At 40.9% G+C, this 144179-nt stretch overlaps 4 protein-coding genes across 4 annotated transcripts in view; 1 reads left to right on the top strand and 3 right to left on the bottom strand.

The window, feature by feature from the left end:
• ICOSLG (inducible T cell costimulator ligand) overlaps positions 1-5598 on the top strand; it is a gene marked incomplete at its 5' end in the record, with an annotated part of 12438 nt that extends 6840 nt beyond the window's left edge. Inside the window, 3 exons of the mRNA XM_082490514.1 lie at positions 1374-1550; positions 2658-2693; positions 5435-5598. Coding sequence (XP_082346640.1) covers positions 1374-1550; positions 2658-2693; positions 5435-5445 — 224 coding nt within the window. The 3' untranslated portion in view covers positions 5446-5598. The remainder of the gene's footprint in view (positions 1-1373; positions 1551-2657; positions 2694-5434) is intronic.
• Positions 5599-60013: 54415 nt separating this feature from the next.
• GATD3 (glutamine amidotransferase class 1 domain containing 3) lies at positions 60014-66818 on the bottom strand. Its single transcript, XM_082497289.1, has 7 exons — positions 66610-66818; positions 64387-64439; positions 63507-63620; positions 62999-63118; positions 62080-62172; positions 61650-61800; positions 60014-61046 (listed from the first exon to the last, which is right to left on the bottom strand). The coding sequence occupies exons 1-7, from the start codon at positions 66721-66723 to the stop codon at positions 60891-60893; spliced, it is 801 nt and encodes a 266-aa protein (XP_082353415.1). The 5' UTR covers positions 66724-66818; the 3' UTR covers positions 60014-60890.
• Positions 66819-69196: 2378 nt separating this feature from the next.
• On the bottom strand, positions 69197-89749 carry PWP2 (PWP2 small subunit processome component; the record flags this gene model as incomplete). Its single annotated transcript, XM_082490399.1, has 21 exons — positions 69197-69699; positions 69874-69948; positions 71318-71468; positions 73806-74024; positions 74382-74447; positions 74930-75038; positions 76136-76283; positions 77260-77440; positions 77778-77928; positions 79751-79898; positions 81181-81329; positions 82491-82627; positions 83582-83652; positions 84422-84565; positions 85822-86042; positions 86568-86703; positions 86940-87083; positions 88129-88228; positions 88598-88692; positions 89524-89636; positions 89732-89749. 21 exons carry the CDS (start codon positions 89747-89749, stop codon positions 69540-69542), a joined length of 2736 nt encoding a protein of 911 aa, XP_082346525.1. The 3' UTR covers positions 69197-69539.
• A 1358-nt stretch (positions 89750-91107) lies between these two features.
• On the bottom strand, positions 91108-139382 carry TRAPPC10 (trafficking protein particle complex subunit 10; the record flags this gene model as incomplete). The annotated part of the gene is made up of 23 exons (XM_082497008.1): positions 91108-93182; positions 93982-94176; positions 94584-94761; positions 96061-96231; positions 97065-97191; positions 97641-97741; positions 98965-99194; positions 100313-100471; positions 101614-101755; positions 105500-106014; positions 108158-108270; positions 110368-110508; positions 111663-111754; positions 114797-114873; positions 116077-116191; positions 118087-118233; positions 120457-120704; positions 121724-121835; positions 122956-123151; positions 124878-125074; positions 126180-126315; positions 127018-127099; positions 139292-139382. 23 exons carry the CDS (start codon positions 139380-139382, stop codon positions 92944-92946), a joined length of 3804 nt encoding a protein of 1267 aa, XP_082353134.1. The 3' UTR covers positions 91108-92943.
• Between the last annotated feature and the right edge of the window lie 4797 nt (positions 139383-144179).

Genomic DNA, 144179 nt, shown 5'->3' with positions numbered 1-144179 from the left:
GCGTGATGTAACGACAGCACGGAGAAGCTCTTGTATCTGAGGCAGTGACTGGGCTTTACCCTTTGGTTCTTCGGGAACATGACGACTTGGGGAGTCAGGTTATTTTTCAGGGGACACCGTACAACAGATCCACAATTCCTGTGGCCCTACCTGACTGCTTTGCAGCACTCAACATTTGCTTTTCACTCTGCCTAGTTTCAAAGTTCTGTTTTCAGTCTCCAAAACTTAATTTAATACAGGGCACCGTTTAAAGTAGGCCTGGAGCAAATGGGTAATATTAGCCGGATAGAACCATACACCTAATAGCACAAGTATAATATGCTATTTATTGCTGATATGAGTGATCAATTGTAAAAACAGGAAAAACAAGTATTTAGCCACTCAACTCTTCACAAAAACAGAAAGCTATTTAAAAAAAAAAAAAAAAGTTATAGTACCATCAGTGGATTTCATGATTTCCAAACAGCTCTGTAGAGAAGCTATCTGGAGCAGGAGAGCTTATCTGGAGGTGGCTGTTCAGTCTCATTGCTGTTCCTGGTCTTGCCTCCCACCACACCTTTCTCTTGCAGGTTTCTCCACCGTGGTGCAAGGTGGTTTGATTGTTTGCATAACTGCAGCTGGATACCCACAGTTAGTTTATCCAAACACACCAAGGAATCACATACTCTGGACTTAATGACACTGATCCCACAAATGTAGCCCTGAAATATAAACTATTGCCAGGAACAAAAATTGTGCACACAAGCAAAAGTTGCAAGAGTGTTTATACGATAGCATATCCTTGATGTCATACCAAATTAAAGGAAAACTAGGCAACCTTGTCATGAGTTTCCTGATGGCATTCTGTCATATTGTATTCTGGAGGTAAAGACCTTCATCTTTACTATTTCTTTGTTGGTTTCTAAAAGCACTACCACACTTGAGCAAGAAATAAGATTTGAAACCTTCATTTTGCAGCAATTGGTGGAAATTCGTCACAAGTTCAGGGAAACAGGCTTTCACCCACTTCACTGAATACCATCAGATTTACATTATAGATCCTGTATCAATTTATTTTCAGCCGAGTCTAGATACAAGCTCAAACATACAGTCTCCCAAGGCTGGCAGGAAAGAACAACAAAAAGGAAGAAAGAGGGATGCATGCAGTATGATGGCAGGAAGGAATAAACTGGCATTGTATTATTGGACAGCGTAAGCTGGAGATTTGCCTTGCTCAGAAGGCATGCTACCAGAATCGCAGTGATATGAACAGCACAAATATTTAGTCCTTCAGAATTTTTTTTGTGCATGTAAAATGTGGTCAAATATTTGCCTGAATGTTATGAAATGTGAAAACTTACACCTTATCACATCCTTTTTCTATTTTATTCTAGACACACAGCAGAAGCACAGCAATGGTTCTAGCACAGAAAGTCACAAAAACCTGGGAAAAAATGGGAGAGGTGCTCAAGCAGCTGGCATCGTTTCCATTGTCATTCTGATAGGTGTTCTAACTGTTTTAACCTGCTGGCTACGGAGACGGAGGTCCTCTAAACTAGTTTCCTACACAGGTAATGAGGCCCTTCGTTTGCATGATCAAATCCGAAGAATTCTTTTTCGTTTGCTGAAATAGTTAATGTCATCCAGCGCATTGCTAGAAGGTACAAGCAAGCTGCCTGCGCACAACAGCAGGAACTCATGCTGTTATCAAAAACCCAGGGTGCCCTGGGGAGGACACGTAGTGCCCCAGGACATGTTATTCTTTATGGTTTTCTGCTAACGTGCCAGAGCTGCACAGGAGTTAACTGCTGGATGTGAGAGTAACTCAGACTTTGTGCCTGTTCAGGCCACGGTTTCTCAACTGCGACCCCCTGCAGGCTGTTTCTGGACAGAGGGGGGGATGCTCCTCCACAGAACAGGACTGGGGTCAGTAGGTCGCTCTGCTTAGCACAATCCAAAGCAGAAATCAGAGGATACATCAATTCTGAGAGCTTTAGAGTCACTGGCTGGGCAATTAAGGGTTCAAGAACCCACTGGGATCAAGCAGCTTTCTACAAGTTAGAAATAAAGCATGTCTTACTGTCACTCCATGCCATACATGCGTCCCCTGGTATCACTGCGTTTGCCCACATGCAGGATTCTTCGATGCTTGGCGTGACAGATTAAAAAGTAGCTCTAAAAGACGACTTGTCAAACAGACTGAGTCTGGTGATGTACCTGAGTACTTACTGTAAGCCACTTTGAAGGTATAAGAGAGCTAACATCTAAGAAAAGGGAGCAGGGGCAACCACGCTTTTCATGGACAAGAACAATCCGTGCCCTCTTCCTCATGGCTAGCAAGTCCAGGTGCTTCAGAAAAGAGCAGCAGAAAACAGGGTAGTGATCTTGCCCAGCAGCTGGGCTAGGAGCCCTGCCCTTCCTTCAAAAACAACCCAAGAGTGGTGCAGGACTCTGTCCTAAAAGATGGAGCAGGGCTGTTGCTTCAAGCCCCAAATCTGTCCTTGCCGAAATAGTGACCTAGGTTGTAAGCAAATAGAGTAGGGACGGCATTTTGCTGTCCAAAGAGCATTTAGTACATTGAATCCTCAACTTTGGATGTTGCTTAATATTAATCCTGTTTGGCTAAAGACTATACTTATCTATCCCACATGCTTAAAACAGTGCATTTGTTTCAACAGATGTCCCACCGAGTGAAGACAAAGGAGGACTCAACTGTAAGTATTAAAGATGCATTACTCTATTTGTCTCAAGAGAGACTTAACTTCATAGCTTCAGTACTCAAGTGCAGCACAAAGCCTTTGCATTAGACTTGCTAGATGTTACAAACTCAAGCATGTAAAGTGGTAGCCCTACTTCTTCTCTCAGCCCTTCCCTTGAGCTCTGTAAGTGTTGCCAAAAGCAGCCCGAGAGTCTTGGTTCCCATAAGTTCCTTCAACAGTCCAGGCCAAAAGACGTGACAAATCAACAGAGGACAGAGTGTACAGGCTGAAGCCACCTTCCCCTCCTGTTCTACAGCTATGCTAAAGCTCCTATTGCCATCAAGGCAGAGCCAAACTTAGAAAATCCATTTTAAATACTGATTTTCAAGTCCAGACAAGCACTGACCATTTATCACTTTGTATCATGTCAGTGTCTATCATAAAATGGTTGTTCTCTGTGTTTTTAGGCACTTCTAAGGTCTTTAGCTGGGATACAGGAACATCATTTGCTTCACATCTATCAACCTGAGCCTAGACACACACAATTTTAGAAAAATACAAAGCACTCTAATTTCCTAGGAAAAAAAAAAAATTCAGTTCAGACCTTCAACTTGTTCATATTTTTCATAAGCAAGAATGCAATATTGCAGGCCAACTGGTTTACAGATTCATTTATAGAGGGGGAAAAGTAAAAACAGTGCAAAAACATATCCAAGACATATTTGGAAGAACAAACTTAGCATAGGGGACTTGTAAGAGTACAGAGAGGGTAAAATAGCTGCCTATTTTGTATGTCATTTGGTAGTTTCTCTTGAAGCAAATGACTGTTGCCGGGGTGTCTCTGCGAAACAGGCAGATAATACTGTGGTTTCACCAAAACGGTAATAATTAAAGCATAGTTTGCTGTAGCAGATTCTGTGAATGTACCCAATTCATGATATCAAACAGAAGCAAAATAACTCTTACATTAAAAAAAGTTTTTTCTGGAACTTCTTTGGTGGTCATGCAAACTGGATTAATGGTCAGTTATTTTTCAGACCCATCACTCAACCCCAGCCTGATCTGCAACATTTGGGTTTGCTAAACATCAACAGGCATTGCACTGTTTCCTGTAAAGCATAATGCAGAAAGGAGGACGGATTTTCTCCTTAAGATAAAGATACGTTTTCTCCTTCCGTTCCTACGAGCTGCATTAACATGACACAAGCCGTTCATTTAAGGTCAACCTTTTCTTCTCCAGACTTACTTATACCAGGCCCTATTTGATTAGATCCCTGGGCTTAACCCATCAGTAGAAAAATCCTCTGCAACATAAATAGGAGTAAATATTTATCTTGTATCGAAGGCTGATGTAGCGTGATTTGCTCATTAACAACAAAACAAAAGCCTTCCAGACGCTATCTTTTCCTTGGCATGTCTCCGCACCGTTTGTGGTGGGACAGCAGCTGTGGTAGTTCGCTGCTATCAGAAACCGTCCCACCTCTGAGGGCTGTTTTCTGCCAACAGAGCCATGTGAGGCACAGAAGGCAATATCTTTTGAGTATCCCAATTTGAGAGCAACTTGGACCGATACCAGAGAAACGAGAACGATCTAGGGAATGCGATCTCTGATGAAAGATTGGTTATGTTTAGGCTGGAGAAGGCAAGGCTGATTAAGGACACAATAACAACCCTCTTCAGAGTCCTTAAAGAGGATGGGACAAGTTATTTGTTGTCCTAACCCAGCAGACACAGCACTTAAGGCGCAAGCTTAAAGGCAGTTTAGGCTAGATGTTAGTAAAAATGCATTTCTAAGGGTAATAGTAGTAGAGCACTGGGGCAGAGAGTTTGTGCGGGCTGTCAAGTCTCCATTGGTCCAGGTTTGTTGCTGTTCTGGTTTTTCTTAATGAAAGAAGAAAGCGGTATCTGTCGGAACTTATTTAGAAATAGCTGATACTACTTTGGGGCAAAAGATGGCCTCTTGGAGAAATTAATGTTTCAATGATCATTTGAGATTTTCAAGCAAGTCGTGTGGGGTAGATGGGGAATAAGGCACTGCAGAGGTGCGCCCACATGGACACTCTGCTACAGCATTTTGCTTTTCAGTACTGATGTACATATGTTTCTAATTCTATGGGTTTCGCTTTATAAAGAAGGTAGGATTGTTTCATGGGGGTTGGCAATCCTCAATACTGCAAAACAAAAAGAGCTTCCTAAGACTAGCTTTGCTGTTACAAAGAAAAAAAGTTTTGGAAACTCCAGGGAAGGCAGGTTGTGAAGAAGAGTAACTTCACCCCAGTGGGGTTAGTCCCCCCAGACGCCCGTTACAATCAGTAGAGCAGGACGCTCCACTGAGGAGATATTCAGAGCTGGAGCAATTCTGAATTGCTCCGCGGAGCAATTGCTCCTCCACTGCCTGTAGAGGAGCCTCGGGAAGCTGGTTTCCCTTGACCACAGATAAGTTTTGTGTATCTTATTCTCTGAAGTAGCTTAAAATGAACCAGAGGTGACACTGGCATCCCTTCACAAGGGAGGGGGGTGTTAGCAGGAGAGCACTTTCAGTCTGTGGCACAGAGGGTCCCCAGTGTCTCATGTATCCAGGCAGAGGCAGAGCTTCATCCCAGCTGATTCCCTCTCAGCAGCACGAATACATCCTTGTCCATAGCTTTGCAGCTTGTTCCATTGGTTATATAAGCAAAACAGCTTTAGGGCATCGTTATTTCCCGGGAATATTTTTCCATTTTTTTTTCTAAAATGAAGTCATTTTGTTTTTACAGCACCTGTCTAAATGGAAAGTCTGTCAACAGTTTGGGCAGCCAGAGATGCGTCAAGAGAAGCATCACCCCCTATCTCAGTGGCAGCATTGCTTGTAATACAGGTGACAGATTTCTGCAGACCATGCCAAGAGAGATGGCACAAAAAAAAAAAAAAAAAAGGCTTCTCCGACACAAGAGACAGCAAAAATCTGCTGGATTTCGTTCCAACCACTGGCTGTGTCACCACAGCAGCTGACAGTCCTCTGGACAGTCCTCTGTGGTAGTCTGTCAGTGCATTGAGCTCCTGCACTGGGGAAAGCCTGGGACTTCGCCACTCTGTGCCAGAGCGCTGAATGCTGGTGAGTGCCCAGTCTCTCATCACCGCCTCCGAGGTCTTCGTTTGTAGCAGAAGCAACTGCGTTTCAGGAGCTTGGGAAGTTCTTGCTGTGTCTCCTTACCCTGATGATGGCGACCTACTGAATATGAAGAAAGGCAGCTAAAAAAAAGAAAGAAAACTGAAGGACTCTCTGCAAAGTGAGATTTATGACCTTTTCCACCTTTCTTTCTCTACAGTACATCCTTTTCATTGTCTGGTTTCCCCACTGCATGTTATTGTGTACAGGACTAGGTAAAACATTTTAACCCAGCACTCCAAAAATGGGAGTTGCTCTGATGGGGTTAAGCAATGAATTTGTTAAAGTAAGGGAACACGTATTCTTTAAATGCACTTGATATGAACATTTTGGTTTTTACCGAATATTCCACCAAAAAGGGGACTTCCACTTTTGACAGAAGCCGGTGCATACTGTGTGAAAGAACAGGCTGTGGAAATTGGACTGATTAAAAATAGCGGTCTCTGCCATGTTAATGTTGGGTTACCTGGATTTACCCTTTTCAGGATGGTCGAGCTCTGCTTGATTCAGCTGGTCTTTGTTTAAACACTCTCCCGTGCCTTCCAGGTAGGATTGTAAACTGAATTTTTTTTAATTAAACCTCTCCTTGCTTGTGTCCTATCCCTCCAACCAAATTAAAAAAAAAGGGGGGAGGAAAAAAAAAAAAAAGAGTGCAGACTGTATCACTGTGTTGTCCATGAATGTTCAGAAAGCCAAGAACTGCAGTTTCCTTGCGCCCCAGCTCGTGCCTCGGTGGTTCAGCCCCAAGCTGGCCAGGAACTGAGTGGAAATAGAGAAGCAGTAAACTTTGCTGATGGTATGAAATGTCGAAGGAGGAGGAATCTATACAAGTTGTCTTGCCTAGGTGGGGCAGTCTCCCCATCTTGTCACGGGGGGAGTAGAGATGATGATTCTAAACTGAGCCCTGGAAACACTTGGCTTCTCCAGTGTCAGCTGTGAGACAGGACATATTTTTCATATCAAGATCAGCTTTCAAATCCCAGGCAAGTGAAGATAAATTTTGTTGTCCTGTTCTCCCATCACGCAGAATCCAGAACCCTTTGGCAATAGCACAGTTAGCTTTTGTTGAGGCAATACCCCCAAGGGGGCTCAGAGTTGGGCAGCTGTGCACCACCGCTGCACCAGTATCTTGAGGGAGGGCTGCACAGGACCGGCCTCCACGGCACGTCAGAGAAAGGGCAGTTCAGCTCTCATGTGATGCAATCTAGGCTTACTCACCAATTTGAACAGGATGGGGAAATTTTTGTTTGTTTTTATTAAAAAAAAAAAAAAGCCAAGCTGCAACTAAATAATTAAGCTCCCGTTCTCCTGTTTAGATTGTAAGTTACAGTGTACAATTGTGTTTTTTAAAAGACATTTTATCTATTAACGTAAAAAAATATATATTTGCTAATCTTCAATGTTTGTGAAAAATGCTCTGGTTTATTTATTAATTTCACTTTTATCTTCTCTTGCCTTCCAATCTACAACTGTAACATACCCTATCAGGTAGGGCATTTAGCTCACAGCATTTGTCAGATAAGGTTACTGAGGTGCCATAAGTTACTTTAAACGTCAGCCTTTCCTCGTCTTCTCTCATATCCATGAATCTAGGTATTAGGTACTTACTTGAGTCCATATCTAGTCTTCAGTGAACCCTAAAGGGAATTTGCTTGGAGAAAGCATGCAAGCTTGCAGACACCTTAAATATGTGAACATCCGCGCGGATGCGAAGGGTAAACATTTCCTAGTGGTTCAGTAAGAAGTCCTACAGACATTCCCTCACTACCACATGAAGCTGTTTTGCTCAACCTCTTCAGTGCCGCTGTACCTGACAGAAGCCTTTTCTAAAAACAGTTTTCTTCTTTTATATTCTGCAACTGCAAGAAACTGTAACTGTTCAGAGATGTAAGAAGTGACGTAGCAGTTGTTTTGCAATATGTTGTTAAGCTAATTTAGACAGGTTGGATTTTCTTATTGCTGAGCTACTTCACGATACACGGTGAATACATCTAAATGCAAGAGCCTGCTCTTGCAAAATCCATACTTTCAACTGGTTTCAGTTTCCAGCTATTTTTGAGGGAAGTAAATCCTAGATGACGGTTGCTTGTTACCACTCAAAGGACTTGGGAATTTTGTAATAACAGAGGGTTTGTCATCATGTACCATGTTTACGTTTTAAATAAAATTCATTCAACTAAATCTATCAGCACGTAAAGACAAGTCACTCCAAACCATTGCCCCCAACCAAAGCGGCAGTTTTACTTTCAGCCACATCACTCAAGGCACGTGAGCACTCCTTTCCAAAGCCCTCAGATGAGGAGGAAAGATCAACGCAACACAGAGACTTGACAACCTTTGCTCTATTTTGGCTTGCACAACAAAACACGTTGAACGCTCTATGAAAGCTGCACAGTAGCCTGAAGGCAGCACTAAAGCTAGGCTGATACATCCTTTTCTCACCCAATTTAACAACCCCTATCAGAGCAACAGTACAACGCACGTTCCTGCTTCCAGAACTGACACTGGCTCATTGCACTGTTCCAGGTCAGTGTTGCACTTGGGCACCAGCCTCCCTGTTTCCCTTCATTAAAGACAGAATCATAGAATCGTCTAGGTTGGAAGGGAACTTTAAGATAGAGCCCAAGCATGAACCTAACACTGCCAAAACCACCACTACACCATGTCTCTAAGCACCACATCTACCTGTCTTTTAAATACCTCCAGAGATTGTGATTCAACCACTTCCCTGGGCAGCCTGTTCCTATGTTTGATAACCCCTTTGGTGAAGAAATTTTTCCTAGTATCTGTTCTAAACCTCCCCTGGCACAACTTGAGGCCATTTCCTCTTGTCCTATCGCTTGTTACTTGGGAGAAGAGACCAACCCCCACCTCACTACAACCTGCTTTCAAGTAGTTTTCGAGAGCAATATGGTCTAGCGGCTCACACGAACTGCATGTCCCAAGCAACTTAAACACATGCACAGGAAAGCACCGCTTGATGCAGCTTTGTGGGAAGACTCTAAGAAACGGACTCACTTTCACAGAAAAGAGAAAGGCTTTCATTGTGGCATGGCTGGTAAACCACAGATGGAAAGTCCCGAGAGAGAACATGTGTTGCTACTTAGTGGTCTGAATTCATCCGTCCCATAGTCAAATTCATTATTTAAATCTTTTCACCTGTGAGAGCTGAAATATCTCTTTTGCTCAAAAATGCATTTTTTTTTTCCACTTCAACAACCCTGACTCCAAACACTTATCTCAATAGCCCCCTAGCTATGTCAAAGAAACTTTGTTAGTTGCCTTTCCAAATTGCAAAGTGAATCCTTTCTATATTGGTGGCAAATATGCACAAAAGTTCACATTACCCCGTACGGGTAATTCTTCTAACCTCTCTCTTTTCCAGGGCAAGAGAAGCCGTTCTAAAGAATAACTACAGCCCAGCTCCTGAGGGAGAGGACCCTCCCACACACCATAGAAGTTAGTTAGTTAGTTAGGCTCTTGGGACTCTTCCTCTCCATGTGTGATGTGACATCAGGACCTTCACCACATTCATTAGACGATACGGGATCAAATCATTGTAAACTGGTCCCCGTCTGAGGATTATAAAAGGCACTGCACATGTTCCTTGAGGTGATGTCCTCTGCATCTGTCAGTCCAGGGAATTACAGGCCACAGACCAGTAGCCTCTGTCTCATTCATCTTTCCAGACACACTTATGTGACAACACGTCAATTTGTGCAATTACCTTCCAACGCAAGAAAAAAGCTTCCAGCATTTCACACATTATCAGCACTGCTAATAAGCGTAAGTAGCATATCCGAACCAATGCCCTGTGCTTCCAACACGAGTCCTTGGGAACTACTCACGACCTTACTATTAATCACAAACTCAAGTGCTTTGTTAGGAAAGAGCCTGTCTCTGTTTTTAGTCTGGCACAGAAAATTGCTGTGTATGGATAGATGCTCTTATATCAACAGAGACTTAGGCTGACCTTCCAACTTGCCCAAAATTGGTCCCAACAGTTTAGTAATAAAACGCTAATTTGTTTTCCTGTTATTCCAAGAGGTGCTGCTTGGGACCATTTTATAATTAGAAAACTTGGACACAGAAGTCATGCTCAGGGTCACAAAAGGCTGACTTGGTGCTTGAATTCATGTCTCCAGCATGCAGAGACCTTCTTCTCTCCTTTTACTTGCTGGACTGGAAAGCCTACTTTGCAGCATTCACCCCAGTAGATGTCATAAGTCAACAGAAGCCATTTGCTATTTTTGAATAGGATTGCAAATGAAGTGCCAGACTACACTTTCATATCTGTTGAACAGAAAAGGTCTGCCCTGAAAAAAATTGGAAAGAGGAAAAAAGATGACAAAACATCTTTCAGTTGAGACCAGAAAACTCAAGAATGTGTCAGTAAGAAGCAACACTAATGCAGCCATAATGTGGACAGAGGGTGAGTGCTAACATTTCCTTCTTAATTTCCTCTGCCAGGAGACCTATACTGTCACATGTCATCCCTCTTACAAGGCTGAGTGCGTGGTTTTGAAACAAAATCAGGTTTCCTTGCAAAAACTTCTTTTCCACAGCACCACGCTGGACTAGAGGCAATTATGTCCCTCTCGATTCAACTCTTTATCAGTTGAAATTACCACTATTATTTTACCTAACATCTAAAATACCTCACTACTGCAGTCACCGTAACTGAAAAGAGGTCAAGGGATAAAGGCATAAGATGTCTGAACTATTGCCAAATCACTGTAGCAATAGCAAGGCAAACACAAAGCATCTTTATCACCTTATTGGAAATCTTATTAGCCAGCTCAGATCAGTTTGATAAACCGCCAGTGACATTATCTGTGTCAGCAAAGTAACAGAAGTCCTATCACAAACCTGGTCTTTTAAAGCCCGTTCTTTGGTTTTCCATGTGTGTGCTCGTGTTTCCATATCTACGTGGCACTATCTGCAGTGCAGAGGGTTGTTCTCTTATCTGAGATACAGTACTGAATTCTCTTGTCAGAATCACAAGAAAAATCCAGCCCTGTGTTGGTTCCTAATCTACTGTACCAGGCTACAGGGTTGGCCAGATAATGACCGTCCTTTTCCAGGGAAATTTATTGACTGTTTCCACACAGGGCAAGGCAGGGAGCCAGCACCCCAGGAAGGTCTCCAGGACTCCTGGCACCAGCTCATGTGAGAAGCATGCCCAAAAACTGAATGGCTGGAGAAGCAGAGGAAGTGGCTGTGGAGACAGGAGAGTCTCCAGGGATCCCTGACCAGGATCGAGGCAGGTCTCTACTCAGCAGGCAGGAACCCAATCAGGAGTCCTGGCACACCAGGGCACAGCTCAGGTCCAAGGAGTAAGTGCCTTCAAGCAGGAAAAAGCAAAAGAATAAATAAAAAAAACACCAAACTCTACACATTTGTTCTGTTTAACTTTAGATTATTTTGTTTATTTATTTAAAGTCGAATTTTTCATGACTACCATATGAGGCAGACAGCCGCCTGTCAAAGTATTTCTCATGGAACAGTTTGATCCAGCTGAGAGCAGGAACAAGAAAGAAAAGGAAAAAATAAATTAAAAACCAGTCTTTTAATCTGCTCCAGCCCAGTGACACTTCACCCGTCCTCTGGAGATGAAGCTCTGTGTGGGAAATATTTTTTTTCTTTTTTAAAAAAAAAATATCTCTTAAGAAGAGCTCCTATTAACAAGCAGATGCTCTTGCTGGCTGGAACTAGCAACCGCAAAACCCACCAGGCATGCACACAGTCAGCCAGTGCCTTTCATTAACATTTTTTGGCTATGCAGGAACCTCTGTCAGGCTTTATACAATGTGTTTTAGCTTCACCTTTGAGCAATTCCTATTGCATCACAACATTATCTGGATGGAAAATTATTTCTAAACAAATAAAGTCAAACAAACTGTTCCTCAGAAACAGAAAACTTGGCAAAAGAAATCTACCCATGTCTGTGGCGGCATTTACTGCATCGGGAGGCCTTCGAGTCTTGGGAAACAGCAGCAGATACTCCACATATCAAATACTTCTGCTGGTAGGAACCAGCTTTTGCATTAAAACTAGTTTTAACGTCCGCAGGCTTGAGCAGCCCTTAGCCGCGTGGGATGCCAGGCACAGAGGTGTGCCCTTTTCCAGAAGCCTTTGGGGTGGGGTTGGAGAGCAGGAGAGGACAGGAGGTTTGTTTTGTTTCCATCTCTAGGCAATGCTGCTCCAGACGGCTTGGAGGAAACCACTGAAGTCATGGCAGAAGCCAGGTAAGAGGTTTGCTTTGAAGCTGGAAAAGGACCCTAACACCATCCTGTGAAGGTCTGGCTTTAACAGCCCGGTGCTCCAATATGGTGCTCACTACGTGTTTTACACAGCATACTATGATCTTAATCATTGCACGCCCAGACACTGGGATGGGATAGAGCACTCAACCTGGAAATAAATAATCGTATAACATACCTCTGTCAGCTGGAAACTGCATGCGAGCAGTCAGGCGCAACTGCACAGAGGTAGGCGCAACAGAGCAGCAGACCAAAGTGTATCCGAACAGCGATAAAGCGCAATGGAGCAGCGCGCCAAATGCGGGGCAGATTTCGCGAGGAGATGAGCGAGAAAGCACGCGGCTCCTGCAAGGAACGCCTGCCCTTGTGTGAGTGGCAGCACTGCCACAGACGGAATGCAAATGCAATTCTGCTTTCATTCAGACTATTTACCTTTCAGGGAGGAAAGATTTGTATCTATCTTCTCTCCCCCTCCACCCCAACATGTCAAAGCCAGTGTCACTGTTTATTGCCAAGACAGCACATACTTCTTTTGCCCTCTTGAGTTGCTGCTCCCCATGGGTTGGCAGAACACCAGCAGCTTAATTACACAGGCCGATACTAGAGCCCGCCTGAACTTTCACACTAGGAAAAATCGTGCTTGTGTTCATGAAACTTAGCTTAAAAAAAAAAAAAAAAAAAAAAAAAAAATCATTACTTCGTTTCCAGGTGGAGGCCAGGGAGAGATCCGGGGAGTTACTGCTATAACGCTTCCCCAGTCACAAAGTCTCTGCTCACCCTGACTCTCTATGTGGGTCACAGCCACGGAGAGGGTATTGGGCTATAAGGGCCTTTGGACACTCGCAGCATAGCAGCTGTTGCCAAACTAAATAATTTTACAGTTATTAGACCAATTTCTGATAGGTCAGGGGTAAAGGACTGCAGATAGCACCTGCAAAACGGGCACTTTAATTGCTACTAGTATTTACAGAGTATAACCTTCCAGAAACAAAAAGCCCTCTGCAAAAAAAAAAAAAAAAAAAAAGGCAACCCCCCAAAAAACCCACAACAACAAAAACCAGCAAGAGCGGCTGAAGCTGCAAAACTATATTCAGCAAAGCTCAAATTTCATCAAGATCGGAAATGGGAGTTCCTTTGCCCCCGGGGACTGGAGCACCCTGCAGAGGAGGGGAGCGCTCCCCACCGTGGCCACAGCTGCTGCAAGAGCAGAAGCTGCTCTGGGTAGGGAGCTAAACCAGCACATTTTGTCTCAACACACACTAATGGTTCAGTCAGCCCAGGAAGGCACCTCTCCTTTAGAGGAGGTGTGAACCAAGCTGTCATAGGGCTCAAAGGGGAAAAAAAAAAAAAAAAAAAAAAGAAAAGCATTGTGATTCATTTAGCGCTGGCCTTGCACAAGGGAAGCAAGGCTGGGGACATTCAAGCCACTGTGGCTGTCAGCAGTTGCGCAAGACACAGATGGCAGACAGGTCTTAAGGCTGGCATGCAGACTTAGATCATCAGGCAGGGCAGAAAACAGATTTAGAAGAAAGCAGAGCTGACAGTCTTCCTGGAAAGCAGCCTAAAACACAAACCGCAGGAATGCCCCAGGCAGCTTCTCTTCCCATAGTACAGAGTGGCTAACCGAACACATGCATTTCAGCAACCCAAAAATGAGGTCTAGAGGAAGGGTGTCACTCGTGGAGGGTTTACAGTCTTGGGTGCAACAATGTGATTGCTTGCGTTTAGAAATACATGCATTAGGTTTGGCAAAACTCCCACACGATACCACACAGCATATTTAGCGTTGCATGCACCAAGTTGTAGGGTTTTTCGCTCTTGGATTTCACGGCTTCCCTGCTGTGCCTAAATGAGAGAACCACACCAATAATTAGCAATAGCCTGACCAATCTCTGAAGGACTGCAGATGGCATTACTGTGACTACGCTGAACCTCCAAAGTACGTACCTCTGATGGAGAGCACAGGGTGGGCATTCAGTGCTTGGCTTACACAGTTTGCAGTGCCAGAGAGAAACCCAGCTACATCCTCAAATATTTTTATGATAGTGGCAAGTAAGCTGGTTGGAGTGTGGAATACCTGTCAGAAGGTGGGGGTGCTCCCCCAGGCATTTCTAGACAGAGCAGAGCCCTCTCCCTACCATTACTGAACCAGCGCCATGCGCAAGGCCAGACTCCCCACCACCAGTTCAACTCTCCACCCCGAGCAGGCTTGTAGGGCCCATTTTGGCCAGCACAGGGTAGGACAGTGTAACAGTGGCTGTAATGGAGGAAAGAAAATAACAAAGTGGCTGAGACAGACATAGATATCAGGGACTTGCACCCCTTGAGATGTGCCAGAGTCCAGCACAGAGAGATGAAATGCAACAAAAATGCTTTTCCACAGAATCGCTCAGAAGGCTGGAGAGATGGGGTAGCACCAGGAAAGCTGGCAAGGTCAGTATGCAACCTGGGGGGTCAGTCAAGCCTGTGATGATGGTTTGCTCACCACAAGAACCTGACAAGCACCGACCAGGCTCCCCTTGCTGCAGCAAGACCAGGTGTCCTTGCCCAGCCTACTCAGCCCCTGCCCTGCTAACCAGGCAGGCCAGCCCATGCCATTTTGTCTAGTTTGGAGAAAAGGAGGCCGAGGGGCCACTTTATTGCTCCCTACAGCTTCCTGAGGAGGGAAAGTGGAGAGGGAGGGCCTGATCTCTTCTCCCTGGGATCCGGTGACAGGACACATCGGAATGGTTCAAAGCTACCCCAGGGAACAGGCTCCCCAGGGAACTGGTCATGGCACCATGCCTGTCAGAGGAGGAGGAGCATCTGGGCAATGCTCTTAGTCATATGGTTTAGTTTTAGGTATTCTTGCAAGGAGTGGGGAGTTGGACTCAATCCTTACGGGTCCCTTCCAACTTGAGATATTCTATGATTCTAGGTTCAGACTTGAGACAAGGAAATGTTTCTGTACCAAGAGGGTGTTCAAACCCTGGAACAGGTTTTCTAGAGTGGCAGTCGATGCCCCAAGCCTGTCAGTGTTTAAAAGGCATTTGGAGAATGCCCTTAAGAACATGCTTTGACTTTTGGTCAGCCGTGAGGTAGTCAAGCAGTTGGACTAGATGATCCTTGTAGGTCCCTTCCAACTGAACTATTGTATTCTATGTCTTGCTTATGCTGGGAGGAAAGCAGAGCTAACATGGAGCAACTTATGCTTTTAATGCCTCCCAGTGCTTGCTGCTATTCCCTTGGAAAGCCCAGAAGCCTCATGGCAAATACAATCATTAGCACCTTTGCAGAAAAAGCATTAATCCTTCCCTCCTGACTGTCTGAGATCCTGAGCACTTGGGCAGCCATCCAATTCAGAGTATTCTGAAGAGAGAGGAAAAGTGACTTCAGAGAGGAACAAGCAGCTGATCCGATGAGCCTGGAAGCTCTGTTGCTTAAGGGATCAGACTGACAAAAGTAGCAAAAGATCAGCTTCTTTCTCATTCCTTTCTCACAGTCAAGCTGAATTTTTGTTCCCATTTCTGCTGGCCCATTCAGGTCATTAGGCCTCAGCCATGTATGCACATTTCTTGCCAAGTATCTCCCTGTTGCCAGAACTTAAAAGAACATTTCTCATCTTGGACAGCAACTCTGCTTACTGTTGCCTCTTCAATTGCAAATGAACATGCTGCTTCAATTTTCGCTACTCTAGTTGCACCATGAAAGGACCTAAGCAGTTGCTCAAACAGTTCAAAAACCAGCATGAGCGCTCATTATTTCTTCATATCTCTGTGTCTGCTCTCATTCTGGGGTAAGAGTCCTAGCCACATAATGTGAATGGACCGTGTTACCTCAAATGAGCAGGAACAAGTGAAACCAATCACAACCTGGAATGCTTCTCGCAGGCTGGAAGATCTCAGTCTACAAACGAATCCCAAATGGCAATTAAAGTACACATATCAAGTGCTCACCAGCCTGGTGTAAATGGTCTTTTTTTTCCCCCCACCTGGACTGAAGAAGGTTTAGCAAAATGAACATAAAGACGACAAACATGGCAAGCTACAGCTACTGCATGTCTATACTGCCTTACCCACAAAAAAACCCACTTGCTGTCTTCTGCTCAGAACAACAAACAAAGTGGAGTTTGAACTTTCCTCCTGAAGTGAGCCTGATTAAGGCTGTTTGTATTATTTGGTTCATCTGATAACAAAAGGGAAGTGGGGGGGGAAGAGAAAAAACTCAAAATTATTGATAACACAAGGTGAGGTCATCAGTATTAATGATTAGTGTGACTTACTTTTTTGGAGTACTCTGCCAGCAGGGTCAGAAGCTATTTTGACTAGAAACACAAGAGGAGGAAGAAATACAACTAAAAGAGGAACATCGCAAGGTTACAACATGCTAACATAGCACCAAAGGAAATTACACAGGTCCCTTGTCCAGTCTACACCAGTACTTAGTTAAATCCAAATTTATATTCCAGATACTGGGAATTAAATTATATAAACCCTCCCTTCATCCATCCGTTCACCTGTATGTGGTGAAAACAGTCTGGCTTTGACTTTGGAAAGCATTTGATTCACAGTGTTTGAATTAGAAGATGTGCAGGCAAGTGTGTTTTGTAACAAAGCTAGGAGGTGGGTCAAAAGTGGATTGCTGTATTCTGTGGAAAAGATGACTGTACTTTGCTTCTGTTGGAACCCTTTTAGCAAATATGCAGGATACAGGAAATTTGGGGGGTTGGGGGGGAGAAAAGAAAAAAAGAAAGTACATTTATACAACATAAAAGCAGCATGAAAAAGCTACTGAACACCTCCAAACACTGAAGTGAGCAGCCCCAGGGATGACAACCAACAGGGTGTTAGGGCAACGGTCTGTAGTACATGAATCAACCTAAGGATCTGATGTCAGCTTGGGAACTTGTCTCAACATATGAGCCAGGAGCTCCTGGCAAAACTCGAACACAAAAAGGAAGCATACAGAGGGTGGAAGCAAGGGTGGGCAACCTGGAAGGAATAGATACTGTCCAAGTGCATGGAAACATGATTAAGAAAGCCAAAGTCCACCTGGAATTGGATCCATTCAGGGATGTCAAAGACAACAAGAAAGGCTTCTGTATATACATAAGAGACAAAAGGACGGGAAAGCTAGGGAAAACGTGGACCCACTGCTGAAGGAGATGGGACCTGGTTACACAGGATGTGGAAGAGGCTGAGATACTGAATGCCACCTTTGCCTGTCTTTACTAGCAAGACCAACCTTCAAGAATCCCAGGTCCCAGAGACCAGGGGAAAGTTTGAAGCAAGGAAGACGTACCCTTGGTGGAAAAGGATCAGATCGGGGACTATTTAAGCAAACTGAACGTACATAAGTCCCCGGACCTTGGTGGGATGCACCCATGAGTGCTGAGGGAGCTGGCAGATGTCATTGCAAAGCCACGCTTAATAATTTTTGAATAATCATGGCAACTGTGAGAAGTGCCAGAGGACTAGAAGAGAACAAACGTCACTCCTGTCTTCAAGAACAGCAAGGAGGACCACCCAGGGAACTACACACCAGTCAGCCTCACCTTGATCCCTGGGAAAGCGACAGAGCAGCTAATCCTGGAAACCATTTCCAGGCACACGAAGGACAAAAAAGTCATCAGGAGCAGTCGGCATGGATTCACCAAGGATAAGTAATGCTTGACCAACTTGATAAACTTCTATGATGAAATGACTGGCTTGGTAGGCAAGGGGAGAACAGTGGACATTGTCTGCATAGACTTTTGACACCGTTTTCCATAAGGTCCTCAAAGACAAGATGATGATGGGCTGGATGAGCAGATAGTGAGGTGGATTGCAATCTGACTGAACAGCCCAGCCCAGAGCATGGTGATTAGTAACACAATCTTGTTGGAGGCCAGTAACTAGCAGTGGGTGTCAGTACTGGGTCTAGTCCTGTTCGAGACCTTCAATAATGATCTGGATGATGTAACAGAATGTACCCTCAGCAAGTTTGCTGATGACACAAAACTGGGAGGAGTGGCTGATAAGCCAGAGGGTTGCGCTGCCGTCCAGAGGGACCTCAACAGGGCTGACAAGAACTTCATGAAGTTCAACAAGGAGAAGTGCAAAGTCCTGCACCTGAGGAGGAACAACCCCATGCACCAGTACATGCTGAGGGTCACCTGGCTTGAAAACAGCTTTGTAGAAAGGAACTTGGGGATGTGCTGGTGGCCAAGAGGTTGAATATAAGACAGCAATGTGCCCTTGTGGCAAAGATGACTAATGGTATCCTGGGCTGCATTAGGCAAAGTATTGCCAGCAGGTGGAGGGAGGCAATCCTTCCCCTCTTCTCAGCACTGGTAAGGTCACACCTGGAGTGCTGAGTCCAGCTCTTGACTCCCCAGCACAGGAGAGACATGGAGCTACTGGTGAGAGTGCAATGAAGGTCCACAAAGATGAAGAGACTGGAGTATTTCTTCTGTGAGGCAAGGCGGAGAGAGCTGGGACTGTTCAGCCTGGAGAAGAGAGGGTTCAGGTGGGATCTCATAAATATATATAAATACTTCAAGGGAGGGTGCAAAGAGGACAGAACCAGGCTCTTTTCAGTAGTGCCCAGTAACAGGATCAGAGGCAATGGGTACAAACAAACACAGGAGGCTGTATCTGAAGATCAAGCAGGTAGCCCCACTTGAGCAGGGGAGTTGGACTAGATCACAGCCAGAGGTCCCTTCCAACCTCAAACATTCTGTGATTCTGGGAAAGTTATGGCTGGATTTTGAGAGAACTTGAACAAATTGTATAGCCATAACAGCAGCAATCTCCTTCAGATGACTCAAACCATGCTTAGTTTAAAAGGACTATGTTGGAAAAACAGGAAGAGTAGAAAGGAAAAAAATAAAGATAATTCAGTCTTATCTGTCAAGATAAACAATTATAAGCCAGCATTGCACTGCTGCCAGGTCCTCATTTCATTTCATATTTAACTACACTCAGTGTAGTCACAGTACCTCACTTTTGTCACACAAACAGTTAACGAGCTCGGAAAAAAATCAAAACCAACCCCAAACAAAAAAAAAAAAAACAAACAAACAAAAAAAAAACCCAAAACAAAACACACACCCTGTACATATTAGTGTGGTTTATCCTGATGATCAGTCATCACAGATCAGCATGATGTCTTTACCTACAAAATCAAATTAAGTAATAGCTGTATGGCCGTGTCCTCCAGACGCACAACCTTCACTTCAGACCATTGGAAGACACATGTCTGTTACTACTGTATTTTTGCACACTGAGCAGTTCTGGAAGAATGCATTAGCAATCCAGATCCTCCTCCTGCAAAATGGCAGGACAGCAGCAAGGTGAGAAAAGGACGGAAGGTAAGAGACACAGGATACCTAGGCACAAAGCTGGAGTACAGCAGCCTTTCCATTCTCAGTTTTTTGCTAGGTAGTACTTAATCACCATGCCAGCACACTTCAAAGACCAAACACAAGAAAAAAAACACATAGTACTTAGTGACATAGAACTTTAAAGGGTATGTACTGAAAAAGCTATTCATATCACTGGACACGCCAAGGAATTACCTCAGCTGATTGTTTAAATTTAGGCTGGGCTACACAATGCCTTTGGAGACCTGTTCCAAGCACATAAAGACATAATTAGCATACGAAGCATTAAGGATACACCTTAAATTCTTGAACTTGGTTATGGACTGATTTTCTTTTACTTGGAGTTGGACATAGCATCTGTGAGTAAAATTCCAACAGTTGTGTTAACTTGGACAATACTTCTACTTTGATGTAAGAGGAGATCTCAGAGCAGTATCCTATCAAGAAATGAGTTTTCAGAAGAGCATGGGCAAAAAAACCCAAGACATCTTTGTCATGACATTAGTGCAGCCATAGAGAGTTTTGGTCCTTCATCAGGAATTTTAGTCTTGGAAGCCTTCCACTTTTGTGTTTCAGTACCAGAGAGAGAATAACTTTTATGAACTCGGAAGCATTTCCCTCTGCACTGCCTTACCACTCATCTAATGTGAATTGCATCAGGCATTCAAAGCTTTACAAAAGTGAAGCGCCTCAGGAAATACTCGGGATCATTGTCACAGGACAGAATGAGCAATTCCATTACAGCATCATTTGAGTGAGAAAATACTGAAATACTACTATGAAGCTGACTAATTTATCAAGTGCTAATGGTTTGAGAAGTAAGAAGGGGGCTTGTTTGTTTTCTAGCATAGTGAACAATGATTTCCTGTAGTTTCTTCAGTTATTTAACTTCTGGCTTAATACTAAAAAATTCAGACTTACGCTGAAGTTTAAGCAATTTTTTGTATGTGAGTGTTACATACTAATATTTCAATTCATCCAGCATGATTAAATAACTAGGTTTGTGCTTAACCCAAGCAGAGGAGGAGTTGAAATGAATGAGGGATTTGGGATACTAGTTATTTTAAATCAATTGGTATGCCTTTTATGGTGGGTTTATATAATGAAAAGTTCAACACTAACAGTGCATTATAGGTGTATACACAAACACACTTAAAATAAAGAAAGGGAGATGTCAGAAGGATTCAATGCGGGAGAGACTATGCAGAAACTGGTAGTTTAAAGAGGAGAGTTGAACAAAACCCACCTAATATTTTTCTTCCATTTCTGATGTGTGAGTGCCGAATTGTGCAATTATGCAACTATGTGCAACAAAACTTCAGTGAAGCAGTGGCCGTGCTAGCAAATCTCATAGAAAGAGAACTTAAATTCCTTTATGAAGTGACATAGCAGAGCATGCCAGGCACCCACACCCTAACCAACATCTCAGCAAGGTGCAAAGAAGGAGAAAGAGAAAGGCTTTGACCACGCCTGGCTGAAAACATAAGGGGTAAACATTGCTCGCTACAGGCACATCAAAAGTGGAGAGTCAGTGAGACAGCAGTGCTTGACTGCAGAGCAAATAAGAGACAGAGCTTTTCTGACAATGTAGAATTTGGAAAGTTATGTTTAGGAACTGTAAGCAGTAGCCTCTGTGTTCAGCTGAATAGGACACTAAACACACAAATGTCAGTTAAAACTAATTCTAAGAAGAGATGGTGGGTTTTTTTTATTATTTTCTTTTCCTAAAGGAAATAACCAAGCAAAGTCCAAAGTGCCTGCTCGAGCTATGAGGCAAGAGTTGTTTCAGAAGCATTACCAAAATCTTTATTCTGAACACCTTCAAGTGGCACATTCATGCAAAGAAAGGCTTCTTGACAGGGACATACGTTTTATTAGACAAAAGGTAGATAGTCCTCTTAGAAAGGACTGCAACGCCAGAATGTTGCACTACCATAAGCAGCTAAAGCTCGGGAAAAGATGAAAAGTGAAATATCGAATGTTCCTGAGCTTTTACTATTGGTAAAGTGGTAGTTGGCAGGTCCTTACGTCAGCTGAGCACGCTGGAGTGAGCGCCGTCAGTAATTCCTTTTATTCCTCAGCGAGTCAAGAGACGCAGCCCTCGATATCCGAGTCATTGCTCCACATCCTGCCCTGCTGCAGCGCTTCCTCATTCAAGGCAGCGGCTCCTCGCAGCAGCAAGTCTGAGTCTCAGCACATTCAGACAGGATACCAAGAGATTCCACACAGGTAAGTAAGAGATCAAGTTTTCTGTCTTGTACTAGAAAGAGCTAAAACCGCAGTATCTGGGCTACGTTTTTTTTGGCTGAGGTCTTTCACAATTGCTTCAGATGATGTGGACGTGGGAAAAATGAAAAAGAAACAATTGGGGTTTGTGTTTCTTTCCTTTATCACAAGTGGCAGCTTACTGGAGAGGAAAAACACGGGTTGTGGGGTTTTCCCAGTTAAAACATAACATAAAAAGTGTAACTCCAGTCCTCTTCGCTGACTGCCAGCTGGGGTGTGCTTAGGCTGTAAAATGAGAAGTGAGGCTAAGGCTGTTGGTAACACAAAAGGCAGCTTTCACCTGACGTCCCAAAAGGCATCTCCAACTAATTTACACACCAAATACAGTTTTGTCTTTATTTCTGCTCTTTAATGACTAAAGATAAGTCAAAAGAGAAACTGACACACCGACAGAAGTGACCAAACAGGGAGTTTCAGTTTAGTGAAGTTCAGAGAATGAACACCAGGCTGAAAGTAATCACACTTACTGCCTCCAAGCATCAGCTGAGTAAGAGAAAAGGCTCAGAACAAGACATTCAGCATACTAGTCACACCAAAACCGAAACCCTGCATAACTTTGCAGGTTCTGAATGGTCACTGTTTACAAACTGACAGTATGTAACAGCAGCTAAAAGCCCCCGCGTGAGGAAGGTAAGGAGTCCTGTTGTGCTGAGCAGCGCACACACAATCACAGAGTCGGTGCTGCACAAAACTTGAGGTTTCAGTTGGCAGCTGGTGAAGAAATCAAGTGCAAGAGTGAAAAGACCAGAAAGAGGGCAAGCAAAAGCATAGGAGGATTTGCCCAAGTCATGACTCACTGTGGTTTCTGTGACAAGTGTTTGTGGATTTTGAAAAAGATAAGACACTGTTGCACAAGCGGGTTTTGGACAAACTTGTTGCCTTTGAGTTTTGATGGAAAGTCTAGATGAAGAAGAAAAAAAAAAAAAAAAAAAGAAAACACTCAATCACAGATGTACATTCACAGTCCATACAGCAGGGGATTCAAAACAACTTTTCCATTGTAAAAACTATTTTTATTCTTGATAGCTTTTCCCTTCCTTCAGAAGGAACTGTACCCACCAAGGTAATGCAGGGAGAAAGGAGAGTAGAAGAGAGTCACCTCGGAAAAGTACAAAGCAACTTATGTCACGAAGCCCAGTTTCTCATACCTCTGAGCAAACTTGTAATTCGGGCCCCTCAAGAGCCAGCTCATGCCAGACAATTTTGCCTTTTTGAAGGCTAAATTGACAGAAGCATTTCACCAGTTGACTAAAACTGAATCCTGAGCGAGCAATGAAACTGCATGGCTATAGATTTCAGTTCTCATGAAATCAAAAAGCTTACTATTGTTTTGAGTTTTACTTGATAATACCAGTGTAAGCAATGTAAAGGTAGAGATCAGCACAGATTTTTCCTTCTAGAGAAATTGAGTAGTTATTTCTAGAAAGGGAGATGTAGAAAATTTTCATCTCCAAGCCCTTGTCTTATAGTGCAGACCAGGCCACTGAAAAATTTACCAAGACGAGTACTACAAAAAGACTCTCCAATACACTATCTCCAGTTATGAAAGTCCTAAAATAAGATTGCATTGATGTACACTACATTCAAGAGACTAATCTTTTGGTGGAAGTCACTACTTCTTGACACTTTGTCTGCCAGAGAAGCCAGTATCACAGAATCAGAGAATAGTCAGGGTTGGAAGGGACCTCTGGAGATCATCTAGTCCAACCCATCATCAAATCCAACACAACACACACAACAGTGCAGTCAACTCTTTAGGGGGCTTGTTGGCTTTTTCCAGACTTATTGCAGCTGGCATCTACAACTTACTGCTAGCACAAGACAGACATGGACTTGTCAGAGCAGGTCCACAAAAACGGTCAGTGGGCTGGAACACCTCTCCTCTGAAGAAAAGTTGAGAGAGTCGGGGTTGTTCAGCCTGGAGAAGACAAGACTGGGGACACCTTATAGCAGCCTTTCAGTACCTGAAGGGGGCTTATAAGAAAGATGAGGAACAACTTTTTAGTAGGGCCTGTTGTGACAGAACAAGGGGCAATGGTTTTATACTGAAAGAGGGTAGATTTAGATTGGACATAAGAAAGATGACGCGGGTGGTGAGACACGGGAACAGGTTGCCCAGCAAGGTTGTGGATGCCCCATCTCTGGAGATGTTCAAGGCCAGGCTGGATGGGGCTTTGAGCATCCTGGTCTAGTGGGAGGTGTTCCTGGCCATGGCAGTAGGGTTGGACTAGATGATCTTTAAGGTCCCCTCCAACCCACTGTATGTTTTTATTAGTAGTATTTAAGAATCCTTTGAAAAACTTGAGCTGATTTCTGTCCCTCACACCCTAAGTTACATTCCTTTCCTGAACTGTGTTCCTCCAGCCTTCCCTCCCGCTCAGGATGAGGAGCCTATAGAGCCAACCACCCCCTATGGAAGCTGAGCATTCCTAAACATACACAGAAGGTGGCAGTCCAGTCCAGGTGGCAAGACACAGCAGACACATGTCAATGGACAGAGCTTTGTTTCAACAGGTGAGAGAAAGGAGAGGAAAAAAACCTCTGAATAATGAGATACTTTTCTGCCATAGTCCGTTAAATATACATATGTACTGAATGAGAATATGTACTGAATGAGAATATATACTTAGTGAAATATCCCATTGAACACTGACAATTTTCAGAGGCATGTGGGGATGTATATACATTGTGGATGTACTTTCAAGTCAGATTTTTTCAAAGCAGCCCGAGCCTCAGAGAGCTCCAGTCATTGATTTCAGTTCACATCTGCCCATGTGTCTTTAAAACAGCACATCAGCACCTTTAGGCACAGCTTAACCGCACGGCAAGGTGTGGTGCAGAGGTGCCTGTGCTAACAGGGTCTGGAGAAGTGCTGCTGCCTCCGTGTAGCATTGCACCAGCATGAATTCCCTGTGTTGATGGAGAGTTATTAATTGTAGCTCCCCACCACGTTCACAGGGCTCTGATGCTCCCAGCCCAGGAAAGGAGCTCAGATGGGGCTGCGTGGGCGGCCTCCACAGCTCAGCCCTGGCCTGAGGCACCCATACGAGCCATGGTAGATAGCAGAGGCACACCAGAACTCAACTCACACTGGTTCGGGTTTTTAACTGGGCTTATTTTGGGAGAGGAGGGGGAGAAATGAGAGGTTGGTTTTGATGGTGGGACAGCCACCTTCAGCATCACTAAAAGGAATCTCCATTTTTTGGCTGTAGCTAATTCCAGATTTGCTTGTTCTCTCACCTGCCATTTCCGCTGTTGTCTCTGTATTTTCTTTTTTCCAAACTCTGATTCCAACCACCAGAATTTCCTACCAGTCCATCCCCATGCTTGTTGCTAAAGTCATCTGTAACAGCCTAAAATAAATTGTTGGTACTAGGACAGTTTCTTCAGGGAGGTGCCCAATAAGACCGAACAAAATAAGTACGTAGCCCTTAGTCATCATTTGTTTCAAATGATGTAAGGCTAGAGGGGTAAAGAGTTAAAAATCACAAATTAGAAAAAATATGATCTATTTCAGAATATATACAAGTCCTTAAACGCAGAGGTCTCCATGTGCCTATCAGCCCCTAGGCATGCAGATTGCTCAGAACAAGTCTGCCTCCCCGGCACAACAGTTTAAGAATAAATACATAGCTAGCTCAAGGATTCCAGGCTAGGCAGTTTCCACACATGGAAGACTTGCTTTGACTTTGTGCATGTTAAATTATGCAACTTCTTACAAGGGATGTGACCGCACTCTAAGTTCAGTTAAGATTTCCTAACATCCCAGAGCCAACTGTCTTAAAGCCATCTTATTTTAGTCCCCCGACTGTGGGTTACCACCATTTGGTTTTGCTTTTAAAGCAACCACAGGAAAAAAAAAAAAAAAAAATTCCCCCATGCACAGCAGAAAAGCTCAACTCGCCACAGCTTTTCGAGTTACAACATAACAGCATCTTTGGCAACAGAGACTACTTCAGTTCAGCCCCAGCCTCAGCGTCCACCTCTTTGCAGGTGTGTGTAGGAGGGAAGCCCTTGAACCCATGCTGTCAGCCTCCTGCCTTGCTAAGCTTTGTGCATAATTTCCAGCAAATGTTGCCTGTATATGATTTGCTTTACCACATCCTCTGGACCCTTTACGCTCAGTGGAAGTGAAGGGGACTGAACCATGCCCTTTCAGCGAGAGACTCGCTCTGTTAGCACGTAAGCGAGACTTCAGGAGGAATAAAATGCACAGATCTACAAAAGGCATCAAGAACTAGCACCAAAACCTACAACTACAGGACCCATATAGAAAACTACCCCTGGAAGACAGAATTATTCAACACACCCCCGCACCCGTCCCACCTACTGAGCAGCAGGTGTTAAGGCAGGGTAACAATAAGAGCACCCAGTAGCATCCTGAGAGAGCACCTGCAGTAGACGAAACCACAGGACTCAGTGTCATTTGAGAGGATTTGTTTCAAGTATTTTAGTTTCAGTTACTCCAGTTTACCAAGGTTTCACTCCAAATTCACTTTTGTTCTATAACAGACAAGTGCTGGTGACTAGTGTAATTTAGCTTTTGCTTGGTGTAGTTGAAGAGTGCAACTTTAATGAAGAGAGGGGATGATGGAGAAAACAGACAAATAATTAATCCAGGGAATGCCAGGGGGGTTTTAATTCTAAAATTATTTCTACAATTTAGTTTTGCACGCAGGTATTTTCCTCACACCTCCTTGTGCATATATTATTGTGCAGTTTTCTGTATTATTTTATTTCACTTACAATTTTCCTGCAAGGCTGCTGGAAAGACTAGGCACAATGAGTTCAGTTTTATCATCTTGGTTCATATTTTCCCTTACTTTTCTTCTATGTTGAGAGAGGCATAAACACATTTCTACCCAGAAACAGTCCTTGTGTCACCTCTGGGGGTTGTAAAAGTGTTACTTCAGCTCCAGTCCTACTTGCATTTGCAGCCCACGGTGCAGGAGACTTTGGGATGGAGCAACTGCAAGAAATAGGGCATAGCTGAGGTAACACAAGTCATGGCTAAGACCACCATCAGCTCACTGCCAGCAAGGTGCAGATCAGAGACACCCCATGACTTACCCCGTTTAGGCAAGGGCAAGTATTTCATCTTGGGAGATTGCAAGGCTGCAAAGCTAATCCTCAGACATTTTGCCTCCCTTGAACAACTGCTTAGAAATAGGAGGTCTTGGGAACTGAAGCAACCCGAGTTCCACTTGAGTTGCTCTAAAGTGTTCACTGTCCTCCAGCTGCCACCTCAACTTCATCTCCCAAATGACTGTTTACTGCTTGAATGAAGGGTTATGGAAGATCAACACGTAGCACTCTTAGCTCAGTCCGCTAAATAAACAGTACTAGAAGTGCCAAGGTCAGCTTTGAGGTCCTCAAAATCTGAGGCATTGTAAGACACGTGACTAATGAGGCTCTTCAAATCCCATCTGGTAGCAGGACAGGCATATAAGGGCTTTGAACTGCAGGCATGAGGTCAGCATGTTAACATCTCAAGAAGATTTCCGTGAGTGCTCGGAGGAAGTGCTTTCAAAACCGGGCCATTTAAAGGTTACATAGTTTGAGTGCTTTCTATTAATTATTTCTCCCTTGTGTTCAACCCATAAGGTTCTACTTAGCTTAACAGTTATCAGTTAGAACACAGTACCAATCACACCTAATAATTGCTAGTTAACTCTCCACAAATGCATCAGTAAGGGGAGGAGGGGAAAAAAAGAGCTTGTTCCATTACACATTCTCACAAACAGACATTTGTGTCTAGAAAAAGGGCAGCTGTAATGTTTAATGCCATTTAATAGTGCTCTAAAGATCCAAACAAAATATTTCATTTGCCTGCATTATAATGAGTCCGAGATGTTTGGCAGCTGCCAGTAAACTAAGCACAATGCCGTATCTAACCAATTAGCACTTTGCACTTTCCTGTTTGAGGACATCATATCCCTTTCTCTGTGAGAGTTAGGTATGCAGTAGGTTGCACAGCAAGTCCCATTAAACACTCTTCTCCCCACTTCCCCAGCTGAAGTTACAAGATGCAGTTTGGGTAAGCAGTCAGCAATTGCCACATTCCCTTCATCAAAGACCAATCAACTTAAGTTCTCATTGAATGTATCAGCTCTTTTTACTAGTAAGCAAATACAAATAGGAGAGGGAATCCTGTCTTTCCAAATCAAAATTTCTGTATAGTTTTGACTCCCAGCCTAGTCATTTCTGAGGCCACAAGTCTTGTCAAACATTACCACAAACACTCAGAACTCAGGCTTTGGCCACCTCCAAAAGATGAGTTTTTCACAGTGTCAGTGAGAAGAGAGGACGTGGATTCAGGCAGCCCAGTTATGGGAAAACAAGAGTGGCCCAGGAAGCACTTCTCTTCCTAGCCACAATAGGAAGACTCACTGAGTTGCTGCATCTGTCAGGATTAAAAACAAGTGGTATGTTACACTGACAAAAATCCTCCTGACTACAGCTTTATGAGACATCTCCCTAGAAGTGTCTACTTCCCCAGAATCTGATGGCAAAGCAGAAAATCCATCATTTACTCTAGCAGTAACAGCTGTGCACTGAATAATATTGTGTTTTAGGAAGGTTTGATTGTATCGGAAAAACACTTAAGTACTTCGAGATATGCAAGACTGGACAACCCTTCAATCCTAACAAAATAACCACAGCATACTACAAAGTGCCAGAGAACCTAGACAAATACGGCCCTGCCTCTATACTCTGTACATGGATAAATACTACTTCAAAGTATTTGGTCTATGATTTTAAATGGATCTTCTGCAAGAACTGAATAAAGGAAAGTAGCATTTTATTTTTTTTTTTTTAAACAAGTCTAACAGTAATGCTCCAACCCACATATTCCTGGATTTCCAAATAGCAGTTATTATCTAGGTGATGCAAAGACTCACCACTTGAGCACAACTCTAGCCAAGAGCTTGAAGGGTGCCAAAACAGATGTGCGATTGGCACCTGCTACTCTCCAAAAGAGCTTTTGTCTTTGTTATGGCACTGTAGAGACTCAACCAGCTCCTCCGGCTACCTGGAGCTGCCAGATCACAACTATTTGAGCTGCAGCCTGTTCAGCCCTTGCAGAAGGACCTGCTGGGCCTGGATCATCCTGGGGGAAAAACCCTGATGTGAGATGCCATCAGAAGGTATTTCACAGGGTGATAGTCAATGGAAGGGAAAGAGCAGGCATTCAAGGGAGATAAGCACATGTGGTGGGAGCAGGGAGATGTCACACAAGGGGCGCTTCAGCTACAGCACTGTCAAGAATTTTCAACAGTGCTAGTGAATCTAAACGTTGCTGTTTTGGGAAGGAAAGGGCTAAGCCACCCCTGCCACTACACAGCAAAGGGGGGGAGGAGGAAGGGATGGTAAGGGGTAAAGTAAGATTGTGGAGAAGCTGTCTCCATCTCTGGCACCCTCTTCCCCACACACCACTTGCCTATCCTTCCACCTTGGTGGCTGCCGTTTCCTCAGACTCTAGCTGCTCCTTGCAGCCCACAGTGCAGAGGTCCATCACACAGGACTAAATTCCTACAAGATTTCAGGTGATGTTGCTTTAGATCAGTTCATTGATTGCAAAGATGTTTGACTGTACCTATCATCCCAGGAGGCTGACGATTTGAATCCATTCACAAAGCTTACCTCCTTGATGGGGACAGGTGAGGCCTAGAGACCAAACTGTAGGTCAGTGCAACGCACTGCTGAATTTGCAAGCCTTATTTGGGATGTGCATTTCACACACTCCACTTCCAGTTTGGGGCTAGTTGAAAACATGCTGTAAAACTAAGTTTACCTAAACTTTCACAGGGGCTTTCCTATATTGAAAGTGTAGAACCGCAGAGAGGTCAGGCTGATCTTTTACAGCATGAAAGCTTGTGGTTTTGCACAAGCTGCTCCTCTTTCTTTTCAAGTCATTACTTACCGACCCGCTTGAAACAGCATAAACATAAAAGCTCTGTTCAGAATCTCTGACGCTGAGCAAGATTAAGTCTGGTGGACCCGTAATTACAGAAGGGATGACAGCAGCTACCCATGCACTGCTTTCCTAGTGTGGGAGTAGCCTGCCTACCTAGCCAGCAAGTTGCCTTTATAGCAGAGTCGTACAAAGTTGATCCAGTGACTTATTGCTAAGGTACTTTGTTTGGACCTCCACCACAACCCTCAAGATGACCTTATTGTCCACTACCAAGTGACACGTGTTATGCTCTCTGGTATTAAACATAGGAATTGGTGAAATGGCTACAACTGAAGTCAACTCCTGTTGAGGAAGTGAGACCATTTGCTGCGAGAGCTCCATTATCACTGAACTATATCATCTTAGAAAAGTAAACTAAAGACCACTTGAAAACCAGCAACTTTTAGGACTTATATCCCCCACATAGATCTTGGGAGCTACAATCAATTTGTGTATTGGGTTGTGATCTTTGTTAGGTTCAAAGACTGACTTATCCTTTCTGTTCTCTCACAATCCAGAAAGATCAGTATCAGCCAGTTGTATGAAGATGCAATTAACAGTTCACAACCTGGTTTCTTGAGAAAAGTAAGGCTTATGTGATCAAGCAAAGCACCTGCCTAATTCCCGCCTTCTCCCCAACATCCCTTGTAACTCTTTAAGTCTTTCAAAAATAAGAAAAAAAAAAAAAAAACAGCAAAAAAACCCCACCAAACTACAACCCAGAGGAGATTCTATTAGCACTGTTCTTAAGGCAAGAGAAAAGACAAAAACAAGACACCCCTGTAAAGTTAGCTCTTGTAAGAGTCAAGAGAATTTGTGTTAGAGACAAAAAGCATTAACAGCAGAAGACAGAGAATCCATGCCAGAATTCATTGCCCATTGCACTTTTGTGCCAGCAGTTATGGAACAACAGTTTCTCTTCCTTCGACAGCCATTCTAGCAGGGAATACAACAACCAACACAAAGCATTTCCAACTTGACTGCTGGTAACTCTCTGTTGTTCGGGCATCATTTGTAATCTTACCTGTATTGCTGTTGTAGTAACATCAGTTGGACTTCCTAGTCTCTGTCCTAGTCATGTCTTTCCTTGTGTTTAAGAGAAACACAAGAGTTACACTCCGCAGCTCTTGCCCAAATAATAAGTGCCCTACTGGGTTGTACAAGTCTAACCTAGTTCTTCACCTCCAGCAGTAAAAATAGGAAACACTTCTGAGGGATAGCATGGGTGTTGTCCAAAAAACGGATTCGTGCCCAGCATGCAATTAGCCAATCTCACACACTCAGGTGAGATATTGTATTTATTCAGGCCTGGGTGCTCAGTGGATTTTCCACAAATCAAGCACACCCCATGCCAGTCTCCTTGCTGTATTTATACACAAAGGTTACAAGGTGGTACACTCCCAGTTACAATGATTGGTTAGTAATTTACATAGAATTACAACATCTGCTACATCATTCTTTCAATCATCGTGCATGTGTGGGGGAAGGGTCTTCACCTGGGCAAGGGTCTTCTTGACCTGTGGGTGTGTTGTTTAGTATTATAACGAAGGCAGTTCACTTCAGGACACCTTAAAAGTAAGTTCTGTTGCCAAGTTGGCCATCTGGATTCTCCTCTTGCCAGGTTGTCATGCAATTTGTCCTATATACAGTCAATCCCAGATGTTAAGGTCCAGAGAACAGGGACTTCGAACAACACAGCGTTCAGTTCATTACTAGTTAATAAGGCTAGAGGGACTTCAAACAACAGTGTTCTGTTCATTATTAGTTAACTAAGGCTAACACAAGCTAACTTCTTGAATCAGGACACCCTACATCATGGGTATCTCAGATACTGGCCAGGCTTACATTGTGCTTATACTCCCCCAGCATCCACAATTCATGTAGTCCTGCACAAAGTAAAGTTCCACTGCCTACATGAGCTAGTTAGCAGCAAAGCCAACACAGGGACACAAACATTGCCCGAGTCATAATAGCGATTGGCATTTGTTAACTTTAAGGATCAGAGGTGTGAGGGGCACATAAGTTAAGTGTACCTGTTTTTCAGAATCACCTCCTATAGCTCCACCTCAGGCCTTTCCTAGCACTGGCTTGTGGCTGCAGACTAGCCCAGATCATCCTTAGCTACATCACATATGCTCCTGGAGTTCTTTGTCCTGTTGCATTGCCTCAACTCCGTCACCACAGTGCATGGCTGAAATCACACCACCATCTCTGGCGCTACAATCGCCTCTGTGCTGCAGGGAAGAAGAGGAACCACGTGATCCAGCCCAACAGTTGAGAAGTGGTTTCTCCAGATTTTCCTAGGCTTGAAACAGTAGTTTCTGCAGGCTTTTGCCTCTAACAGCTGCAAACTTGTGGGGTGCTTTGGGGCAGTAATGTTGCCTCAGACAAGTTATTGCTTCAAAACTGAAGTTGGACCCAACAGAGTTTAGGTCCAAAAATTTAAGCTTGTTTTCTCACTGCCTGAGCTGTGATAGAGCTGTTAGAGTCACTGTTGAAAAGCGCATGAAGTCTAACCCACTATCAGTTCAAAACATTTAGTGCCTAAGCCAGCAGCCAGACACCCTATGGAGTAGAATATTAAAGGAGAAAAAAGGGAAAAAAAAAGAAATAAGAGACGAGTTGTGCCGTGTGAAGACAAGGGCTTGCAAGGCTGCCAGTGCTGATTTGCAATAGGCAAACAAAGTCATGAGATATTGTGGCTTTCATCTTATGCTGTTCCTCTGCTTTCTTCTGGGGAAAGAAACCCTTCTACTGCAAAGTAGTCCACTGGGGGAAGGAGGGAGAGAAGGAATGGGAAGAGGTGGGTTTGGATTTAAAAAAAAAAAAAAAAACACACACTAAAAAAATACCCCAAACAGACCCAATAGTCATCTTCTAATTCTAGAAGAGCAGCACTTCAGTCAAGTACAGTCCTCACCTAAAAATCATTCACAAGAAACTCTCTTGAAGTCTACAGTCTCCAACAGGAAAGTCAAGACACTGAACCACCACAGAAAAAGGAAAACAAACACACACACCTCCCCCCATCAAGACACATCCACAGTTAATGACAATAAAACAACTTGCAGGAGGTTCCTCACATATATCTAAAGAAGAAAGTAGGCAACGTGTGAAAGTTAATTGTACACACATGACCACAGGAAGAATAGTGTACTGGTGTCAGAAAAGAGTAAGGGGGAGGATGCCACCTTTTTTGCACCACAGTTCTGAATAGAAACACATCTACAGGAAGTAAACACATGTGGTCTTTCAGAGTGCTTTGAAGGAGAAGAGTTGTTTTGTTTGGTTCCAAACCCCAAGATCGCTACTTTGAAAAGGAGCCAGCACCTCCCTGTGAGGTCATGATTACAAATGGGAGTAAAAAATGCAGTGCTATTGGGCTGATAACAGAAAATGCAATTTTGCTGGTGGGGCAAGAATGAAACAAGATCTGATCATGCTTACAGTAATTGAGAGATGGGCACTTCAGATTGTAATATGATTTGGCTGAACTAGATCTGAACTGAGCGCTAACAACAAAATCTGAAAGCTTTAAGACGACTGAGAAACATTCCAGACTAGAGGGCCTGCAGGAAGTGCTTAAGATCCCCGCTCTTCTTTTTCCTCCTTAGACAAATTGATTGTTCAACATATTTCCTTCAGACAATAAATACATCTATCTCAGCTATCAAGCTGAGAGTTTACAGTCCTGCAACACCTGGGCAAAATAACTTGGGCAGCTCAACATAAACCTGCGTTGTATATTAGATGTACATCCCGTTGACTCTATGTGTGACTGTTTGCCGCTTGGAACAATTATTTACAGCTTAGCAAAACAAGCATGAAGAGCTTAAAGATGCTTTAGGGGCCCCTATTTAAGATGCTATTTGTGTCCATCTCTGATGGACACAAGTTAATTGGACATTAACATTCTCATGCTTGTAACATAACCATACAACTAGAAACTTTCTGCTCTGATACTAGAGCAGTTTGGTTTTCTGGGTTTTGTTGGGTTTGGTTTGGGGTTTTTTTGGTTTTTTTTTTTTGTTTGTTTGTTTTTTTTAAGACTGTGTAGGCTTCAGCTTTATAAATACTTTCAAAAGGCAGGGGTCGGGTAAGTAATTCCATTGGGGAGGAGGCAGTTTGAGCCTGCAATATTTGGTAACAGTCAGCCTTATTTTTGTCACTGGTTCAAGAGTCCTTGAACCACCAGAACTTAATCTTTTTACTAGTACAAAGTATTCCATGAGCACTTCAAGCTTTTCACTGGGTACCTATGGAGAAGGCCAAGATAGGCTCCTGGAAAAGGGAATAGCTCTTCCTTTCCTTAGTCACTTACATTCACTGCACTTACCTCATTTTCCTTGCATAAGAAAAGGTGCCACCAGAACATGCAGGAATACCAGAGATACCACCTGTGTCCTAACAAAGTAACGCGTACATGCTGTGAACTACTCTCAGGGAAAGTTGTTCAACAAACAGTTCCTCCCACCTCAAAAAGTTCTCACAAACTGCAGCTGCAGGTTTGTTTGCAACAATTAAAAGAAAACAAACCACAAATAAAACCCAGGCACATTCACTTTTACTTTAGCAAAGCAATGCTCCTAGAGAGACCAGCTCAGGCAGAGACTAGCTCCTTTCGGTTCAGTAGCTCTGACGTCAGCGAGTTAATTAATACCATTGTTCCAGGACTATAAGACTTTATAATGAACGGTTGCTTACAAGCATGTTCAAACTGCATTTTGTAGCTTCGTAGAAAAATCCAGGATGTGATTCAGGTGGTTCCTCTTGCTCAGAGGAGCTGCTGCCATAGAGTTTGTCTTCGAGGTGTACAAACCCTCAGCAAGGTGCCCAGCACAGGTCTCTGTCGGTTCGGTCACAAATTAACATCATCCTCTGGGGAAGAGCCAAGACAAGTTGCACCAACTCTGGTTAATCTCTGTTTCTTTTTCTCCTCTCACCCTGGCATCCTGAGCTTCTATTTTCTGACCCACCATTCCCAGTGTTTCCATGTCTGACGCAGCAAGTATAACAGCATCGGCTACTAGTTAGCCTCATTTACCTGTGAGGCTCACCACTTTGTTGATGAATACTTAACACTTTCCTAGAGGACAATAATAAATACTTTCTGAACTTCACCCAGCTTTCTTCCTCTTCTCACCTGTCAGGAAATACGGATCCAAGTGATTGTAGGGTTACAAGTCAGGGAGGAGATGTATTGTCCAGTAACAGGTCTAATAGAGAAAAATACACGATTCCACTAAGATACAACGGGTCAGTTTATATGTATCACTAACAGCATCATCTTGTCTTGGAGAAAGGTGGTTTCTAAAATATGTAAATTAAAAATAGCTAAGAGGAGAGAGGACTCATGATCCAGAAAAGCAACTGGTAGTCCTTAAGTCTGTTGCTGGCACCATTTGCCAGCAAAAATAAGCATCTGCTGGTCAGGATTTTCCCTGCTCTCACAGTATTGAGCTAGCAAGTAATTTTGGAGAATGGAAATTCTCTGGCATTAGTGTGTTATACTTCCTCCTAGACAAGGCACTGAACAAAAGTAATAAAGACATTTTATTGACTATCCCATCAGCTCAGAAGTATTCTCTTGAGCCTGAAATAGTTTCCCTTCTGCTTCCTAGGAAAGCCCCCCAGAATTTCCCTTTCTCCCTCGTGACCAGGCCTTATCCACTATATGAATTTGAAAGTTCAAAGGGAGGGAGTTTTCCTGTTTCCTTCTTTGGACTGATGACATTTACTGAGGGAGTTTTATAATCCTGGTTCAGTGTGAAAGACAACTGCTGACCGAAGATAAAACACACTTTTAAAATGGATAATACATTGAGCAAGACAGCAAAACCCATCACCACAAACATCTATGAAAATAGTACACTAAATGCTGACAGTTTGTCAGTTTAAGCAGATTTTTTTTTTCCCCCCATTGGAGCTTATCAATATAAATAGCTCAATGCTGTTCTTATTTTGTCTTCGGTAACTGATTTATTGTGAAGTTATATCTTCCCTAAGTTTTACGGCCCTTCAGCTGCACTCTGTCAAGACACTGCACAGATAGGATGGGAATAAAGATAAAAGCTCATGAATATGACTCCTTTTAGAGACTTATCAGCTGTAAGCAGCTGAAGAAATCAAAGACTGCTGAGATAACCTAGGTGCAAAGAGCCGAGGTCAGACTACACGCCTGCTTCAGCATTTGCAGGACAGCAGGCCAAGCCTGAGGCACAGAAAAAACAGGCTCTTGCTTAAATCACCGAGAGCCCTGCTGAACCAGAGGGCTGGTGGCTGGCTGGAGCTGGGAGGTGCGAGACAGCTGCTGCTCCTATGATGCCCATCCCTCCGTAGCAGGAGGCAGCACCCCACGTCACCCGTCTCTTTGCCAACCACTATTCCCGCTCTGTCCTTTCCATGATTTCTAGCAATACCCTCTTTTGTCTGCTTTTCCAAGAAGCCCAAACTAGCTCCATACATGTACCAGAGAAGTCCTTGTCTCTCTGTAGGGGCTTAGTAACAAAGGAAGAGTTCAAATAACCATGAGATTTCCAATGTAGATGCAAGTTGAGGAGCTTAGCCCATTCAATGATGCAAACTCTGCAAGAGTTTAACCTAGGCAGAGATATTTCAGCATAGGGATGTTTCGACAAGTAACGGATTCAATGAGAAAGAATTATTTCACATACAGAATCTCTAATCCAGATTGCACAAAACCCTTTAAAGCAAATCATAACTATAGTGGGAGGGAAAGGCCATGAGACAGACATAGAAGAGCAAGGAGAAACACCTGTCAACCACTCCCATAATATGCAAGAACTTCCCATGTATTTCAATCCATTTTGGTTCTTCTTGCCTGTATCTGGTTTATGAGGCACTATATACAGGAATCCATATGACTTAACATACTGGCTAAAGAAAAAACAAATTAAAATGCTTAGATACTTGAGAGGAATAGAGGAATGGAAGCAAGATAACTTTGTCTCATCCATCTTCCCTCCTGTGGCAGTACAGCTTACAAAATTTTCTCCCCAGCTTATGGCCAGGAAGAACTTGAAAACTCACGCACAGTCACAGGCAGTAAGAGGGCTGACTAAGCTTTTTAGAGGTTATCGCAGTAAGTAGGCACCTACTGAGAGCCACTTTCATAGAAGTTGAGCTCTCAACTCCAAAGTAGTACTAGGAACCCAAAGTGAATCATCTCTCTCCAAAACCAAGTCTCATTTTCACAACTAGCTTCAGATCATCCACTTCAGAAATATTAGTATTGGTCACTGCTGTGGTTTAACCCCAGCCGGCAGCTAGAACCACACAGCTGCTTGCTTACTCCCCCCAGTTTGGATGGAGGAGAGAATCAGAAGAGCAAAAGTGAGAAAAAACTCATGGGTTGAGACAAAGATGGTTTAATAGGTAAAGAAAAAGCCACACACACAGGCAGAGCAAAACAAATTCATCCACTGCTTCTCATCGGCAGGCAGGTGTTCAGCCATCTCCAGGAAAGCAGGGCCCCATCACGTGTGAGGGTTACTTGGGAAGACAAACACTATCGCTCCAGATGTCCCCCACTTCCTTCCTTGTCCCCCAGCTCTATACGCTGCGCATGATGTCACATGGCACGGAATATTCCTTTGGTCAGTTGGGGTCAGCTGTCCCAGCTATGTCCCCTCCCAGCTTCTTGTGCAGCCCCATCCTGCTCACTGGTGGGGCAGTGTGAGGAACAGAAAAGGCCTTGAGAGCTCAGCAAGAACTGAAAACACCAGTGCACTATCAAAAGTATTTCTCATCCCAAATCCAAAACATAGCACCATACCAGCTGCTAATACAATGTTAACTCTATCCCAACTGAAACCACGACAGTCAGCGTTGTAGTAACCCAACAAACATTTTTACTGACATCAGTTAACTTAATGTCTTCAGGACTCCTCACATAAGTCAATCTAAGCACCAGCTTAGCTGTTTGGTTGTTGAATAGAGGTCTCCAGAATCAGGTAATGCCACCGATTTAAGGGTCAGACCGAGCACATGCCAGAAGAAAAAACCCATAGTGAAGAATGAAAAACTGAAGTCCTTATTTTTATGTTAGCAGTTTATGCTATAATACCTCTTAACTTCAGAGGTTAAACAGTAAAACAAGATGTCACCCAGAGAGTACTAGAACCAGATAGTCAGACAGGAACTGCCCCCAAAGTCAAACACCCACCCCCACCTCCAATATTGATTCAGCTGAAGAAACCCTTGCCTCTTTCTTCATTGTCACTTGTGTTATACTTCTTTAAGGCTATGGTCTTCTAAAAGGCAAAACAGAAGACCCACACACCTGTGCCTTTTTCACATAACTGCAATCTCCTGAAAGAACAGCTCTTTATTTTTGAGAAAAATTTGTCAGAAGAGGAAAAAAAAATTTTGTTGGAATTGGCAGATAAAGAGCAATGGAAACTCTCAGAAGAGCAAAAAGGAATTGAAAAAGAGAGGAACTTTTGGAGGAGCTGTCAGAATAACATTACAAAAAGGAACAATGCTTTTTTTGGTTTCTCTTCAAAAGTTTCATAAAAGGGCATGAGACCACCACACACCACCAGTCACAGGGAGTAAGTCTCACCCAGTAAGCACAAGGCCAGGCAAAGGGTAGGATACACCATATGCTCCTTCGGCTGTGCTTTCTGAGCTCCCACCCAGACAGTGTCAAATCCGCAGCACTCAAACCCTGGAGGACTTACGATGTGCGAGGCAGGGATAGGTGGCCTGGGAACACTTGCTGGGGATTTAGAGGGCAGAAATCACTCCCTAAGTCAAGAGTCTTTCCCACAGAAAGAAAAGAAGTGAGAGGCATTGCCCTGCCATTCTACACAGCAGCGGCATTCACTCAAAACCATGATCACTAAACTAGCACAAAAGTTATGTTACATAGAGGACAAAGCATGTCTTAAGAGAATGGGATGAGAGCCCACTACCAAATATTACTGACCGTTGCCTTGCAAAACGGCCTAACGCAGACCCCGCAGGCAGCAGTGACACAGCGTCCCTCTGGGATCTGTGTACAGACATCCTGCTAGTCCTTGGATTGACCTTCACCCAAGGGAAACAAGCAAATGACATAAGAAATTCCTCAGAAATGACACCTGGAAATACAGATAGCATAGATCTGGATTGCCTGAGAATTCAATCAGACCAAACATAACATGAAACCACCAAATACCCACAAACTGTAGGATCATTTGATCAGTGTTGAATTCTGCTTGCCTGTGTACCAAGTGAATGCTTCCTTTCGAAACCCGAAATGAAACATGCCACATTTAGCATCAGTCCCCTGAGCCATCCAAACCCTTCCCATTTTGCAAAGCCACAAACAACTTCAGTTTAGTCTAATAGCTATTAGAAAGGTTATTCTGAAATCAAAAATAAAGTCAAATATCCTGAGCATTACAGTTTATTAAGTACGCTAACTCGCACAGACTCCCTTTTTGGCCAGACACATCCAGAGTTTTGCTGTTTTCCGCCAGCCTTTGGAAAGGTGTTTGTGTGTTTGAATCCTGGAGGCTCTGATCAGATATAAACTGTAATTTCTGTTTCCCCACAGGTTTAATTTCTATATGTGCGGACAAATTCCTCCTTACCAAAACTATTTATTCAAAGCCAGGGGAAAGTGTGCAAGTTCCTGCTGCAGTTCTCTGTATGGGGTACAGCTTTCCACAGGGATCAAGTCATGCACCATCACTCATTCATTCTTTACCCCTGAGAAAGATTACGTTTTCAGACTAGATATGCATTTGATAACAACCTTTCAGTCCCCAGAGCCGGACTGCGGCCCATGGTAAGCCTTAAACAGGCAACAGGAAATTCCAGCAGCATGGGGAAACCGAAACAAGTCCCAAGCCAGCACTTCACCCACCACACGCCACCTCTGCAGCATAGCTGGTGTGACTGGAGCACAGGGAGGGAAGAGAGGGAGCAAGGACAGAGTACACAACACTCCAGCGCACAGCAGATAAGGATGAGTTCAGAGAGTTTTAAACAGCTATAAGCTATGCTAAAACAAACAAACACGTAACCCTGACCCACTGCCCTCACAAATGCATGAAGTTTGCCACAGTGCACCTGAAGATAAGGGTCTCGATCCAAGACTAGGCTGCCACCACAGCACGTTTTGCATCCTGAAGCTTCCCACGTTCCCCCAGGAGGCAAAGGGCACTTCCTCCCGCTGCCTTGAGCCGAGAGGGCGAATGACACAATGGTTCGCTACAGAAACACCACCTGGCACCTCTCACAAATCCCCAAAAGACTGCTTTCAAATTAGGGTCACTTATTTGAAAACCTAGAACCCTAAAAAAGAAAGCCACTGCCATTCTTGGATACGTGCCAGCATGTCCCTCACGGAGATCTCTTAATCTCTTTCCTTGAACTAATTATAGGACGGGTCTCTAAATGATACCTCATTTTGTTTACAGGTTGCTTTCAGATAAGATCAGAAGTAGTGATCCAGTTTCGGTACAGACTGTTGCATCACAAGAACTTTCTCTAAGAAGCCAGACTGCAACTTCCGCTTGCAAGATCACTCATTAGCTTTCTACTAGGTGTTAGCTTTTACCTAAAGGTAAAAGGACCATGTGGTTACACGAGTGGAGAGCATTTAAGGAATAGTAAGGCAACATTTCTCCACTCAGGATTTCACAAAGTTGGAAAGAAAGGTCCCCACATCCTCCTACAAGCATCAGTAACAGTAAGCTAGCATAAATCTGGCATGCAACAAACAAAACCAAACCAAAATGCACCACTTGAAGAAACTACGGGTGACTAAGCTACAAAGCTTTGCCAGGTGCATAACAAGCAGTTTCCTTCTTGGCAGTGGTCTTCATTATCTGCTAGGCAGTTTTGGTTAATCCTTTCAGAATTACTGGTGTCTTCTCCAGCTGGTGCCTGTTCCAACTTGTATCACCATTCATTCAGTACCCATCTGCATTACCTGTGTCACTCAGCCAGTACTGGAGGGTGGCAAATGAAGCAGAAGAGCTGGCAAGCAAATCAATCTCTTCAATGTAACACCCAGACAGTCACATCCACTTAGTTCACAATGGCTTTTAAATCAGTTTCACACTTGGTGGTTACCACACAGAGGTACCTCCTGTACCTCAAAAGGGTTCCAGCTTAGCACCTCCCTCCCTACCCACTACCCTACTTCAACTCATAGGCCCATAACAGCCTCGCATGAGCCTTCTCTAGATTTTCAGTTCCCAGATCCTTTCTGGTCTAGATCCCAAACTGATCATTCTTTGCAGCAATATACACAGGCGCACCGTGGCTACAAGCCATTGCTGGCCTGATCACTCAAACCAGCTCTTTTTCTGGTACCATAACCTGGCTGCTCAGCCACCAGAACTGATGCCCACTGTATAATCCCAGGTGGGTCACACTCCAGCTGTGCCATTGCTGATGATCAGACAGCTGCCAGCAGAATTCGGAGTGAAATTTAAGGCAACAGAAAAAAAGAAAAGACATCTGTACACAACATGGTCCCCTGGCTCACACACAGGGCCTCTACCCAAGAGATTTTCCTCACCTGCTAACCCCAGCTGTCCTGACCAGCAGAGCTGTTCAAAGAACAATGTCCTTAATATACCACAGCAACACTATTTCCAGGGTTAACTCATGGAAAATACCATTTTCTTAACTTGTTTTAAAGGAAGCATTTGAGTGGTCCAAGAGCATAAAGCCTTCAACAGTAGCATTTTGACTCTCTCACCCCCACGCCTCCTGCATTGGAAAGAGACAACTGGAATCAATTTACTCTGGGACAAAGTCCTGCTATTCTACAGGCACTGGGAACATTTGTTTACTTGATTAATTTAATTTTATTGGAGGCTGAGCTAATGTGTTCAGCAAATGGCCTTGCACACTTGACGCAGAAGTTGGACAACAGAGACATTACCAAGAAGTTCAGCATTTTGGAATTTGATCATATGCTTTAATCTCATTATATACCTTAGTTATTTCAAGTAGGTTAGTGTGTTAAGTTACTAATTAGTGTTTTAATTCTTCAGGAAGTGACTTCTCACTGCAAAGCCTTACTTGGTTAATTGTTTTAGCCTCTGAATAATAAGCCCTAAATAATTCCTTTGTCAGATTAAAGTGACCAGCAAATGAATCAATTTTTAAATTTGAAAAAAAAAAAAACCCAAGAATAAAAATTGCTAGTTTCCTAAACTTCCATTTCATTTAAGCCAGCACTTAAAAATAAGACACATACACCAAAAAAAAGATGTGAAATATCAAATAGAAAGTAATTATTTTAAATGCTAGTCTCTGTGGTGATTAAAACATCTTACACCAGCTGCACTGCAGACAGGAACAGATCCTCCCTTTAGAGTTCCAAGAACAATCCTTCTGGACACCCAGTGTAAACGTCTCTGTTCCAAGCACAGTCAGTTCAATCCAGAAAGAAACATTATTTAAACTAAACAGCGCTGGGTTAAACTAAAATTAAGGGTCAAGTGCTCCAGCTAGACCAGCCTGAAGTACTCCTGTGGTCAGATACTGCTTCCTAAAACAAGACCTGCCTTGCTCCTTCTCTATGTGCAAGCTTAAACTTCAACAGGGAAGTAACAAAAGCACGTGGATGGCCAGAGAGCTCAACACTCACATGCAATTCGGATGCAATTTGGTATTTCAGGTCTGATCCCACTTCCCCCAGAGTCCGAGACTTTTGTACAGGCATTTGTGAGAACCAGAAACCCCACAGGGGCTCTGTGGGAGTAAACCAGCCGAAGCTGGAGACGCAAACAAGCTGGCTGGGCTGGAATAACCACCTTCACGCAGTTCTTGAGTCAGAATCAAAACTGTTAGAAAACGACCGATTCTTCAGAAGAATGACATCACCTCAAGGAGCTCTGACTTTTGGGTCATTCCTGTCTGCTGCTATCACACCTTCACACAGACGCATTAACTGGCCGCACCTACCAAGTTTTGAGTTCTCTCTGCATAAGGAGATATAAGGACACCCTTTTACCTACGGGGAAAGCGGGCACAGCCACAGCACCACTACGGAGTATGGCTGCAGAGCACCAGCTGCTAGGCTGCCCTCCTTCAGCCTGGCAACAGACCTTGCTGCTGCCCGTCAGCAAGTTGGTGTAGAGCCCTGGTCCCTCCAGATCTACCTCGTTCTCATCCCAGTACCAGGCCAGAGCACCGGATGAGTTTTCTCCCGGTAATTTTGCAGGGAGGCGTTGTGTGGAATGAAACAGCCGTACACAGCAGGATAAACTGTGTGGGGCACCACAGAGAACTAGTTGGGTAGATAAGAGTGGCCATTGCTGTCTCAATTTTTTTTTTTTTTATAAAAGGCAGGCAGGAAACACGTGTATATGGAATAAGCTCGCTTTGCATAAATTTACACCCTTACTTGGAACAACCACCATTGTAACGGGGAGGGAGGCAACCACAGAAGTCATTAATCAAAAACATGCAGGACATACTGGTTTTAATGTCAAAAAGCCAAAGGCGGCAGGTGGCTTGCACGGAGTATCAGGAAGGGGCTGGTAAATGAAGCATAACCAGGGCTCGGCCACGAGGAGAGGGGGGAAAACACAGAAATCCGGCTCTCTGGCCTTGCTCACCCCAGGAAGCACCATTGCACCAGGAGGAACAGGCAAGAGAACGCCACCAGCACCTTCCCCAGACAGAGCTGCCTCAGCAGATAGAGAAGGGTGCCCTGGCTAAACCACTACTTCCACTGTCAGTATTATCTCTGGACCACACTGGGGAGGAACGATCGCTCAGATGTTTGTATTCCTTAAGCTATTGGATGCTGTGAGGACGGGGAGAGGAAGCCCAAAACCCACATTCTTCCCCCCTTCCCTGAGAAAGTACCGGATTTAACAGCCTCCTCAAAAAAGAGGTCTTTAAGCAGTATTTTCCTTATAGGCTTATTAGCTGTGTCTGTATTTTATTGGTAGATACGCACCACGCCGTGCAGCTTGGGTGGTATTTGGTAGTCTGAAGGATGGCATCTATACCTCTTGATAAATGCAACAGCCTTTAGGTTTCACCACCTTCTTTGATCTCAGGCTGGCTATAGAATCCCTTCACTGGGTTGAAAGCTCAGGGCTAGTCAGCGCACAGCTTGTGACTCACATCCAACCCACAAGTGAAAATAAATATGCTCTGTGTACTGTAAGAGTGTATTCAGAGTGTAAATACACACTGTTGTATCTCTATTATATATACAGAGTGTATATAATAATATACAGTGTTATTATATATACAGAGTGAAAGGAAACAGACTGAACCACAACAAACCAAGTACTTGTAAATAACCTATCGCCTTCTGGAGAAATGCTTATGGCAACAAAAGTTAAGAGCCTTTCACTTTTTCACTCTTGCAGAGAGAGTAGTAGTAGCTGGAGCAGCTGGTGAAGATCACGACGGGGAAGGATTCCTAAGGGCTGGGAAGGCACAAAAATGAAATGGTAAGCTATACTTTTCTTGTGCAGCAAAGCAGCTTAAGTTTGGGAGCAGAGGGAATTTTGTTTAATTACCCATAGAAAGTTATTTGAAGAGCAAACTGGGACTAGGTATACGTGGTTAACTTTGTCCACGTGAGAACACAAGCAAGAAACGCGGGTCTCGTGTTTGCGACTGAAGCCCCATCCCATTACAACCCCTGAGAAAGCTTCAATCCACAGGCAGCAGATACGATCCACAGCAAGACTAGGCAACAAAACAGGACAGGGTTGCCCACCCATCCAGCTTTGCGTCCAAATTCTCTTCCCAGATAAGGAAGTTGTGAAACAGGGCGTTCTATACACCAGAGAAAAGGTCTTTGATCTCTGCTCCAGCATTTTAACAAAGCATTTGGCATTTCTCTCTCTCACTTTATTAGGGAGACTGCTCTCTGGATGATTGCCTGCTTACTGTTTGCATCTCTACTCAGAGGTAAATATACTATAATACACATCTAGGAATATGTGGAAGTATTTATATGTGAATAGGCAAACTGAGAACCCTGGAGCAAAACAACATAAATACATGCTTCGCTTTGAATGTATTTCATCACAGTCCAAGGTTTGCAAGTACAGGTAATAACCTTCAGATAAACCTCTATATCTGAAAGAAATACTTTCAAGGTTAAGGTGTTTCAGGCTCACAAATCTCTACTCAAAGTTTATCCTGCCCACATCCTTAAAAACACCCCAGCATTTCCATAACTTTAAGGATGACTTGGAATCTCATCATTTACCACCCCCAATTGCCTTGCATCTGCTTTTGTATTTAAACTCATTAAGTTGCTGGGCTCACTACAGGCATGACCGTGTAAGTGAAAGGACTGGGGCCCAGCAGTCATCTCTCTCCCTGAATCTTTGCACATGCTTGGCCAAGTTCCAGCAGAAGTTGGATTTCTGACATGATACAGGTTAGATATGATCTTCCCTATGAAAGGGATACACTAGTACATGCTGGTGAGGGAGTCTTTTAGAAGCTTCAGGGGCAACTCCTTGTAATTTTCTTATCTGAGGCTTAAATTCGGTGATATTAAGACCTCTGCGTGTGGTAAAGTCTCCTCTCATTGCCTAGAAGTGCCTCGCTTTTACCACACATGGTGATGGTTCAGCAGGTTACGCTTCACCTGGAATTAGTCTCTCTTTCTCTTCATTCTGGAAGCACAACTGGCATTTTAAGGGAAAACATTTCATGCGTCTCCACAAAGCAGCGTGAACAGTCCATTGCCACTCAAGGTGCGCTCTTTCAGTAGCTGCGCGCACCCGCGAGCATGTGGACCCAGCTATAAGTGACTACCCTTTGACTCCCCTCCCCCCCACACATAAGAGAACTCAAGTTCAGTGTTTCTGAGCCAGCAACCGGGATTGCAAACAGCCCCCTACCTTCTCCAAATTATTTTTGCATGTAGGCGAGACATCAGCCTGTAAGGATCCACACATTACCTTGTCAGGGTAACACATTTTGGTTTGAGCTCATAAGTACTCAAAGCCACAAGAAATTCCCCATTGCCTTTTTTCTAACACCAAAATATTTTTCTGCTTAACTTTTTACTACTAAGCTACTTTGTTTACTATCAGAACTGCATTAATATCACTAGAGTGAACTTGAGAGACATACTCAAGAGGTTTCCACTTCCAGGCCCTTTTCCATAAGGCATAAATTCTGGATCACCCACCAGCATACCAGATTCCTCTGCTACGAGCAACATATAATTAATAAACAACTATGATTACCCTAGGTCATCTTTGGGAGGGAAAGGAGGGAGGAACAGAAAAGCCCAGTGTCTCTGAGCTTCCCTGCACCCCACTTTGGATACTGAAGCAGCAGTGTTTTTTCATTATAGTAATCTTCCCGATTGGTTAAATTAGCACACTCAACTTCACCTTGATAGCCTTAAACATTTGGGCAATATTTAAAACACACAATTTAAAAAAATGAAATCCACAAAATAAGCTTATCTCTATTTACATTTGAGCCTTACAACTGTAAGTGAAAGCTGTGTGACAACAAACATTTTTTTCTAAGGTAGAGAACAGCACCTTCCACGTTCAAAGCTTACCAGGTAGATCAGACGTGCGCTGCTCGCCCTGCTTCGTACACCCCAGCACCAGCTGCCACCATCACCGCTGCTGACCGCATGGCTGCTTCAGTCTCTGGCCAGAGAGCTCTCTGCTTCCACACCTCCCCCTTCATCAATAGCCTCAGCGAGATGCTTAACACAACATCACCAACCTTCAGCCCAACTTCACTCTTCTTCTCGAGGCTGGCTTTTATAACAGCATGTATTTGACTTGTACCCAGAAATCTGTTCCTCCCATCTACAAAAGTCCTCATGCAGGTGTAGGCTGTTAAATATCACATTACAGAAAGATTTCAGTCACCTGTTTTTGTCCCAGGCAACTTCAGCAAAGCCTCCTTTCTTGCCTCCCGCTGCTCTGGTTTCACCAGCTGAAAGCAGTGAAAGGGGGGTTGAACCCCTTGGGTGCTTATAGAGCCATCACGAGTGCTACAAGGTTTGTACACCGTACCATGAAGGAAAGGAACTGTTATGCTAGGCTCAGTGATGCTGGGCACCGCTGTCCTCCAGCTTCAGATAAAGAATAAAGAGCCAAAAAGCAAACAGAAGCATTTCTAAAGCCACTATGAAATTTAGAAGTGATGACAATCAGGAGATAGGATCGACACTCTCCCTCTTTTGCTCATTAAGCAAATGCTTATTGCCCATTTTTCTGAATAGAGCTACAAGCTTTGTTGATTTCAGGATTATCTTTTCCTCATCCCTGTGCAACAGCGTACGCTGCAACCACTCTCACTCCTGATGGCAACCTGCGGACAGGACTCTTCCCACCAGAAAGCTCTTCTGGAGGGTCACTTCTTCTAGGGCTTACAAAACACCTGCAGCCGCCTCAGGGCACACTCATCTTCCCCCTGTGCTTAGTTAACCATGGTCAGCCATAACTGCAGGCTGCTTTCAGATGCGGCCTTGCCTCTCAGAGACTCTGCTGAGCACAGTCCTACTTGGCTCCTCGGGCCCAAGGGACAGGTCTCAGGCTGCTCCCTCCCCTCCCTCAGCTGGGGGTGGCTCTTCTACGTGTGCTGGGTACAACTAATGGCCCAGCCTGGGTACGTGCCTCATCGCAGGGCTGAGGGCAACCTCCTTGGGTTGACTGTAGGGTCATACGTGCTGTAGCAGTAAGGGTACAGTACAGTGGGGGCTGAGATAAAAATAATAAAAGACCCTTGTTTGGACACTGTTGTAATTCAGGCTCCCCTTGAGAAGCAAAACCTGGTCGGCGACTGATACAGTCTGAAAATGGTTGAGCTCTCAACACAGCAAGCAGAGTCTCCTTCCACCGACAACCAGAAATAGCCCTGGGGAGATGTGTTTTTTCCAGCTAAAAGTTTATGTTGTTGGGGAAAAGCGGACTGGGATTTTCAGCTGAAAAATCTGAAAACCCAGGGAAAGCTGATGTTTGGTGGTAGAGTTGTAATTCAAGACACTTGCTTGGCTCTGCAATTTAGCTCTCGGAATTATACTTTTCCTTCCGCTTTTATGTCTGTCTGGATAGACACAATGTGACATCAAACAAGCCTCAAAACAGGCACTGATTAATATGGGAAGAGAGGCCGAAGCACATAACAAGCTAAGCCCTGGCTGATGTCAGTGACTTCAAGGGGGAACTGGGACTCTTTGGCCTTTAGCCCGATATATGTGCAGTGCTGGTGCAGGCTTAGAACACAGGAATGACCACACCGCATCCAAGAACATTTACTTCCATATTCAGGCTGATTACTTACCCCTTATGCTTCACAGAACTTTGGCCACAAAAGCAGATGGAGTTGTTTCACAGTGAATTTTAGTTTTTCCGCCTGGCTCAATCGCAAACTCATGCTGCTTTTGTTCTGCTCCCTGCTGGGGATGAAAGTTTTCCATCCAAATTAATCCCTCTGCATTTTAATTTGTAAAATCATTTTATGAAACAGGTTTGGTCAGAGTGTTAATTTAAGCCCCCCATTCTGTGTTGAAAATACCTAGTTGTCTATGCTTTATAAACACATAGAACCCTTCTCCCATATGCCAGCCTTCTCCTAGAAAATATCACACCACAATCTAGTACGAGTTGTCCTACATCATAGTGGCAGACTCCCCCCATTTGTGCAAGTTTCAGTATACTTTCAACTTGGAAGAATTTACAAAAATAATTACTATCAAAGTTATTAAATGAACAGTGTGTATAAGTTGAGATGCATGTGGCTTCCTGCCCTGCCTGTCCGCCTGCCCGTTCGCCAGCAGGCTACCCTCACCCTGCTTCTTGTGTGTGCTGGAATTGGTTGGTATGGTTGGTAACAACGCTGCCCGACGTCCAGGCCACCCAGAAAAAGTACCTGTCTCCCCGAGACCTTGGAAAAAGTCATTTCGTTAAAGTGGGAATGGCAGACCTTCTTTGTGGGTTACAGGGAGAATAACCGTACCAAAGGGTTCGAGAGACCCAGGGACAGATGTTAGCAAGAGCCCTGGGTTCACCCAGACCGACCAGCAGAAAAAGGCTCTGTTTTGGTCAGACCCTCAGCAAGATGTCGCAGGGGAAGGGAGGTGGGGCCTCTAGCACAATATTTACAAATCAGAAGCCACAATCCGATAGGTGAGAAATGGGAGCTGGGGGAGACGAAACTCATCCAGGATTTTTCTCTTGCCGATATAACACCCTTTTCACACTTCTCCATTTTTCAGCCAGACTTCCTACAAAACCAGGGCTTGCTTAATCATGTCTGCCTGTCCTCACTTCCCCGCATCCCCTTCTCCTCTTGTGAACTGAGTAATTAAAATCAAATCTGACGCCCGATCTCAAAGACTAAGATCCCCAGAAGCTGGGATTAAAACCACCAGCTAAGGAGACAAGTTCAAGCAGCCCCCACACTGATGAAGTGAAGGAAACTTGCACACAGCAACATCTGTCCTGCTGCACAGCTGGCCGGGCACTGAACAGCCAGGGGCCCTGAGTCCTGGCACAGCACACGCTGCCTCCCGCCTGGCTGGGAGCAGGAGGACACGGGCAGAAGGTGGTGCAGGAAGAGAGGCAATAATGACACGATGAAGCCAAATGATAGGAAACCTGGCGTCCCTAGCTCTGCTGGGCACTGAGAAATTTGTCTGGTTTTTTATTCCAGGTCAAGCAGACACAACGTGCCACACATTTGTTGGAGAAACTGTCATTTTGCCTTGCATCGCTACCTCTCCCGGAGAGCTGATCCTTTCCAATTCAATGCTCTACTGGCAGATAGACTCTGTTGTAGTGCACTTTTCTTACAATGGGCAGGATTCGCCGGATTTCCAGGACCAACATTACCGTGGCAGAACTAGTCTTTTTTTGGACCAGATGAAGCATGGCAACTTTTCCTTAAAGCTCTCCAACGTCCAATTACAGGACGCAGCTGTATATACTTGCATCTACAAACAGACTGGGGATCATCCCAGCCAAACACAGAAATCTAAAATTAATCTCATTGTATCAGGTAAGATTATTTTTTTTTTTTGGTAGAGAGAGGGAGTTGAGGGCAGCATTTCTTGTTGACAAGCCATTTGGTTATTTATGGGTTTGTACTGTCCTGGATCCACCTTGCCCCAGAGGAACGGGAGAGTTTATCTCATTATTTGCACTTGGGTCTGTGAAGGAAGCAGGATTAGTTTCACCTCTAGCAATTGGATCCGAAGTCCAGGCCATACACCCTTTCAGATGAAAGAGGGGCAGTTGCTAATTACCTTTCCCTTACAGCTGGAAGATCTGGACCTGGTGGCAAGGCTGGACACGTGCAACAAGAATTACTATTTTTCTTCCTTAGGAAAATGAGTGACACCATAACATGTAGTTGAATAATGCCAAACAACTGAGCTAATAACTACAAGCATGGCCAGTAGAATGATGGGGCATTGGGTTCGACCAGTTGACCAACTGAAAAAGCCCATTAAAAAAAGGGGATACAGGTCAAAACAAATCATAGTTTTTTAAAGTGCTTTGCCTGAATAAACCAGCTGGAAACGTTCTTTATGGTCAACCACATACATTTAATTCTTCTTTTCAAGTAATATAAACCCTTTAATATGCTTGTTTTAATGCACATCATTCTCAAGAGAAAAATGTTTTTAAGATGTGAAGTGAAACACTTTTGTTCAGAAAATTTCAAAGTCAAATGCTTTGCAGTTTTCAAAATGAAAAAAGAGCATTTTGAAAATGCAGAATCAAAATGTTGTCATCTCATTTTTGGGAGCAGTAAGGTGTCTTTTACTCTGATTTAATTCTGTGATCATATTTAAAGTTTCGCTTTGTTTGACAAATGTATCCTTTCTCAGAAAAAAAACACTAACCCTTAGATCAATTATCAGTACCCTTTTCCTGTTCTAGGCTCAAACAAATAACTTCGATGTTTGTGCTTTTTTCCAGCTCCACCTAGCACTGAGGAGGCACCCTCCCCTTCTGGTAAGGCAATGCTCCTTAATCTGCTAAGTGTCTAAGTGATTATGCAGTGCTTTAATTTGAATTTGCAAGATTGGTAAAACACGCTGAATAGAAGAAGCCCCATAGACTTATGGTGCTTGTTCTCTCTTACTAAGTCTACAAAAATACAGCTGTCCCAGACAGGGAAAAATATCTTCACCACTAAGACAGACCTAGCCCACGGAAAGAATACTGAAGTACCAGCAGTCACTAGTCCATAAAACTACTCCCCATTATGGGCATCATAAAAAACCAATAAAAACCAAGTTACATGGAAGACATTTGGTTCTGTGAGTTAAGGCCTTTGTAAATTATCTTGGTGTTAATGAACTACCAGATCAAGAGATTTGGGGGGTCTTTGGGGGTAAATAAGGTAATAAATATTCTGAAAATACATCATTAATGACTCCACATAAGCTCTTCTGGGAAAATAAAAGCAGATCTCATCAAAAGCCAATTCTGAAGTACAGTGCAGATGCTAATGTCTAGGTTTAATCATTACAGAGAAGTAACTACACTAGGATAATTTTTAAACACTTCTGAAGTGAACAGAATACAGAAGGGCTGTCCGGTTCTGACATGCCATCATCAGTAAATTCTCCTGTAAAAATCCTGCTTGCAAGCCAAATTATTCTTATATGCTCTACAAAATCTTACATCGGTATCAAACCTGTAACATTTTGTCATATAAAAATCAATACCTGCTACTTGTATTTTACTTGGTGTAGTTGAAAGATATAATCCATTACGTGACAATAATTCTATTACAGTTAATGTAATAAGTTCGGCCACAATATGACGTTACAACCAGATTAAGCAGCAATAAACTCAAATAGAAACTAAGGAAGATAAGTGTTCCAGTGTTTTATCTCATGACCACATAGAAAAAATCAGCTCTGTACTTCATGAGCAATAAACAATTTGAAACATTACAGGAAATATCCTTCCTAGACATAAGATAGCTCCTCTAGCTGGCTTAAAGGTCTTTAAAAACCGTGAAGTTAAATTCAGTATGGTATCATGTGCCTTCAGCGACACAGCACCAAATTATAACATTATCAAATCAAACAGAACAGGAGCTAGAATATCTCTAGCTGTTACCGGCCACAAGAAATAAGAAATTATCAAGGATCAAACTTTTAAATGCCTTAGCAATGGAAGTTTCTCAAAACCAAAATATGAGTAGGCTGTATCCAAAGGAGATAGTTGTAGCTATGTTTGACTCAGCCAAAAACTTTCTGACTTCTACTCCTTAATATAAACTATTTCTTACCATGAAAAGGTATCTTCATTAAAAAAAAAAAAAAGCGATTGGGACAAGGGGGGTGTTTCAGCTTTGCTATAGGAAAACAGAGTCACACACGTAAGTCACCTGAGAGTTCTTGTACTTCTGGATTTTGGGGGGCTTGGAGGAAAGAACAAAAGCCTAAGTTTTCAAACATAATTTTTTGCAAAAAGGAAAAAATATTTCCTGTTGTCAACTTCTTTTAAAGAAAATCATCAGCCACAGCTCCCATTTTTTAAATTTTCAGCAATTTCTGAAGAAAGGAAGGAAGGAAGAAAATCCCTTTTGAATTAGTTGTTATTTTGGAAGAGACTTAGAAAAGTTAAATGACTTGCTGAGAACAAAGACCCTGTATGCAGAAATAGTTCTCACTCTTTGCCATCACCATAACCAAATCAGCAGATATTTATTAGTTTTATATAAAACAGATACAGTTTTGGCCTGTTTCACTCCTGCTTCATTTCTGTTTATTTGCTGGATTGATTATTTTTCCTGATTATTTTAAAGAGCCTGATTTTACTGTCACTCTGGGTTTCTTGCGAGACTGCTTCTGGGTCAATCAAAACTTGTTTTAAAATTTTTCAGGGAAAAATGAAAGTGCCTAGGCCTGGAAGAGGTCACAAGAGGCCAGGAGACTTGGGATAATCCTACATTTATTTCAAAGCCTTACTGAGAACTACCCGATGTTTCCTTGCTTTTTACATGTTCATACCACATACTCCTTCTAGGAAGAGGGGGAGGAAGCACCCCTACTAGCAATAAGTTAAACTGCAACAACATACTGAAAGCTGAGACCGCAGCAACAGGAACAGCTTAACAATTGGTATAAAAAACCAATGCACAGCCTGATCTTCCCAGAGAAGGACTAAATGCTTATAGGAAATTGTTTCTCTACCGCTTAAGTGAGAGGTTCCAAATCTTTTTTTTTTGTTTGTGTACTACATCCAGCACGAGTTGCAGGTACCATCTGTGCCAAGGCTAATCTGTGCCCTGTGTCCACGTTGTGGCTTAAGTACAAATAGTGGTACACAGCGCTGCTACCACCTAAGCGTCTGTGACCTAAACTCTTTAATACTCATTACCGTTATTTATGGACTCTTAATCACAATGGCTACCTCAGGCCCTGAGTGGGTAGAATTACAATGGATTTTATACTCTTTTAGTTGTTTTATCAGGATTTTAAACACGTGTTCTCAGTCATCCAGAAAAGGAAGTTGTATTCATTGTTGCTGAGTGTCTGTGCCTTTTCTATGAAGGAGAAAAAATGATTTGTCACAGTACCTTGAGACTGTTTTTTTCTGGATGGTACACACACGCACAAAAAGGAGAATTTTGAAAATGAGCCAAGATCCACATGATTTTACAAACAATCTTCCATCAATGCAATCACGTCAAATATATCACACAAACTTCAGATACACTTCTTGTCAAGCACCAGTTACATGCCGACTTTCTCTTTTTTAATTTTTCAGGACACAGTCGGATTTCCTCCAGAAGCCCTGCTGATGCACCGTGTCTGGCTATGCTTCCCCTCTCCTTCCACCTCCTGGTCACGCTGGGAGCTTGGCACTTGTAACTGGGGAAGCCAATCTTCTCTTTGGGAGGCTCTACTCACCAGAGGACCTCGCTGGGCAGGACAGCTCTGTATGGTTAGAGCGACGACTGTTCCAGAGCCACGGGAAAGAAACACCAATAGCTGAAAACAGACCTAGCACTAGGTGTTGAAGTCCCACATTTTGGTGTTCCACAAAAAGGCAGCAAAACTCAGAGGTGGCAAGTCTGCTTTTTCATTTGTTTCTTGGAGCCCCGTTTTAGTGCTGCCAGTATAAATACTTTAGTTTGGATTTTGTGGTTTTGCTTTAATGACGGGATCAAAGATTCACAAAACTACGAGGTCATGTTACAATTGATCCTAGAGACATCTCTTGCCTAAGATCTCATTTGCTGTCCTTCAAGAGAACTGAAAGGAGGAGAAGGGGTAATTACCCTCTGTGTCAGATAAAAACTGGAAATAGGAAGACACTCGCATTTTGTGAAATGTAAGGATGGAAACCTTGTGAAACTTGAGCCTGTGGAACTTTAGCTTCTATTTTTACTTATAAGCGTCACGGGCTAGCAGCAACAACTTTTTTTCCATGAGAAATGTAGTCTTTCTTCAGCAGAAGGATGAAGCTGACCGACAAAGATGATGGAAGTTCATAAAACATCAACATAGAGGAAGGAAGTGATGTATTATTACAAAATCCACTTCTAAATAAGCCAAAAGCTTTAGAAGGCTGAATTGGTATTTTATCTTTTTGTCATGAAACACGGCAAGGTAAATGTCAACATCACGAAAAGCTGGATTCTTTAGCTAGAACCGTGTGGTAAGAAATTGTTACTGTGGCAATGTTATGGTACCCTTGGAGGAAAAAAGAATTAAAAACTGGTCAGACTAATTGTAACTGATACGTATGCAAATTAAATGGGTTTAGTTCTGGAAGTGTTCGATTCAGGCAGCATACATGTCCTGTGTAAAACTAAGACTGAAAGGATCCTGTGTACCAACAATATCAGGAAAGTACAGTTTTGTTTCGGGCCAGAGCTGCTGCAACCGCCCTATTACAGAACTGAGAAGCGTCCGGAGAACTACTCACCCTGGCTGGTGAACAGCGGTGACTGCAACGCACTCCTTCTGGCTGAGCCCCCAAGCAGAGGGAAGTGACTCATAAGGACGCACATAAAGTCATTTTGATTTGGAACAGTTCCACCCTCTTTCCAAAGGAAAGACAGGATTGTTTTTGCAAGAAAGGGAACAGAATAAAATAGAGCTTAAAATGGTATCCATTGAGGTAAAGGAGATAGTTACCTTTGACTTTCTTAACAAAGGGCCCTTTCCCCATGGTGGGGAGGAGAGACAAAATCCCACGCACGGCCTGCGCTGCTGCTGCAGGAAGCTCAGTTGGTACTTGGACTACCCTGGGTACAGAGCAGCTTAGCTAACAGCTGGGGTCCCACTTCACAGAAAGATCTGAACGTAACAGTTGTGCATACTGTGATTGTCTTTTTGTGTCCTACCCTCCAAATATTTTTCTCAGATTCCACGTATTTTTAAAAACAAAAGTGGATTAAGAATAAAAACTTTTAAAAAAAAAACAACCCCGATAAGAGCAATTGCTTGGTCTGTAATAGGTTTTTTTATTTGTATTCCAGTTGTTTTTATTTGTATTCCAGTTGTTAGCTAGGCTCCCTGTGCAATCAGAAAGTCCGAAAGGTGGAATTTGTACTGGTCTGTCAGTCCTCAAAGTCTGAACTGCTTGCCCTCATCTCAAGGACCGTATGACTTTTAAAAATCTAATAGCCCCTTAAGCGGCCATCCACTTTTCAAAAGATGTTGAGGCACACCACCAACATGAGCACCTCCACTCACAAGTGCAAGCTGTGTGGCTACACAGCTGCAAAAATTTCTCGGGCAAGCAAATGAGTAATTACTTAGATACTTCCATGCAGGCAGGCAGGGCTAGAACAGAGCCTCACGGCTGTGGAAAGGGACAGCCCGGTTGCACCTTTAAGAGCCGGCACTGTGCTGGCTGGTACCTACGAGGAACATCCAGTTCCCTCAGTCATCTGCCTCTTTCGCTCTCGGAAGGGATTCTCCCTGCCCGTGCAAACAGGCATGAATCACAGTAAGCATCTGAGCAGATGAAGGCGGGAGGGATGAAGGGTGGGGGGAAGAAGACTGGATGACCTCTAAATGTTGCTTACAACCCTGCTTTTTTATGACTCGGATTTGCAGCAGCACTTAGGATGTTTAAACGTCCCTGTCTATTATCTTTTCCCAGAGCTGTAGTTAATGCCATCCCATCAGTAATATATGACCACCATTCCGTTTTCCTGGGAGACTGCGAGGGAAGGTTTGAATGACTAGCAGACCTTGATTTGTCCTTCCTCGCCTGGGTGACGACATAGCAAACATGTCTTAAAGTTCACTCAATGTGCAGAATGTGAGCAGCACATACTTCTTGTGTTTTCCAGAGTTTCAGCGTAAACGAGAGGGAGAGCTTTGAAAACTAAGGAGCACAACAACAATCCACACATTTAGGAAGGAGAAATCTCCATTTTTCTCACTTGTAGTACCCTGGCGGCCCACACCTCTGTATTTCATATGGCAAGAGCATAGGCTGATAATCTGCTACATTAAAGAAATTCTTCAGAGATCCTTGTACATTATTCTTGTAAAAGAACGGCTCTAAAAGCGAGTTCATTTTTTTCACGTTTGACAGTGAAACCGGTAGGAGACAAAAAGCAGTTTGTTTGCTCATCTTGTAGTTTATCTAAGTTTACAGTGAGGCCAGTTTAATTGGTTAGTGCTTTCCGCTGAGCTCGTTTCAGTTCCATATGATGTGGGAGAAATGGCCCATTTAGATCATCAGCAATAAATGAATGTAATAAATTTGATGCAGAATTTTCACTACTAGATCAGATAACATTCACATAGTACAATACTCAGCAGTTGAACAAAAGGTACTGAAAAATACTGAAAATAAGTATGGAAGGTGATTACTTTTAAATAAGCAACACGAAACCGTGTTGCTATGGGTAATGCAATCCTCATTGCAACTTCTGTTTCAGCTTCTGGGATTGTCCAAGTGTAGTCCCTTCTCTTCCCCTCTTTCTCTCTTTCCGCAGAAATTCTGACCGCCACTGAAATCACCTTGGAAAAGATAACCCAATATCAGTTCCTTAATTCTTCTGAGGGCAAAGGCTGACCCATACAACAAGCAAGCTTCCCCTCAACCACTTCAAGCCATGGGAAGGAGGAAGAAAAAAACAGCTCAAACAAAAGACTCAAGCCCTGGAACGCAGGCAACTCTCAATTGTTTGCAGATGGAGGATTATCTAAGCTCCCACTCTGAAAAAATAAAAAAATACATACATATACACACACACATAAAAGATACTGATAGCTTGCAAACACACAGACCCTTCGAGAAACAGTGTGTTTTGTTCCAGGAGTATTTCTGGGCCTAATAAAAATCCCTCCCTACAAACCTTGGGTTTAGGTCACCTTGGCTATAATAGCATTATTATTTACAAAAAACAAACCAAAAGCAAAAATCAAACCCCCCCAAACCAACAAAAACCCGCACCCACTGTGTACTTTTATGACTTTATACAACACTTCTCATTTTTCGCGGGAAGGCTTTAGAGCTTAATGTAAGTATATTTGATATTATACTTTCCAGAGGATAAATAAGAAGTCACTGTGTTGAAGAAATGAGTCTTAACAAGACAGCAGGACAAAGGCATTCATTACGATGGAACTGGATTTCCTATTTATTTTTGTTAAGCAGGCAGGAAGCAGTATTTGCTTGATTCCCTTTATGTGAGAAAAAGTCAACGTAACAGTGTCGTACAGAAAACAGCTGGAATATTGCGCCTAGGTAAGTGAAAACCTGCACAGAACATCGTTCAGCAAGTGCCCCCTGCTGGCACCTCATTCACCCAAAACGGCTCTATTGTAGCCACAAACCCAAGGGTAAAAAAGAAGGAAAAGCGCATCTCAATCCCCAACTCTCATTCCTGCTTTTAGAAGAAAAAAGCACTGCTGTCAAATTTGTGAGCACTGCAACAATCTGCAGCGAAACATTTCGTAAAATGGGGTTTGCGTGTAGGCATCAAGGAGGGCAAAACGAGGCAGGCAGCAACACAGAGGTAACGACTCCCCCACACACCCCACAAGTTCACTGCATCACAACACTAGAAAACCACCGCAAGCAGAAGGGGCATTTATTACCACTCCCTTTCAGCAGGACAAAGTTCTTAAATGCTTTCTGAAGATGAAAAATGGCAGGATCCATAAGCCAGATATTGCATTGCCTCCTTGTGGAGGCTTGAAGAAACCACATTCTTTCAGTTTTTATTTCTGATGGCGTTTAACAAAACTTCTGTCCACTAGGCTGAAACTAGCAAACCACTCAGCAGCTCCAAACAGCCCTACAGAAGGAAAGGAAAAACCCAGCTTGGCAGGCAAACGGCTCTATTAATCTCTGAACGCACACGGAATTTCCCTCCAAATTTACAGTGGCTGAAAGCCAATCTTACATCTTCCACCAAAGTTTAAAGGTCTTCTATTAATAAAAAAATATTTTCAAATGTGTGAACAAAAGGTTTGTACTCTGCACGACTGTGAAATTTGAGAGAATAAAAAAACAAAAGGCAATTCTGGCGCATGGTCCTCCCTTAAAAAACGTTATCTCTGAATGATGGAAAAAAAGAATGGTAAAAAGGTGCTCTAAAATGTGATTATTTCTGAAAATAAAATTTTGTCTGATTTCCCCAGTGCATATCTGTTTGTCCCATCCCCACTAAACGCCCGAGCTTCCAGCACTGACAACGCTGTATGGGTAGCTCGCTTTTTATAACTGACTTGAAAAATGTTTCGGGCACTGAGGAGCTGGTTCCTTCGTTACTCTCGTTACAACTTGACAGCCCTAGCCCTCAAACAGTCACTGATATTGAGACCGTTATTTTACAGTATTGCTGTTATTTGGCAGATGAGATGTTGTGTCAAATTAGGCGGGCTTTTCAATTTGCATACTTGATTCTAAGCGTGTGGAAGCCACCAGGTTGGGCATCCACATGACCACCACTGCATCTGCTTAGAAAGCTACACAGTAGATTATTAGTAGTCTTCATTATTTGGGTATCTGGATTCAAGAAAGAATGTCACAGGGCTGTAAAAAGAGGCAACATCTGGATGGTCTAGCAACCAACTTGCAACAACTGGTCCCTATAAGATAACAGCAACTTCTTCAAAAAAACCCATCTTTTTCCTCAGGACATCTTAACCTAATATTCAGAATCTACGAAAGGTTTATGCTCCACAGCTGCACATACTAGGAACTGCAGATATGAGAAACCCTAAATACATACACACAACCTGCTGTGGCAAGGGGAGCCAACAGAAAGATTTGACTCTCAATCCCTGACAGGAAGAGTAGAGCTCAATTTAGATCACTCTTACAGCAGATGATGGTACCATTAACACAGCAGCAGCTGTTCTCCCTCTGCTCTGGGGGTTTCAATACCATCTCTGTTTTGTGATACCTTCTTTTGTTACCAAATTTCTTTTAAAACTCCTGCAGATGCAGGAAAGTCACACATTTTAAAATGTCATTACATGTTATATGAACAATGACCTCCCATACTCTGCTAGGCCTCCGTGTATAAAATTGATATTATAAACATCCACTTACGTACCAGCAAAGCTTACAGAGGGAAGTACTTGCAGTGTATTACATAGTGGCAGTGTTTTAAATTCTGTTTCTTACCAACTTGATACTGAAAATTTCATGAAGAGTTTCATGCACAAGCAAAAAAGTTTCAGAGTATGCCCACTATCCACTTTAAGAACCATACTTGCTGCCAGGATGACCTGCTTTCCGTGTGTGATCTCTTTGTAACCACACTGGGGTTGGCCATCGGCACAAGAGTTCTATGAAATCCCCCAAGACAACAGTGCCATCTTCGAAGGACAAATTCAGATCTTCTAAATCCAAACGTGATTTTTTTCAGCGACAAAAAATTAACCACCTACTAAAAGGCTCCAGAAGCAAAAAAGCTTATTCCGTGAACACTGACCGAGCCAGCTGAGCACGCCAACTGCTCATGCTCAAGCTTCATTCCTCCTCTTTGCTCTCCTCAATAAAAATAAAAGCCATTCCACATCCCTACCAAGTCTTCAGCCACCGACAGTATTTACCACACTCCAACCCAATCTAAGGCTCGTAGATTTCATTTATGAAGCACACAATTCTCCCTTACAAGTATGGGTTCTCTTCAGCATGTCTGTAATGGAAAAGGAACTTTAATACAAGATAAGGGGTGTCATTTTGCTTGTTTGTTTTGAGAAATGTTGCTTCCTGCTGAACAGAAAGGTAACAAATAACTCGGAAGGTGGGAAGGAGACTGGTGGATTATATATGGAAAAAACATCCCAAAGACATAAAGAGAACTGAAAAGCCGAAAAACTGCTAGAATCCATCAACCAGTGTAAATTATCAAATGCAGCTGTCACACAAAAGTGAAGGGACAAGGATGAAATAAAGGCAGACATTAATTTATTTATACATCATTATTCCAGACATTCAATAATATTTCTTTGGAGAAAGCTTTATTACCCTAAAGCAGGGAAAGCGAGGATAATTTTAGATTGTTTTTTCCACCCACTACTAGTCATGCAACTACTTTAACATGGATATTATCCTTAAAAATTGTGCGTCACATCAGCGGATGTTTTCTCTTTCATTTCAAGACTTTTTTAGCGATAATGGGCCAATGGATGAATTTTTCAAAGTGCTAGGGTTGTAACAGTTAAGATGTATCCCGCTGCTGATTGATACCCAGAATGGCTCCTTTGTGAAAACAGGATTCTTTGAAATGGAAAAACAAAACATTAATCTTTTAATTAACACCAAACTAAATTAAGATGTGGAAGATGTCTATTCCCTTGACAGCTGATCCTGGCTTTTAGTTCACAGACACAGGCCTGAGCACACAAACCTTGAACCACGCACTAATTCCTCTCATTCTTCATCCATCACACATACTGCCACTGCACCTGCTATATCCCTATAACACATCTGCCCTCAGCTTCTGAAAGGGCCTTTAGTCTCTTTTTGCCTCCACAGAAATGATTTGACACTGGTGTATTGGGAGGGCTGGTTTCAGAATATGTCCGCACAGCTCTCTCCAGCTGAAAAAGCTCAAGAAAATGCTCTGTGTCTCAGGCCAGACTTCATACTCCGTAAGGCCTCCTGCAGGCCCCTCTCGCAGAAAGAACATGGAAAAACCTGCAGCTGGGAATCAATCGGCGTCATATCAGCATTCACTAGAGCGTGAACAGGACAAGCAGTTTCCATTGGTCCATATTCTATTTCATACTACACCCTAAATTTAAACATTTCTTGAATTTTTTTTTTTATTTGCCAGTTAATTTTAGCACATTCTTTACCATGGCCCCAATGCCATCGAAGATATTATGTAATTCCGTTTCACACATAAATGCTGGGGTAGTCACCACCTTGTTTTTTGTATCCACATGAGCTTCGTAAAAGGGAGTTAAGGAAAACGCAGCCTATGTCTCACTTGCAGATGCTGTCTGCAAAACAAACCCTCATTGACAAAACCTCCCAACTCCACTCTCCTATAAAAAAGCACCTCCAAATATATACCATCCAGCTGTAAAGACAGCTGCAACCTATAATTCAAGATGCTAGAAACTACTTTTGCCAAAAATACAAACACTGCAAGAGCAATCTGTAGGGATGCTCAGAAACACAAGAAAACCTACAAAATTTACTGACTGTAATAAAATGTCTCTGAGATCAGTTTGATTACAGCATTAGCCTTCAGGAAAAGAAAAAAAAATAATCTCAAAGTGGACTGACCAATTGTAACTTCTGCCAGTTTTATGTGCAAATTCACTCAGCATTTACTGCATTACTGGGTGTCCCAGGGAGTTCTGTGGCAATGATGGAGAACGACTTCTAACTACACAGCTGTGTAGAGAAGACCACGTTTCTAACCATGCACTGTATTACACGCTACCTGCTATACACTGCATTTTCCCACTAAACCTTAAGTGGAAAAGCGTAGATCCTGCGCGTATTCATTACTGTAACGACACATTACTAAACTGTCTCTCCACATGGAAATTAACAGGAAAGGATATAGTTACTTCTTTCACACAATGCTTTCCTCCCAGTTCTTTAATGGCTCCTGCAGTCCCGGCATAAGGCCACTTTCCACCTTCCTCTTCTTCATGGCCCACAGTAACTTCAGCACCAGAGAGAACCTTTGCTGCCAACACTGGTGAAATGCAGCAAAGACTGTAACAAAAGGAATTATAAGAGTGATTCTATAACGGCTCTCTTTCAAATCTGAAAGAAATCACAAGGCAACTTGCACTCAGCATTTTCTTAGCTGCTTCTCTGACAAACACCTCCACACACACACGCATCTTGAAAAACACATTTAAAAAAATAAGCTACAACTGATACAAAACAGATTTTTTTTCTAGTCCCAACAGTAACAGCTGCACATTTCAACAAAACTTATATTGTCTCCATGCTCACACTATCAAATGCCCCTCCAACTAACATACGTACCCAATAGGTTTGCCTGCTTTGTGGAAGTCTTTCAAGACACGTTCAACTTCTCTGTTCACCTTGCAATCTTTCCCATCAACAGCAAAGGTAGATCTGCCACAACAAGCAACTTTATACATAACTCAGTATAAACTTAGAAAATAGAGATGCCTATCTGCCCGAGACTGGCTCTCAAGGGTCATCACAGACTTAACAGCTTCTAAAAGGTGGTTGAAAAAACCTGTAGTCGACCATCTACATTTTGGCCAAAATGACTCACTTCTAAGGCTTTGGTATGTCAGAAATTTCCTTACTTGACATAAACAGCTAGAAATAAGAACTACCAAATCAGCTTTCTAGGATTACCGAGAAGTGGAACAGCAATGTTTTCAAAGAAGAAAAACACTTACGAAGAAAAGGGAAATAACATTCAGGTTTCTCAGAGCCAAGAAAATGGCAGGTCAATAACAAGATAATCGGTATAGTAACTAACGCTTTTTTTTTTTTTTCTCTTGAGCTAGCTGTTGTTTTATCATTACTAATGCAAGAGGGGACTTTTTGATAGGCAGACATGAAGAAACGGAATAACACTAGGAACACCCTGAACTATTGAAGTTTGACCTTCACTTGCCTCAGCCAGGCCCAAAAAGAGTTACCACAAGGGTGGGGGAAAAAGGATTCTTGTGCATTATCTAAACTCCAGAATTCTTACCAACATTGTTCGAAAAATTTGAAATGTGACAACGCCAGTAAGAATTACAACTGGAAACCATCATGTACAGCACAACTTAACTCCAAGACTTTGAAAGGAGTTTTCCTTATTAAGTAGTGGTTAGATATGTAGTAAATAAGGCCATTTATTGCTTCCTGATTTTATTGTGTGAATCATAGTCGATCACAAATATTTAGACAAGGAGTCTAACGCTTAGTTGGCACTCACAAGTTTTTAGCAGCTCCAAATCCACCAGGGAATATCACGGCATCATGGTCTGCTGTAGTGAGCTTCGCCAGGCTTGCAATTTTACCACGAGCAATCCTTGCAGATTCCACTAAAACATTCCTTGAAGAACCAGAAATAAAAGAATGAGATTAATTAAGCATTTTCACACAGAAGAGCATAAAAAAAAAAAAAAGTTTTCGCAGAGGAAGAGCAGGGAGAGGAAGGGAAGAAGCAAGAACAACAGCGGTACTCAATAACCAAAGCTATTGATGCTTCTGAAACACTACTACTGGGAAACACAGGCATAAAGAGACTGTATATAATCAAGTCCATAAAAACTTGTTTAATATTTTCTCTCCAATCAAAATACCAGCTAGCAAGCTAGCATAATACTACTAAAGCCAGTCGGCAAAGTGCTAGAAGTGCAGTTACAGGCTGCTATGTCTGAAGAACGCCTAAGAGACTGAGGCTCAGCAGTCAGGGAAAACACATTAAACATAGACTTTACCTGGACTCAGCTTCAGCTGGTTGCCCTTTACTGTGGTCAATGACATGCATCTGAGGAACATCTGGAGCATACATCTGAACCTCAGCTCCCCCGCGACTAAGGTGTACCAGTATGCTACAAAAACAGAGATAAAGCATGCCAAAAATCTTCTGAGAGGCTTTATCTGGCCCCAAAGTCTTGCTACACATATTCCACCACCAGATTTTGAAAGAAGATGAAAAACACATGTCCTACCAAAGCATACTGAGCACTTAGCAGCAAAACCCCTCTATGTAGCACCAAATTGCAAAGCAAAACAGAAATTCGGTTTGCAGGCAGGGTCAGGTAAGCTAGAGCCAAGTTTCTTTGTTCAGTGCTCTTATGCAGGGAACCAAGAACAATAAAATCTTCCTTTCTCATTACAAGTCCACCAGGTGTTATGGAAGAGTCCCACAATTAACATACCTACGTGTACATTTAATCTCAGGCTAGGTGAAACATCTCTCAGCAATTACCACTAAGAGTTAATAATTCAGCTTGAGTATTAACAATTCTAGTATTAGATTTAGCCACAGGAACAGAAACTCAAGGTGAATATGAACTAAAGTCTTTATGTAACTCTCTTAAGATTGATTCTGGAACTCTGAATTTCTGTTTCTGAAGGAAAGACACTCAAACTCACTGCTGTGGCATTGCATACACTGTGCTGCATCTCTGGACAACCACAGAGTACTGCAAGAACGTGGCCTGAGCTCCTAGTTATGCTGCGAGAAAACTTGAAGCTTCATCATACATCTTTCAGGGCAATTCTGAAGGCCATAGAGAGCAAAACTGAATTCAACAGACTAATGTAATGTAAAGGAGACTTTTTTGGAGCCTACAGTTTCATAATGCAACTTACGCTGAAGCCTCATGGATTTCTGTGCCATCGTAGACACCACAACCAGACAGGACCTGCGGTAAGAAAATCAAGAGAGTATTTCAGGTGATACAAAACTTCCTACAGGATCTTTCAGAAGCCTTGTAAGATTTAAAAAAAAATCACCCAAACAACAACAAAATTCCTCCCATCCCCTAAAAAAAAACAACTTAGCAACAAGCTCTTTACTAAGCCAGTCAACATCATGCTATTAGCACTGGTGTTGCCATCTGACATACTGCAGAACTGACATTTCCTATTTATAGCTACCCATCACAGACAGGTCTCAGAAATAAACTAATATTTATTTATTTTCATTTATTCTTCAGAGTTAATAAACTGACATGATATCCTTAGGTATGTTTCTATTGTGCACACAACATGTTACTCTGAGTGTCATATGTTTATTTATGTCCATATGTCCATATCTGTGACACACCTTCTCATCCAGATGCACATCAAACAGAAGTGGGACAGAAGTACACTTCAAGGCAGCCCTTAGGATAAACTATTTTACCTGCTGCTGCATTTCATCTGAGGATCCACATCAGAGATCAATAGATAAATCACTTTTAATCTAATTATGCTATGTTAGCCATACTTTTCCTTATTACCATGTTAATAATACTTTCAGTTTGTTTATACATACTGGAAAATAAAAAGCACACAGCAATCAGCTATCCTTGTGTGGGTGGAGAGAGTCTTTCACAAAGTAGAAGAGAGGAGGAAAAAAAATAATTTAAAAACCTAGGGAAAAAAGCAATTATAAGAACAAAACAAAACCAAAAAAACCCAAAGGATTATCTAGTTCCTGAAAGTATATATATGAACACTTGTTGGGATTTTTTTGCTTGGTTGTTTGTTTTGAAAAAAAAAAAATCCAGTTAAGAGAGTTCATTTATTAACTTTACTCTCTTGCCTCCTGGTTTTATCTGTTTTTAGAAGCTTGAAAATTTTTAGTCAGACACAAACAGAAACTCACAACTGAAACTGTCTTAGAAACGTTGGACTTGAAGGGACTTTCAGATCACAACACCCAGCCCTCTGCTCTCACTGACACAACATCCTACCATCACTTCAACAAATGAGTAAGATCCATGAATGTTCTGTCTGTGTTAATTCTAACTACAATTCCGCTGCTCTGATATTTAAGAGCTACCTTCTACTTTCCAACTTTTTATTTAATCTTTTATTTAATCTAGACTGAATAAACATACAAACAACTGTGCTAAAGCTATCTTCTGTAAGAAACACTTTTTAAATGTTTTTGAAGCTCACTGAAACCAAAGTACTAAAACACTATCCTCTTCTGTTACTTCAGTACCTGCTTGGCGACAAAATCTGTCTTCTACCAGTCAGAAATTTATGCCGCTAATATCAACGGTAACATTTGTTTTCCACTCTCCATTTAAAAAGCTGTGATTTGCTAAAACGACAGCATTCCTGGTAAGTTACATTTTAGACATTTGGACTGGCATTCTGCTCATTCCTGAGCCAACTCTGCCCCAAATGGATTTCCTCATACAGGTTCTTATTTCTTGACGTTTGTTTTATGCTATCAAGTCTATGCAAAGCTCAAACTTCAAAGACTGCCCATTGAGCTCCAAAACTGCGTATCCATTCCGGATGCTATCTACAGCCTAAATTTTACTTTGGCAATCTGTAGCTCTCCTTCTCCTGGCTTTCTTTTCTATTTTCAACACTCTCTACCCTCCTTCATGCAGAAGGGCATAATCCAGTTTAAATATTTTCCTGTACGCCGCCAGTACCTCCCCCAATTACGCTGCAAATTATTTCAAGTTCAGGTCTTTATAACTCGACTCCAGGCCAACAGCAGCTACCCAGAAGCCAGTTTTTACGTGTTCCCCACTCCTGGTCCGGCTTCCTCCAAGTTACTCAATTCTAAACAGCTTTATCTTCTCCATCTCAGCCTCTCCCGAGGCTCTCCGGCTGCCGCGGCCACCAGGCGACCCTTTCCTCGGCCCGTCGCCACACCAAACCCTCTCCCCACCGCCGCAGCGAACCCGCCCGCAGAGGGGCTGAGGGTGCACAGGGACAGCCAAGTGGTAAAAAAGACAACCATCTTTCACCTCGGAACTGCTGCGCTGCCCCAGCCTCCCCCCCGCCTCCTTCCCGCCTCAGCCCGCGGCCGCCGGGGCCTCCTCCCGGAGGGGCGCGGCGCGGCGCGGCGCGGCCGTTACTCACCACAGCGACGCGGGCGGCGCGGCGGCGCCGAGCGGAGGAGTGGAAAGAGGCGAAGCCGCCGGGCGCTGCCCGCCGCAGCGCGGTGCCCAGGGCCGGCCCGCAGGAGGCCAACATGGCTGGAGGTGTGGGGCAGGGGGGAAGCCGAGCGGCGGCGCGGGGAAGCGGCGGCGGAGGGGGAAGGCGGGCAGGCCGCGGGGGGCGGGGCGGGCCGGGCCGGGCCGGGCCGGGCCGGGGAGAGCCGGGAGGCCGCTACGCCCTTGGCCGCGCCGCCCCCTAGAGGCGGGGAGGGGCAGCCCTCGGTCCCTTCCCGCACCGCGTTTGGCCATAAATAGCCCTAAAAAAGGGAAAAGGCGGATGGAAATAAACCCTCGAGACTTGTTTTGAGCACAAGGGTAGCGGCGCCAGGCTGCTTCTGCGAGGGAGAGGGGGCAGCCCCAGGTGTGCGCGGGCCGGGGGGGGGAGGGGGGGGGGGGGCACAGGGGTGCAAGGGCAGCAGGAGGGTACCCACGGGAGAGCTGTGGAGAAAATTAGGATGAACAAACCCACGTGCAGGAACAGCTTCATTTCCTTCTGTCTACCATCTTCTGAAATAGGGTATTGCTTTTAAAAGAGAAGGGTAAAAGAACCATTGTAAAAGTTGGGGTCCCCCCCCTTTGTTAAGGAAACCAAGCTACACGTAAGACAGAGAGTCCTGTTGAAATACATTCATACAGCTATCTACAATCAGATCTAATTAAGCCAAGATACCAGTTTGCAGGTGTGGTCTCAGCTGGCACTGGAGGAAGGCTCAGCCCAGCCCCCACCGACCATTGTTAGTTCACAGATTAGGCCAACGTGCACAAGGATCAGGCCAAGATTGGGCCCTACCAGACTTAAAACCTGATGTTTAGTTTTCATTATTCTTCCTACAAAGAAGATAGAAGGGCACAATGGAAAAGTTTGTTGGCTTTCCTGTGCATCATAAAATGTGTCTTGATAACCTAAAAGCTTATTATTATAGCTCAAGCAAAATGACTAACGTCCTTATCTCATAGTGGTGCTACACTACTCCTCTCACCTCCTCTCAAGGCTCTTGCACTTTCTAAAACATGCTTTTTGTGAAGTTTTCATCTTCAGAAATGTTGTGAATGTGAAGAGTAAAATAACCCCAAACTGGGTTTCTAAGTTGTTCTGAAATGCCACGTTTTCTCCATATTCTGTTTTGTAAGACTCTAAACCCCATAGACACAAATTTAGTGATTGAGTTAGCCGACTTAATAACACAGCGTAACTCCTGTTTTGCAGCACTAGCTGTGAGCTCTGTAACAGTCCCAGAATGACTAGTTTGGGAAAAGAATATGGTCTTTAAAAAAGCACGCAAAGACAACATGTATGTGGAAAAATGGTAAAATGGATTAAGAAGTAACGACTGTTATATGTCAGGTAACCCAATCACATTTTTCACATTAGCTTAAACACTTTGGTTTTACAAGGACCCCAAGATGGATTTTTCTTTTTCCTGCGTGACTTCTTCCCTGCCCACCCACCCCTCCCCTCTACCCAGGGTAGAAAGCCTAATTTCTACCAGGGCAGGAGACAGCGGCGGAGGGGTGGAGGATGACAATCTATCCCAACACAGTACCACAGAGCATCTTCTGCAAGCATCGCTCTAGGTCAGCTCCTTCACACCTCCGAGACCCTCAAACATCAGCACAACCACAAAAATGTTAGGACGCAAGGGGCCACCGGCAACTGAAGGTATTTTAAAACATTTTACCGTAAGAAAAATAAAACAAATCACTTTGCTGTGTTTTATTTAAGTAGCAAGTGCATCTTTATTTTATAGACTAAAAGTCTACAAATGTGTCTGATGTGTATTTTAGACTTTGTTTTTCCTTCAGCAGTTCTTAATATTCATACCTCTCCTCTCTTCCAAGAGTGGAAAGAGACTGGAAAACAAATCCAAAAGAACAGAATACACTAAAAAAAATAATTTCTGGCTTATTATTAATATTTGCAGTATCTTCATTAACAAAGCCCTTTCAACATGTGGCTTGAAAGCATCACAAGCATGGAATGTAGTTCTTTGGGTGCAGGACCTCACTGTTGTTACTAGACAATTCTCATGCCAATCCACAAAAGCAAGGAAACCAAGAGTTTCAGATTTTCATGTCAATAAAAACATTAAAAAAAAAAAAAGACAAGAAAGGGCTTTCATCAGGAAAATAAACTTTTGTAACATGTTCTCTTACAGTTTGATTATTGAGTTGGCAATTCCAAACAAATTTTTACTACAGTATCACAGATAAATTAAACTTCTGCTGAGGTTATATATAGCACAGTAAATTTTTCCTGCATAGTCATCATTATGGGTATATGATTTATCCTCACTATTGAAACTTCATCAGGTTTGGAAGCTATAGAACTAAGAAAAATGGGCCCAATTACTCCTAACAGTGTTCCACTAATATGTACGTACTAAACCTAATTAAAACAACATTTAAAACAAGTTGAGAGCAATACGTAGACCTCCAACTAAGAATGATGTTAAAAAAAGTCCATTACAAAGTATGACAAGACTGCATTACAAATAACTCACAATACTTAGTCTATGTACAATGCATTTTTAATAACAAATGCACCTCTTCCAGTCACAGTTCTAACTTCACTGATAAAATAATACGGTTTTGTCTTACTTGAAATCAGGAACAATAAAAAAAGAATCAACAAATCAAGAGATCAATGCTGTCAAGCTGTTACGGCCAAAACGCACACCAAATACATCATGGCACTTTGTCATCTTACATTTCCCCCACTTCTATCACTCACATGTAACTCCATCCACACTGTTAAAAAGTTAAAATATGCCACTATGAGGGCCACTCATTCTCAGTGAATACCACTGCATAAAGTCCCTTTGTCTTGGGTTTTCTCCCTCCCATGAAGAGTAACTAGGAACTAAGATTGTCTTTATGAGCTTCTTGCATAAGATAATCACTGTCAGAATCCAATTCATCTTCGTCTACTGATGTTTCTTCTGCCAGACGTTTCACGCCCCGCTGTTGTGAAATAGCCAATGCATATTTAATATTGTAGATATTCCATTCACAGCTGTAAAAATAAATAGAAACATGTTAGAAACAAGATTCCATTTTTCTCCTAAAATAAAAACATCTCTAAAAGAAGACCGCCTCAAAAGTTCTAATACCACGCTATCATTCCCCAAATTACTCCACGCTTTTTTGCAGGGTTTTTATTTAAACTTTTAAATATAACAGTACATACAGTTTGGAAACATCTTCAAAATGACGTTGGATGCTCTTCTGAAGGAACTGAATCACAGGGAGCAGCTTCACTGACCTTGAATGAAGAAAACATGCAACACAGTGCCATTTAGGTTTACATATGGAAATCTAAAACTTTTCTATATTCTCAAAATTTTAACAAGCATACATGTTAACTTTTAAGCACGAACATTTTAAGGTAATACTAAACAAACAAAACCTTTTTGCTTTTGACTGTGCCCTCAATGATTATACTGAATACAAGTAATATTATTGCCAGAAATATGTTTTTCTTCTAATGTCACACTTCAGCTTGAAGAACTAATTCTGCTTGCTGTAATGATGACAGTTCCTTCCAGGCACTACAATACTTTATGATCAAGGAAGAGTTTGTTTTGAATCATCCTATTCTACTTATCAGCAACAAAATGAGAAAATTTGTTCCAGTCATTTCAGTAACTAAAAGATTAATACCCATGTTGAAAAAAGGAGTTAGGCAACGCACTGTTTCTTTACATCCTCTGAAGGAGGATGGAGCCAGGCTCTTTTCAATGGTTCCAAGTGACAGGACGAGGGGCAATGGGCACAAGTTAGAACACAGGAAGTTCCGTTCAAATACACGGAAACACTTCTTTACGGTGAGGGTGACAGAGCACTGGCGCAGGCTGCCCAGGGAGGTTGTGGAGTCCCCTTCCCTGGAGATTTTCAAGACCCGCCTGGATGCAGTCCTGAGTAATGTGCTCTGGGCAATCCTGCTTTGGCAGGGGAGTTGGACTAGATGATCTCTAGAGGTCCCTTCCAACTCTGATGATTCTGTGATTCTGTGATTTAACCTGCACCACTCCCTCTTCAGATTACCTCTCACTTAGGCAAATTTACAAATTTAAAATAGGCTATTTTTGTTCCCAGAAGTCTATAAACTCAATACTTAATGGGTGGGCTGAATATAATTTGTATGGCAGGCACGTGTAGTTGTAAAGAACTACGTAGGAAAGCAGAACACTAACAAGCTAGAAGTGCATGCCAAGTCTACAAAATGCCTCCACATCATCTTTCAGTTATAGCTAATATGTATAATTGTTTAAAAACACAATTGCCAAAATCCTATCACTCTTGAAATCTTGAAGCGTTTATAGGGTAAGCAAGCTATGCAGCTTTTACCTGTAATATTTGAAAAATGTTTTTGCAATTATCCTCGCAAATCCTATTACGTATTCAATTCTATCATATACATTTGTAGGAAAGAAGTTGTATTAAATTAAAATGTACATTTTATAAATAAATGTAAGGATTTAAATAATAATGTACATGTAATAAATGTAAATTAAGTTGTTTAATTGTTGTATATGCATCTATCTAGAATGTCAGTAACTGTTAATTAAAAACCTCAGATTGACAGGTATTTTTAAATGCTTGTCAGCTTTTTGACTTTCACAAGATCTCACCTTGTTTTCAGTTTCTGCCCATGGAGCATGAGCAACTTATGAGCCCAAATAAGATAGAACTCTAAATGACAAGACATCTCAAACGCAGAGGCCAGGAACTCCAATACTTTCTCCACGTACAGGTCTGGGAGTGATGAGCAGACAACATCAACTGCGCAGAAAGAAAAAAGCCCACAGACATGAAGAGCTGAATTACTGTTTGGAATAACATGAAAGAGACCACAGGAAAACATATAGGGAAGGAGAAGAAAGCACCATCTTGGCAACTATTTGATATTTAATATTGTATTTCAGGGTACAGTACCACAGTCTCTCAGGAGGCACGTCTTTCCTCTTTGAGCCTTCCAATCACTACTGTATTTAAAAGCAAGAACTTAACTACCACTCTTCCCAAGTTCTTCCTCCTACCAGAATTCTCTCCCCACCACTTCTCCTTCAGAATTTGTATTTCTACCCTTTCCTCCTCTTTTGGTGTAACTAGACTTTATTGAAATCTTGTTGCTTCTGACTTCCACTGAATACAGAAATGCATATGAACTAGTTAGGCATAATAATCAGGGGCAATAAAGGATACTTGAAAAGATGGCAAAGTCACCTGCTGTCAGAGGAAGTGTCTGAATGCTGTTAGCAATTGTGCAGCACAGAGCACATAGAGGATTTATAAGTATTCAAAATAATCTCACATGTAACTATGATGACCTCATTATATACAATCCTCTCAAAAATACTCAATTCTATTCTCTGCAGCCACCTTAACTGGCCTAAGTAACATTCAACTGTGAAAAAAGTTCTCCACTTTTAAAGACAGGCACACATTCACTTGTTAACAGTGGATCAAGTTCCATGAAATTTCCTCTGCTCTCGAGGTTTTGCCAACTGCCCATTTGCCCAGTCTTGCCTGTGTTGGAGTTTTGGTTAACTTCAGTAAAAGAGAGCTAAGTTTTGCCAGACAGAAGCAAACACCATTATGCCAACACAGGTATGCAAAAGATAATTATGCGCGTCAGGGTAAATCATCAGGCTTGCTACCTAGGGAATAAGGTAAGAAAACCCTACAAAGCAGTTGGCTGACAACACATCTGATTTCAGACTAGAGCATGGGTTGACTAGGTAAAAGGAATTTTTATTTGTTACACATGAAACACTGGAAGGAAATAAATACCTTTCACTGGGGTAACAACAGTGGGGTAAAGCAAAGAAAACATAAAGTTACTACAACAGAACTGTTAAAGGAGTTATGAAGTTAAGTAGAATACACTACTGAAAGTTTATTTTTAAGGTTGTGCCTACCATATGTAGCTAAATGAACATGCACATTAGTTATCAAAATGATGAAAAGGGTGCTAAAGAACGACTTCAGTAAATGTCCTCCAAAGCTAAGTGACATCTTACCTTTTCCTTTTGTTTCTGACTTCATAATCGCAAAAGCATCTGTCTCTTGTTAGAAAGAGCTTGGCACTTAACTAATAATGTTTGATTTGTGTGAACACAGCCCTCTGTAAGGACCATATTTACATTTGTTTAGAGGAATTAATTTAACAAACACTGTAACTAAAGGAACAAAAATCATCAGAACTTCTAAGGGCTGACAGTTGCAGGGTTGCTCCAAATTTCGGTAGTCCAAAGCAAGACTAAGAGTAGCTGGCACAGAGCTTTATCCAGTTGAGTGCTGAACACTTCCAAGGATGGAGACTTCACTGCCTCCCTTGTCAACCTGCTGCAGTATTTGACTACCCTCAACATTTGTTTTTAATATCTAGTTGCAATTTCCCATGTTGCAAGAGGTTTGTTGCTTCTTGTCACATCATGGTCCAACTCCAAGTCTGGTTCTGCCTTCTCACTAACATCACATTAGGCACCTCAAGACAGTAAAAGTTTTCCCCTTCTCTTCCAAAAACTGAACCAATCCAGGTCTCTTAAGCCTCTCCTCAGTTGTCATGCACTCTGGCCCTCCAATCCTTTTCCAGGCCCTCCACCAGATGCTTTGAAGTATCAATGTCTGCCTTGTACTGGCAAGGCCAAGACTAGGCACAGTACTCTGATGTCGTTGATAGAGAAGACTAATCATTTTCCTTGAACTGCTGACTGCATCCTTGATAGTACAGCCCAGTATCCGGTTGACTGCCTTCATCACACAGGCACACTACTAACTCATGTTAAACTCGCTGTGCCACTCTAACGTCAGCTGCTTCTGAGAACTGACACTCAAAAACTTTACCTGTGTATTCCGACCTGATCAAATTCCATGTTCAAAAGTCACTAGACAAGCATGCAGTGAAATTAAACCATAAGTTAACACCAAAAAGTCGACTTTTTTTTGCAAAAGACCATCCCTTCCTCTTTAGTCTTCAGCTACAGTAGAAAGTCCTTAAATATCAATGTGATAACCTCCCCTCCCAGCTAAGTTCTGCCCTTTATGTTTCAACTTACTTGGTTTACATGTGCGATTGCAGCTAGCTCAGTCAAATTTAATGGAAGATCCACTTACCCTCCTTGCTAGGTACAGCCTCTATGACCTCCTGAATTAATTTCTTTTCATTCAGCTTAAAGGCCATAACGATAGCCATAGTGTATTCCTTCTGAAGCAGTGTTTTGTGTATATTGCTGGGTGTGATATCAATATCCAGCTCAAAAGGATCAAAAATTAGCCCGGAGTCCAGTGAATAGATAAGAAGACCCTCTGTGGTGGTGGCTGCCCAGCTTCGTCCTAGAAGAGAAATAACAGTATTTAAGAACAAAGCTGGGTTTTCTAGGATGGAAAACAGAGAAGTAATGATAAACAGATAACTCTTCAATGTCTACAAGAAGTGGAAACCGTGCATCATTGACAGACCTGTCAGCAGTGACAATGCTTGTGAAAAAATACCAGCTGAAAGTGATGTACACTTAAGTTTCCCGACTATCCACTTCATGAGAAATTAGACTACAAACCTAGCAGCACTGTATAACATCTGGAGAGACCATCTCCAAGGCATTTGTACTTCATTATTACTCCTCCAATGCTCTACTCTTTTGCTTGTTTTACATGGAACAAAAAAATCCTACATTAATTGTTAATACTCACCTGTGGGAGAGAATCGCAGGCAAGTCACTCTTATTTCTGGTTTAAAGTGTCGATAACTCATGTCACCTAAAAAAGAAATTCAGAAGTTATTTAATACATTCACTGACAGTTCATGGTCTAGCTATCAACTCTAACTATGCTGTTATCGTTATGCTGAAAAATAATGTGGAACGTGCCAAAACCTGGCAGAGTTAAAGACAGGGTAAGTAAGGGACAATCCACATCCAAGAGATCTTACAGCTAAAGTGAGTGGTGGGACTGAATTTTGCTCTTTGAAAATGAAATCAGGACTGCTGGGTTCCACATCCAGGAGACCACTGTACCTCCTGTTTCCTGTTGCTTCTACTGTGCAAAAGTACCTACTATACATCAGCTGAACATCATCTGTTACTTGTGTAACAGATCCCTGTGGCTACAGAACATTCAGGTAATCCTAAATTTAAAACTGAGCCGAACAATTCAAACCCTTTTCATCTGGTATCATCTCTTCCCCAAAGGGTTTGATCCACATAAAACTAGTAACAAGACAGCAAAGCCAAAAGCCATACCTCTTTTTACTCCAGGAAGAGGAATAGCAACACCATCTTCATCTCCAGCCCCTTCATCAATCAGAGCCATGCTGCCAAATTCAGTCATTTTTCTCCGATCTAAGTACTCCTAGAAGAACATGTAAGTTCCATTCACCGCACTGAATCTCCTATCAAACAACTGTATTCATTGAAAATTCTCAGTAACATTCAGGAGTTATCTAGTTATTATTTCTTTGCTCTTTCTTCCAAAAGTTTCTCCAAAATCACAGAGAAAACCGACAATTTCAAAACAGCAGGCAACAGCATCTGACCACAGATGAGAATCAGGCTGCTTCAGTCTTAAGGCCTCAGAACAGCACAACTCAGTTTAAACTGCAGTTTCATATTATTACAGTAGTGTTCTATTTAAGATACACACCGTTTCCTCCATAACTTCCCTGTGCTAATTTAAGGACTGCGTAGGTGGACAACTAAGCAAATAATATTTTAGGGATGTCCCTGCACCCCATTTTTAAACACCCATCCCCTCCAGGATTCTTTTACAGCTGTCTCACTTCTGGTATCCTTTTAAGCCACATTGTTGAGGTACGGTAGCACAATAGAGGGCATCAGAGAACCGAAAGCTGTTTCACAAACCGCTGTCGTCAAAGAAACATATTTGGAACCAGTCAAAAACAGCCTGACACTGGAACAATATTATTCTTCCAGCTAAGGAGATGTTAAGAAGGGTTACTGGATTTTTTTTCCTTCTGATACATTTCATTGTTCGCTTTACTTTTAAAGGTATTTAATTTTGCATTTGCCAATATTCAGAAACCGAGTTTGTAACGGTCAGTGATTTTCTTCTGTGTCCACAATAAAATCCTTCATGTCTTTGCTAACACAAGCAACTGACACCCAGGGAAAGTTAGCTTAGTACATTTTCTCTTCCATCTTAAGTGCCAATGGACTTAACTATGCTTAAGAGTTCTGCTCATTCAATACAAATACACTGCAGTGTGGCAAGACTTTAGTTAGCTGAGTGTCAGGAATTAATTTTCTTTTCTGAGAAATATTTCCTTACCACTTTCCAGAAAAAAAAAAAAAAAAAAAAAAAAAAGAAAATGAATCCACGTTTAACAAAACATTCATGAGTCCCACTTAAATGAAAAGTCATACCAAAACCAAAGTCTTGGGGGTGGGTAGAGGAAATGAAAAAAAAAACTGACTCCTGTGGTCACATACCTCCATTGCATCTAAAGAAAAGTTGCATGAGATTTCAAATTTTTTCATAAGAATCTGTTCCTTGACATTATATATACAGACAAATTTTGACAATCCACCTGCCAGAATAGATTGACCATCTGCCGAGTAACACAGAGTAGTAAAAGATCTAGTAAAGAAAAAGAGAAAGTAGTTAATGTCACTGCCCCATCCAAGCTAAAAGACGAGTACAGTATGAAGACATGGAACAGTAACCATTCCATGGAAAAAGCGTAGGAGATCTTCATTCACACAATATGTACTTGACACAGAAAACCGCTTACTACAAACAAGTACTTTGTGCTTTACTATGAATCACAAACAATTTAGAACTTAACTTTCTGAAGTATTTCCATGCTTCTGAATCTGAGTCGCAGCTCAATGAATGAGCTCTCAACTATACAATACACAACACTAAGGATGGTCAGAAAAGCTAGAGAAAACACAACATCATGGCATGTTTTAAAGAAATTGTTGAGAGCTCATCACCAAAAAAATACAGGTTTCTTTTTGTAAAAAAAAAAAAAAATAAAGTTTCCCTTTTTTCATTTTGTTTTGAGGGGGAGCAATACGGGGGAGAAGAGGGACTTCAAGGGAGAAATAGAAGAATGAAACACAACTTCTATATTACACTTTTTGACAGCACACAAATTCAATTTGCCTTTAAACATTACTTTACATGCATAGTAACGTGTAATAAAACCCACAGCGTATTTAAATTTTTCTAAAAACATAACAGTTTCTACACACTAATAGTTACATACTAGTACCTACATAACGAGATATCCACTTAAAAACCTATCACATTTAGCCAATGAACAATTTGTCATGAGAAGCTTAATATTATGCTGGCAACCCAAGTTTATAATTGAAAAAAAAACCAACAAATACTCAGAATGATGCTGATCAGTGGGTGAACACAGCAAACGACAAAAAGGAACTATCCAGATGTCAAGTCAGGCAGTCTTAAAATTCATCATCAGAATCAAAATATTTGAACATCAGATGCACTCTGAAATCTTCATGTAAAAACTAAATGAAAAGAAAAAATTCAAAAGCAAAAGCCAGCGTGACACCCTCTTTTCACTGCAATCTCATTTACTTACTTTCCTTTGGCTGCTTGTTTGGCTGTTATTTTATCAAGCTCCTTCCTTCCCATCTGAAGATCATGCCTTCCCTCAATTGAGCCAATTTGCACTGCATTTTCATGATCCCAAAATGTTATCTGTCCATTCAAAGCAGCAACTGCAAGCTCTTTGCCATCAGGACGGAAAGCAACAACAAGAACTGCAAATAATTTAATTAACAGTTAAAAATGCAGTCACATCTTTTTCTAAGAAAATACCCTATATTTTTCTAGGATCTTATCTCAACTACCAGAAAAAGCTTAAGCGTAACAAGTACAACTGCATGTTTTCTCTGGACAACATCACTAATTATAAAGCTAGAGTGAGTATTAAATCAGAAAAGATTTCTTGCACTTTTAACTAAGTACTATAGAGACCTATCTCAACTTTGGGTTTCATCAACAGAAATAAGTCTGTATTTGACTCATTCTGTTGTTTATTCTTGAAATACTTTTGGTAATATTTTTATATTTGTTGTAAGATGAAACAAAGGTTACCATCTGAATTCAATATTAGTGTCTCCTTAGTTCTCCAGCTGTCTAACATATCCCATAACTTGACAGTTTTATCCCAAGAGGCACTAGCCAGAACGCTCTTCATTGGGTTAAAGGACAAACTGCTGATGGGGCCTTCATGACCTGATAAGACCTAATAAAAGAAGAAAATATGAAATGGAATTAGGTGAAAGAAACTGAAATACATGTAGTCTGCATTCAGTAAGCCCTAAATACAACAATGAAACTGTGCCTAGCTTGTCCGCACACACTGGAAGTCACTTTTGGACATATGGCATGGTAAATACCATTTGATTCTCAACTTTTTATTTTCACATATTTAAAAAACAATCACAGAAGTGCTAGCACTGCATTGGCATCCACAGCCACTCTTGTGCACACATAGAGTCTCTATAGAGACCAAGACTGCCCGCCCCCCTTATCAGAACAATCAGACCAACTGTGAAAAAGCAAGTCAGTGCTCTGAGAATTCAGTACATCCTGCAGCTGGAAACATTTAAGAAAAAACAGTAATAAAAAGAGTGAAATGAGTAAGAGTAATACAGATTTTTATAGCATGGAGCTCCTACTCCCCAGAAGAAATCAAGGAAAGAAAGTAAACTCAAAACTCTGGAGATCCACCCAAGAATACTCTGCGTTAATACAGTGATGTGTATTCAACAGCTATGCCAAATTAAATACATGAATCACTGAGTTCATCTACTTGTACAAGATGTACAATAATGATTAAGAATTGGAAATAGCAAATGAATTTGATTTGCTCAGAAGTACTGTGTCCCTCTTTTATTACACCTACTCTGAAGAGAATCCTTTTCGAAGTAGCAGTAAGACAGAGAGTAAGACTAGCAGTAAGCAGAAAACTTAATAGTTTTCTTGCCCTACACAAGAACCTTCTACAAAAGAAATCTGTATCAATCTTAGGAGAGCACCTACAATTTCTTCATTACCTGCAGAAAACATGTAGAAAAGAACATCTCTGGACAACTATTGGAGGAAAGACAATGTCCTGGTTTGAGCAACACAGGACTAATTTCTCTTTCAGTAATTTTACTTTTCAGTAAGGTCTCTTCTAATGCTTGGGAAAACTGCACTTTTAGAAGACTCCAGTATCTGGATTTGTGAAAAAATTTACTTCATAGCCCGCTGTGGTATGCGGGTTTCAAGGTCTCAGTGTTTTTGGCAGGGACAAGGAGAAGCAAGACCTTAGCACTTGACCTAAGCTGGCCAACAGGATTATTTCATGCCATGAACATTATATTCAATATAAATTAGAAAGTTTGTTGCCCTTGATGGCTGCGATCCAGAGAACTTCTTGCACTAGTGCCAGACTCCTGAGGCCTCCCCTTCCTCCCAAAGCCACAATGCTCACAGTGTCCGACATTTGCTGTCCCCTGATGGGAGTGCACAACTTCCTGCTGATAGAATTGGCCAAGTATAATCCTTGTATGTTTTATATTGGTATTGGGCTCAATATTGGCTCTTTAGTACTAATAATGTTAATTATTTAGTCTTATTCTATTAAATCTGTTTATATTTCAAACCCCAGGTTTCCTTATTTCCCCCCCCCCCCCCAGTTCCCCTTCCCAGGTGGGGAGGGGTCATTGGGTGATAGAATAATTGTCTAAACAACAATAAGTTGTTGTGGGTTCCTCAAACCATAACAGACTCTCATGATCACATGTTAGCTCAGCAATACTGGTATGACTTCATAAGCTAGAAAGAGCTCATTACTCAAAAATTCTAAAAACTCTTTCCCACACAAATCCAGGATAGCCTCCATGCAATAAATAAAAAATTGCCAAGAGTAACATAGTGTAGCTCCAGTTCTTGAATATAAATTTAACAAAACACTTCATGTCCTACTAAAGTCCTGCAACTAATCCCAAAGTTACTTAGTATCATCACAATCTGTATTACGTGTTAAATTCAAGCCCTGCAACATTATGGGTCCTTACATCTAGCAGCCTCCCACTCTGCATTGACCAGATGAATATTTCAAAGGAATCCTGGGAACCAGCTGACACAAGCTCACCACTGGAGTCCACAGCTAAACAAGAGAACTGACTTGGTCGGGGAGAAGTAAAGGTACGGAAATTGCGGTATCTGTTGTAAATATGAAAATAAATTAGGAAAAAAATTTAGGTGGATTTAAACATACATTTTATGAACAGATTTAAAAAAGGATTTAATTTTACTTGTAAAGTCTTAATATCTACAGAAAAAATATTCTTTTTACAAGATTAGATGCAACACTTCAGCATGATTCCAAGATTCAAAAAAAGTATTAACAACTGCAGAAATAGCAGCCAAACACACTCAAACAGAAAAGCCTTCTTATATTACATAGCATATGTCCATTCTTCAGAAAACAAAGGCTTGTTTACATATACAGTTTTGTACACAGTTGTATTATAATGGCTCAACCACTAAAAGAAAAGCTCAACATGAGCCAGCAATGTGCGATCGCAGTCCAGAAGGCCAACCATATCCTGGGCTGCATCAGAAGTGTGGCCAGCAGGTCAAAGGAGGTGATCTGCCTCTCCACTCTCGTGAGACCCCACCTGGAGTACTGCATCCAGCTCTGGAGTCCCCAACATAAGAAGAACATGGACCTGCTGGAGCGTGTCCAGAGGAGAGCCACGAGGATGATCCGAGGGCTGGAGCACTTCTCCTATGAGGAGAGGCTGAAAGAGTTGGGGCTGTTCAGCCTGGAGAAGAGAAGGCTCTGGGGAGATCTTATTGCGGCCTTCCAGTACCTAAAGGGGGCCTACAGGACAGCTGGGGAAGGACTTTTTACTAGGGCATGTAGCGATAGGACGAGGGGGAATGGCTTTAAACTGGAAGAGGGCAGGTTCAGATTAGACACGAGGAAAAAGTTTTTCACTTTGAGGGTGGTAAGGCTCTGGAACAGGTTGCCCAGAGAGGTTGTTGAGGCCCCATCCCTGTAGGTGTTCAAGGCCAGGCTGGACGTGGTCTTGGGCCACCTGGTGTAGTGAGAGGTGTCCCTGCCTATGGCAGGGGGGTTGGAACTCGATGATCTTCAAGGTCCTTTCCAACCTAAACCATTCTATGATTTTAAGAAAACCGTGGCAAACATTCAGTTAGACAGCTTCAGCAAATCATTGCACCGTTTGAGCAGAAGAGCCAGACAATGATCTTACTGGATTTCCAGTTCCTCTGAGAAAAGTTCTTCCAGAATTTCCTTCACAGTAACTGGATGGAATGACAGGATTCCTAACCACTATCCAAATTTGAACCAAAAATCAATAAAGCGGTACTCACAGTTTTGCAACTTCAACTTGAAACAAGTAATCAGCAGTTCACTGTATTTTGGGGGGTGAAAGCTGAAGACTGAATAATACACAAAAGCTTTATAAAGACTTACCTATGCAGGTCAAAGGCACGCACTGTTCCATCTAGGGAAGCACTCAAAATGACATAACCATTGGAAGTAAAAGTTACAGCAGTTACACCACTGGTATGTTCTGTAAAAGTGACAAAACAAAAGCTGCTTGAAGTGTTCCACACTTTCACCTGCAAGGGAGACAAGAAAGGCCTTCTTAGAATCTCCATCATCAGTTCAGAGAGAAAGTAAGGGTAAGGCAGCAGAAGAATAAAGAAAAGTTAGTCCTGGAACTCTGCAGTAGCATAAAAGAGTTTCAGTATCATCAATAAGGAATTCTGTGCAAGTGAAGCAAACACACCACAGCTTATCATTAAAACCCTAAAGACACATACACAACATGAAATTCTAAGTGAAGATAGACAAAAAAAAAAATATTTTGAAACACAGTTAATTGTCAAGGAAGGCTATAGCACTTGGTGAGCATCTCAGGCTCCCAAGCTTTGCACTGTCCATCCGTAAGACAAGTGTCAAATTCAAAACCAACTGTGAAGCCATTTCGAAAGTTACAATTGAGATGATTTTTTTTTTCCCCCAAACAAAAATGGTATGTGTTTAGCTATCTACAGTTTGAGACTTCTGGGGTTTGGCCCATTCTAAGTCTGTATGGTAGAAGCCATGAAATGGCAGGTCTTTCTTCTGACATTCAGAAGTTTCAATAGGAAATAAGATACTATCTTAGTCCCATTTATGTGCCAAAAGATTGTGGGATTAGTATACAAAACATCTTCAAAAAAAACCAAACAAAAAACCCCATAAAAAACAACAGTACCTGTACACACAGCCTACCATTTCAATACAAGTCATCCATAAGAAGCTAATTTTTCTTTTAAACAACAAGCTTCTACAATGGTACATGTCAGAAAAATCTGTTTAGGAATTGCACTTTTATAAATACGTGAAATTAATTTAACATCACATACAATTACTAAAATGGCCTGAATTTGGATGACTGAAGTTAAAAAATAACATGGAAACACCACAAGCATACATAAATTAACATTTGATTAATTAGATCTTCATGTGTTTATGGTGGCTGCATCTATAATAATTAAAAAATCACCTGCTAAAAAAGGCTGTGATGCAATTTGCAGAGGATACCAGTAATAATAAATCAAAATATATATGCTCTAGAGAGAAAAATCAAAATATTTTTTAAAAGTGCAGACAAAAAATTATGGTTTTATATTAATAAAAATACGTATGTTACAGTAGCAGAGCTTTCTATATAAAATGGAAATTCTGTTAAGTCTGTTAATCAGACTTAAGTTGAGTAATACTGCCTCACTCACCTTCCCATCCTCCCCTCCAGTTGCTATGTATTGTCCATCTGGAGAATACGCTAAAGAAACCATGCTGTTGAAATGCCCCTGCTGCTTCAGCACGTAGGACTCACTTTGCCATTCCCACACCAGGAGCTGACCCAAACCTATAACCATGTGAAAAGAATTAATCAGAATTATGAATACAATTATGAGACCCTGCAAATGCAAGCCACAAAACACAATTACATGCAGCGTAAAAAAAAAAAGTTTATGCAGACAAGTTGCACTATGCACATACCAATCCTAATGAAAGCCCTTTTCATTTTATAGTTCAAAGCAACTTTCCCCGACGCATGCTGATAAACGGCCAAAAATCAGAAATGTTCTAGAACAAAACTGTATTTTCATGTTTATGTCAATTCATAATTTTTTTTTAATCTAAAGTATGTAATGCAAACCAAAATTACATTTCAAAAATAGTGACAGAAAAGCCTGAACAGTGTGCTTTCATCCTGAAGATAGCGCAACTATCTGACTGACAGCTGACCTTATTTACCAGTCACTGCACTGAATACCCAAGGTAACCTTGGGCTTTCCAATACAAAGGAGATGGTAACCTCTTATTATTATTTTTTTTTAAATAAATTAGATGGAAAGAAAACCAGAGCTGCATATAAAGGTATAATCTTGGTTACTATGCAAACCATTATAGATAGGGTGGGAATGCTGGAACATCCAGGTAGCTTTGTAAAAGGACGTGCAACAAGCGGCACAGGAGGAGAGACTGGGCACAGAATTAAAGCATATTACAAACTACACTAAGGATAAGTCATATTCAAGGGACACGGGCTTTATCCCAATTCTGCTATAGTTTTCAAGTATGATTTAAGAGTAATCACTTCCTTTTCCTTTTTTTCCTTTGTCAGCAGAGTACTTCCCTGAATCATAAGAATTCTGTGAGGACTTATTTTACTATATCTAGACACTACATAAATGAGACTATAAATTAACAAAACTTTAACATTTGGAGTCAAGAAGAGTAAGAGAAATTTGGGCTTGCATGCCCACAACATTCCTCATTTTTCCATGAATACAGACAAAAAAAAACCCTTACAAACCTGAACATCCAAAGGCAATCCAGTCACCAGTACAGTTGATAGAAATAGAAGCTATCCTTTGGTCTGAAATACTGAAGTAAGAGAATTACTCAATAAACAAACTTGCCTTTTCATGCCTTGTGTGATGAAACTTCAAATCTAGCGTTTGCTTCCTCTGTTCAAGGAAGTTCTCTGATTACTTTACTGAATTTCTCTATCACTGTAACATCAAAAGTGGCATACAAATTCTTTACTTTATTATACTCAAAAACATAAACCAGACAATCCTGCCTTATTCACAATAAAGATGTAGATGCTCCATCCCAAAGATGTGCTTGCCAGCACAGACTAAAACTCCCCACATTCCAGAAATAATTTTTTTTTGTACAGTGAAGTTACAGATTCTTTTGCTAGTATCATACAGCAATAGCAAATAATTATGTTTTTATTTTTCAACTTAGAGATGATTTCCAGATAGTTTTACATATGCGGAACTTTTTTTCCCCAGATACTATGTTTATTTTCTACAAAGAAACTGACAACATAAAGTTCAAAGCACTGAAGAAATCTATAGCCAATAACTAACTACTCAGGAGTTCCTCATTCAGACCTCGCCTTTCCATAATTAGCTATGGAATGGAGTTGTATGGTATTTATTACATATATCTAACTATAATTCTGCCTTTCCAGAAATTACAACACTAAATAGATACTCATGTTTAAAGTTTTTGTGCTCTGATTATTCATCCTTCACTACTAAACATGATATGTTCTCAAACAACCAGCAAACCTCCCACCCAAAAATGTACCCCATACACAAAACCAAACAGAAAAAAAAATAACCAGAACCCCATACTGCACCTCAAGGAGTGGATCAGATTGAAATCTGGGAGCTCGTGGAGGTGAAAGATTCCAGAGGCAAAACCAGTGACTAAAAGGTGTGTTTTCTTGTGATAAGCTGCAGATGTCAGATTATTAAAATCTCCCTCTTTATTGAAAAAATACCTGGCATCAAAGAAATAACAAAAAAGCAAACTGAATGCAAAAGAAAAGTATGTTGTTATAACTGCATTTCAATACAGGTCAAATATTTTGATAAAGGTATCCTACAATAAAACTGAAAAAGCAGTAGTTCCAGAAATTGCTACATGTATGTACTTTATGTAGCTAGTGAAAGCTAATTCTCTTTCCCTCAATGTTTATAGCTGCTACCGAAATCTGATTATCAGAAGTGACATCTGATCACATACAATGAAAGGGACTAAGAGTTAACCTCAGAACTGCACTGTGCAATTCCTTTTGATCACCTAATGCCGATATGGGTGACCCTCGTGAGTTCATTGGTTATCCTTCTATATGCGAGTCCTCTTACAGAGGAAGGAATTGAAGCAACAGTCATAAATATTATATGCCTGGTGAAGGTTTTCTCAGTTTCGTTCTATCTATAGCTCTTACTGGAACTAAACAGATAAGCACCACATGATGGTCAAACAAACGAGTAGCTGAATATCATCCACAATAGCTGTATACTCCAAATTCTTTCAGCCTGGAAGTGATGTTCCCTGAGGGTAACTCCAACCTGGGCTGGGGTAGGGTACTTTCTTTATACTTCCTTTACAGTCAGAGAGACTGAGAACAGAAGCCTGATGTCAGGTGTTCTCAATCGGCCCCTATATCTATCTCGTCTCTCCCTCACTCCACTGACAAGAGATGACCTACAAACATTACCCTTCCTCAAACAAAGCTAAATGCTGCAGCTATCTTAAACTGGATTATCCTTTGTAAGCCACATCTCCTTGGATGAGGACAGATAGGGAGAGCCTTCAAGAAGGCACCTCCAAGTATTTTACCAAAGCAGCTGATGAGCTATCTTTATCAAATGTTGCTGTCACTTCTTGAAGTCAACCAATCTCTTCCTGAAAGAGCTCAAAGCTTTAGCTTTGACTTAGCTAGAGGATACCGTACTGAAGATCTCAACACACTTTTTGAGTTTCAATTGCTAAAGCATATACGGTAAGCCATTATTTCTTATATTATTAAAATCATACTGACTCATTATTCTGAAGGTGAAGGGTATCACCCTTCATATAGTCAAGGTACGACAAATGTGTTTACTGAAATGATTTAACATGGGATTTATAGTAAATTACTAAATCCTGGGCAGAGTTTTATACTGCTTTAAATGAGTGATAAAGGGTGAGAAAAACCCAATGTGGTAAATCCCAACAGTAACTGTCTTTGGAAAACTAAAAATCACTTACTTTGCAACACGTGAATATTTGACCTTATCTCTAGTCTCCTGTTCATTTGGGTTGGCTTTTCCATGAATTTCTTCACCCTTCGGCTCTTCAAGAAACTCTTCATCATTTTTTTCTACATTATTTTCCCTAGCTGCATCTTTAGGGGGCCTGGGCTTCAAACCATCAAGTTCTGTATCACACTGCCACACACAGAGCGCTGCATCCTGGCTAATTGTGTACAGCTAGAATACAAACACACAGATGTACAATTATTGTGCAATACCTATGTTTTGTAGTCTGCTGTCTTGTCACGAATATAGAATTGCAGAAGGGTTAGCAAGTCTACACTCTTATCATTAGGATAATATATTATTTAGCCCTCTAGAATTTGAGGTTCCTTCACTTAGAAAATTCACTTGTCCTGAGAACTGGTGATTTACTTTACCTGTCCTCAGATAAGTTTTTTTAAAGACCGAAGGCAATTTGATTACCAGTTGGCATTACAGCTAATAATTTTTTATATTTAGAATTATAACTTTTCAGGGGAGCAATTTTAGATAACTTACTCTCCTTCTAAAGTTTACTTCTTCAAATGTTCACAGAACTGTAAACTCCCCATCACAGTGGAGGGGTCGAGAGACGTATTACTTATATATTTTCTAAATTCTGAGATATTATCAAAACAGTCAGCATCCTTACTTACAGCCAAGATTCTGCTTCAACTATTTCAATATTAAAATTCAAAAATGTTGTGTGATTATACATACATCAAGACTGTTCTCTTCAAAAAAGCAGGCTACTATTATATCCTTATGCCCTCCAAGTGAGTAGTAGATCAAGTTTGCCCATCGTTCTGCTCCAAAAACCCATGTAGACATGTCCTTGCTCCCTACTGCAAAACATCTGCAAAAGAAAAGGCAATGTGAATTAGAACACGGATTTGAAGAACTCTTCACCAGGTGGAGAACATTCTGAATGGGAAGTCACCAGTCACCCCTTTAAAAGTAATTTTACACATAACAGAGTTGTAAACTGAATTTTTAAAGCTAGTACAATACTTCAGAGCAAAGAAGTATGCAACATACATACAAATATTAACAATGTGAGCAGGTAGACAGTGCTTTAGCTTAATGACTCACTTGGAATCATCAGTCCAGTCGATACAAGTTGTTTCATCATATGGACCGTAATAAGTTTTGTCCAGAACAAACGCATTAAATTCTCGTTTCCTCCCAGGAGCATGGTACATAAGAGCAACATTGTCTTTTGTAATCACAAATTTCCTGTCATATGGGGGGAGGAAAGCATAATTGCACACAAAGCTGTCAAAGCAAACAATTGTTCAGTACGGACTGCAATACAATGAAACAAAAAAATGTTACAAAGGTTTCTGCACTACCTAATAAATATTGATTGCTTTTGAATTAAAAAATTATTTGAAGATTTATATTATTCCCCAACTTCATGAACGCAGGTATATTTTACACGTTGTAAGACAGAAAACATTCAGTAAAAATCACTTAAGTTGAATAACAGAATATTTATTCTCTAATTCTCACAAAGGAAGAAAAAGTTCAAACATTCAATACCGGATATTCTATTTCAACCTCTCTTCACCTCCATATATTGGCCACTTTCACAAACACAAAGCATCTGCGTCCCTGTTACACTCTAATCTGGTCCTGTTGACAGTGTAATTCCCCAATGCAGAGCTGCGATAACTTTCACGCAAAAACTCATTCATGATTAGTTTAAGCCAATCCAACTGAGGAATGGTGTCTAAAGGGGAACTCCGCACTTTTTCCTCTCACCCTTCTGATGCCTCTAACATTTATGTCAACACGCTTTGGCTCAGCAACCATGCAGTCACAGGACGTGAAAAGCAGCACTTGATTCAGAGAACTGCCTCTTTCAGTAGCACAGTTGTCTTAGACTAACCCAAGTCAGCAGTGAAACAGCACTGCCATGACTGCCATCATGCAACTCTGCAGCACTGACTGTCCCTACCGTGGGCTCTTCCACCTTACCTAAGATACATAAAAACAATTAAGACCCTCAGCAAATCTTCTATGTTTCTAAGAGTCCCACCGTAGACAGACAACACCCGTGACAGGCAACCTTCCTGTCAGTATCTGTTTCCAAGGCTTTGCTTTTCTTTGTTTCTTCCCCTCTCAAATTTACAGTTAAAGTAACCCTGATCAGCTAAAAATATCCCCTACGTAAATCAATAGGTATCGTCTCCAGATTGGCCAGAACATCGTAATAATTACAACTAGTTCATGGGGTAATTTCTGTTCTTTTGTTCTAAAGCATGCACATTTTACTTACTTGCCATCAGGGGAAAAGCTGACACTGTGAACTGGGCTGTGAAAATGAAAGCGGTGTATCACACATTTACCAATCAAACTGACAAGCAAGGCGGCTCCCTCTGTAAGGGCAGAAAAAGCATCATGATGTAAATAATCCAGTTCCCAAAGAAACCATAACCCCAGCAAGCTTCTTTCCTTACAGAGGGGTGAAAAAAAAGGTACATCATCAGAAACTTTTCCAAATGGTGTGCTTAACAGTATTAAGAAGAAAAACAATCAAAATTACAAGGCACTGTCTAAATTCTATAAATAAGTTCTTTTTAAGTTCTGTAAGTAACAACACCTTCCCCAAAATGCCAACGTAATTTTTAAAGCAGAGCACTTCTAATTTGTGTTAAGGTTGAATATGTGGCAACACAGATTTTCCTATTCAGGCTATATTTTCATTTCATTCTTTTATAAAACAAATGCCTCCTTTATCAAAGTACCTTCATCGATTAGTACGGCAAGACTTCCATCTGGAGAGAGCCCTACACACACAATATTAAGCCGCGTAGCCAACGGGAATGTCTCACACTTATTACTGCAAGAAAAAGATAAAACAGTAAATTGGGTGCAAGGATGTAAAAATAAGTCATCTTCAATATCAATGAAATATGGTTTGATACCTTTGTTATAGCCACTGAGTCAACTTAGACGTAAAACCCCCACAACCCCATAAACACCAACAACATAAGAGATTGGCTCTTGACCAGAACCCTGGCATAATGAGCATCAATCACAACTCTAGCCCATGGGAAAAGGCAGATGACAGTCTACGCTTCACCATATATGAGAAACAGTACAAGACAGAAGCAGAAAAAGAAACTCCGTGACTAAATCAGTTACAAACCTCTTCGTTTTTAAAATACGTCTTCACTTACTTCTTATACTATTCTCCCCAGAGACCTATGTGCATAAACTCTGCGCCGTGCAACACCTCGACAACTATTCTAACAGGCGGGCTTCTACCCTTTCACGCTAAGTCAGAAACTTTTCAGGACATTTAGGGATGGCAAACCCCAGCCCAGGCCAGCAGCAACCCCACACCTCGCCGGGTACGACTGCGGCAGCCGGCGGTGCGGGAAGCACCGCTCCCCGCCCACGCCACACACACCACGGACAACGCCAACGCCCCCGCCGCCCTCGGGTCGGGCCCCACAACCCACTGTGAGTTTTGCTTCCTCCCCCACACCCCGAAAAAAAAATACCCCCGTGCTGGCAGTACCAGGCCCTTCCCCCTCCACCCCCACCACACACTCCCCGCCGGCGGACGGCCCAGGCAGGGGCTGGCGGAGCGCTAGGCCGGCGGGCCTGAGGAGGGCCGAGGAGGAGGTGGGGGAGGGAGGGAAGGAGGCACCTGGGGCTCGCTTACTTCTTCAGGTCGAAGAGGGAGATCCTGTTGCCCACGGGGCTGATGAGGGCGCTGCCATCGCGGGTGAAGCTGAGGTTCCCGCGGCGGTAGACGGTGCCCAGCAGGCCGGAGAACTGTGAAGGGAGAAGGGGGGGCGGTTAAAGGATGAGGGAGAGGAAGGCGGCGGCGGCCGCCGTCCGGCGCGGAGGCGCTGCCGGCGGGCACTCACCCGATACGCGAACTTCATGGCGGCGGCCCCGCGTGAGGAGCGCGTGGAGCGGCTGCCGGCGCGCGCGTAGCTGCGGAACAGCGGTAGCGCGGGGCGGGGCGGGGCGCGCGGCAGGGCCGCGCATGCGCCCGGGGAGGAGGCGGTAGCTTCCCACTGGGGCGGAGCCGATCCGGGCCGTTGGTCAGAGAGGGGTTTGGGTTGGAAGGGACCTCAAGGAGTATTTAGTTCCAACCCCCCCCCTGCCATGGGCAGGGACACCTCCCACTAGACCAGGTTGCCCAAAGCCCCATCCAGCCTGGCCTTGAACACCTCCAGGGATGGGGCATCCACAACTTCTCTGGGCAACCTGTTCCAGTGCCTCACCACCCTCACAGTAAAGAATTTCTTCGTAATATCTTATCTAAATCTACCCTCTCTTAGTTTAAAAGCATTACCCATTGTCCTCTCACTACACTCCCTGATAAAGAGTTCCTCCCCACCTTTCCTGTAGGCCCCCTTCAGATAGTGGAAAGCTGCTATAAGGTCTCCCTGAAGCCTTCTCCAGGAAGGGAGAACAACCCCGAACTCTCTCAGCCTGTTTTCACAGGAGAGGTGCTCCAGCCCTCTGATCATCTTTGTGGCCCTCCTCTGGACTGGCTCCAACAGGTCCATGCCCTTCTCATGTTGGGGGCTCCAGAGCTGGACGCAGTACTCCAGGTGGGGTCTCACAAGAGTGGAGTAGAGGGGGAGAATCAGCTCCCTTGATGTGCTGGCCACACTTCTGATGCAGCCCAGGCTGTGGTTGGCTTTCTGGGGGCTGCAAGCGCACATTGCCAGCTCATGTTGAGCTTCTTATCAACCAACATCCCCAAGTCCCTCACCTCAGGGCTGCCCCCAGTCCATTCCCTGCCCAGCCTGTATTTGTGCTTGGGAATGTCCCCACCCACGTGCAGGACCTTGCACTTGGCCTTGTTGAACTTCGAGGTTCACACAGGCCCACCTCTCCAGCCTGTCCAGGTCCCTCTGGCTGGCATCCCTCTTGACGGGAAACCGCTGCCAGAAAGACGGGCCCTGTGATTAAGCCCATTTGGTATTACTGGTCTCCCGTACTCCACATGCACTCCGCTCCTTGGCACAGGCTGTGCTGTCACCTGGCCTCTGCAGCTAGGGCCGGCCCCTGCGGATGCTGGGTGGCTCTTTTCCAGAAAGGGGCAACCTCAGTCAGATACACAAAAGGCACGCTTTAGACTGCTATTCTAAATACGTCCCCTTGTTAAAGTTTAGAAAGTATTTTTCTGTCAAAGTAGCTTGGGCTAAAATAGATGAAACAACCACTCCCTCGAAGATAAGGGAAATAGGAGAAGTCACAGCAACAGAGAAGGGGGATTTCTTTTTAAAACATGTATATTTAGAACTGTAACGCTTACAATTTCATTAAACAATCTTAGTACAATGTGTTTAATCTAACAGTATATTACAGAACAATGTGAAAAATGATTTAATAGCAAACCATGAAAATGGAATTAATTATAATACCTGCAGTGTCAAAGTCACTAACTTGTTACCTTTTCCAGTCAAAGAATCCCAGCAGTCATTCACACTAAATGATGCTTTGGGTTTTATCCAGAATAAAATGGTATGATTTCCACAGAGAAAGGGCATTCCTTCACAGAAAGAAGATGCATAACAAGAACATTTTCAGCTAGCAGGTCTACTTTATACATCTATTTAGACATATTGTGTGTTTTTTTAAAATAAAATATAATAATAATTTAAAAAATGTTTAGACCAGTGCAGGGTGCCTATTCATTTTTCAACTTAATTGCAATTCTTCTTGGAAAGAGGGTTTGTTTTTTCCTTCCCCTTTATAATTCAGCAGAACCTGAGTTTAGAAAAAAATAACAACAATGAACTTGTCTAATGCGCAGTTTTTAACTTCAGCTTTACTGACAAGTATTTGATATGGGACAGTTTTCCTCTGTGGAGTCTGTTGACAACGCACCATTATAGATCTGCAAGTAGAAAAGGTCATTCTCACATTAAATGCACAAGTTTCAATATCAGAAGCAGGACATCAGGAGTTGTAATTTTTCCAGTCACAGGTGGATTTGCAACATTCACAAAAATTACACTTTTTTTTTTTTTTACATTTTTTTGTATTTACATTTCAGATATAAATAATGAAATTCTTTAAGTTACATGTTTTAACTTTGCTTCACAATTATTCTACATCTGCAAGCTTTCCTATATCAAACCAACCTCTTTCTTCCACAATGAATGCGGAAGTCTGGCCTCTAATCAGTAATAATTACACTAAGCCTTTATGATGAAAGGTTGACTGTTCAAGTATCACATCATACTGAAATTTTTGCCCCAATTTAAAAACTGGGGCAACAAACCAAGCCACTTAGAAATGGTAATAAAAGAAATTAATCTGGGAACTCAATAAGCCAAATAACTTATTATTATTAAATTCTATCAATATCTTTCTTTGGTAAGAACTATGCAAGAGGATGACCCAACACCCAACCCCAAAAAATTATATAATATGTGACATCACAGTGTCTACTCTGTGAAGGAGAAAGCCTCAAAAAATTAAGGAATTTTGTTCAGTTAAGATTGTTTATAGCAGTAGCTCTCCCATGCATCTAAGTATGCAAATGATGGAAGTTTAATATAAAATTGCAATGGCAGGAATTAACAATGATAAAACAACAAAAAAAAAAACCAAACAGAAAAGCAACTATTACAGCAGTGAACGTGCTGTTGTATGATTTGTTGTGTTTCTGGCACATGTGTGGAAAAGCCTGTAAATTATTACATAAAAATCCAAGATTTGGATAATTATATCATCCAACTCTAAATTCTAAAATATGTATGAAGCATGAAACAAATTTCTCAGCTGCCAGACAAAAATAAAGAAGTGGTCCAAATATTTGGGTTTTTTGTTTTTGTTGCCCTGTGTTGTGATGCAGGATGCGACTGAAGGGAGAAAACCCAATAGCTTACACAAAACATACTAACGTGGCAATATAAACTAGCTGACACAAGCTTCACTGTACATTTAAATTGATACAATTGTCTGGTGCTTCCATGGCCAGTACATGTTGAGTGCCATAGGTCTCCTTAGAGTTAGGATGTTACAACAAAGACTAATCAGGTCATAATCCTTTAAAGTGCTTTCATATCCAGTTTCTAATGGGTTTTGTTTTCCTTGTTTTTATACCGAGTTGTCACGTGATATTGACTTCCAGAACATGGTCGTCCTTGCTGGGAATGACAAGTATTTGCATACCCGTGCTGCAGTTGAAGACCTGACCCGATGAAAAGGATTGCAGACGGGGCATCGGCAAACCTTTGTGTTCCCCACTGGCTGCAGAATGCAAGCTACCTCTGCTCCTTATGCTGCTGCTGTCAGCTTGATCATCCACATTCTTGTCCACAGATAGGTTATCATTTTCAATCCAGCTATCTGTTCAAAACAAAACCCCACAGTTTTATTCTATGGAGTGATTAAACAACTTAAAAATTCTTTCAGAGCTCAGATGCACAGTCAACTCGCCACATGCTAACAGTTACTGATCATCTCTGCTGAGGCAACAGTCTCTGCACACTTTTGGCCAGCAGCAGATGTAACAGAGTAAATTATACTGCTTTCTAAAGACAATTTAAGTAGCATTACCTCACGTTTGTCACAGACTAGAAGGGTCCACACTGGTAGTTCCTGGAGCTCTGCTGACAAACAGTAAGTTGCTTGCACCAGTGAATTCTCTCTACAGTGCTGGGACTACTCAACAGTACAGATAGATACTCTAGGAGGCTGTGGTAATTTAAACTCTTCATCTAATCTGGTGTATATGCCACAAATTTTCAGCAGTTCTTTTATTTTGTACTTAATCCTTCCCAAGTTAATGAAGACACAGTAGATGCACAGTTTACAAACAATGAAACCCCAGGACTAGAGGGTTATCAAATGGTTTTCTTTATAAATCCAGTGATAACTAATTTGCATGATAATCTTAAGTGCATTCTTTTCTTATATTTCTTTTTATTATTCATCTTCACAGTTTAAGACTGCAACAGGAGTTCAAAGTTCCTGTTAGAGCAACATGTTATAAATTTCATACCAGAACTGTGAGCGAAGGTAAGTAACAAAGACACCTAAGAGCACCCGGTCAATATACTTCCTTGCCTCGCTTTTCTCTTTACGCAAGAACACAAGAGAAGCAGAATAATTTCTGTAAGTAGCCATGTAGCCAAGATAGCTTTACCAGCATCAAGTTGCATGGAGTGAGCAGAATGATGAGGGAGGTATTTAAACAATCTGACGTCAGGAAAAGGTAGATATCCAGCAAACAGCGGCATCACTTCCATGTGGACTTTGTGAGTTGCTCGAGCTGCAACAGGCATAGATATCACTCCAGAACTTTTCCCACAGACTGCCCAGTTACTACTGTTGTCAACAACTGCAAGGATAAAGAACAAAAACTATAAACGTCTTTTCTGAAAAATGTAGAACCCTCAGTACAGTTTCAGAGCACTTTTAAAATCAGTATTTTGGCAACACCTAAAGGCCTGCCAGATTTTATGTGTGAAGAGCTGTGGCAAGGTAAGAAAACAGCCCTACACAAAAGGGACCATAGTTGGGTCTCAAGCAAGTATCCATCTGGTCTGAACAGCATTTATATTTCACTTGAAAACAGATTAATGAAGAAAATATAAAATATTCTCAGTCTAGCAAAATGAAAATTGCTTTACTGAGCAGCCATACTCACAATACAAGAATATGTGCCATAGAAAGTCTGGCAGATGTCATTATCGAGATAAAACTACTGGGGAGTTTTGTCAATATGCTTAAGAAAAATTTTCTTACCTTCATACATAAGTTTTGTTGTGCAATATCCATCTGATTCTGTTAATGCTTCATCTCTGTCAACCTCCGAAAGGTCAACAAGTCGGGTGATTGACACCTCTAAAGAGCAGAGTGACCCTGTTTTACAATACTCTGCCCCCAATGGTGGAAAAATTTCAGTTTTCACATGATACAATGTCTGTCAGGAAGAAAACAGTGCTGTTATCAAGAAAAAAGGGGCGTTTTACTTGTGTTTAAAATGAACTGGACAATTAATACAGTACAAATTTAACTTTACATTTCACATCCATTAAGTCTTTTTAATGAGATTCAATTGTAAGTAATGTTTATTTCATTAACTTGTTCAGTTTGAGACAATAATCAAACTAAATTTGATTCAATCTATTTTTGATACCAGCAGCGAGCATGCTATTTTCCCCCCCACTTCCGTGCTTTAACTCAGCCTTTCAACGCTTCTAAATGAACAGCAATCTTCTTACTATTTAAACAAACTTTCCAGACACATCACTCAAATTCTGAGTAAAACAGGAAAACTACTTCATCACTCTTACCATCGTAGTCCCCAGAATAACGGTGCCCACATTATCAAAGTGCTAATTATCAAAGAGCTATAAAATTGAATTTCTACCAAACCCCTCACTGTTTAATGCAGTTAGTTCTCTTTAAAAGCTCCAGAAAGATGCTGCTACAGGTGCCAACAAATGTCAGTAGGTAAACAAATACCTAAAACATTGCTCAATACCAGTTTATAATAAGTAAGTAGAAAACATAGCAACACTGAAAACAGACAAAAGGAATTAACCAATTAAGTCTTCTCATGTTGCTACTTTTTACCCAAGCATCAAAAAGGGTAACACAAGACTGAATTTAGAGTTGAGATTAAATAATGTTGATAGAATTCCTTTAATAGGAAGTTATATCTAGCCTATAAGCTTCCTCGCTGATCAAAGGAATAATAAGTTTGTCCATAAAGGGAAAGAAGAAACATTTAAGATAATGGGCTAGAAAACCCTAAATATTTCATTAGAGGAGCTCATCTCAAGCACTACAAAAAACAACTCAAATGCTTTTAATAGATTTCAATCAAAAAGATTTTTTAGAAATTGCAATTTGCTTTGGAGAGTGCAGTCTTAAGCCAGCAGGGAAAAAGCCGCTCAGTAATCTAAGGACAGTCTCCATGGCACAAGCCCAGGAAGGCAAAAACACAGAGAAAAAATGAAATAAGATCAAGGACAGTTGCACAAGTGTTATCTTTCCCCACCACCTCCCACTCCAGTGGCATGTATATAATTCCACCATATATCAGACTTCAGTTCTATTGGTCAACAAACTAGTTTTCCTATGATTCTAATTTCCTATTACTCTATCAATCGCATGAGATAAACAGAAGTTTTCTAATGTATTTCTTGACTTTCCCTTTCCATATATTAGGAAACCATATTCAGTTACCATATGCTATACTTAGAAGAGTACTTACAAAAAAATTTTCCACTTGGAATTCGTAAGTGAACGGCTTCAGGGTAAGAGACTGTTCTTCAGAGGTAGCTGGACAAAAACTGACTGAAAACAGGCACTGCAAGGAGAGAGGAAGCTCTTTCGTCCACTTCAACTCCCATACAAAGAATATCGATTGCTTACTGTATATGACCTGAAAGAGAAAGTTTATAGTATTAGCTCCTTCCTTCCTCTGAGAAAGAAGTGGAAATGCACATACATATGTTTGTCTGTTCTGGCATTAATATAGCTTATAGAAACAAATTACCTGCTTAGTGTTAAATAAATCATTAGGGAAAATACACAACCAAAATAACTAATAGTGAATTTTTTTTTTAAACAATGCACATCTAATTAAAAACAGGGATACATTTCACTGTCTGAATCAGCGTTTCTAAAGAGAACACTTCACATTCAAGTACGTGTGAAAAATATTTTATTCAAAAGTCAAATTTAATAAAGATATTAATAATGTTTGTATATACTTTTCCTAGGAAGCAAAAATTACCAATTTAATATCATGTTCAGACAAGGCTGAAAGAAACTTCAAGGGGACTGTTTTACAACTTAACTAGTTTACAGCTGTATTTAATTGGAAAATGGTCTCTACCTGTTTTTTTTCTAAAACCTAATAACAAACCAGCTATAAGATGAACAAATTAAATGTGATATTACTGATATTACATTTGTATAGCTGTTGTTCAAGGTACATAGTACTTTGCATAAGGCAGACAGACAACTCTGACAAGTTATCTAATAATCTTTGCAAGTTTTAGAATTTAATCTGAAATCTATGGGTTTAAATACACTCTAAAGGATCTTTCAGAATCAAAGTGACTCAGAGGACTACAAAGGTCTGACCTAACATCAGCTATCAGCCCTACTTACTACAAAATCTATGTGCAGAAGTGCTAATAATTTCACTAACAAGAACTTTCATCTATCTGCCCTGCCAATGAGGTCATAAACCACCAAGCGAATCTTTACCTGTTGAGATTCAGAGTTCAGAGGTACCAGCTGCAAATCTGCACAGTCAGCAGAATTTTTTAGGCTGTTGTGTGAAAGCTGGAAACAGAGTTCTGACAAATTCTGTACGCAGACTTGCACATATTTCCTGAAAAACATGATACAGTTTGCTCAAAAAAAGCTGAATAGTTAGATTGAAAGAGTACACTTCCATAAAATTGTTTTCAAGTGCACAACTCAAGCAAAACCAGAATGGCAGGTATATTTGTTTCTTTCAATCTTTTCCTCAATTCTTATGAGTCTGTAGAAACAAGGCTGTAAACCATCCTCTTTCATATTAAACAAAAACAAATAACTACACAGAAATAGGCTATCTTGTATCTTGTGGTCTTATTTCCAAAATAGCTGAAACCACAAATTTGTTTTACTGCTATGAAAAAACACTAGAGGAAATGCACACGCTTCCAATGGGAAGCTGTGTGAGATAACAAAAACCCAACTTAAAAAAAAAAAGTCTGCTATAAATATTACTTATGAAACTCCAACTCCATATTTTGTAAGAAGAAAGAAACAATAAATACTTAATGAGTACATTACCGTTTGCCAGCTGACAATAAGGAATGCTTGGCATTAAAAGGTATGCAGAATGTTAATGCAATAATAGTGGAGTAAATCGACCAAGGACAATCAATGGTTACCTAAAGGAAAAAGGAAACAAAGTTCTTAATGGTCTTTGGCAAGCAATTTTGCTTTTCTTCTAATTTCTAAGCAAAACTTTTCTCAGCAAGTGTCTGCAGCTAATGCATTCAGAAGGGGAAGAAGGAAAAAAAAACACCAAACCAAAAATCAGTATGTCAAAAACTAATCTGACAAAATATTAAGTTTTTGTTTTCCTGTGAGTGACATATGAAATCTTGAAGAAGCTTTTCCTGTGGAAACTGACATACCCAGTTCTGAAGACTAGAAATAAAGGAAGAGGAATAGAAGAAAGGAAAGATAAAAGGACACTAAGAATACCAATAGCATCTTAATACAATAATTTGTTAAAAGGTCAATAGCAACTAAATTGCTATAAGATCTATTACTGAAATGTCTTTATAATACTGTAATATATTAAACATAAGCTCAAAATATTTTTTAAAATGTATTTAATGTATATTTGTTTTAACTTGAAACAGCACACTTAATTGAAGAATTTCTCCTGAAGTGAATGCTGTCATTCTTCCAATTGTAAAGCATATATTTAACAATATTTTTTTTTTTATTCAGAGGAAAAAAAAAAAAAAGAAATCTTTTGTCACATCACATTTTAGCAATGCTAGTCTATAGCTATTTACACGCAAGGATACATAGCAACACACTTGGTCAATTTTAACACTGTGAAAGGTAATGGTTTCAAGATCATTTTGCTGTCAGCTGAAGAGCTTCTCTCCATGCTACTTATTTTATTCACCCTTCATAATGAAAATTAAGAGGAAGTTACCTCCAACTAAATACTGTGACAGCTTGAAACACTATGGTGTTAAGTACCTCAACAGAACATACAGATTCTTCGCACGTGGAAGAATTCTCTCTCATGAATCAGAAGGGAGAATTTAAAGACTGCTATGCCACCTTTACAAAGACACAAGTATCCTTCATCCTATATAAACTAGGAGTGTTAGAACATTAAAATTCAGATTACTAGCCAGTGGAACAGTTGGCAATATAGTAAACAAGTGTATATTTCTGTTTATGTTTGTTTTCTTTGCATTTATATCATTTGCTATGATTTTTGCATGTACATCTTTTAAGGGAAAATGAGTTCAATACAAACAAGTTCCACGCCCCCCCACCCCTCACCACCACTTTTATTCTGTGACCTGTATGCCCCTGTGACCAACTAGATTTCATAACAAAAAAACATTAAATTACATCTTACTTTCTGGTCAACAGTAGCCATGCAGTTGTCCTGTTTCTGCTTCTCTTTGTTTTTTCTGTGAACTTCTTTATTTGTCGTATTTTCTCTCTCCACTGCAGATTGTGTGGCTGATGGTAAATACATAACTTCTAGTTCAAATTCAATCACATGATATGCAGGAGCCACTGGCAAACTGATGCTTGTGATCTTTTCAGAAGACTGAATCCTTAATGATGACTCTGAGATCTTTTCTATAGTTGTGTAGAATAGGAGGGGGGGAAAGTAAAGTAGTTTTAAAACCCATTCTTCCCAATTTTCATTTTAATCTGTAACTACATAGTGAAACTAACCTAAAAAGTTGTGTCACAGAAAAATATGTGGTGCTGTAACCATTTCCTAGCAACACCCTCATGTTTGCAGAAAGAGCAACAAGAAACTCCACAGTAACCTCTTCAATTGAGCAATAATCCGGACATCTTAAACACCACTGCTGTTCACAACTTCCCAATACTAAGGCTCTGCCCTTCTTAAACTGCAGGAAGGTAACCACCACATTATGTGTAACAGTCCCTCCCAATGTTCAAGAAAGAACTAAGAGGACAATTTCATAACAAGCTTCAAACCAGCTAAAGAGCTACTGTAGTCCATCACACGATACCTAGTGAAGTTTTTACAACATCCTGCACCTCCTTAGTTTCATAATTTCACTTCAAGCAAATTTACAACTTCGTGGAGCACACGCACATCAGTATTCTTGGTCACCATTCATCATCCATCTTTAAAATACTACACATGGGGTGCCTCTGTATAGCCTTATTTCAATCTTCATTTCATCAAGTCTATTATGAGTGTTCTTCCCACTAATATAAAATTGTTTGAGTCTGAGCAACTGAGGAGACTATACAGTACTTATGATCAGAAAAAAAGGAACTAGGATGTCATTTGTCTAAACAAAGCACCGGCTAAACGAAATGCTCCATTTAGATACAGTACTACGTAAAAACCTACCTACAACTGCTTCATGATAAAAAATGGTCTAGTTAAAATAGAGACTGCAATAATAATAAAAGATCACCATCATTCACTTGGAAATCCTGACAGATGCTCACCTCAGGAGCAGTTTCACCATCCCTACTGAATTTCATCAATGAAACTAAAAGTTATTCAGCTATGTTTGCTGAAAAGTTCATACTACTACTTTGAGGGTGAAAGTTTAAGACGTTTCTTGCACTAAGTTCCTAGAATTGTCCTTAATAATGATTATTGAAAGAGGCAGCGTCAGGGTTCTTAACACTGTATGTACAGTTTACTTCAGGATTACTGCATTCTCAGCCATTCAAAGATTACTAATTTTTACTTCATTGCTTACCTCTGGTGTTAGAATAGATCACCGCCTTGCTTTCCGGATGATACAGAATAGGCATGGCATCTGCATTACTGAGCTGCAAAGTATCCCCGTTCTTCATGGTGTAGTGGCCAGTAGTCACCGTGAATTTCACCTTCTGGGGAATGCCAGCCAAAAGGCTATCTGAAGAAGAAAGCGGAAATTATTAACAGATTCCAGTACTCATCAATAGATGGTTACAGTACATTGCTAAGGCTTGTTAGCAGTATTCCCTGACAATTTGTCACACATGTTAGGGTAACTCAAAAGTGTAGGGGTTTGTTGTTATGCAACACATTAAACCTAGCTCAGATACGTCAGTGTGGAGAAACTGGCTGTTTCAACTTGAGTGACCAAACCCACAGTTTCTTGGATGCCTTAGATTACCTGGCTCACACATTGTGTAGCTCTGGCACCACAGAATTCAGTGAAATACAATAATTCCAAAGAACTTACTACGCTTTTTGTTAAGTTCTCCAGGTTGCAGACAGCTTTGCATTTTTGCACTTACAATGCCAGTCACACCCACATGCTGTATTTACATAATCAAGATAATAATAATGCCAGTATGCACGAACTCTCAAATATCTGAATCACAACCATCAATTTCATAGGGGTAGCTAAATTGATTAATGCCCAATATGCCTGTCCTTCCTTCGCCACCCACTGCAACCCTTGTAACCGGAATGATAGCACAAAATGCATATTGAATCCTTAACTGCCTCAGTTAATAGCCTGAAAACAAAATCACTATTAACTTCCATTTATAAACTTGTAGAGTTTATTAAAAACTCTACATGTAATGCTTAGCTGCCCGTGAAACCAATGGATGTATTCAATATTGTTTTAATAAGTTTATATGACCACCTCTAGTAGACAATCCCAGTTCTTACGCATTTCTTGTAAATACCAAAGAGACTGCAGCATCACAGAACTAACCAATAAGGAACTCAGTCAATTACAAATTTAAATATTCACTTTACCTAATCAGTGTGGCAGCTCAAATCATTCCTGATATTTAAGTGACAGTACATGCTCAAATTCATGTTCAAAAGTGATACTACATGTTTCAGAGCTAAGCACCGAAATTAGTTGTTGAAAACTAGCCATCATTGACAGAGCATACTTGATGGATAATTTGAAAAGTGAGAATTTATTTTAGACTCACAATTAAGAGTAAGGCAAAAAAATTCTGAGTAGCATTCAAGCCAGAAAACGCTTTATCTAGTCCCATGAGAATACAACAGAAATCATCAAAACAACTTCAGCATAGCAACTGTACCTACCAGTCATTGGTTCCACTTTTAGCTGGGGCTCCTGAGAATATACATCATACTGCACAATTGGGTAAATATGAAGAAGGACAAACTGTACTTTTCCCACTGAAGTGCACAGTTGCCTGAGTGTGTATGTCCCAGGTTCTTTGGCCTTTGAAGAAAACATTGAATGGATCTTTCAATTTAAGAAATACTTCTAGAACAAACCCTCTACTAAAGAACAGCATGTTTTCAGCTCATTTCTATCAGATACTTCACATTCATAAATTAAAATGACAGACTTGTTCTCTGAATAAGTGACAAGATTTGCACAAAGAAGCACCTTTTGCCCCATTAAGATAGAAGCTCGAGTGCTGGCTGATTCAAGAAAAAAACATCATAAGTAACAAGTACCAACAACTGGAATAACTAATATAGTAGCTATGCTGTCAAACTCTTATTTTGGGGTGCTTTTTGCCTTGTTACTTGGTTGGTTCCCCCCCTCGAAGTCCCACGTACATTAAAATATAATTATATTTATTAAGTACTGAAATGATATTTAGCAAGCAGCAAAGTGCTTATTTGGCTAACATTCATAAAATCCTACAACATCTATATAAGGCACAGCTTTCAGCTCAAGCTATTGATTTCACACACTCGCCACCCCACACCCTGTGTGAATGCTTAAAAAAAAAAATTAATACATACATATTTAATTTCAAACTCTTCTCTTACCTTCAATAATGGGATTCTAGATGTTTTTCAATAACATTATAAAATGCAAATCTGCAACATCTACTAGTATATTTATTCTTGATTCTATTTGGTCTTAGCTACTACTGCTAGGGAATGGGAAATGTTTTCTTTTTCCATGTGCCATCTTACCAAGTGTAATACATAAGTATTGATGTTGGGTATAATTAAGTCTAACAAATAAGATCAGAAATTATGGAGAAAAGCTGTTAATGACTTAACATTGAAACCTCACACAGTTATTGACACAGCAAATCCTGACTGAAATACTGAAATTCAGTATCATGCATTTTGACATTAAAGTCACTAAATTGTATCCCTTGAATACTTTATAAGCAAAAAAGTACGAGTGAAATCTTTCATAACGTATACATACTTTAAGCCTCAACATGTGACAGGACTATCAGTCTGAAAAATTTAGATAATGCTTTCTGATTTCTTTTAAAGCTTGAAAAAATACACTGAAAGATTGCTATCAGTATAAATAATGCTAATCATCAGTCCAAGATAAAGAAAGAATCAAACTCCCTCTGCATCTTAGAAGCACAGTCATTCCTCTTTCCGCAAGAGTAGTGCGATTAAGCATTACTGTAAGAAAATTTAGAAAATAAGTTGCCAGCAGTTTTGATCCTCTGGCCAGCTATGTAACCCAGTAGAAGAGACACTACAGTGATAATGGATTTTTAGTAAATATTTAAATACTGCAGCTAAAATCTAGAAAAGCTTTCTTCGTGTTATCTAGTAATACACTGTTCAAAAAAAACATAATATATTCAGATTTTCCCTTTAAGGACAGGTAAGTCATGCTTTGAACAACTGTATGAAGATAAGTAGGATTCACACTGAGCAGTCTTCCCATGCAAAGTTCATTCAAGAAAGCAAGCTCAGGAAAATAGGAAAGTTAAGGGTAAGACTGTTCACCCTCCAATAGCCACCATAAGCATGCAGAACAAGGCAAATTTAAAGCAGAGTTGTATCTAGCTTTTCATGCATCTCTCTTCTTCTGTGGTTTCAGACTGCTTCCTGATCCCACTAAGCCACAATGCCTGCTCAGAACAGTTTAACAGATTTCTTCTAGCAAGGCTACTTCATCAGAAATCCAGTTCTACATGCATGTTAATTTATTTTACAGAAAACTACAATGGCAGCCACCAAGACCTCTGACATCTCCAGATCCCATTAACTTGACCCAATCCTTTGAAAGAACGAGAAACCTACAAAATTATGTCAGTAGGTAGTTCAAATGACATTATTGCCATTTCACATTGTATCATCAGGGACTTGAACTCAACTTCCATCTTAAGAGACCTGCTATCTACACAGGTTCCACAATGTGCGTGTGCACATGTACCAAACACATCTCTAGTGATTTCTGCCCCAGCACTGAAGGACTGCAAAGGCAGAGTATATAAACTTATAGAAAGCTTCACTCTAAACAAAAGTTCTATGCCAAGATAGAAATAATTATTTAAAAAAACAGGGGAGGCAGGGGGACAGAGAAGGTTATAAACTCAGGTATGGAGTACTCAAAATATGCTAAGAATGCTAAAGAAACCTCCTGGCCTGCTCTCCCTGGCTATCAATTTTTAGTCATCGAAAGCAGATATGTAGATTCTTACTTCATAATTACTTTAAAAAAGGGGACCAAAGCTAATTTAAACCAGTTAGAAAATGGCAAAGCTAGCAGGCATATATACCATACGTGACTGCAAAATACTTTCTCTCTCCATAGCATCCGTATCCTTTCCAATATACAGACTGGATAACGCTCAGAAAATGAAGCAGCTATGAAACACCTGTTGCATTCCTCATTGTGTTGCCCCATCTCTTATTAATCATTCAGATGCTGCACTGAATTTCTCAGCATTTTCTCACTCAAATTTTCCCTACACTGATATTCATTATTGTAGTATTGAACTCTAATAAATACTTCCCTACGAAGGGTTACAGAGGTGGGGATGGAGACAGAAAGTATTAAAAGAAAACTCAAAGAACAGAACAACATTATAATTAAGGCCAGAAGCTCCTACTTCTGGAATGCCAAACAGATGGTGAAGTCTGGCTTTTGAAAATGCTTGGCATTTCACTTGCCAGAACTAAGTCAGAAGGTAAATGCCTTTCCCCATTTCATTAAAGCAAGCAAACAAACCACAGATCAGCAAAGTACAAGGCAGTTTTAGAAAAAAACAAAACCAAAACTATACACGCACCACAACCAACCAACCATCAGGACTGGTACTCAGTACTGGTACTGCTGATTTCCAGTTACTATGCATCTAGTAGTAACACAATGTGAACAGAAGCGATAAGCACTACTGTCCTTAAGTATTTCAGCATATGCTGGGAGTACCTAGCTTGCTGGGGAAGAATGGGAGAGAAAAAAAGACATATTAAGCTGACTTAGAGTGCATGCGTAAGTCAGGAATTGAGGGAGTTCATATACAACACTATATGGCAGAAGCAGGACTGCAATCCATTTTCAGAGGGTGGCATTTAGATGGTGACACTCTTATTTTCACAGCTGTTTGCTCATTCAAATTTAGTCTTCCCGTAGCAGAGAATCCTTCTTCTCATTCCTTATGTGATTAAGATGAATAATGGGGGCAATCTTAATTCTGACATCTTCTAAATTCAAATATTTGAAGCTGAGCTTAACTTTGTCATACTTCTTGCAGGTCGGTTTACTATATCCACCAAGTGAAAAAATATTCTACCACTCTCCACAGCGAAGAACAGGCCATCAACCAAATTTAATGACAGAGTCACTCAGTAAGGGCTAGAAAATGCATTCCCATCAAAATTTTTAAATGTTATTCCCAATGAACTCAACAGTGAAGTTAGACTTCATGAGCAGTACATTATTTTGTATATGAATTTATCAGTTTAATTTTTGGCAGCAATAATCAAGATGTTTAAACTACATTTTGGAAGGCTTACTCTAATGATTGCAAATAGGAGTCACCTGTACATTTTGGCATAAACATACCAGCCTTCTTTCAAGGGAAATTAAGGTCTAGAACAACGAAAAGAAAGCCACAAGGGGAATCACATCACCCAAGCTGTATCAGGAAGCAATACACAGGTCAGCACTATGCTCTTCCTCAGCCAGTGCTTTTAGTTCTTCTTTCATGAGTGCTACATTCACTCAACTATAAAAACATACCTGAGTATTGAATGTTATTTTATTGACCCCTGGTTCCAGTATTAAGTTGTTGCATTTCAGCACATGAGCCCCATCTTCTAAAGTCACCCCTGAAGGTATATCCAGCGAACTGCTGCTCTCTTGCCTTCGTAGTAGCATGTGCACATTTTTGCAGATAATTCCTGCTGTGTTCAAAGAGTTATCTGAGGGACTCCGTTCATACATTTCATATAGCTCCAGTGCTGGCAAGTTGTTTCGTGACAAAGGAAAGCCTGCAACTTCATTTGGAAAGCTGATAACGCCATTGGAAGTTTTGTGCTTAGTGAGCCATTCTGCTGTTTTTCTGTAACTATTTTTTTCAATGCTGAAGTGAACATGGATGGCAATCTGATCCACTTGGACTGGGATAGGCATGTGGCTCAGCAAAGTCAACTCAATAGACAACATTCCACCCACATGGACAAGAGCATTTGGAGGGTCAAAATGTAGAGTTTTCAATTGCGCAAAGGAGTGCATAGGCAATATAACCTTTTGTCCTGGAAAGATAAAAACAGGGATTTTATTCTTCTCAAGTGCTACTGGAGATCAGCAAATCTTTTCTCTTAAAAAGTTAACCCCTAGAATTAAACGAATCAACAACTTTTCACAATGAAACCTCTCACAATAAATCAATACTTTCATATTTTAGTTTTATCTAGCATAGAAATGAGACTTAGAGACACTGAGATTTGTTTTCTAACAGTTACATCTACTACAATTTTAGTACTCAGGCTATTAAAGACAACTAAACTAAGAGACAGTGTCTAAGCAGAAGTTTAACATTTCACTACTACATAAAGCATTCTAGATGAACACAGTGGCATAAAGTGACAAACTTCCCAGAGCGCATAAATTAAGAGCAAGTACAAGTTTAAGAAACTAGTGATTGGACTGGTGCCTTCAGCCATCAGCTTTACCATACAAGGGTCTTTCATTATCTTTTCTAGACTCCAAAAACCAACACAGAGGCAGTACCAAAACTTAATTAAGAAGCAAGTTGTACTGGGTTTGCATAGCAAAGTTTTGGTAGCGGGGAGGCTACAGGGGTGGTTTCTGTGAGAACCTGCTAGAAGCTTTCCCTGTGTCCGACACAGCCAATGCCCACCAGCTCAAAGATGGACTGACCGCTGGCCAAAGCCGAGCCCATCAGCGATGGTGGTAGTGCCTCTGTGGTAACATATTTAAGAAGGGGAAAACAAAACTGTGTGATTGCAGCCAAAAAGAGGAGTGAGAATATGCGAGAGCAGAGATTCTCCTGCAGCCCATGGAGAAGACCATGGTGAGGCAGGCTGTCCCCCTGCAGCCCATGGAGGTCCATGGTAGAGCTGATATCCACCTGCAGCCTGTGAAGAACCCCACACTAGAGCAGGTGGATGCCCCAAAGAGGCTGTGACCCTATGGGAAGCCTGTGCTGGAGCAGGCTCCTAGCAGGATCTGTGGACCCATGGAGAAAGGAGCCCACACTGGAGCAGGTTTGCTGGCAGGACTTGTGACCCCATGGGGGATCCACACTGGAACAGTCTGTTCCTGAAGAAGACTGCACCCTGTGGCAGGGACCCACACTGGAGTAGATTATGAAGAACTGCAGCCCATGGGAAGAACCCACATTGGAGAAGTTCATGGAGGACTGTCTCCTGTGGGAGAGACCCCACACTGGAGCAGGAGAAGAGGGTGAGGAGTCCTCCCCCTGAGGAGGAAGGAGTGGCAGAGACAATGCGTGATGAACTGACCCACCCCCCTGTGCCACTGGGGAGGAAAAGGTAGAGAATTTGGGAGTAAAGTTAAATCTGGGAAGAATGAGGGGGAGATGTCTTTAAGATTTAGGGTTTTTTTCTTGTTATCCTACTCTGATTTGATTGATAATAAATTAAATAAGTTTTTTTCCCCCCGAGTCGAGTCTGTTTTGCCTGTAATAGTAATCAGTGAGCAACCTCTCCCTGTCCTTATCTTGACCCATGAGCCTTTTTTTCTATTTTCTCTCCCCTGTACAGCTGAGGATGGGAGCGATAGCGCTTTTTGGTGGGCATCTGGTGTCCGGCCAGGGTCAACCCACCACACAAGTCTAAAATAACATATTACTTATGGTACATCCATTCATCAAGAAAAACTTTTGCATAAAAATGAACAGTCTTCAGATCTACAGGGAGTATTCGATATTAAGTTGAACTATGATTAATATCTGAGGACAAGGTATTACTGAAGCAGCAGCAAGAATAAAGAGAAGAGGTAGGATGGTCAAAGTAGTAAGTTGCAATTTGATGGGAACAGATCTAACATCAAAACCAAAGTATTATCATCACAGAGCTGCCATCTGTGTGCACGTAGAGCAGAGGTTAACTTACAAATTGGAAAAAATCCAACACAAGATAAATTATGAGCTGTCAAAGCAGAAAAACAGATAAGTGAAGGAAAACAAAGACTATCTGGTATTCAGGATGAAAATGGTAATTACCCTTTCATCTTTAACTATTCTTATTTATTGCAGAAGTTTTATAAATGTTCCAGAGACGACAAGAAAAGAACCATATTGGTTCAGAAGTCATACACAAGGTAATTAAAACAATCAGAAAAAAAGCCTTCCGATCTACTTTTAGGGAAAGATCAGATTAGAGCAGCTTAAGTTTTAAGAACCAGACTTACCTTGGTTCTCTGCTTGCTGATTGGCAAAATCTAGTATTTCTTGGCAAAAGCTTTTGCGTTCATCTTCTGTCAAGTGATTATCACCAGCTAAAAGGCTGCTTGTTTGAAGATAACTAACAAAGTTAAGGAAACATGAGGTAGAAACCTACAACATTCAGAAATTTGACTGAAAACAAGACAGTTCAAGTACTGCTTTTCTAATCTTTTAATACAAAACCTGCTTTTATCATCACCATACTCTTCCATTAGAAAAGAAACAATGGAAGATTTACTATCAACTGAGAATATTGCAGAATCTCTACTTTTTGCAGACCTACTAAAATATGATCCATTATTAACCTGTGCAATATTCCCCCATCTAAAAAGGTTAGTGATCATAGAAAATTATTTGACAATACATAAATGCAGCATGCAAGTTAAAGACAGTGTGTTGCATTACACTACCCAACATTTAGAACGAAGTAACTTCACTATTTGATTATATTCCAATTTACTTGGCTGAGAATCTGCCAGCTGTTACAGCATCACTTACCATAACTAAGTCATAAGACATTCTTTATACATTTTGAGTGGTGAGGATACAAATGCTCATTTAAGTATTTAGCTAAGATTGCAATATTACTGGCACAGGTTCTTTAAGAGCATTTGCACTGAAGCAGAAAAATTTAAGTGTGTTTAAAAGTGATGTAAGAATTTTCAACGGAGGCAGATATTTACAATGTCTAAGTCTAGTTCTAAAAAAAAAAAAAAACCAAAAAAATAACAAGAGAACGAAACCAAAATATGCTACAAATCTGAATTTAGCTCAACTGATTTTCAGCTACAGTAAGATTCCTAGTACTGTCACTTAGAGACTAAAATATGAGCTTCTGAGGCAAAAAACAAAAACAACACAAGAACCCCAACGAACAACTTTGAAAAAAAGCTAGAACGACCATTCAGAAAAGCTCTCTTTCCTTGCCATTTCCACAAGGACTGTACTGCAGAAAGTATCTGTTCAGCTGACCATCCCAGTTTGGAACACCTAGGGGAATTCCATTTCTAACTATGGCACCAATGAAAGCTGCACCCTTCCCCCAAGCCACCAAAAAATACTGAAAATTTGCCGTTTTGCTATAGTACATAATATCCTGCAGGTAGCACAACAGTTAAGATTAGAACTAAATTACTTAATTTAGCTACCAAATTTAGGCAACAACATATGAGGTTAAAATGAAAGCCACAATTCAAATTGCACTGTTTCTAATGCCAAAAAGAATACAACAAAACACTCAAGGCCAGTCAGTAGACTTCCCCACAAACACAGCCCTCTTCTCTTGAAAGTAGCAAAACTACAGCAACAGAGACAGATTTAATATTTAAACAAATACAGTTGTAGCAGATAGAGCTGGTGTGTGAAAATAATGCAGAGAGTATCAAATTGAAGAATTCGAAGCCTGTCAAACATTAGGATTGGGCCAAATAATTCTCTCAGAATATTACTTAGCATTTATGTGGAATTTACAGGGAAGATTTCATTCACACATTGAAGACTGAGCTTTTAAACAACTTAAAAGCAAACAACTCCCACTCCCCTTCTGAAGCAAAAATCAAAGCCAGAAATAAAAAATAAATAATAGCAAAAAAATACTGAGACACCGCACACCACACCAAAGCCCCAAGAATTTTCATCTTCTAAGCCTCAGTTTCAACTTTTAGAAAAAGTCACCCTTACAAGTACCAGAAGAGTCCTTGCCTGGTCGGACACAAGAAAAAAATGGTATCAGTTACAGAAAGAAAGCCCAGAAATCAAGCTCGTTAATATAGGAAGACACTATAAAGCCATGTTTACCAAATGAAAAAACAGTACCACATAAAAACTTCCATAATGATGACATACAAACAGAACCATAAAAACCGTCTACGGTATTTGCTGAACTAATGACAAATTTCACATTATCCATGTTGCACCACTCTCTAGAGCCTAGACATATTTCAAACAGAGAGCAGCAACCACATGCAAAAGCTTTTAAGTGAACCAGATGTTAAAAAAAAAATAAAAATAACCCAACCCTCCCCAAATGAAAAGCAACGGAAACAAGAACTAACTCAGCTGTCTGATGTTTGACAGTTTCTCCTGTTAAATAAAAGTTAGAGATATGTCAGTAAAATAATCAGAAGTATCATTTTCTCCAGTCTTGATTTTCATGGCTCCGCCTTTTAGAGGATACTTTTCTATTTGCCCAAGGTGTTTCTGACATTCAGCTAACTGTTTTCTCGTATGTGTGACGAGCAATGCCCAGCCCTCAGCAAGGTAGGTTTTCAGTGCTCCCTGAAGATAGACTTCTGCCTTCTGTGGACCTTTCTTCCTCCTTAAAAAAATACAGGAATGAGTACAGAGTGATATAAGAACGTTTGCAGCCATGAAGACTCTCTACACATTTTCAAAAAGTGGTGATGGGAGAGGAACATTGCATATGAATGCAGAACAAGATGCAGTGAACCATTATGCTCTTTATTTTGCTGGTAACAGACCAACACATTGGCCTACCTTTACGTGATTCACTTAAGCAAGCAGAATTACAATTAGTATAAATATACCATGTCAATGAAATGCTTCATATATAGACCTATCCCAAGTCAGAGCAAGTGAGGCAAAGCTACCTCCCATGAATGCAACAAAAGCCATCTCAAGCTTCTGACAGTTAACTAAAAATACGCTTACTCAACAATTTTAAAGCAGGAAAATGCATCAATGAAAATATCATTTTATCACTACACAGCAGTTCCGTGGTAGTCTTTAAACCTAACATTATTCCTTCAGGTGAAAATTTAAATTAATTTAGGAGAATCTGGACTGCTGTAGTAAAATGGGTGAGAAGCATGTTCAAACATGTTTTCCCCAAGAAACACTTAGGACTCCCAAATTCTTCTAAATAAGAAAAAGAAAATGAAACAGAAAACCAATGCAGGAGGTTCCTTCAGTGGAATTTAACAGTGGGAATAAACAAAAAATAAATTGGAAGTTAGGAATAAAATCACTGTAAGTTTCACAGTGGAGGAAACAAACATTTTGAAATCATAACCTCAAATATGAAACTGATTGCTCTCCAAAGAATATGTTTTCTGGCTTTCCTTAGGCATATACATACACACATGTAGATAAGGTAACTATAAACTTTGAAACACATTAGAAGCCAGGTTACAAAATGGGCTATAGTAAATGCAAAGTTATTTCTTCCCCCCCCCTCCCCCGCCCTTTTCTCCCCAGGAGAAGAAAGCATCAAGCTAAAGAACACAGGACTGTTAAAGGTAAGAGTACCAAATCATGAGGTGAGAATTAGGGTTTGATATAAAGAGATTGATGATGTTCTTATTCTTTTTTCTGCTGAAATACAGCCTGAAACTTAGGGTATGTTTACATTTCAAAAAACACTTTTTAAAATTCCTTTTTAAATACAGCATGTTTTCCTCGAGGATTATATTCAAACCTAATGCATTTAAGACATTTTAAACATTCATTTACATATAAAACTCTGCCAAGTCCTTTCCCACAAGCTTAGCTGAGCGAATTCTTCCAATATTGGTGTACATTTCAATGGTGGCATGGGACAGATCCTGTTTAAAAGAAAAGAAACTATTATAAGCTTTATATATTTTTAGTAGCTATATGGTATTTCACACAAACTCATAGCCAGTAACTAAGTTACTACCACAAAAAGACCAGAATGAGTCACTTTTTAGATCTCCCCTTGCCCCCAGCACACAATATAGAGCAGTTTCTAACAGGTCATCTTCACTTTTTCTACAGTTGGTCATTATCCCATATCTGTATTATATATAGCAGAAGAAAAAAGCCTATTAAAAATTAGATAATGCAACTCAAAACCACCAAAATAGATGAGATGCAGTTTAAAGCACTTCTTTACACTTGAATCCTGCTGTCTTTTTTTGAAAGCACCTGTTTCTCAGTGACTATATGCCATTAGGTTATCATTGCAGCATTGTGCAGTGTATCATTCCAGGAGGCACCACACCATAACATATTTAGAACAATATTAGAGCTTGCCCCAGAGACTCACAACCAATACTTCAAAACCAAATCAACTACATACAGAACGTGGTACATGATACTTTCACTAAAGCTGTACATAATACCATTAAATATATTAAAGTTTGCAGTATGTAAACACACAATTAAACACAAATTGCTAAGTTACAATCAGACTAAGTATTTTCGCAAGAGTGCCTTAAAGGAATTTTGCTTGAAGCCATACAATCCCAAGCTGAAGTTTGACAGTCATCTTTAAGCTTAATTTCCAATGGAACCACACTGTCTACATGTCACCTTCCTCACCTTGCCCTAAGCTTGTCGTAACAGTGACAAGTCTTTGTCACAAAATTAGCAGTTACAATACACACTGTATACCACCACCAAACATTTTTCCTCAAGTATATAATAATCTCTGGCCAGATACATAAAAATATTTCACGCCATATTTACAAAAAGCAGCCTCTTCTGACTGTCAGCATCCACAGAAGCTCATTCTCCTTCACTTAGTGTATTAAGAACTACTCTATCCTTCAAAACAAATTGCTTAAGAGCTTCCAACTACCTAATTGTTTTGCAGAGTATCTGTCAGAAACCCCATAGGAATCTATGGGGTAGGAAAATGACCTAAAATGAGCTCCCAAAGCCCATTTTTTATGTTCCTCATGGAGAGCCTACAAAAATCACTTTTGTCTTTAAGAACTCATGGCAATACCCTCTGTGAGGTGACCGCTCCTTAACAGATTAGTATAACCACAGGGGAGTCTTAGACACCAGCTACACATAGAAATTAAAAGCTACATTCCCCCAAAATTAAGGTACAAGACAACGTGCTTGTAGAAGATTTGACATTCTTACAAAAGATTCTGAAGTTGTTGTATGAGACTAGCCATTGACTGAGAACAAAGCCTTTTCTGGTAATAAAAGCTCATCACTTCTTGCTTTCAACATGTCTGAAAAGCTGCATTTCACTTTCCAGACTCATTAAAATTTTAAATGCAAATAAATTATCTTAGCTGTGTCTGGAATTTTTAACTAATTCTATGTTCTTCTCCACTGAATACATAGATAAAATATGGGTATACATAAATTGTATACATTTATGTCACAACTACATAGAAAACAGTATTTTATAGTGTATGTGATATCTGAATTTCTGTTTGTCATGGTTTGGCCTCAGCCAGCAACAGAGAACCACGCAGCCGCTCGCTCGACTCCCACAGCCGTGGGAAAAATCAGCAGAAAAGGGAAAAACTCGTGGGTTGAAATATTATAATTTAACAGAACAGACAAAGGGAAGAAGAAAGAAAAACAATAACACCGGTAAAGGAATACAAGAACGCGATTACAGTACCGCCGCGAAACGCACCGACCGGACCCGCACCGCCGCAGCCCGCCCCCGAGTGGCGACTGACTCCCGCTCCCCGGCTAGCGCCTCTTACAGCGGGGCATGGGTCACGTGGGATGGAATACCTGCCTCCCCTGCCGGCTCCTTGGGGAAATTAACCCCATCCTTGCCGGAACCAGGACACTGTTGCATAAAAGTGCAGTCATAAATAATTGCCATTCCTGTTTGTCTTTCCTTGGCAAACTCTGCCGAACCCACTTAGTTTCTTAAATTTAGGATGATACTGCTGAATTTAGCAGACATCTTCAGGTGCAAGTTGGAACCGAATATGCAAGAGCAGTTGGCAGCTGAAGATTTTAGTTTTGGTCCAGCTATCCAAATAGTCTTATAATGAAATGAAATATAAAAATGAAACCTGGTATCTTCAAACAAAATCTTTTGAGACTTCTTCTTTTAATAAAACTTTGTAAAAATAAGTACCACCTAGTTTTAAGATTAAAAAAAAAAAAAATGCTCAGTTTTCCTCCAACTTTTCCCCAGAAAACTTTAACAGCACTGCAAATATAAGAAACTTCAGAGGAAATTTATTTAAGAAAAAAAATCCAAACCACCCCAAACTACACCCCCCAATACCAAACACACTCATGTGACAGCCAGGGTTTTTTTGTTCTATTCAATAATCTTTTATAAAAAAAAAATGCAGAAAATCATTACAATGGCTCATCAATAAGGGAGCTGTCAGGAAATAAACATGCATATTAAAGCACAACACGAATTCTAATGTTTCAATCTATGCCAGCTCCAAGTCTACTATCCACAGGTGTCCCCCACTTTATATAAGAAAACTCAACAGTGTAACTTCAACCATGTAAAACCTGTTGCAAGATGCAAGTCTAAAGCTGAATTCACACATCAATATTCTTCCGGGGAAGATTCAATTAATTCTGAACTCGCGACAGCAGAATATGATAACCATGACATTGGCTTTAGTAACAAAGTATACATACTTAGAGACAGCAACCTCTAACTCATAGCGATAAATACTAAAGTTAATCCAAATATTTGAAACTTGGAACCATACAGGGTTCCAGCGGTAAAACACATCAGCCATGTTCTGTTCAGTGTGTAAGCAATAACCTTTGATAACAAAATACAGATTTACATTTTCAATGTTATCTTCTAAGGTTTGGAAATTTTGGCCCTATTCAATCTATAATGTAAACACACAAAACTATTATAAATAATCAAAACTCATACTTACTAAGTAGTGTTTTTCAAAAGCTTCTACAGATGATAAGGCCTCTTTAAGTTTCTTATAAGGGCTCTGTGATGCATTTGCTTTAGAAAAAAGCAGAACAAGAGGTGTCACTTACAAATACATTCCTAATTTAATAACACACCCCCACCCCCTCTTTTTCCTTCAGTAGAAAGTGGAGGGAAAACTTAAAACTAATTTTATGCGAGAAATGTCACTAACACTCAGGGACAGATCATGAGTTTCTTCCCCAGGCTCTAAAATAAGATCAAGAAAGGCTGTTTCACAACTTTCTGTGTGTGCATGCACATGAGTGATGCTCAGGGTAGCAGGGCAAGCAGCAATATAGCAACTGTACTAACTTCTCTACACAGTATTTCATAACATTTATTCAACCTAGAAACACACGCAATTGTACTTAAATACCATATTGTGCCAAGAGTAATATCCTCACAACTCTCCACTGCTCTATTTATAAATCAGCATGACAGAAGTATACTGTAATTTAAAGACATTTTACTACTTTAAACAATGTACTTCAAAGGAAAATTGTTAGCAAGACCAAGTTACCAAGTTTTTTTTCTGAAGCAGCTTGCTCAATTTAAAAGTCTTTGCCAGACCAAATACGTGTCAGTATTTCTAGAACAAAAAAGCCACCATTTTAAATAAATACAACAGGCAGCATAGCACTGAATTAAGAATTATACACCAACATACCGGCAAGAGCAAGTGAAGCATCAGCCTGTCAGCTAATGCTTCATAGATACTAATTGTTCTAGCATATTTAACATCTGAAAGCTTCTTCCCTTCAGAAATATCTTTGTGAGTGATAAAATCCACAAAGAGTAAATAAATTTGATTGTTCAGCCACTCAAATAATATCACTTCAACTCAAATGATATCACTTTGTATCTTGAGTTGCAGGTTATCTATTTGTATCAGGTCAAGGATGCTCCATTTCTTTTTCAAATGATTTTATTTTTATTACTTGTCTGAAAGTAGTAAAAACTTTACTAAAAAACAGTACTGTTCAAGACTCTTTACCTAAATGCTGATAAATGGAGCATTAATGGACAAACTTATGCTTGAAACAGTAAGGAGATGCATTGATAATTTGAAGTACTAGACAAATATTAAAAGAACTCATAAGAGATAATAGAGTTCTATCAACATTTATATATATATATATAGGGAAACTTGGAAATTATTATTACTGATGTATTTTTATGCTATGCATTTAAGACAATGTTAGTTATTAGATAGAATGAATACATTCCAGGTAATACCTGTTTCAGGGCGTTCTGCTCCCAACCCTGCTAACAGATCGACTGTTCTGTTAAGGTCTTCTGAATTGGGTCCCTTCTCTGATGCAAGTCCACACAGATAACCCAGAGATTTTAACTATAAGAGAAACCAGATAATTACTTTCAATAGGCTACAAAATCAATATAAAATTCCTTTTATTCCGGTACATCATTCCTACACAACATTTCCACTGCTGTCATATTATACTGCTTGTAAGATCTGCATTAAAGTTGCTTCATGAGAAGAAAGTAGAGAACTTTTCAAAAGTAGCTATTATTCTCACAGTAGAAATTCATTTTATTAAGAATTAAATTGCATATAAGTTACTGGCTCAAATAACATTGGAACACATGCATAGACACACATGCATAACACCTGATCAGAGTAAATCCTTCTGTTTTACCATATAAACATGCACAAAGCTTGAGATGTTTGGCAGTTATCACCAAAGATCATTTCTAATAACTGTGTCTATATTTTTCAAAACTATATAATCAAGAAATGCAGGCAGTCTCCAGTACACTGATAAGACGAACTTGCAAGTTCACCCAAAGTATTGTATTCAGGTGAAAACCTTCATGAAAAAGAGATGATTAGCATAGCTAGCAGTATTAAAACAGTGCCACACAACTACCATAAAACCCCTTCTAGACAGCAGCTGGTACACTTGATACCCAGAAGTCAGCAGAGGACACTGTCTTAAAGAAGTTCAGTTCTGTTGGTAATTTGGTTAATTCACTTAGAACAACTCAATCAACTACCAAGGTAAGCCTGCAAAAGAAAAAACGGTCTCAACTTGTCATATTATTGTACACCATATAAAATAGGGATGGCTATTACCTTTTTTTTTTTTTAATTCCTTTTAATTTAATCACTAGTTGCTACAATTTCTTTCATTCAGTCTGTTCCACCTTACTGCTACTCATTATCCTACAATTTTTTCCCTTTACCCTTTGGGTTAGAAGAGCTATGAATGGGAGGGACATTCCCAACTCAGGTACATACCTTCCACAGAAACATGTAAGGAACGTGGGAAGGATCTGATGCACCCATCACCACTTAAAACAATTCTTTGTTTCCTTTATTCTGATCTCCCCCTGCCTGCCCTTTTTTTTTTTTTTTTTTTTTTTTTTTACACAGTAACTCATCAAGCTGATATTGTCTCTCTATGTTTTGTAACAAGACGAGAAGACAAGGATCTCCTAGGGTCAGTTAGAGGATTCCTAAGTCTACTGAAATATGAACAAACTATGCAAACAAGAGGATGAGCTTATACTGGTTTTCAAAAACACTCACAAAGATCACAGTATGCTATTTCAGTAGTTTCTGGAGTCTGTGATCTTTCCAAACTGTTTTTCAACAGTCGAAAGCAGTAGCAACCTTAGACACCAACTCTTTCATAGAAATGGAGTAAGCGGAACTTGAAAAGGCATTCACGTAATTAGAGAAGGGGCTTAACCAAACTGAAAAGGCCACTTTACAACATTTACTTTATGCTAAGTCACAGTAACTGAAAAGTTGCAAATTGTTACTTATTTGCCTCTTTCACAAGCTGCCAAGGGTAACATCTTCAGTGAAGTCACAGCTCTATTATTACCATACTAACATTCTGAAGAAATAATGAACTATGTAAACACACTGCAGTAATCTCTGTTTATAACGGTAAATGCATCCAAATCTGGGCAGCTTCTCCTGCTATAACTGAAATTCGTGATCCTTCTCTCAGTCAACATGGACTGAGTTCGTTCTGGAGTTCAACTAGTCAGTCATTATCAAACTAGTTGGGGCTGGGGGAGAACACACATAGACAAAGAGTTATTCCCAGTCCTCATCTGACAGTGGAAAAAGGAGATATAAACCTGGATGTCTCATCTAGACAAGACTCAAGGCAATAAACCAAACCCCATATTAAATTCCAAAATAAAAAGTGCAGAAACAAATGGTCTACTTCAAAACCGTAATAACACAACAGCAACACTTCATTTACTCACCTTCTCAGTGGCATAGCTCCATAAGCCAACTGTGTGGGAAACATTTGCATCTATTTGAGCCCTATCACAGCAGCCTTCTATTCTTTGTAAGACTTCCAAACAACTCAAAAATACCCAACAGTCCAAAGCTCCGGGAGGAACAGAGACCTGAAGATCAACAGATAAAATTAACTGGGAAATAAACATTAGTCAGATGAGAAAATACTTCAGGAAAATACTTTTCATGATACAATGTAGCAGAGCCTCTTGGAAGAGCTTACTTTAAGAATACACAAAAAACAGGCCAACTCTCACTGCTTCCTGAAAAATGTATATATATTAGTTCATGAAACAAGGACAGCTATGCAACTAAACAGCGATTATATTAACTAGATTTGATACACTCACCAAGATGAAAGAGAAAGAAAAGAGGACTAATAGGTACTAGTACTTGGAAAAATTCCAAAAATTTGGAAACTAAGCTTAAGGAAAGCAGAGTTAGGAAAAATGTCTATAAATATACTACTACTTTCCTAAGGAGACATTAGATTTAACTGAGACTGAAATTAAAAGTACACTAAGAAGCAGATTAAAAAAAAAAAAAACAAACAGGAAAAAAATAAATTAGTCTAAGTTTCCTTCACAACAATAAGTTTGTTAATCAAAGGACATCTGTCACAGACAACTAATTAAAGAATGAAATTAAAAGCAAACAAAAAAACAACAACAAAAAAAAAAAAAAAAACAAAACAAGAGACACCAAGATGGGATTATCAGTCATGACATGATAGAGAAAGACAGGACAGTTCGATACTAGAACATTTCAAGAACTAAAGATCTGGAATATAACCACAACAACAGTGTCTCAAAATCTTGTTCATAAACAACGCAAAAAATATTCCTTTTAGAAAGGCTATTAAAGTCTTGAAACCCATAATAAACTAGGTAATTGACTAATGTGATAGGAAAGTTCAACATGCAAGCACAATGCATTTGAAAAAATCTGAATTCTGAAAGAATTTTCAGGAAGAGAAAGATCATCAAAACAGAGTAGTTTAGATTTCCACTGTGTTCAGTTGTGTCAAGCCTGTATTAAGAAAAAGGATCACAACAGGGATAACTACACAAATAAGTTGTACTATCTCACAGCCTGAACACCTGCATTCAGTTTGGATCACCACATCAAGACAGAAACAGCAGAGATAAGAGACAGCGCAGAGAAGAGCTCCAACATCGGAGGCACAGGACAGACTTGGGGTGGAGCAAAAGGGGAACTGCAGGAAGGCAGCATGTATTTATTTTGGAAAGAAAAAAAAACACCACAACACACACACATGAAACATAATATCTGTGGGATTTACATGTTAGTTTCAGAATACATGAAGGTGTCAGTAATGCATCTGAAGTAGATTTTCTGTTTCTAAATGCAGATGAACAGATGGAACTTACTACCACAATGTCAGATAGACAAAAGTTAGCAGCTACTCTTATAACAGCACAGATAAAACTACACAGAATCAGACACCCTCGGCATTAAGGACATGGATCAGTCACCAGGTGAAATCCAGAAATATTCTCATGCACACTACACTGTTCTTAAAGTTGTGTTTCAATTCATAGACATACGCGGTCATACATGGAGGATGATCAGTGTACAACATCCCTGACAAAGCCTCTTTAAAAGGTTAAAAACCACCAGCAGAAACTAAAGTATGGAAGAAGGAGAGGTAAAGCATGGAGGCATGCAACATGACAAAACCAGCTTTGAGCGTTTTCACTTGTTTCTATCTCTTTCTTCTGTCATTGAAAGAGATAGCCAGAGACACATGTATAACACAGAAGAGTATTACCGAGCACCAAAAGGAATCACAAAGTAAGAACCACAAAAGGCAATCAAAGCAGCATCCAACTTGCAAGGCACTAAGAAGCCCTACTGTAGATACTGCTTCTAGTTCAAAATTGCTTTTTGGAACAGACTATTAGCCTGCATATCAGCATATTAACCACTCTGCCTTATTTTCTTCAATAAAACACTGCTATAGATTTAAATGATGGGAACTATAGCTCAAAAGACTGGTAATAAATCCAGGAAAGAAGTGGACAAATTACCTACCAGCTTAAGAAGTTAACTTTCCAGGTGAAGACTAGAATACTTTAACTAAACACAGGTTTGGTTTTCGGATGTGATGTCTCCAAATTTCTTTCCAAAGACATCCTCACGATGAAACATTCAACTGTAGCACCATTACAATCTGTTATTACAGCATCATTTTGATAACTCACAGCCAGTGCTTACTGTATTCTGGTCACCGACATCTAAACTTCAAAAATCTTGTTAGATCATCATTGGATAAAATCATTCACATAATGGAATATATTACACTGACTCACTTCTAATAGCTTGAGTTCTTGCACACAGTTGTGAAGAAGCTCCAATGCTCTTTGGGAAACCTCCCATGGCCTCTGCAGGAAGATTAATAACGTGCACTGGCGAGAAAATAGGTAACTACGCAAGTCCAGTAGAGTTGCTTCTTGATTTTGAATTAGCTCTCTCTTCTCCATGTCTATTGGTTTTCGGAGAATTAAACCATTCCAGCTTCTCACTGGCTGGCAAAAAAACGTCAGCCAGTTTGCACCATCTAAGTAAATAAAGTTAATATCCAAGTATCAATCACTGCTTTCTATCAAAGCCTCTTCTTCCTGTCTCCAGAGGCTGTGAGCTGGCTTATTCTTTCTAAAGTTTATCATATGGATAAATGACTTAATGTCTTAACTTCAAAAACAAAACAAAAAACAGCAGAACTTCCACAGCTAAGCAGATAACTGAACATTCAAACCCCATAGGATTTTTGACTTAATTGCATACGTTACTAGTATAGTGGCAATCAGTTTGAAATGTATTTCTTCAATTAAGCCTATCTGAAGTTCAAAAACAAGCTTTATCTACTCAAATATTTGTTACTCAGCCATCACGGATAGACATCCCCTCACTTTCAGCTATAGCATCAGGTTCAGTCAGGACAAATATATTTCTCTGCAATTACTCCTGCACTATATTTTTACAGACTCATAACACATACCTGACAAAAACTGTTATATAACATATGCTTTAGCTCATTAAAACAGTTTAAAATTATTTGATACTTCTTGCACAGTAATTTTGCCTGAAGAGGAAGTTAAATTTTCTGTAGTGCAGATTAAGCACATATTTCTATTCAGTTTTGTAGTGATTACTAAATGTCTCGTGTAATTTGAGGCAAAACCAAATGCATTTCTCCAGGAAGCTCTTTATTGAATAACTTAGCAGTGAGCTGTGAAAACAGCAATTGTATCCCTGCCAGATCCATATTTAGGTAACTACAGAATTTCAGGGCTCTGTAACAATCATCGAGTAAAACCAAAACGCAGGTGTTCATTAAAAATTGCTTCCAAGCCTCAGAGATGAAAAACAAAACTTTAGTAGACTATAGCTGATGTGCACTGAGTTTGCATACCACATAAAACAAGAGCACAAACTGCCTAGTACGTCTTCACTGCAACGTACCATCTTTTTCTCCCATGTACACACATGGTAGCCAAAGCTCTGGGTTGTTTAGCGGAAGCATAGTGAAGAAAATTAATACACTTAACATTTATTTAACGTTTTAAAGACACTTACCACCAGCCCCAAAGTTGACAACGTATTGAGAAAACAAGGCATCCAGTTCATCATACTGCACTAGCGCATCCTCAAATTGCTGCAGCATCTCAAAGACGAAGGCCAGTTCTTCCTTTTGACACACAAGCAATACAAGGAGCATGTTATTGATATTAGTCATGTCTGGTATTACAGCTTGCCTCCATCCATACATAGAGCTCTAGGAACTACTTTTTTTTCAACATTCTTCCCTTTTCAGTATTCACACATACAGGAAAAACTGCACAGTAGCAGATGCGCCATTTCTTTCTAACACAAGGAGATTCACAAAAGAAGATAAAGTCATACAGCTATGTCAGTAAATTCTGTTGTGTATCCAAATCCTGATTCACTACAAGATATTGTTCATACATCTATTAAAAGTCAGAGTTCCAAAAAAAGAAAAAGTTTGCTGAAAACTCATCTCCCATATTAGCAATATTTTTTTCTCGCTCTGTTTACACTGTGAAGGCACCAATCGCAGTATCAATAAAGGTTCAGTTGTACACAGAGAAGAGGGCCAAAGTGGAAAGGAGAAAAAGTTTGAAAATTAGATATATCATATGCAAGAGGTAGCACATGAAGTCAAAGGAGACATGAAGATGAGGCGGAATTGGTGTGTAGAACAGCACTGTACAAGGATCAGAAAATTCCAAAGGAATCAAGACCTTTAATTCTATCAAACAAGAGTTTCTTGCTTTTCTCTATACCAGCTAAAGCAAAGACATATTTAGAAATATTAAAAAATTGAATTCAAAGCATTCTCTATATGGATTACTTCAAAATAGACACTTTTCTAAAAATCACTTCCATGCAAACTGACAATAATCTAAACAAAGAAAGCATAGCAAACTCATATTAGATACCAATTACAAGTTCGATTGTCTTTGCCCAGGCACAGTAATGGGACATTCACTGAAAATTCAAGAACAACTACTAAAACACTTTCTAGATGCAATTTGTCTGCTTCAGGTTCATAAAACTTTGACAAGCCTGAAAAGATTCTGCTTCTGTATTGGCACTGTATTACAATGTAACACAAACCTGCTGCAAACAAGACCTAAAAATGCTGCTTTTATACCAGTCTTCATATTTCCTGCCCCAACCCTCAAAGAATGAGCAGAACATTAAAAGTACCAGAAAGCCACCTACAACAACAAGCCATTATTAAAACTAAGACTCAAGTTCTGTCTTCAATAAAAAGAAACTCTTACCTGAACCATGAAATACTCGCAGAAGCTCCACCCTGGCTCAGTCCTTTTCTCCCTCAAAGTCCTCATGTCATCTTCAAACTTGCCTAAGTTTTTGGTAAAAGACATGAGAAGTAATGTCCTGAGTTTGGTCAGGAAGGCATTCCAAGATTCCTGAGAACGGGAAGAGTCTTTCAAAGGGTCAGAAAGTACCACACATCTGTAAAGAGATTGATAAAAATTATTTTTGAGGAGGTAATCATAAAATTCACATATAAATGCACAGTTGAATACTGTACATACCTGACCGATTCAGAGCGAACAAAATTTAGGTTTTCATTCAACACTACTCAGAGGAAAACAGCAAGGTTGAGGGTTATGTTTGTTTGCTGGGGAGCGGGTATGTTAGCGTTTTGTTGAGTGGGTTGTTTTGTTTGCTTGTTTTTTGGTGGCTTTTTAAAAACTTTTCCATGTATGTTTAAGTCTGTGATGTAGTTTACAAGAAGAGTTAAATGTTTTCCACAAAATGAGTACTATAAAGCTTTACTTTTTTTGAAGCAAATAATGGATACATTATTCCAATTACTTAAACATAAGTAACACTGTAGCTATCCAAGAAAAAAAAAGTCTGCTTAGCAGAACGGTAATTATAGTCACTTCTGGCAAGGATTATGCAAGATACAAATCAAGATCCATTAGATCATATATAGTCAGCCTTTGCTAAGTCACTTAAAATAATCATCCTTAATATATTCTTACAGTATCTCGATTTGTTTTTACACATCCTATGTGCTAAAACTTCCACTGCTTTTATAAGAAAATAAACAAACTGATCCCATTAATTCACAAACAAATCTGCCTTTTTTAGAGCATTTTCTTTCTTTAGTTTTTCTATCACGATTCAGTAACATTCAAAAAACTGCCAATACCTCTAAAGGCAGGAAAATCTCTCATTTAAGTAAAACATCACTTCTGGTTAGAAAGTCATCTTATCCTACAGCAAAGTCATTAAACTAAGCCAATCAGTCAGTTAGAAACCAAAAGCAAACTGAATTGGAGTTGTTCAAACTATTTGCCCAAATAATCCTGTAACGCACCAAACACTGTCTAGCTACAAAGAAAGTGCTGCCAATGTACAGCATGTTATAACATGCTGACCTGCCAGTCACTGTCAGTTCACAGCAAGGTACAATGAGTGCTTCCATCTACTCTTTTCAACTTCAAGTGTTTATCCTGTCACTCATTCTTAGGGGGAAAATCTCCTGTTTAAAGTTAACTCTTAAGCTTAAAAGAAAAAAGTGTAATATATATTAATAGATTCAGTGCAATGTTTCAGAATAAGGAAGACAATTATCTATTAAAGTTGATTCCAAATTAAGATTTGTGTATTTTACTGACTTTAATGAAAGCAGAAACAGTTTCATATATTCATTATTATTTTCCTTAGAATAAAAACATCTGAAAAAAAAATGGCTTTAAGTCAATTATCTCATAGCAGAAAGGTGACCAAGTGGAAGCCAGAAAGTACAATGGTAAAAAATAAGCCCCGTTGGCTTCATATTCCCCTCTCACCTCACTCCCACTACCTGTAATTTTGGTAACATTTTTAAAAGCACCGAAGCAAACAAAAACCCCTGAAGTTCTAAAAACTGGTTATTACCACACTGTTCCCCTTAAACCTCTCCTAGCCAGGGAGGAGATACTTGAAAGCTTTTTAAAACATATTTCAAAGCCACCACAAATCCGGTAAGAACTGAACATAAACTTCTCCCTTTATTGCTTGTGTCAGCCTTCTTCAAAGCATAGGTCTTATGATACCATCAGTTTGAATGTTGAACACCAAGGAAAGTCCTTAAATGAGCAAGGAACCTGTTACATAGGGTTGAGTTTTTAAATAGGCACACCAGTCAAAAGGTTAAAATGTTGGCAAGTAAAAGAACGCTTACCTGTCACTTTGTTTGTTACAGAAGTCATTTCTTATTTTATCTACTATAGAGGTTCGGGGAAGGATATTTGTTTTGTTCTTTTTCTTGGCATCACTCTCCACTACCACAATTAGCCAGTCCACTGAGTTGTGAGCTTTGAGAACATTCTGCCACTTGGTGATGTCATCTTTGACTGTAGTTTTGTACACTTCCGTGTCCTGGGATGAGAAGTAGTGAATCATCAAATCAAACAGACATTCTGAACAATTTCAAAAGGCAAATTTTGTTCCAACAGAAGACAAACAGAAAGACATATCAAATAGAATTAGCAACAATAAGTTCATATACTGAAAAAAATCAAATGAGGTAAAGCACAGCAAGGTTTTGGTCTTTGAATTTAATTTATTTTGAGTATTTTGGTTAACAACAAATATATCTTAGCATTTAGTATATTATCATTCTTTAGATTACTGAAATTAAGATTTTTAAACATAATCTAAACCCTTATTTTACACATTTTTGAACTTTACAACAAAAACATCTTTGAAATTACAAAGCTGAACTGTTTTATTCTCACATAGCAACAGAAGTGTAATATTTGTGCTTTCTAACACTACTTAAATCTTAACCTGTTCAAAAGCTTTTTTATAAAAATCAAAAACACACTGAAGTGTTGTTTGGCACTTTTTTGGCCTCTGGCTTGGTTTTAAACAGATCATTTCAGACAACTCTTAAGGCTGTTATGGATACTTTTTGATTGGTCACAGATCAGATGTCACCTTTGTTCTTCAACTGGATAATTAATTCCTAACAAAGGCCAACCAAAAAGCAGTGAACTGTAGATAAACGGGATTAAGACATTCCAAATCTTGCCCAGTTTAGATTGCTGACTTATACTAATACCTGACACATGGAAGATGAACTACAGAAAAAACCACATATCTTAAGATTTAACCTCGTGAATAGATCCTAACTGAAATACCCTGGTCACGTTTCTCTATTATGAAGCAAGTGTGCTGTGCTAATGCAGTAACATCCTGGTTTTTTTCGTGACAAAGTACGAAAAACAGATTATTCAAAAGCCTGTCCTCTTAGTGTCAAGCAACATTACAAAGAAATACTGCTTATGGTAAAAAGTACTCAGGCTGACTAAGTTTTGTCTCCAATAATATTGAGTATGCAAGCTTACGCAGTGCGGACTTAATTGTTCAAATAGGCATGAAAAGCAAATGAAAAGTACTAGAGAACAGAAGCAGAAAGTCAAAACACTTTCATTTTTAAATCTGAGCAGTCAGTTTTTCATGATGTTTTCCTGATACTCACACAACATTCTGTCCAATAAATATGAAGAAAGGGAAAAGTCAAGAGAGCCTTATTCCCCTCTTTGGGCAGTAGTTCCTCTTTAAACTGAACAAAGTTAGATTCTAGATGAATCATCTTCGGAGCACGGCCGTAAGACCTGCAAAGTTTAAAAAATGAAATCAGTGGATGAGATATACATAGCAGAATAAAAAAACCAAACATGTATTTTGGGGAAGAGGAATAAACTGAAATACTATGGTATTGAAAACTCACAATCTATGCTTACTGCAGTTTGCATAAAGTTAATTAAATTTGGTATCACTTGAAATGAGATAGATGCTCCTTTCCGCAAGAACAGGAGCTTAAAGCTTTTCAGCTTTCATTAAAAGATTTTCTGTATCTCTAGGACCTGTAAAAGTAGAAAATTCCAAATAAGAAAATTCCCAAAATTTGTTTCCAATTGGAAAACAACATGCCATACCAAACTTCTTGCAGGAAAGTGTATCTAATTCCACGTAAATTCTACTTATACTCTCATTAAGAAGAAAGCATGTCACTTTCAGAACATGGCTACCAAAGCACATCAAAGCACACACCAAGACAAACCCACAAACCACAAAACCAAAAAGAGAAACACAGCATTACTATAATTTTTATTTAGGTGAAGTTCAACATAGCTGAGTGGAAATGATCATCCTGAACAAAGTTTACCTTGATTATCTAAGTTCTCCTTTCCTCAAGTCAGTTGTTACATTCAACTCACATTATGGTAAGAGCTTCTCAGAACACAACAAATACAAAGCTTACCAAGTCAAAAACACACACTGAAACAGTATCACAGAATAAAATGTCAGTTTACCTCCTCCATTCCATGGGTTCTCTAGGAAGCTGCTGAGAAAGTGTAGGATATAAGGAAGTAAATAAATTCTGATCTCCAGCACCTAAAAGTGAAAAGCATTAATCTATTACCATGTGCAAATTATAGAAGAGAGATTAATAACATATACTATTAATGGTTTGTTGTTTCAATAAAATGAAGTAATTTTGTCTGCTATGCGGAAACTCAAGTCTAGCACTGAACTAGACTTTTTTAAATCACATGCTCTCACGACCTAACACAACACCTTAACATGGCACGTAATACATATACTGTTAGAACTTCTGTTATGATTTTCCACATAGCTACATAATCCATATACCAAATAAAGTATCATCCATATAGCTGGTCCAACTCTAAAAACTAAACAAGCAACTCCTTAGCCGGAACCATTGGCTAAACAAAGTATATTTTAAAAACCTCAAGAATTTAGCCTTCACAAACCAGAAGACTTGTTAGAAAGTGGTTCACATCCCTTCTGTAGCTGGGCCTACCATGAGAAAATTAGCATTAGCACATGTTCTGTGCTTTACTGGGTTTGATTCCTCTCTCCCCATTATTCTGGAGCTGCTGTTAATATGAAGCAGCTCTCTGCCACCACGCTGTCCTTGTTGCCTTCAGAAACATCAGGTCTGTTAACATGGTGCAGGTCCCCTGAAGCTGGCGCTACACTGACACACAGATCTGTGGTCAGGCTTTAATCCCTTGGGCTTTGAACAACTGCATTAAACGCAATGCCCTTGGAATAGCTACTAACACACGATAGAACAAAATGTAGGGTTCACCATACAAAAAAAAATTATTATCAGTAGCTTATGAATATCATTTCTTAAATTCTGTTCTTTTCCTTTGGGTACAGGGAAGACACGACAAGGAAAAGACAGGCTTAAAGTTAGTCTTATTTCCGATGGTTACCAGCATCTTTGAGCAAAGAGATGGTAAACTCTGGAACAGGGTGCTTTGTCAGACACGTTTGGATCCAAACTGACCAGTTGGCCATATTAGCCAACACACAATGTCCAAATAGTCTTTCATGATGCTTAAACAGAAGACATGGCATTTGATGTCTAGCAAACAAAAACATCCACATGAGAAGGGAGTAAGGTCTAAAATATATTTGCCACTGCATTTGATCATAGTTCTAAAATCTGTTATGTCATGTGCACTCTCTAAATCTGGGAGAATGAGCTCACCCATACTAGTTTAATGGTATCACTTATTAAATCTCTCATCTGCATGTTGCCCTGAGTTATCACAGTTATTGGACCCTTCCCTGTACTTCCTCCTTACTGACTGCCCCACCTTTGGCTGACTGCATTCTCTTCTACCAGAAAATGCAATTTGATTCTAAAAAATTGTTTATTTCCTCGGAGACTCTACTCTTGCCCCATTGCTACATTTTCCAAATAAGATTTTAACAGGCATATATGCAATTCTTCTATTTCCTGGTAGTTTTCCACCAGTTTCCTTTTTATAATCATCTGCCATCATATAGCCCAACCTGAACAGATTTTCTTCTTAACTTCCTGTGCAACAGGCAGCTAAAGCTAGAGAAGTACCTGACATCTTTTCTTCTCTGCCCCACCACGCAATCCCATTTCCCGCCACACAGCCAGAAATTACCTCTACAGTAGCTTAGCACACTTTAATTTGGCTTGGAAACCCTCTTCTAGTCATAGAATGGTTTAGGTTGGAAAGGACCTTGAAGATCATCAAGTTCCAACCCCCCTGCCATAGGCAGGGACACCTCCCACTAGACCAGGTTGCTCAAAGCCCCATCCAGCCTGGCCTTAAATACCTCCAGGGATGGGGCCTCAACAACCTCTCTGGGCAACCTGTTCTAGAGCCTTACCACCCTCAAAGTGAAAAACTTCTTCCTAATGTCTAATCTGAACCTGCCCTCTTCCAGTTTTAATCCATTCCCCCTCATCCTATCGCTGCATGCCCTAGTAAAAAGTCCTTTCCCAGCTGTCCTGTAGGCCCCCTTTTGGTACTGGAAGGCCACAATAAGATCTCCCCAGAGCCTTCTCTTCTCCCAGCTGAACAGCCCCAACTCTCTCAGCCTCTCCTCATAGGAGAGGTGCTCCAGCCCTCGGATCATCCTCACGGCTCTCCTCTGGACACGCTCCAGCAGGTCCACGTCCTTCTTATGTTGGGGACTCCAGAGCTGGATGCAGTACTCCAGGTGGGGTCACACCAGAGTGGAGTAGAGGGGCAGAATCACCTCCTTTGACCTGCTGGCCACACTTCTTTTGATGCAGCCCAGGATACGGTTGGCCTTCTGGGCTGCGATCGCACACTGCTGGCTCATGTTGAGCTTCTCGTCAATCAGCACACCCAGGTCCTTCTCCTCAGGGCTGCTCTCCAGCCATTCCCCGCTGAGCCTGTATTTGTGCTTGGGATTGCCCCGACCCAGATGTAGGACCTTGCTACTTGGCCTTGTTGAACTGCATGAGGTTGGCTTGGGCCCACCTCTCCAGCCTGTCCAGGTCCCTCTGGATGGCATCCCTCCCCTCCAGCATGTCTACCTCACCAAACAGCTTGGTATCATCAGCAAACTTGCTGAGGGTGCACTCGACCCCACTGTCCATGTCACTGACAAAGATGTTAAACAGTACAGGCCCCAGTACCGACCCCTGAGGAACGCCACTTGTCACTGCTCTCCACTTGGACATCGAGCTGTTGACCGCAACTCTTTGAGTGCGACCGTCCAGACAGTTCTTTATCCACTGAGTAGTTAATTTGTCGAATCCGTGTCTCTTCAATTTAGGGACCACGATATCGTGTGGGACAGTGTCAAACGCTTTGCACAAATCCAAGTAGATGACATCAGTTGGTCTTCCCTTGTCCACTGCCGCTGTAACCCCTTCGTAGAAGGCCACCAAATTTGTCAGGCATGACTTGTCCACACATCTTTTCCAAATTTTCTCATATATATTGTTTTGATTACTGTCCACTAGCATAATTCTATCACTGCACAATAATCACGGAATCACAGAATTTTCAGAGTTGGAAGGGACCTCTAGAGATCATCTAGTCCAACTCCCCTGCTAAAGCAGGATTGCCCAGAGCACATTACTCAGGACTGCATCCAGGTGGGTCTAGAAAATCTCCAGAGAAGGGGACTCCACAACCTCCCTGGGCAGCCTGTTCCAGCGCTCTGTCACCCTCACCATAAAGAAGTGTTTCCATGTATTTGAACGGAACTTCCTGTGTTCTAACTTGTGCCCATTACCCCTCGTCCTGTTACTGGGAACCATTGAAAAGAGCCTGGCTCCATCCTCCTTCAACCCACCCTTTAGATACTTGTACGCCATAATAAGGTCTCCCCTCAGCCTTCTCTTCTCCAGGCTAAAGAGTCCCAGCTCTCTCAGCCTTTCCTCATAAGGGAGATGCTCCAAGCCCTTAATCATCTTAGTTGCCCTTCGCTGGACTCGCTCCAGCAGTTCCCTGTCCCTCTTGAACTGGGGAGTCCAAAACTGGACACAGTATTCCAGTTGTGGCCTCACCAGTGCAGAGTAGGGGGGGAGAATGACCTCCCTCGACCTACTGGCCACACTCTTCCCTATGCAGCCCAGGATTCCATTGGCCTTTTTGGCAACAAGGGCACATTGCTGGGCCATGGATAATTTACTGTCTACCACGACCGCCAGCTCCTTCTCCTCTGAGTTACTTCCCAGCAGGTCTGCCCCTAACCTATACTGGTGCCTAGCATCCTTCCTCCCCAGGTGCAAGACCTTGCACTTACTTTTGTTGAAACTCATTAGGTTCTTTGCCCAGCTTTCCAGCCTGTCCAGGTCACAGGCTGGATTATTTTGATAATAATCAAAGAATAAATTAAAGAGTCTGATTAGGTACCAGAATTAGCAAAACCAGATCTTCTAACATCTGATCAAAATAGCTATTATTCATTGATACAATTTCCTGGAAGAGCTTAAAAAAAAAAAAAAAAAAAAAAAAAAGAAGAAACAAAACCCCCCCACTCTACTGTTAGTGCTTTAGCCTTAAGCTTTCAGAGAGCTACTAAACAAGCACTTTATTCTTGACTCTTCACCTTCATCCTGTTCTGTCTGAATTAAGTGTACCATACCAAATCTTATTTAAGACTATAAATGAATGTCTAAAATGAATACCAAAGCAAGTGTTAGCCATATTGTTAATACTGTCTTCTACCAAGGTACAACATCTCTATGAGCGAGGACAGGGAGAACAGTCTATTGATTTGCAACTCATTACTGCCCACAGAAAGGGAAATATGGCTTACTGATTCAGCAACAGTATGATGACCACATCAAAATTACACCCTATGAAGTTTGGACCCTGACTGAAAGAACTACATATTTTACCTCTGGAGCACAAAGTGCTCTTTCTATACTACACCTAAAAATCCAATGTATGCCACAAAAAAAAGTTTCAGAATTCGGCATCTTGAGTAAAAAGGATTATTCCAGAATACATAGGAACTACTAAATGATAATGTTTAAGCACCCTGCTATTCCAGACAACCACGTCGTGTTATCAGCTTAAGAAAGATATATTTGCTCTAAAACCAGTCAATTTTTCCTCCTGCATTGGTTCTGAGGGCATATAAAATACACCTAAGAATGTGTTTTATGATCAAGGAAAGACAATCCTCTAGAATCAGAAGAAAAGAGAGAACAAACCTTCAATGCAAAATACATCAGCTATCTTTTGAACACAAACCAAACACCGCTACAACATATTACAAACACCCAAAGGACTATAACATTTCAGGTTCAGGTCAACTAGACCCTGTAATCAAAGTGTTTGAACTGCTCAAGTCAAGAACATTAACAATGAAGTTACCAGCAGGCAACACTAGCACAGCACCAATACAGGACAAACATCAAGATTAGTTAGTAGTAAAGACTTGTAACAACCATGAGACTGGCAAGATGCACACTGAATTGTTAACTGCTTGCTACTGGGCTGTGGGGAGGGAGACGACCACCTCACAGTCAGTAAACAGTAAGAGCACAACCTTCCCAAACAACAGAACAAAAAACCCTGAAAGATCACTCTAGTTTTGGAGTGGTAGCGTGCAAGATTCTTCTCACTCAAGAGACCTTAAGCATAGTAGAAGTCTCATTCTCTTCTGTATATATGCCTCTGAAGCATTAGTAGTTGTTGCATCCATGATCTACTTTCCAAAATATATATATATATATATATATATATATAAAAAAAACCCAAACAACACAAAAAACCCAACCAAATCCAAACCACATCCCTACAGGAATTTTTGCTTCTATCTGACTAAATTCTATGAATTTTGAATGAAACATTCCAAAACCACAAGTAACCCTGGAATTCAAACTTACAGCAAACCCCAAAAGCCTGCACAAAAGTCTGAGAATTGCTTCAAGGATTTTGTTGTAGTTATTGGGTATTTTGGGGGGTGGGTGGTGAGGGGCAGGTGTTTGTTTTGGTTGGGTTTTTTGGTTGAGCGGTTTGGGGTTTTTTTGTGGGTTAAAAAGAAAAAGAAAAAAAAAAAACACAAACCAAAAAAACCCCAACCCACCCAAAAAACAGACCAATGTGGATGGATGCCCAAGTACAACTGTATCACAGCAAATTCATTTCAGTAGATGGATCTCAACACTAAGCCCTCACTCAAAGGATCCTATGTAAAGGAGGAAAGAAGCTCCTAGCCAAAGTGTAAAGGATGATCAAACACAGGTGAAAAGGAGAAGGAAGGATGTGTGTAAATAGGAAAGAAAAGTAATTTTGGAATCCTATCATTACTGAAACCTTGCAGCCTTCTACAGAAGGGTTTTTTTCTTTTAGATTCTCACAGAATAAGACCTAAATTTCTCAATAGAGATAACTAGGGAGTAACATTAAAGAATCGTCCTTTCACTTAAAACACAGTAAGTAGTGCACATCTTGTGTTTTATTAAGTTTAGTTAATAGAAATATTTAATAAATAATATTAATCTAATTAGATTTCTATTTCAAATTTATTTGTATTTATGTACATTTTAAACATATATTCTACAGCTTCTCTAATTTATATTATAAATCTAGTAAGTATTTTGATTATTTTTTTTTTAGAATAGAAAAAACTGCTAATCTGTAGCCTCTAGAACACCCACCCCAGCTTTTAAACCATGAACGTCTAAATTAATCTACTACCCATCTGGATGTCAACACACACACCAAATTCAGAAAAACAGAGTCATTCTTTAAGCGATGCCACTCCCCGTATAGGGTGTTTTTGTATGTCAAGTGGTAAAACTTATTTTAACTAACAAAATAATAGAAAGCAGTAATGCTCAAATGATACACACTAAACAGAAACACTCTTGGAAAAAAGGAAGAAAGCACAAAGCACAGGTTTCCTTTCTTTCCACATTACAAAGTTCAGAAGGCATGCCCTTTGCCACTTATTTAAACACTTCACAAACAATTAAGACAAACAAGTATCCGTCCACAAATCACATGCAAATAAAGCAGCAGAACCTTAAAAGGGTTTTACAATAAGCCTAAATCAAGCACTGAATCAGACAGTGTAAGTTAAAAAACATTTATATGACCTTCAAAGACTTCATGTCCACCATTTGACATCCAAAACGTAAAGATGGCCAGATCAGGCAAAAGAGGAACAAAAACTTACTCAAAAGAATCTTGATTGTGAACCTGGCTGTAAAAGCTCATTACATAAACCAAGTAAAGAATGTCTTACTTTTGCTCAAGGACAGGCTGTATCTCTATACAGCTGCTCATAACCATAAACCTAATCCTGGCAAAAAATTCGTAAAATTACATTAGCCAAGAACTAAAATGAGCACCTAATGCCAAAACACCGTTTGTTTAGGTTACACCTTAATGCAAAGGTGACTGAGCATCCTGGTCAATAGAGCTCCAGAAGACAACATGAATGTTCAAACTACTCGTTTTTTTAAATTTTATGCTATTGGTGCCAGATTTTTCTTTTCTCTGTTCTTTCCTCTTTGACTTTCTCCCTGACATTTCGGTAGATCAAGTCAACACAGCCATCCTCCCTTCTAAGACACTTGTTCTGCTGCAAATCTGTACAGGAATGATATGAGAGCCAGAACGACCACCTTACCAGGATTCCCAAGAGGAACAGGCACTCTTTGTGGTAGCTGTCTGATACAAAAGAACCATAAAACACTAACATTTTTTAGTTTGATGCCTGCCTAAAAAAAACAAACAAACAAACAAAAAAAAAACACAAAAAAACCCCACCACCAAAATCCCCACGAATCTATTATTTTTTTCTAACACTTTCAAAATTTCTTAGCTGCTGTGGGCTTTGTCACTGAAGTATCTGACTATCTTACAATTAATTTGTTCCTCTAGAGGAAATTATCCCAACCCACTAACTACACAGGCAGTGTAAAACAAAAACTCCTGAGGTCAGATGACTAAAGCAGACAAATATTTTTCTTTGATACCAATGACAAACCCAGTCAACTGAGATAAAAGGCTTCAAATACCTTTAAAAGAGCTCAATGCCAAGACTACACTTTGGTGTGGGTTTGTTTAGTTTTTATGCCCAAATATCAGTCATGGCTAACCTTTCTGATCCCACTTCTTTTTCCACTGTCAAAGAGCTCTGCTGTGAAACTTTTTTCATAATTCCATAGCCTATTATAAGTGGATCCACCTGAAGTTTTGGAAGGTTGGTGGTTTTTCTTATTTTTTTCTTCTAAAGTCCTCCTCCCCTCAGCTGATTTTAAAAAGAGGTCTAAAAACTGAAATACAAAACAGCTTAATTGCTGTATAAAAATCTTAGCTGATTCACTAGTAGCCTGCAGAATAAAATCCTTTTAGTAAAACTTTACATCTCTACTTACTGCTGCATTACTAAATTTGTAAAATAGCGGTGAACGCTAACAAGAATATGCTGCTGCTTCTACACAACATATGTAATCAGGTATTTAAGTACAGAATAATATTGGATCAGCTACAAGATAGTGATGACTTACAATGCAGACAGGAGTCCTGTTTGAGAATAGGGAAAATACATTTATAGGCTATAGTTGTTTAAAGGCTCTCACTAACAGCAAATCTTTCTAATCACTTGTGCTACACAGCGCTTCTTGTTGGCACATTTTTTATTGCATCGGCCTACTAGTAACAGAACAACTTTTGAATCAAGCTCTTCCAGAAAAAGATGTAAAGTTCTTCCCACCCCATCCCCCTTTACTTTTATTAACCTTTTCTGTTTACACTGCTCTTGTAGATATTTGCAAACGTTTTCCATTCTCGGGCCTACAATGATTTTGCTGATGGTTTGCTCTTGCTGTATCACAGCACATTCTGAACATGGACCAGATAAAAGCTACGCATCCCATTCTCTCCAAAGATTATATATAAAATTCATTGTACTAAGAGTATTGACAGTGAGAACAAATATGCACACATACGATATATAAACAGACACTACAAGCTGATAAGGAATATGCAACAACTGCATGAAGATAATTACAAAAGAACAGCTTGGTAGGAAAGCTCTGAAAAACATATTAATTACTTCATTTAGCAGGATTGTCTTCAGTATTCAACTTCCTCTTCATATGGATAGACAGCATTAAAAATTTAAGTGCAAACCAGCTACAAAAGGACGAGTTCTTTCATCAGAACCCTTGGTTGATATATATGTGCAAGAACGTTATATTAAAAGTTCCAAAGACTTTCTCAAATTAAAGTTTCAAATAGGACTCACGACAAGGAAACAACATTGTTTAGGTTTCCTAGGAAAGTAATCTACATTGTTTTAAAGATTATGCCAAGTCAACATTGCAAGGAAACTGCCCAAGTTGAAGACGTCTGATGCAAACACTCAACTTCCCTCTTCAAATAAAAAACAATTAATGATGCTAAAAATAGTATTTCTACAGCAGCGAGAAAGCTAGAAGCCGACTCAAAATGCTTTGTAAACATGCAAGGTCTGGTAGCAATGAAGATAAATTGCTACAAACTTGAATTGAGAGTGTGCAAGGTAATGTGTCAGAGTGAGCATAACCACAGATGGACAGTGGAACTCCCCAATGGGTTTACAATCTAGTAAGATCGACAGTATAAAACCATGATTCAAACTAATTTGGAAAGGAGTCATCAAGGCACTTGATCCTAACTGACAAGAATGATTTAATACTAAACAGGATGCTGTCATCTTGAGAAAAGGGAAAAAAAAGACGTAAAGGTACAGCATCTTTCCGTGAATATACTACTTTTGCCAAACTTACAGAATAGGGTTGTCTGTTTGCCTAGAGAAAAGGTCTGTCAAAGTTTTTGGTTAGACAGTTTGTGCAGCTGAATTCTGTTAATCTAAACTCTCTACTAAAACTATGGGGTTTTGCCAGTAATATAAGTGCCATAAATACTAGTCTAATGTATCTACAAACAAATCCTGAGTACAAAACTATTAATTTACAGTACTAACATGAAAAGAGTAGTGACAAAAACTGCATTTGCAATTACGATCAAATATACAAGCCACGTGGAAATTGCCATTTCTATTCTATAGACCAAGGCCTGTACATACATACAGTGCTGAGTTCAGGACTGTACCAATACAGCAAATAACTACTGTTACAATATCGACTAACTCACAGATTTGAAAGCATAACTCTTTTTATCAAAGAAGCATTCCTTTCAGGGTACTGTCAAATTCATTTCAACTACATAAAAATATTTGTTTACAAAACATCTCTGGTATGCATAGTGTTGAAGTTTCATTCCAAACAAAACTATCTCTATGGTTCACCCTTATTAAGAATAAACCCTAAGGAGTATTTCATGACACAGATGTTTACCTGACAGAGATTAATCTAAAACTTGTAACAAGATGAAATACTTATGTTCTGAGACACAGCCTCACTTAATTTTCACTCTTCCTTCATATAATCACAAACTAGCCATCCCCTTGCAGGTCTGTTTTCTCCTCGTGTGCACCTGCGAGGTGGGGCAGCCATCCCAGACAACTCCAACTGCCTGAAATCGGAAACACCAAACAAAAGATAAACTGTATTTGTTGAACAGCTTCTAGTATCGTGGCTTTGAATGCATTTTCTAACAAACCAATACTGAGCCAACATTCCTTTTCCTGGAAGACCAACCTTCACCTCCTCATAAATCACTGGCAATATAGTGCTCAGAAGAGCTTTTCTTCAAGTAAGTAATTTTTGTTGAATGCATTCGTTTGAAATACTATGTTCTCTAAGTATTCCACTTCTTTGGACAGAGAAAAAAGGAAAATAAAGCAGCTAAAGCAAAATGCGTTATTCATTGAAAGCAAATGTTTTAGTTTAAAAAGTGTAGCAAGTCACCCTTACTACATTCATCAGAGATGTCATCTCTGAGCATTTTTGCTCAATTAGCCTTATTTTCTGAATTAGGTTGTTTCAGACCAAGGCGTTCTAGGCCATATCAGTAAAGATACTACTGTCATGCTTATTCACAACCCCAGAAATGATTCCTTTAGTCCAGGAGCAAAGCATACAAACGATACATAATATTCACCTCATATCTCATTTGCAAGTATGCTGCTACCATACTGTATGGTGGTAAGTCCAAAACATTTTGCAACCATGAAGTACGCTCACTCACTATATGAAATTAATATTCTTTTCAATATCAGATAAGCAAGCCTGAGGTAAAACTGCATGTACTTCAACAGACTGAAAGATATGTTACTTACTGAAATCACACAAGAACAGCAAGGACTGACATGCACCCCCACCGCTGCTGCACCGCCCCTCACCCAACTCAAGACTCTCCAATTCTGATTACAAGATAAAGCCAGCAAATCTAAAAAACAATCCACCATAGCCTGAACAGGAGCATAACAACAACAAGGAAGGCAATTATATCCTTCAGATGTTTCCAACAGGTACATTTTTCTGACTTTAAACCTGAAGTGAAACAGATTTCAAAAGTCTTGAAGTAGGTGAGTACAGAAGACTCAATACAGATAACACTGACTTCAGTTTATGAACTGCATCCAAAAAAAAAGAAAAAGTTTAAGAAAGAAGAAAGCATATTTATAAAATAGTCTGAAGAAAATATATATACACATAGAGTTCCATAATTACAGTTATGAGGTTACAGTTGGATATTTTTTCTAAATACCAATATCATTTAAGACCTTAACCATCACTAGTGCTTACTTTGTAATAAGACAGCACACACCTGTGAAATAGTTTCTATTTCACATGCACACAAAGCTTTCCCAGTGTTTTACTGATAAAGTGCAAATATGTAGTTGGTTATGTTATCAACAGAGACACTCTTGACTAAGAACAAACAGCCACTGGTTACATTTTGTTAAAAAAAAAAAAACAAAAAACAACAGAATTCTCTATGCTGATCTCATTCACCTTACTTTTTTTATTAAGAGCACTATATACGTAGTTCACGTGTTTGCTTTAAGTGAACTTTGTGTGCAACCCTCTATACCTGTAAGAGCACAGGAGCTCGCGGTTTCGATCAGGACTGGAGCGGAGCGCACATGTCCCAGCTGCCTGCCTCTCACACTTAAAAGAGCTAATTCATCGCTGGAACCACGCAATCCAGTTTGTTAAATAAACTGTCTCAGAGATGAAACCAAAGCACAGTAGTTAAAGATTAAATTATAATGTTAGTGGAAATCCATCGGTGGGAATCTCTCCTGGCCACAGAGGGGACGTCTTACTTCTCATGACTTCTCTTACCCTGAGCAAAACCACACAAAGCTCACTGGCACGAAGTTTGAGGTTTAAGATTTACTGTCATATTTGATTCTCTTTCCCTAAGCCCCTGTAAGCACGACGTTCGTTTTTGTTATTTACTACAAACATACAGAGGCAAACCCAAGTTTGCCCACTGCCACTAAAGGGGGGTGGGGGGGGGGGATGGGGGTAAGAGCGACACACTCCACCAACAGCCCCCTGCAGGCGCCGCGCCCCCCAGCCCCGAGGGCCGGCACCCACAGCCGCCCGCCACCCCCGCCGGGGCGTCCCTCCCAACCCGCCGCCCTCCGCCCGCCTCGCCCCGTTCCCCCTTCGCCGCCGAGCCGGTACCCCGCAACAGACCCCGGGATTCAGCGCCGCGGGCCCGCCGGCACCGCCGCCGGACCCCGCCCCGGGCCGCCCTTCGGAGCGGGGGCAACCGGCCGGGCCCCCCCCTCACCGCTCCGGACGGCCATTACTGCCCTGCCCTGCCCCGCCCCCCCCCCCCCTCACCGACCGTTAACGCCCGTCTGGGGGCGCGGGGGCGCACTCACAGGTGACGATGGGCTTGTTCTCCATGGTGTAGATCACCGGGGGCTTCTCCCTGCCCTCCTCCTCGGCGGCCGCCGCCGCGGCGGAGTCCATGAGCGGGCGGGGTCCTCAGCCCCGGCTCCCCCGCCCGCTCGGCGCCATGGAAACGCTGCCGCCGCCGCCGCCGCCGGGGGGGCTGGGCTGGGACGGGGCCGCTCCGCTCCGCCTCGGGGCCTGCTGGCGCGGCGCGTCCCCCCCCCCGCCCGCCTCCCCCCACCCCTTTCCCCGCGTCCCCGCAGCGCCGCTCCGGAGGGGAAGGCGGGCGAGCTCATCCGCTTCCTGGATCAGCGGCTGAGCATTACCGCTTCCGGGGAGCGCCGCGGCCCGCCGGCAAGGAGTGATGCCAAGCCGGGCCCAGCGTGGCCGCAGAAGGGTTAACCCGTAAAACGGGTGAAATAAAAGAGGAAGCGCGGCGCCTGCGCCGGGGGGTGCGCAGTCCCCCCCTTCCTCCGCGCCTCCCTCCCGCGCTGGGGTAGGGGAGAGGCGGCCGCTCAGGTGCTGCTGGGCCGCTCCGCACCGGGCTTGGGGCAGCCTTTTGCGGGGGGTAGCCGTTATGGCCAGCTTGCCGTGCCCGAAGGTACAGGTGGCCGGAGGGGAGGGTTACCTGGCCGTTCCCGGCTTGCCTGTCCTCGCCCCCGCGGCAGGGCCGGGCCGGGGCGGGCAGGGGGAGGCCGCGCTCTGCGGTGAGTCCCGGGGTGGTGGGCGGGAGGCTGCCGCTGGGGCGGCTGTGGGGAAAGAGCCCGTCAGTCTGCCCGGTTCGCTCACCCCCGGCGTGAACGACGTGAATTTTTATTTAATTTCGTGCCAGGACTTGTGTAAGGCTCTGGTTGGACTTGGTGGGCAGCGGCACAAGGCCTGTAAGGGCTGCCGGGCAGGGGACGGGACGGGGGGCCTGGCTGGGCTGTCCCTGTGCCCGAGGGCAAAGAGGCGGCGTTGGTGGCTCTGGGCCTAGAAGGAATTGGATTTTGCATGGCAGATGCGCTGGCAATTTTTATAAGTGGATTTAAAGCCTCTGTTCACCACCTCCAAATAATCCCCTTTGGTAGCACGGAGAGCTACTCTTTCTTTTCTCTGCCCAGGTAGGCAAAAGGAATGTAGTCACAAGAATCTGTAGCACGTGCTTCGGAGCATAGGTCATTCCCATGGCTGTTGGAGCCCACGGCTCAGCTAGTTCAATGCGAGTAAGTGCATTAGGGATCATATTTTCCACTGACCTCAAATACTTTAAGCAGTTTTGTTGAAAGCCATCTTGAAGATGTGCTTTACAGTTCATATTGAATAAGGCAACAGCTCTCTGGCCTTCTAATTCTCTAGTTGCATTCCTGGAGCATGGAAACCATGCGGAAGAAAGGGCTTGTGTGTACAGAGTGTGAGCTCAGAGGGAGGATTATAGGGAACAGAACAAAGCACATAGCATGGGCAGGTGAGTAAGTGGAGGTGAAAGAGATGCAAGTGCAAAACTGGGTCGTACGAAGGCGGCGCGGTCATAACTATTTTTCAGTTCCAGAGCACTGCATAGCAGTTGGAGTATGTCGGTGAATATGGCCCTTAATGCTTAAGGATTTATACTGTAGCTTTTTAAAAGCTTAGAAATAATATTCTATTATATTTTTGTTGGGTCTAATTAGCTGGTATTAGGCTTTAGTACTCATAAAATTGGTTCTTTTTTTACTCTAGACTGACATCCTATCATTTTGTTTTTAATAAATCTGCTGTTCCCCTTGGTCATGTGCAATTTCTTCAGAATCAAGAATCCTAAGAGGATTTAGACTTTACTGTCTCAAATAGAAGTAATTAAAATATAGAAGAGCATACTCAGAGTAGCCAACCATAAAGGGTAGAAAATGAAAAACATTGCAGACACGTGTAAAACCAAATGTAATCTAAGGTAGGACTATAAATATCTGTGTATTAATCATAATTGTTTATTGCAGAGTGATGTGCTGAGGTGGTTTGGGTGTTCTGTCCAAGTATTTCCAGAAGTCAGTTTGTTTAGGATTCTCTTTCAGTAAGACAATAGTCCTATTTCCTGGGCCTGTAATGTTATTCCAAAAATAATTGCAGCATCCTTGTAACATGTTTCATCGCATACTGCAGGTGAATAGCCCCAGTTTTATCTCTACTGTTTTGTGCTGGGGATTAATGGTTGTTTCCAATTCTTTGAATATTTTCATCAGCATTTGCCCAGAACTTCTCTTTCACCTTAGTTATAACAAAACTTGTTTCCTTGGCATAGTCAAATAGAAAATCTTTTACAAGGCCAAAACTTTAAGAATCCTATGTAGCATGATAAAATGTTATATCTGGTTTTCAAGTTTAGGTGAGCAGCTGGACACTAACATTTTTCTATTTTTTTTTTTGTGCTGTGAGACTCAATAGGTATCATGGCACAATTGTATTTAAAAAAAAAATGATAGCACATATATCGTTTTACAGTATCAGTAATAAGTATGTGACAAAAATGTGATTTACTGAAACAGAAAGGAAAAACGCTGTCATATGCATGTGGGAAAAATTATACATTCCTTCCAGTAGGCTCCAAAGCAACTCATTTAATTCATCTGTCAAATAGTCCACCATGCACAGTCCTAAACAACGCAGGTAGGAAAACGGGCAAACCCAGGTCAAACAAGCAGGAATCTCTTCCATCAGTCTCCCCTCAGTGTAGAGCACTTGTCCCCTTTTCTCAGAGATTAGAGCTAAGGTCAATAGTTCATTGGGATTAAAGTTTTAATCGCCACAGAATTTCATATATATTCAATCTCTCTCTAGTTTTTGTAGTTGCAGTATAGCTTTTTCCATTAAACAAGAAAACCTGTCCTAGCCTTGCTAGCTGTTTTTGATATCAAGCGAAGCAAAGTCACCTGCACTTGTGGTTTATTCCCGTACCTTTTTCCCTCACCAAGAAAAAAAAAAAAAAAAGGAGACACAGACACACAGTCAAGATTTAGAAAACTAAAAAAAAAAACAACTTTTCACTGTGTTCTCAGGTGTTTAATTGCCAAAAACATATTTGAAAATGAATTGGTTGACTGGTGTCTGATGGAAAAAGTAGATCTTTTATAGCAAAGTACACAGAGAAAAATTAAAGCATTTGGAGATCAGGAGTTTGACAACATTGTGCTTTTACCTTGCATTTTGAAATGGTGAGATTTTCCTTTTGGGGGAAAAAGGGATCACTTGAGTTGCAATTAGAATTGTCCTTTTCCTCTTTCCTTTATATAAAAATGTCTAAAACGCTGTCTGTCTCTACTGGAAATCGTATGTGTCCTAAGTGAACATTAATTTTGTATCCACAAAACCCAATCATATTATGGACACCAGGCCATCGTGATGTGATGATTCTCTCAGATTTTTCAACCTTACATATTTGGCAAGGTAAAATTGCATTCACGCATACAAAACATTCTCTTTAGCACAGCAATTAGCAAATTCTCTTCACCATTTCACTTTGCTGGGTATCAGGTGCCTGAAACTTTTCCCTAGCCACATTAGCATAGCAGAATTATACCTGCACTTTAAATGATGAATCAGTGAGAGAGGAGGAGCTGAACTTGAGGTAGTTTACAGCTGGCCAGAGCTTGTGCAAGTGCTTCTCCTGACTATCAGCGGTATCGTCGCAGCAGCTCGACGCCCCAGTTGATCGCCACTGGCATGGATCTTGGCTTTGAGGTGCATTGTAAAGGAGCACATTAACCTAGGAGACGTCTGTATTGACCGTATGAAAAACCTCTGTATTTGTTACTAAACCAAGAAGAGTTTTCTGGTTTCCAAGCCTGTGTGCACCTCAGCTTCATCCGAATTTCAGGTTGGTGTGGACAGAAGCGCATGCCAACCCTTCCTTTCCTCACTACTCCACAGTCTGGCTTCTGCACACGGGCCCTGGAGGTGTGCTGGCTGAACAGGGGCCGCAGCCCGTGCCGTCGGCTCCCTTAGGTGGATGTTTGCAGGAACAGGGCTCTGGGTGTGTGAGAACACACTAGCAGGATAAACCGCCTTGTAAAAAACAAAAAACAATGGACTCTCTCTCTCTCCCAAAACAAGGCGCACAAACTCACTTATTGCTTTTGAAAAGGCTGACTCCTCTCTTCATGCTAACTTTGTTTTGCTGCACTTCATTTACTGTTGCAATAGCAATAGCTGGTGTTTATTCTCCTGACGTTTACTTGGTATATGCACGCTGATCTTGCAGCCGGGTCACTTTCCCCTCATTTCACAACTTCTCTCTGCAATGAGATTATCATAGATAAATATGATTTTATCGTAGAGAACTCAAAATTTTCTCCATCAAAATTTTGCACAGTTGCAGTTGTTAATGTTCTGCTGTAACGTTCGTCCTTATCGGTGACTTAAAGATTCATACACCCAGTAGTCACTGCCATCAGGCAATCCCATCAGTATAATGTGGATCGCGTTACATGGCTCGTGTCTGGTTAGGCTAGTTTCATGGGCAGTTTCTGTGGCTTTTGGGAACTCTCCCTCCTGGAGGAGGAATGAAGTCTGACTTGAAAGGTGGGGAGAAAGAAACTGGTTTCAGTTGTGCCACGTGTGTATATTGTACGGTGGTAAATATAAACAATCAAAGGGTTAAATTTCTCATTGTCTCCTTCTATCATATTCCATATACTTGGAAGCGTGAACCCACATGGCACAGATGCCAGGCAAACAGAAGAAGTCAACATATCCCACACCCTTCCCTGCTCCTGGATTTCCATTTCTTTCTTTCTCCCCTCAGCTCTTCTGTTACTGGTTTGTTTAAATGATACTCTCTGCAAGGCAGGACAAGGGATTTCATTATCTCTGTAAAATATTTAGCGCTTTAACTTGACCAAAATAAAATATAGCTGTAGT

Source organism: Vanellus vanellus, assembly GCF_965231255.1.
Source record: "Vanellus vanellus genome assembly, chromosome: 1".
NCBI classification, from domain to species: domain Eukaryota; kingdom Metazoa; phylum Chordata; class Aves; order Charadriiformes; family Charadriidae; genus Vanellus; species Vanellus vanellus.
This window is presented reverse-complemented; position numbering and strand designations above follow the sequence as displayed.

Excerpts from the sequence above, each read along its gene's own strand:
- GATD3 (XM_082497289.1), bottom strand. The coding sequence starts at position 66,723 with ATGTTGGCCTCCTGCGGGCCGGCCCTGGGCACCGCGCTGCGGCGGGCA. Across the intron at positions 63,119-63,506 it reads CCAGCTGAAGCTGAGTCCAG|GAATGTTTTAGTGGAATCTG; the intron begins GTAAAGTCTATG and ends TGGTTCTTCAAG. Across the intron at positions 62,173-62,998 it reads TTTGGAGCTGCTAAAAACTT|ATCTACCTTTGCTGTTGATG; the intron begins GTGAGTGCCAAC and ends TTGTTGTGGCAG.